A 138477-nucleotide genomic window follows, 5' to 3' on the forward strand; every position below is an offset into this window, starting at 1 on the left:
AAAGATCGAAAATCACATATGTTGATCTGTTGGGCACGATGTTGATCAAGAAGGTCGTACGCTCAGAAGAAGAGTTCCATTGGATCCTGGGAATGGGGGAGTTGATTCTGAGAGAGCATGTTGAAGCAAAGGCGATTGTCGTTGACCAAGATGTCGGCCTGACTACCGCTCAGAATCAAGCATCCACGACGAGAGGTATCGAGGGCACGAGAAGGGTGGGAAGGATGAAAGGAAGGATGAAGTGAAGGTGAACAGGGAAAGAAGTCGTCATGACCAGGTGTCCGAGGTAAGATGCTGACGTGGCAGATCCGATGCATAGAGATAAGATGCATGGAATATTCTCTTTTCTCAAGCGTGGAATGGATATATCCAAAACCTTCGGATATGCACGGATCAAGGGCGGAGCCTATCCAAGGAAGAGTCCTCAAGCTCGAAGACTTTGTCTAGGGCAAAACCTAGACACTCCAACTGGAGTCGGACTCCTTCGAAGCCCTACCTGCGGTTGGCCTTCGACCCACGCTTGGAAATCTATATAAACCTATTCCCATTTTATTTTGTGTGTGCGCAACACTGCAAGGAGTGAGGGTGTGTGCCAAAAATGATTAGTTTACGCTTTTGCTGGCAGACTAACATCTTGCCTTATTTTCCTGTAATAGTAAGTTTATTTTATTTTATTTCCATGCCTTATTTATCTTTTGTTTTCATAATTTACTTTATGTTTAGCTAAGTTTATAAATTTGAGCAAGGCATAGATAATGTGGATATGGACTTATAAATCGTGAGGTCAGAATTATGTGCTTAAGTAACGCATGAATGTGCTCCCGATGTGCTGTGCAAGATAACCAAGTGTCTAAATCGACTTGATTAGTTAACAGACTATTAATTAATTGAATAGACTTAGATCACCAATAAATCAATATTAAATGGTGTGTATGATCATTGTGTGTCTTGAGAGTATTCGCGGGCATGAGAGGTTGAAGTAGAATACGGTCTGCCTAAATTCAATATCGGGTCTATCTTGGGCTAAATACTTCTTGGCTTGATTGCATGCTCTTAGGTGTCCTATTGTATGGTTAGGTCAAGATGGTTTAATGGTATATGGTGTCCATTACTTTGAACACAAATAAGGATAGATTTTCTTATACAATGGAAATGCACGTGACAGTTGAGAATGAGGGCACATGCAATTGGTAAGTTATAGCCGGTAGACACATGAGTGTAGTGAATATCTTGATCAATGAACGATGAGTATAGTGATTATCCATAGATTATACGTCTTGACCAGATTGCATTTTATCACTGATATTTCTGTTTAGTGTTTTCAGTTTATTTTCGTTATTTCGATTCAATTTGAGTTTAGTCCCGAGAGGTGTCTCGTGACCCGGACGATAATCCATCCCACCATTTTTTCTATTTTTGTTTGTGACAAGAGACTAGCTACACCAACTCCTCATGGGATCGACCCTCGCTTACCACTGGCACTATGCCTGTTTTGAGAAATGTTTTATAAAAGACTGGATCTGTAACGACAGCTTCGATTAAAATCCGAAGTTCAACTGTTGTTAGTAACTTTGAAATATCATTTGAAATAAAGTAATTATGCAATTTGTATTTAACTCATTGTATCTTTTGTTTTGTTGTATATTTCATTAAATTTTAGAATCATCGGTTTACGGTTCAAACCAGAACTGTAGGGAAACTTTCACGGTTCGGTTCGAATCGGAACGGTACCGTGACCAACTCTAGTTCGGGAATACTTCTCTTAACATTTAGTACTTTATATTATTAGCGCTTATTTGATATAATTGATTAGAGTGTAAAATATATTTGTGATATTTTTGCTTTAAAATATTAGGCTTTTTATAAAATAATAGCCAAACATGTATTACATAAATCTTTGAAATTATGTATACTATCTTTTAGGTGAGATACATAATACAAATCCCAATTATATAATTTATTAGTTTCATAATAGATTAGACTATCATTTTTTTTCACAAATCAATTCATATACACACATCTCCGCACCTAAAGCTGTACAAAGCAAATAGAAACCTCACTTAAACTGACCTCTGCCACAAATTAGCTTATCAATTAACAAGGTAATGGAAGGAATCAAGATAACCTCACTCAACAACCTGGAGAATTATATAAAATGTGATAGCTATATATCAAGGCTCATGGAAGGAATCAGGAGCATCAGAAACAAAGAAAACTTTCACTGGGGAAAGAAAAAAGATCAAATGAAGGGGCCATGGAATGATAAAACACACTAATAAGGACAGACAAGGAGCTTTATTCCTTGTTACCGAATTTCCTAGCAATGATGGGTCGTACGTCATCAGCATCAACCAAGGACTCCAAATAGATTAGACTATCATAAATTTTACTTTTCTATATAAATCTATACTATTATTAAAATATCAAGATTTCAATTTGAAATCAATTTCAAATTGATTGTAATTATAATAAATTGAAGGTAAATTTGTAAGATAATATGCACTCATATAGCCATATTAGAAATTGGAACTCAATATTTGGCCCTTTATCTTAAAAATATAAATTTTGATCATTTTTTACAATTAGACTGTATTGCCCTTAATTTGGGCGAACCGGATCGGTTTGGGCGCGATTTCGGGTGGTACTTTTGGCACTAATATTACTCCCACCGTCCCATTACAAATGTTCTATTACTTTTGGGAATAGATATTAAGAAATGTATAGAAAGTAGATAAAGTGGGTTGATGGAAATTATTTAAATATTAAGAATAGAGAGAGAGAATATATTGCCAAAAAATGAATTAAACATTTGTAATGGGACATTCCATTATGGAAAGTGAGACATTTGTAATGGGACGGAGGAAGCATAATATATGCCAAAAGTACCAGATTACTTAGAACAAAAAAAAAAACCAAGTAATTTGCTACTTTTGGTACTAATATTGTCATTTGTGCCAAAAGTACCAAATTACTTGTTTTTTTTTCTTTCTTTCTTTCTATATTGGTACTTTTGGCATTAATATTCTCATTTGTTCTAAGTAATTTGGTACTTTTGGCACAAATTATAACATTAATGTCAATAGTACCAAATTACTTAGCACTCCCTCCATCCCAACAAAAGCGGTGCGCTTCTTTTCGCCACGAGATTTAAGGAGAATAAGATTATAGTGTAAAAGTGTGTAAATGTGTGTGGGGCCACATTGTTTATAGTGTAAAATTATTACTAAAAACGGAAATGCACCACTTTCGTTGGGACGGCTCGAAAAGGAATACACACCTCTTTCGTTGGGACGGAGGAGAGGGTAGTATTTTTTTGTTTTACTTTCTGTTGGTACTTATGACACAAATTATAACATTAGTGTCAAAAGTACAACCTGAACCCGTACGCCCAACCCGATCCGGTCAGCCCAAATTAAGGGCAATACAATCCGAAATTATAAAAAATGGTCAAAATTTATGTTTTTAAGATGGATGACCAAATATTGAGTTTCATTGCTTAATATGACTATCTCAAAAGTTGACTCTATTCGTAAACTATATTTTTTCTTTTTATTTTCTTCTCTTTATCTTCTTATTTTTTGTTTTATTTCTTTCTAAAATTGTGAAACTTGATTAATTATGATATATTTAATATGCATATCAAATTAAAGATCACAATAAGAGCTTTAATTTGATATATTTTATATAAATATTTAATTTAAAGTATAAAAGTTATATTTATATAAAGATTAAAATTTAAAAAATATATATATCTCTCCTCTCTTATCGTTTTTTGAATAAATCTATTTTTCAAATTTTATTTTATTTTATTTTGATTTCTATTTTTATTCTTATTTTAATTTTTTTGGACATTTCATATTATCAATTTTTATTATTATGATTTTTTTAATATTAAGCTCAAATATATTAATTTAAAATTAATATTTTTATTATATTTATAAATATGATAATTGAGTTGATATCAATTTTATATAAATATAAGGGTTGGAATTAAATCTACCCACATCAATAAAATGTCTTGCAAAACTACCCACTTTAAAAGTCAAAGCCGAAAAGTACACTTGATGGTGATGGGTTGCTTGGTTTTTTGTAAAAGTTCTTACACTTTTCTTACACAAGTACAATTGTGTAAGAAAATGTGTAAGATAGGTAGTTAAAAATGCACAAAACCAGATAAATGTGCAATTATTGTAAGATGATTGACGTATAATGCCCTAAGTTTGAAAATAATGAAGGTAAGTTTGTGTATAATAAAACAGTAATACGAGGATGCAAAAAATTGTACTTTAAGTATATTTGGAAACAAAAAAAAATTCTAAACCTAATGTATACATTATCCGCCAGTAAAAAATAGCCGCTCGAAATAGCCGCCGGGTTTTTTATCCTGGCGGCTATTTCTAGCGGCTATTTTTTACTGGCGGATAATATATACATTAGGTTAAGAATTTTTTTTTGTTTCCAAATATACTTAAAGTACAATTGTTTACATCCTCCTATTACTTTTTTATTATACACAAACTTACCTTAATTTTGTATTCTTTTTTTAAAATATATTCTATGAAGTAGAAATACATAATAGGCTTGTATTTAGACAAATTTGGATCATAGTGGTGCAATAAGTCTCGAATTTTTTATTTTATTTTATTTAACATGAATTAATATAGCCTAACACATAAAATAATAGAAAATGTTGGATAAAAAATATATATAATCATATATTATGAAACGGTAAAATATTAGAGATCCTACCACATATGTATCCGCCAGTAATTCGTATCCTCTAGAATTAGCCGCGTGAAAGAAACCCTAAGCGGCTACTTCTAGTGGATACGTTTTACTGGCGGATAATAGTACCATGTCATTTACAACTAGTTTTGATATCACAATATATATAAATTTTATTTATTAGAGTTCATATTAATGGTTGTTGTATTTTTTTCAATTTTGAAGAGCTAAAGCTAATTCAATTGTGATTGGACAATTCAACCGGCAACTCTAGTATGGGAATCTATAGGCTTTGCAGAAAAGTGTAATTCACGGGTATTGGAATGCTTTCGGCACGGCTTTTGTGGGTTTCTTTGACCACATTGAAGATTTGATAAGGTCGAAAATCTTGGGTAGGGCCCATTAGGGTAACTTTTTATGTTAAATTATGGTAGAATTTTTGAGAATCAGCCGCACCATCACCACATTCTAGCGGATACTGAATTTTTTCTTCGGAGAGTGAGAAGCAGCCGCTGTTTCATTTTTACAAACGAGTTCATTCGGTCTTTCTTCAAATCCATTCACGCCATGGCTTCTTCATCAAACCAAGTAAGTATACTACATTTTTAAAATAATCACGTTTTTAAAATTCACGGTTTACTGTATTATGCATAAAATAATAACGTTTTTTAGGTTATTCAGAATTTAAAAATTTATAACATATTAATTAAAAAATATAGAACCATAATTAAGTAATATCCGCCAGTAATTAAGTTTTTTAAGAAGTAGCCGCCGGATTTTTTCAAACCCAGCGGCTACTTCTTAAAAATATTATTTACTGGCGGATATTACTTAATAGTGGTTCTATATTTTTTTATTTAGGTTTTTAGTAATTTAATAGTTAATTATTCATTATTATTAGTTGATGTTTGTTAATTCATTATGTTTTGTAAATTGAGTTATTCATTATGTTTATAGTATTGAATTTTGTTTTGAACTTGTAAGAAAATGTTAGATATATATGTTAGTTATATATGTTTTGTATGTGTTAGATACACTTGTTGAATTTATTTGTTTTGTATTTGTATAGTATTGAATTTTGATTTAGATATATAGTATTTATATAGTGTAGTTGAGTGTTGTTACAAGTTTGAGTATAGTTTCAGTGTTGTTAGAATTTTTATTTAGTTGAAGCATATTTAGATATATATAATCGTCTATTTAGATCATTAGGGTAATTTTACTGTATTACGCATAAAATAATAACGTTTTTTGGGTTATTCAGATTTTAAAAATTGATAACATACTAATAAAAAGATATAGAACCATAATTACCTAATATCCGCCAGTAATTAATTTTTGTAAGAAGTAGCCGCCGGGTTTGAAAACACCCAACGGCTACTTCTTAAAAACTTAATTACTGGCGGATACTTGTTTATTATGGTTTTATATTATTTTATTTATGTTTCTAGTAATTTAATAGTTAATTATGCGTTATTATTAGTTGATGTTTGTTAATTCATTATGTTTTGTAAATTGAGTTATTTTTTGTATTGAATAGGTCCGTTATTCGAGGCCCGAGCAAATCAATCGTCCAACAGTTGAGATCAGTTCGTACAACAATAGCAGTAGCATCTACGAGTTTTGCATCCCCGCATCGAAATAGCTTATGTATTTGTACATTTAAATGATAATTATGCAAATGACGTTTTGATTAGAGGTTGCAGTATCTTTTTGAGTATATTTCTATGATTTTCCACTTGCATCCTAGATAAAATTATGAAATAAGATGATTTATGCAACTAGCCGCCAGTAAATAATTATCCGCAAGAAGTAGCCGCTTGAAAACATTTCAGCGGCTAATCACGGCGGGTAATTAATTTCTGGCGGCTACTTGCGCTAAACGTCTTATTTGATAGTTTAATGCATAAAAAAGCATACTTTGGGTGTTTTATGCTATTAACTAAACTTTTATATAAAACATTGTTCACTTCTCCAAAGTCTCATTCATAATTTCAACTCATAATTGTTAAGACATGTCCATGTTGGTCATTACTAAAGGCGTGTGTTTTCTGCTTCAAATATTTCAAATCAGGCAGCACAATAGCTTCTAAAACATCAAAAAACCGCTAATTATTAAAGTATCCGCCAGTAAATACATATCCGGGGCCAGTAGCCGCTGATGCTTTTTGTTGGGCGGCTACTAGTGCTAAACCACTAATTACTGGCGGATAGTGAGCATTCCATGGTGTTTGCTAGTTCATCGATATTATGAAAATGACACCGCTTCGAAATTTATTCAATCAGTATCCAATACTCCCAACTTCAGAACATCAATTAGTGGAATGAAAAAACATCAATATCCATCGAAATTTAATATAAAAGGAAATTAAACTACTGCTCCCAGCCCGTACCCTTGCATGCTCTACGTGTGTGGCCAGGCGAGCCACATAGACCACAGGTTTTGGGTGCTCGTTTTGCCAGACTACTTGATGCATCCGCTGTAGTAGTCCTTTGAGTCGGCCTCTCACCAGCTGAAGGAATTCTAGATTCTCTTGGTCGACCAGCTTGTCGCCGAGAAAGGTTTGGCAAAACAATATCAGTTGCAACTTCAAACGGAATTTCCCAGTGCTCTAAGGGAGGCAAGTGATTTACTGGACCGGAGTATGTTTGAACCAGTGAACTCCGCAGGTAGTAAGCTTCCACGTAATCTTCCACTGGCTCTTTCGCCTCACTGCGAAAAGAAAGATTATATTTAGTAGGCATCTAATAACTGTAATTTTATAATAAAATAGATTTAGCATACGTAATGGCTGCGATCGCATGAGAACACGGCATGCCGTCCAGGTCGAATTCATTGCATTCACAGCTCTTCGCTTGAAGGTCAACCATGAAGCGACGATCACCAGCACGAACCCTGTATTTTCTCTCGGAGGTCCTCTTCGCAGTGTAGCGACGACTCTTTGAGATCTCCGCACTTATCTTCTGTTTTGCCTCTGGAGTAAGAAGGTCATCGCTCTCTTCCGCAGACGCAAGTCTGTCATTGAACCACTGCTCCAGAACCATCCTGATTGCCTCCAGCATGGAGCATATATGAAGGCGTCTGGCCCACAACAAACGGGCATTCAAAGCCTCGGCAGCATTAGATGTAAGAAAACTATAACGGGTCACCGGACTTTGTGATCGTGCCCACTTCTCAGGGCCTACGCGCATCAACTTCCCGTACGCCGCCGGCTTCAATTGAGCCATAGCCGACATTGCACGTGAAAATTCTGAGTCCGTGTAGGCGTATGCAGCCTGGCGGAAAAGCTCAACAACAGCTTGCCCGTAGCCCTTAATTTTGTTCTGCAAGTGGTAGTAGCAAAGACCGTGAGTAGCATTTGGTAACTCGCTCTTCACAGCATTAGCAATGGAGACATGCGCATCAGAGACAACTAGTAAGTTGTCGGGCTGACCAAAAGTTTGTCTCACATTTGAGAGGAACCACTTCCATGACTCATCATTCTCGATCGGCCCGACACCAAATGCCAACGGAAAAACTTGCTCGTTTGCGTCTTTTGTCACGGCAACGAACAAAATGCCATTGTTCTTCCCCTTCAAGTGTGTGCCGTCGACCACAATCACTGGCCGAAGCGAAAAGAAGAAAGGTGTGATGGAAGCCGCAAGAGCAAGAAACAGATGTTTGAACCGGTTGTTTTCGTCTACTTCCAAATCCATCACGGTGCCTGGATTCGCTTGACTTAGGGCATACAAATATTTGGGCAGAAGAAGGAACGAATCATCAATTCGACCGTATATCTTCTCTAAGCTGAGATTTCTTGCACGCAGCGCGACATCATATTTGATTCTGACGCCAAATTCACGTAACAACTCCGACATAATAGATTTCGGCTTAATGACCTCTCCGTCATCGCGTATTCTTTTTTCCACATAAGCTGCAACCACATTCGAATGTGCCTTTATTCGTTTCAAAATGCCCAACTCCCCTTCGCAAGAGTGCTCTTTAAACTTATGCACTCCCCACATCCCTCCGCCGTGACAAGATGCACGCACATCGAACTTGCACTTATCAGAGTGCTTGCACTTGTAATAGAGGCGTCCCTGATCTGAGCGTACAACTTTTGCCTCAGCCCCTTGCTTCATATTCCAGAAGCCAACAGCAAGGACCAATTCTTCTTTACTGTTGTAAAAAGAGTTCTTCCCCAAATCAGCAACTCTGGACAGCTCACTCTCGCGAGCAACGAGCGAAGTCGTGGCGTCCACTGGAATCAACGGAACTATCCAATTAGATAGATCACCGGTCGAGTCCGTCGGATTTCCGTGCCGGGTTCTACTTTGTCGGATCCAACCTGCTCGCTCGATCGCCGTGAACTCTATCAGATCATCGTCTAATAAATCCTCAGAGGCGGCAGAATCTGTGCCCGACTCGTTCGTTGGATCGTATTCTTCGTCTTCTTCATCAGAATCGTCATCAGGTTCTTCGGCTTCGTCTTCAGGTTGTACGGCTTCATCCGTCCGCACCTGGTTGAATCTCCCGCACATTTCATTCAGATTCCATGCGGATTCGTCCAACGGTTGCCCATCCCATGAAAAGTACTGTGTTGGAGGCGCGCTCTCGCGAGCATGATACGACGTCTCATACTGACTAGATTGTGCTTCATCATATCCGTATCCCGAAGCCTGGCCAAAATCAAAAGTAGGGATGTACGCTTCTTCGACCGGGTTGTTGTTGTGCTCAACGTACACCATGGGATATTCTGCAGTTTTCAACAAGCCTTGCACATCATCGTCGTCACTTATTACGCATTTCGTCTCCCTTCCAAATCGATTGGTCGCCAAATAATACAATTGATAGTTCGGGCTCAACGAATGCGTTGTCAGCACATTGTTGATGCTGTATATCAGGCTCGCAACTGTTTCATTTAAGAGGGGAAGGACCTCCGTAGCCCCGCCAACATAGTGTATACCATCGACGACTCCGTTGTATCTCACATATATGTATCTCACGAATTCCATCTATAAAACCACATAAAATATAGTATTAAAATACGCTTAAAAAGTTTAAAACATCACAATAAGCTCGAAAAATAAAGTATCCGCCAGAATATTGTTATCCGTCACCAGTAGCCGCTGACCTTGTGGGGTCGGCGGCTATTGTCGGCAGCTAATGAAATTCTGGCGGATAGTTTAGTGTTTTTGTTCAAAACATTCAATTATATTAGAAACAGGTTTAATATTTCTCTAAAAAGCTTTTAAATGTCAGATAATAAAGAAATTCATTAAAATAATGTAAAACATGCTCTCAACGTTAAAAACAACATACGATTAAACATGCAAACTATAATTTATACAAACAATACAGGAGAATCACCTTTTCGGGCTGAAATTCAACACAAATTGCCTGCTCTCGCACAAAACCACTCAAATCTTTAGAGTATGCCTGAATTTCTGAAATTCAAGGTGAGTATTTCAATTTGTGTTTTGGTCATTCACAAATGCAGCCTTATAAGGACTAAACTTGATTCCTTACAAACGTTTCACGTGAAGTGTAGTGTTCATTCAATACGGCTTCAATCTATTATTGCATGTCACCTCACACATGCATAAAATTAGCATTAATGCCCCACTACAACCAAAATTTTTGCAGAGTCACCTTCTCAGTATGTACTTTTAATTTTTTACTATAAAATTAACAAAAAAAAAGCAACAAATACAAAAGAGTAATGCGTATGTTATATTTAAACATTCATAACAAGCTGAAAAATTAACAATTATACATATTTTGACAAAAAATAATATTTTCTTCCTCACAGACCCAGTATCCGCCAGAAAATCGTACAAAAGACCCAGTAGCCGCCATATATGTTTTATTAGCGGCTACTGATAAAGAAAATAATTTAATGGCGGATACTTTACTTTTTGGCTATAGACTATTATTTCATTTCCGAATATATGAATTTCAAAATAATTGGTATATAATTTCTTATTATTTTATGTGCAAGTCTATTATTTTATGTGTAGTCAAATCATGCATAAAGTGAGTGTTATTACCCCCACTATAATCCAAATTTTGGCAGATTCACTATCTCTCATATTTCCCATCCATGTGTACTTCTTGTACTGTAAATATTTCACTATCTCTCATATTTCCCCTTGTAAAATTAAATAAAAATCTAAAAATAACGGTGCATATGTAACAATAAAAGATCACGAAGGATAAAAATTCACAATCATGTTAATTATGAAAACAAATATTTTTTTGCAGCGAATAACACAAGTATCCGCCAGTAAATAGTAGCCGCTGAATAGTAGCCGCCAGTAACAAACTTCAGCGGCTACAGCGGCCGGCTACGAATTACTGGCGGATACATGGTTCACTGGTTTCAGAAAAAAAAATTTCTTAAGAATTGACATATTTGTGATTTTTTTGGCCTTCTTATCAATGTTTGTAACATACAAACGTCCGCTAATTTATTATAAATTTGCAAATCTATTTAATCTTATAATGCATGAAAGTGACGTGAGTTGACATTTTCTCAGATTTTGTACCAATTTTAACTGTTTTCTTACACAACTCTTACACAATTTCCATCATCATCAACTTTTACACAAAAAACCAAGCAACCCATCACCATCAAACTTGCTTTTCGGTCTTTGACTTTCAAAGTGGGTAATTTTGCAAGACATATTATAGATGTGGGTAGATTCCCCTATTAACACTAAATATAAAAATATTTTCCGTGCATTGTACGGGACGCAAATGTTAGTTATTAAACTATCATAATTTCACTCTCCATAATTTATTTATAAAGCAAATAATTTAATAATTTAATCAAACACAATATTGATACCTTATATAATATAAAATATCTGAATAAAATATATCAAGTCTTATCTCATATCATGAAGCAAAGGGGCCATTAATACATTATATATAGGGCTTGCTTGCTAAAGGATGATTAATTAGAGTGTAAAGTACATGGCTGATATAGATTAAAATTTTAAAAATTTAAAAAATTTAGCTTCCATTCAACCAAGATTCTCAGTTACTATTACACAATAATTGACACCAATTTTTACACTATTATTCCACAATTGTACTCGTGTAAGAAAAATGTAAGCTTTTTACATAAAATCAATGACACGCGGTCAACATCAAATGGTATATTAAGTAGTTCACTCAAAATTGAGCATAAGATCAAGTTTTTATAATTAATGTGCGTTTTTAATTTTTGACTTAAGAAATGAGCAATTTAATCTATTGACACTTAATATTGTGTTTACTTTAGAACATAAAGCTTTTTATAAAGCAAGATCCATTATATAGGTACAAATATTGAAGATTATGTATACCGTCTATTAAGTGATATACCTAATACAAATTCAAATTCTAACTATATCATTAATTAATCGACATATTAAACTATCATAATTTCATCATATTCTACATCAATATTGAATTACCAAAAATTTATTATATTATCATAATTTATCTATAAAAAAGATAATTTAATATATCTAACTAAATATGATATTGATAGATTATGCATAAAATGTACTTAATAGCATTAGCACTGCGCCCATGGCTACCAATACTGTATCACCTTATTGTTTTATAGAGAGATGGAATGATGCAATTATGCAAAGCACCTTAAAACCAGGGGATGCACTGCTTCTCACTCCTCACATTAAATTTACTGTGAACCAAACAAGCCCTAATCACCGGTTCACTGTTTCTCCTGCTTCTTCGGCCGCTGGTCTCCGTGCCCTGGCTCAACTTATATTAAGAGGAAATTTTTTTATGCCCAATTAATCTCAATTACAATTACCACTAAACTTTTTTAGATTAAATAAATAATTACCTACCACTCTATGCCTAAACTAAAATTGCCCGTTTGATCACATGCCTATGATAAACAGTTACTTTTTCAAATAAACGATTACATATATAATTACTTCAAATAAAAGATTTACGCATATAATTTTTCTACAATGAGAAGAAAATAACAAAATACACGTAGATATAGATAACTGAAGTCACAGTTTTAAGGGTCTTATCACTGATTTGAATTTTAAAGTCAATAAAGTTGCTGGTTTTTTTTTTTTTTTTCATTAAACAGGTAAAGTTTGTTGACGACATTTATTAAAAGTCAAAACACATAATCAAGTTTCCACATATTATTTACTATTAATAGATGATCAATTGACAAATTAGGCGTACATAAACATAAAAATTCCACTTATATAATTTTGATAAGGAAGTAAGTAGGGTGCTATTGAGATGTCGATCTTTCATATATTAGTAATTAATGCGTCTGTGCTATTATGTATCTAATATCCATTTAAAGTGAAATACTAGTATTAATTAAAACTTAGAGCAGTTGTAGTTATAAAAATGATAGCAGAAATGTAATGAAAATTGGTTGATAGACCGCCAGCCCGCATCTTTCGCGAGCTTTGCCGCAGACACATTTTCCTGTGCTCCACAAACCAACAAAAAAGAAAAAGAAAAGCAAAAATGGAAAAACCTGCAGTTTATTGTTTTTCTCATCACCTTACCTTAAATAATTCAAAATTTATCCCTTTTAATAAAAGGAAATGGGAAAAGGAAAAAAAGAAAACTCGTTGTTCCCCTCTGGTTTAACGCCGAATGGCAGATTAAACCGCCTTTCCCTCCCCATTATATTCCTCCATCTGCCCTCTCTCTCTCTCTCTCTCTCTCTCTCTGCTTAACTTATTCAACTAGTTACCTAGCCTACCTCTCGTTTTTTTCTTTTTTAATCTTCCCTTCTCACACTTGAACGTTTTTAATATAAACACCAAGCCTTCTCACTCAGTTTTACTTCTTCCGTGTGATTGCTAGCTGTTGATTGAGTCATTTTTACTGCCTTTGTTTGCATGTGCTCTTCTCCTCTTCCTTCCTCTCTCTCTCTCTCTCTCTCTCCCTCTCTCTCTCATTCTTGAATGTACTAGTAATAAATAAACACCCTTTTTTGGGCTGGTTTCTTTTCATCGTTTGATTCAACCTTAAGGTGAAATAAGCGAGCTGTTTTGATCCCACCATGTTTCATCCATTAATTAATGGAGTTTGCTAATTAGGTACTTACATTCTCTACTCTTACTGCTTCGCTTTTACTCTAATCCCACCTCTCTCGTCTCTTATGATTATTTTTTGCTTTTTCATTAGATTCTACAACTTATAATCCCAGTTTGGTTGAGGTCTAAAACTCGAAAACATGGCGCCCGACAACAACTGGCTCTCTTTCTCTCTCTCTTCAATGGAAATGCTCAACTCCTCCTCCTCATCTTCTTCTCAGCCTAATGATCCCCACCATTACTATTCCTTCGGAGATAACTTCTACACAACTGGTACACTCCTCTTTCTATCTCTCTCTCTAGATACATACATGGCGTGTGTATGTATATATATATATGTGTAGATGTGTGTGCTTTCTCAGCTATTTTGGACGCTTTCTGGAATCTTTGAATGGTCCCTGTTGAAAACTTAGCTTCAAAACACCTCGATGTCTCCGTTTTTTTGCTGAGATAAACATGTTTGAAAACGAGTGGGGAAAAGACAAGAAACTGCGCGCACACCATTTTCTTGATTACTTTTGCTTCTAATTTCTCTCTTCAAATTAAAACCCGGCCACCATTTTTCCGGGCAGAATCAGTTACATTTTGGCATTTTTCCATTCAATATACGGCCACATTTCTATTTCAAATTAGTTCCTCTCTCTCTCACTTAATCTTTTCTTCTTATTTGGAGTTAACTCACTCACAACTCGGATCATACAGGGTGGCCGAACCACAAAGGCGCCGGCGCGATGTACGCGGAAGCCGACAATCAGCATCAAGTGAAGGAGCAGCAGCAACACAACGCCGCCATTTACACCAGCTACATGCAGCAGCCGCCCCCTAAGCTGGAGGACTTCTTCGCCGGCGGCGGCGACTCCACGGAGACCCAGGATTCTTCCCTGACCCACATCTACGACCACCACCACGCCGACGGCGGCGGCGCCTACTTCGGCGGAGGCGAGCAGCAAGATCTGAAAAGCATCATCGGGTTTCAGGCCTTCTCCGCCAACTCGGGCTCCAACGTCGACGACTCGGCCTTCGCCGGGCAGACTCAGTCGCCGGTTGAGTCCGCCACCGAGTTGGCGGCCTATTCTCACTGCCCCGTCACCGCAACCGCTAATGGCTTGTCTCTCGACGTCAACATTAACAACGACAACAATAAAGCTGTCGTCTCCACGGATTCCGACAGCTGCAAGAAAATCGCGGATACATTTGGTCAGAGAACTTCGATTTACAGAGGTGTCACTAGGTAATAAAAATCCAATCTTTTTCTTGATTTGAATGAAGAAGAAGAAAAATCTAACATGCATGGCCCAGAAAAAAAAAAGATTTGATTTTTATTTCATTATTAAATTCTGATGTTGAGTTTGGTGCAGACATAGATGGACAGGAAGATATGAAGCGCATCTATGGGATAACAGCTGTAGAAGAGAGGGCCAAGCAAGAAAAGGGCGTCAAGGTACAACTTACTTCATTTTCTCGCTCTCTGGGGTTGTACTTTCTTCGAGGAATCATCAATTCCCTCGTACGAATAAAATTAAATAAAAAAATCTAGCAAAATGATCTCTTTCAATCAGGGTTTTATGATGATTGATTGACTGTGCGGAAACAGTGTACAAAATGTACTTTAAAATTTTGATCTTGTTAATTCAGTTCGAAATCTTTCACTGATTTGATGATATGGGCCGCCAATTTCGTTGGTTTTTCTACAATGTATTTACTTGTTATCCGATTTCTTGAAATGTTTGCCCAAAAGTTAATGAAAATATTCTTGTTTTAGATTTGATTGTAATAAGTGTAACACAAACATCTGGTCCGTGAACATGCCCACATTACCTCAGCTAGTCTGAGCACTAGTGGTCTGAAATTCTGCAATTTTTATCAGATTTCTTGCTTTAGCTTTTGCCCCTTTTTTTTTATGGGACAATGACTTTCAATGAGGTTTGACCAAGATTAAATTTTGAATGCCCACCTTATTTTCTGGAATTTGCTCTCTTTTTTTGAAAATGGGCATCACTTAAATTGTACTTTATTTTCCTCAAACAGAAGTTTCTTGTTTGAAGTATATCTACTAGCATTCATCTTTTAATAAATGGGGTGTGATGATCGCATGCATTGCTATATTGGGAAATAGGGACAACGGAAATGTGTGTTGTTATCGTTAGTGATTGGAAAAGTTGCCGTATTCAGAAACCGGGTGATGGGATCATGTGAATATTTTTGGGACTAAAATGCTAACTAGTATAGTCTGTGACATTTTGCCAATCTATACTTGGTGGAGTTTGAAATGTGACATAGGTTAAAACAAGAAAAAAATGATGGTGAAAAATGTGCTTGTCTTGTGTCCTAGAGTGGCTGGATTTACCATAAAGGAGCTCGTTATCGATTTTGTTTGTTTGGTGGTCTAACGCGATGTATCACCATTTTGCATGAACCGTGGTCGTGTTGGTGTTGCCCAAAACGTGAACTATATGCTGCAGTTTATCTTGGTGAGTAACATTTTATTTTTCTCCTTTGTTCAAGATATGCAATTTTATCTTGAGTATTTATCATGTAATGTGGGGAATGCAGGCGGATACGATAAGGAAGACAAGGCAGCGCGCGCTTATGATTTGGCTGCTCTTAAGTACTGGGGTCCAACTGCTACTACTAATTTCCCGGTATAGTTCTAAATCGCCTTTACTTGATGAAATCGGATGATTTGGTTGTCTCGGATTAATTCCTAATCCGAGAATCGTGGTTTTAGATCTCCAATTACGCCAAAGAAGTGGAGGAGATGAAGCATATGACTAAACAAGAGTTCATTGCCTCACTAAGAAGGTTTGCATATGCTATTACATGAAGAAAGCATTGAAGGAAAAACTGCTCTATTTAGACATGGCATTGTTCTTAAATCATTACTTTCTGTAATTTCTTCAGGAAAAGCAGTGGTTTCTCAAGGGGAGCATCAATCTACAGAGGTGTTACAAGGTGTGGTTCGTCAAAATCAAGGTTAATTTCTTTGTTTGATCATCAAGAAAGACATGTAGTTAAGCGCGATTTCACTTCACTTGTGCAGGCATCATCAACAAGGCCGATGGCAAGCAAGGATCGGCCGCGTTGCAGGGAACAAAGATCTCTACCTCGGAACATTTGGTACGCTCCGATTCCTATCCGTGTCGGATTTATTGACATCAAAGAATATATATAGATGACAAGATGCAGATTGTTGAAAATGATATTTTCTTGTGAACACAGCAACTGAGGAGGAAGCAGCAGAGGCATACGACATAGCTGCGATCAAATTCCGAGGAATAAATGCGGTAACCAATTTCGAGATGAACCGTTATGACGTTGAGGCCATCGCCAAGAGCCCTCTCCCCATCGGCGGGACAGCTAAGCGGCTGAAGCTCTCTCTCGAGGGGGAGGAGAAGGCGGGGCCTCTGGGCAGCATTCTTCAAACTCCGTGCAACAGCAGCGGCAGCAGCATCAGTTTTGCCGCAATCCAGCCGTCCTCGGGCATTCCCTGTGGCGTGCCCTTAGATAACTCGACACCATTCTACCACCACAACCTCTTCCACCACCTCTACCCCAACAATCCAGTGGCCTCCGACACGTCCAGCTCCGTGTCGTCGATGAACTTGATGCCGACGCCAGGAGAGTACTTTGTCTGGCCTCATCACACCTATTAACATTATTGACATGCTTAGCTACCTACAGTTAGCCAAAGATACTACTGGTCTTCTACTAATGTTTAACCTGTAGTTGCTATTGGAGGGGATTCGTTGTCGACTGAGTGCCGCTCGCTCGTCGTCGTCTGACCTGATATAAAGCTTTTAGGATTAGTGTTGTGACCATGGCCGGAAAAAGAAAAAGGAAGGTTTTAGTTTCTAGGTAGAAGCTGGGAATATGTGGTGTAAGTAGCTTTGTTTTTTTAGATGAAATGTTGAATGATGCAGGAGCAGTGGGTGTGGATTAATTTTCAACCGGTTTTCCACTGCCAAATTCTGCTCCTGCGATCACTCAAATTTTGCTGCAGTTTTAGCATATATAAAAATCACACCAAATATATATTATCTAATTCTTGATTTTTGATTCTTGATTCTGTCTCATGTTCATCACCAAAATCACTGACCAATTTTGACATGTCTACTAATCCAAACCTTAAGCAAATCTAAAACAAAGTACACTCAACTCTCTGTACACACTTGAGTTTGAGCACCTACTGCCATTTTGATGGCAGGGTAGCAACAATACTAAAAAAAAAGAGGTGAAAAACACATGGAACTTCAACTCTCCGAATTCTTCAAAGTGTTGTGCTATATACAAATACACTACTCCATAACTAGCTGCATATGGCGATTCAAGTCCGTGAGGTAAGTAGTGGAGGCGTAGTCCTCTGCGTCGCAAGCATCTATGTGCAGCGTTCGTTCTCCCATGGACTTGTGCTTCCTGTCCAGTCCGCTGTTGCTTTTCAGCAGCTGCACGCGTTCGCCCATGGACTTCTGCTTCATGTCCAGCCCATTATCGCCTTTCAGCAGCTGCACAACCTGCAGAAAAACACGAGGGCGTGAAGCTGCTGAATGCTGATGATGACTTAAAAAACGTTGGTTACATACACGCTTCATGTTTGGGCGCATGGTAGGCAGGTGATGGATGCAGGTCGATGCTGTGAACATTGCGCGCTTCATTTCTACGACGTTGTAGTTTCCTCCTAACCTGGGATCAGCTATCTCTTCCACGCTGTTGTTCTCCAAATGAGGCTTTGCCTGCCAAGAAACAGCCATTTTTCAGTCTCGTATTTTGTTTCATTAGCATAAACATATCTCAACTGTGGGCGGGTACGAAACATACCCACATCACTAGGCTTTGGCTGGAGGAATCAACTGCACGACGCCCTGTGATGAGCTCCAGCAGCAGAACCCCGAAAGCAAACACATCGGTCTTCTCGTTAACCAAGCCGTGCATGAAGTACTCCGGAGCCATATACCTGATCTTGACTAACCAAACATTAGTACACTACGGATGCAGGGTTAAGAAAAAGTGTGGTGTCTGTCATACCCAAAAGTGCCTTCGATTGGAGACACAACAAGATGAGCCCAGCTCTCAGGAAGCCATTTTGCTAGTCCAAAATCTGATATCTGCAAAAACAAAATCAATGTTGATATCCATGTTGAGAAAGGCAGAAATATAATTAACAAGGTAATGAAGAACCTGAGCTTCATAATCCTGAGAGAGTAATATGTTTGAGGCAGTTATATCTCTGTGGATGATTCGCCTCTGGCAGCTGGAATGCAGGTACTGCAGTCCCTTGGCCACCCCGATAGCCACCTTGTAGCGCGTCCCCCACTCGAGGCGACAATCTGCTGAGCCTGAAACACTAAACCACACTTGATCAGACATACATGATCCAAAAGTAGCATCAAGAGGCAAGAACATCACCGTGTAGGGCAGTGGCGAGGCTGCCATAGGGTAGGTATTGGAGCACAAGGTACAAGCCCTGATCAGCGCTGAAGCCGATGAGCTTAGCAGCGTTGGGGTGGTCGATGTGGGCAATGATGCCCAGCTCAGCCAAGAAGTCGCCATTCTTTTCTTCGTCGTTCTTCTCCTCCTTCATTATCTTCTTCACTGCTACAACTTGACCATCGTATAACTTCCCTTTGTACACTTCTGCGTGCCCGCCTTTCCCGATCAACTTATCTATCCATGCAAAAACAACAAAGATTAAAGCCAAACATGGAGTATATATAATTTTAAGTAAAGATGTTAATTACCGGAACTAAAACCATGGGTCGCTTGTCTGAGCTCGTCGTAACTGAAATTCCTCCATGATGGTTTAGGCATGACGAAATCTCCGGTGTCCTCGGAGTTGCTCCTCCTTCCCATCTTCTTCCTGAGCGCCTTCTTGGACAGCCCGTTGCCCCCTCCGAGCATCGAGATGGTCGATATCTTCCACACGGAAGACGACTTCTTCACCTGCCCGAACATCTTCTTCCACTGCAGATTGCTTAGCTCTCCCGATTTCTCCGACATCAGCATCTCAAGCACTCCACGAGGGGACGTCTCCTCATCGCTTTCTTCCACCCCCTTCCGCGACGTCTCCGTTTCCAGATTCTTTCTATTTCTCTGCTTTCTTCCAATGTCTGCGCACATTTTCATTTCACGCAACAATTTTTTTCTTGGGGAAAAACAAGGCTGTAATCCACGTGAGCTTACCTTCGATCGCCATGGGATGAAATTTGATTGATTAAAGAGCTTTCTTTCCCTCTCCCGCTCGCGCTTGGCAAGAACAGAGGAGAGAGAGAGAAAGAGAGAATGGTGGGAGAGAAGAAGCTGGTGTTACTTCTGAAATGGTTGATGATCCTTGGAGAGAGAGGAGAGGGAAAGCGGAAAGTGGGCTCTGTGGTGAAGAGAGTACAAATTACCGGTATATTTATGGACCACAATTTAGTTAAAATAATAATTTTATTCATGTGTAATAAATAATAATGGTAGTAATGTTTAATTAGGATGTGAATTTGCCTTAAATCTGGGCGGTTCGTGACTGCGGGCGCAACTACCGCTTCGACGCTCACAATAAAACACCTATAACGAATTGTATCCAATTTTATTTTATTTCCTAGGCTGTATTGCCGATCAAATAATTTCTTCACTACTTAAATGTTAATAAATGCGGAAGGTATTATGTTTGGTAGAATACGGAATAAGGTTCAGTGTACCACATTTTATGTCCCACTTTGTGTCTCACTTTCAATTTTGTTTAATTTTTTATATATATTTTCTTCAATTTCAACTTTTTATGTTTTAGTTTAATTTTGTGATTATTAACTAGAGTTTATTCCATCAATTTAGGGTATATAATTATTTTTTATCATTTAATTTCACCTATCGATTGTCCTTGTTTAGTTTCTTATAATAATTTTTTGAATTTATTTTCTGAAATAACACGCTTATATATAATACTGTATATTCCAAATAAACGAATACACACTATAGTGTTGAGTTCTTGTCTCAAACAATTGTATCAGTCGAAAATGTCACTCACAAAATATACAAATGAAATCAAAATTTAAAAATACATTACATTTTTCTAATAAAATTGATGTTCGGGTATAATATGTGTTGTAAACTGTGATAAAGGACTATAAATGTAACATAAGTAATACTCTTAGGTCTGTTTGATATGAGTTTATAGGTAGGATAAATTAAATTAATACAGATTAGTGTGATGTTTGATATCATGTGCAGTTAATATGGTCAACTCCTACTTAATCCTACTTCTCCATGCTATTTTGTGGGATTAACCCATACTAATAATCCGCCCACCCCCCTCGGATAAATTTAATACTGAGAAGTTGGATAAAAATTCTGCTACCCTTCCTCACGCATATCGATGCAAATGCCCAAGTAATGGTGGACACACATGATATTTTTAAAATTATGTGAAGATAGTTTTGATATTAGATAATATAATCCAACATAATCCTATGGATATCAAACATAATATAGGAGATTAAGTAGCCATGATATCAAACACTCATGAAATAATATAAATCCACACTAATCCACACTAATTTCTCAAGATAATTTTAATCATAATCAATCCTAAACTGCAAATCAAACTGCCTCTTAAGACTCTTCTCCATATGGGCGCCTTTTTCTTAAGAGTGGGGAATACCAACTGGCTTAACTAAATAAATTCAAAGTCAAATTATCACATGTTATAAAATCTTCAGATTTGAAACAATTTTCATTTCTAAGAAAAGTAAAAGCTGCTTGATTGTGATTGCAACAAGTCCAAATATTTCCTACCAAGTACGCCAACTATCTTTGATCAAGATCATTTGATCAAAATAAAGCATCTAAAAGTTTTTTTTTCTTTTCTTTTCAATTATAAGATGTCATTTCAAAGTAATTGCTACGAATTAAGTTGTGCTCTTGAGAGTGTTTAGATTGATAAAATTGAGTTAGAAGACTTGATTTCGAGCCAGCCAGCCATCGAGTCATTAATTGATTCGTGAATTATTTTGTTTTTATTATAACTAATTAAAACGGGTGTAGAATTTTCTTAGAGAAGAATCGAATATTTATATCTTTTCAGAAAACAATTATAAAACATTTTATGGATACTTCCAAAAAATCTATATAGGGGTACGTCAATCTTAGGTCGAGTAATCAATAAGTGTAGTTTCGATTACAAGCTATTTGTCTCCAATTATCGATCATAATTTATTCATCACATAAATGGAAACCGATAATTTTTCAGGCAGTAGCAATGTAGCATGTGCAATCCTAGTCAGAAATTGCAACACTGCATTTTCTGATATAAGTAGTTTTTAAATTGAAGAAGTTGGACCATATTTCTCTATTTACAGTACCGAAATGTCCTTCCTTAAACTCATGTGCAAATATGTCTTCGTCTTGCTTGTCCATTATCGTGATCAAATAGAACTTTAAATCTACCTCACAAAAGGTATAAAGTTAGTTTGCGTAATACTCTCTCCGTTCAAAAAAATAATTTATTTTTATCATTTTAAAATATTAGTAATAAATTATTAAAATAGAGGTTTATTATAAAAGAAAAAGAAAAATCAACCCTTAAAGGCACAAAGACGCAGACTAAGAGCACAAATCTCAAAAAGAGATGAAAAACTAAGGAACAAAAAACAACTAATATCAAAACGTAGGATAATCATATATTTCATCCGACCAACGCCCATGGACAACATTATTCATTGCAATCATACTGAGTCTATTGGAAAGGTCAGCCACAAACTCCCTCGACTTGTAACTCATTTCCTCCGCATTCCTAAGGCGATTTTTAATACATCCATCCGGAACTGTATGTATAGGTGCTCTCAGTGGCGGATCCAGGATTTGTGATTCGGGGGTACTAAATTTATACGATGTCTGAAAATATTTGTATGAGGGTTCGGGGGCGAGGCCGAGAGCTCCCGAGCTAATTATTTTAAACATTCCGTACAATTCATTTTTATATTCAAGTAGAATTTTAATGAACTTATAATTAGAATCAATCACTTAATATAATAAATAGTTGTTCGCACTTCTATTCATCCAACGACGTACAAGTACATTGAAAGCATATAAAGACCTACTGTTACGCATTTAAAAAAATATATAAATTTCATATTCTAAAAAAATAAACTAATTCATTATTAATAGTTCATAATTTTACTTTGATTCGATCATTGACTCAAATTCAATACTAAAAATTATCTAAGAAATGAAAATAAGTCAAAAATAATACAAATTTAACAAACTAAAACAAATCACTATAAAATATTAAATAATTAACATGAATATTATAATTATTAAAATAATATATTATATTTTTTCTTGTATTATATATATATATAAGAAATATAAGAAATTTGGGGGTACAGTTGTACAACTGTACCCCCTTGCACCAATGTGGCTCCGCCACTGGGTGCTCTTCCTTTCCCCGAGCCCTTTGGACGGCCGTCCACGCTTCTGCTCCGAGAGCAACTGCATCCCTGATTAACCTGCTCCTCTAACCGAATTATACGAATCTCTTTAAAATATTAATAAAAATTAATCATTTTTCAGTTTTAAACACTTTCTACTGAATCTCTTTCTCCACCCACAAATCACAATATAATTAATTATAATTATTAACACTATATTTTAAGTGAGATTTTTTCTACACTTATAACACATTCAATCATTTTTATTAAAATTCATGTTATCCTTATCTATAATTATTTTTTGTGGATGAATAAAGTATATATTATTAAAATACAATTTCAAGTTTTTCAACCATCAAATTTAAATAGTATATATATCGAGTAATCTAATTTGGTATGATCAGGTTTTTACTCCAGAGTCAAAGGCATAGGACTTCATAGTATAGTGGGTGAACTAAACCAATCGCTCACATTTTCCATATAAAAAAAAAAAAAAAAATCTAATTACTAGAAAAAATGTGTATGAAATCCAGAATTGATGAATCCACCAACCTCACAAATGTCAATACAGTTAGAAAAGTACGTTTAACCGATTTTTCTGAAAGTCCACATGTCCTAATTAGGGATGACAATCGAGTACGACGGGTACGGATAGTGATTATCCATACCCATACCCACGAACTAAATAGATAGTGGTTTTTAACAACGAAACTATCCATGGATATCAAATGGTATCCAAACCCGCTACCCGCGAAACACAATTTAAATATAAATTTACAACAAATTTAATAGAAAAAAAAAAATCAACACAAATAACATAGTTCAAATCCATATGTTGAAATCCACAAAGAACAATGTTTAAATTCAAATTCATCAACTAAAATATAAAATCCAACAAAATTCTATAATTGTTCAATAAAATTCAAATTTAAATTAGACTATTAGAATTTGAGCCTTAGTTCAGTTTCTGTTTGGGCCTATTTTAAGATATAATATGCTAGCCCATAATCTCAAAATATATATTCAAAGCCCATATTTTATGGAATTTTTTGTGGATATTTGACGGGTAATTCACGGATAATCGACGAGTAATTGGCGGGTATTTTTCGCGGGTAAACGGGTTTCGCGGGTATAGATAGTAAGTATCCAAACTCATACCTACGAACTAAATGGATAGTGAATTGCAACCACGAAACTATCCGTGGATATCAAATGGTATCCAAACCCACCCTAATAGATTCGGGTTTTCGCAGATAACCGTTACCCGCGGGTAGATTGCCATCCCTAGTCCTAATCAAAGAGGGACTGAAAATTACTCCCTTTGTGGTATAAATGGAAGAATGTGGATTTTAAAAAAATATTAAGAAATGTATATAAAATAGAAAAAAATCTTATCAAATTGATTTGGTAGGTAATTATAATAAATTGTGTGTGAATAAGATAAATTATAAAATTATAAAATAAAAAGATTGCATTTATTATTTATTTTTTTTAAGAAAAGACCACACTTATCATAGACGGATGAAAATAACAAAAAGATAACATTTATTGTGAATGGATGAAGTACGGTATAAAAAAATGGCAAAAGACACTTTAAAGGTTCTCATTGTTTGATCTTTTGTTTCAATAGATCCTTTTATATTTTTTGGTTCTATTAGATCTTTCTAGTATTATAATTTACTCCCTCCGTCCCATATGAATAGGCTGATTGAGATTTTCACAAAGATTAAGAAAAATTATTGAAAATGAAAATATATAAATAAATTTTTTAGTATGCCCATGTTTATTATTTAATGATGTATTAAAGTGGGAGTAAATTAAATAATTAAATAGGGATATTGTAGTGGCCAAAATTCGTCAACTTGGCTCAAGTCCAATTAACCTTCCAAGCTGTACCAATGAGCTAAACAGCCCGGTCAGTCCAGCCTATTCAAATAGGTCCAGCCTGTTTGATAACTCCATGCTGGTAAAACACCACGATTCATATTGACAAACAATTGCAGGTTGTATTCTTTCTTTGAAAAATTCCAAGCTGGCGAAACACCGAAACTCATGTTGGCAAACGGATTCAGCTGGCTCACATATACCGGCTATCATACAATTCCAAATCGGTTCACGTCATCTACCATCGCAACAATTTTCAGACTGTCAAGCCAAATTACATACATGTATTGTTAAAAAAAAAAGGGGGAACATTTTTCCCATTCGGAAGAGGCAACACAATCCGACTTGATAAACCGATTGACGTATGTTCAAATTGCAAGTATATTAGTTTCACGCCAAGCTAAAGAGAATTTGCCTCCGACTTGCAAGCTAATCTTGCAAACTGCTGCAGCTTGGCACATATAGTAGTCGGTCAATACAAATGATTGATTTTTTACAAACCGACTAGCCATACCAACCAGGATAGCTCGATACCCCAAAAGGTTCACCTATACGGGATAGTTATAATCAACCAACTCTTCAATTAGAAAATTCTAATTGTAGAGTGAGGGGCTAACTGTAGTGGGCAAAATTCGTCAACTTGGCTCAAGTCCAATTAACCTTCCAAGCTGGACCAATGAGCTAAACAGCCCGGTCAGTCCAGCCCGACAAACTTCGAACCAACTTGGATCAATAACGAGACTGACCCAATTACTTAAGAAAACTTGTTCGCCCAGCCTGATAAGTCAAGTTATACTTATCTCGAGATCAACTTGGACCGACCCAGGATGACTATCCCACTCCAAGTCCAACTTGTCTCAACAGTCCGGTTGAGTAATTCGCACTTAGCCCAAACCCATCAAGTTAGTTCGCCAACCTGGCATGACCCTAAAAAGTCCAATTGGTCCAACAGATTGACCCATCTAGCCCGAAAAGCTATAGACCGACTTGAGTCCACAACCAAGCTGGATATATCGTATGCGGCCCAAGGGTTATAGCCGACCTGGATTGACGAAGTTATAAGACCTAGCCGTCAAAACCCTAAAAAACGTCTCCCAGCCGTCAAACCCTAAAAAGACGTCTTCCACCAAGCTGACGCAGTCAGAGGGTAATCTTCATGATCCCGTCCAAATCGCAACAACTGGAGAGATGAGGGTTTTGACGGGACCAAGCTGCAAAAACCCTAGCGGTTGGATGTCTTCTATATAAACATCCAGACTAGATCATAAAGAGGAGACAAAAAAATCTTACTTGCTCTCGACTCCTTGAATTCTCTCTACTCCGCCGCCTAGCCAACTTGGCCTATCTCCGCCTCCCATATTCCATTATCACAACACACTGTCCCCATTTCCACCCTCCGACGCCGCTTACAGCCTGGAATAACCACACACTCCAGCCTGCCTTTCTCTCTTATTTCAATTTGCTTATCATTCTATTTTGCTATTCCGCTACTGACTTGAGCGTCGGAGGCTCTATGGTCGACACCCCCACCCGGTGCTCAACCTAGGGCTCTTACGTGTTCTTGTGTTGACAGGTTGCTAGTGCCCAATCTATCCGGACGTGCAGACGTCAACTTCAATTGTAGATTTTAGCCTCTACAGATATAATAGTAAATGAGTAAAAAATATTACTTTTTATGGAAATAAGCCTATATAAATGAGAAAACAAGCCTAAGCATATGGGACGGAGGGAATATATTATTAGATCTTTTTTAACTATTTGTTTCGATAGGTCCTTCAATTTCTGAACTAAGATTCTCTTTTGGCTACTTTGATAAGAATTTAACCCCTCCAACAAATCTCAAAGAATCAAAATATAAATAAGCTTTGAGGTTTTGTGCCACCTTCTTTTTGTGTCTGTAGCTTGATATTATTATTTTGTTGATTTTTATTTTTTTTCATTACAATATAATTAAAATAAAAATATCCTTGAAAGGAATTTCATGGATCTCTGTTTCCAAATTAGTCCATGTCGACAATCTACAACATCACGAGGGTGTTTGGCTAAGTTTATTTTATTTTTATTTTTTAAATTATAAGCTCTTGAAAAATTTATAAGATGTTTCAAAAGCTTATAAGATATAGTTTCTTAAGAATTTATAAGATGTCAAAGTGTTTGGATAATTGAGCTTATAAGCTATATCGAGAAATTTTAGTTACAGGGAGAAAATCTTTGTTAGAAAGAGAAAATCGAAGAGAGATTAACTTAAAGGGTATATAATGGAAATGATAAGTTATAATTGAATAATATTTATAAAATAATTGTTATATAAGTATAAGATTATGAAGAAATAAATTGAGGTAGATGAACTTATTATTTCGGAAGCTTATAAGTTTTTGGAACATATTTTTAGAACTTATAAGCTATTAAAGAATTTATAAGCTCTTGTAGCTTATTTTTAGAACTTATAAACTATTTAGAAGTTTTTTTTTGCTAAATACTTTTAAGAATTTTAGAGCATCCGTAGTAGAGAGTCAAAGTGAGCTCTTAAAAGTGGTCTCCACCATTTAAGAGCTCACCCTCCATAGTGGGAGAGCCTCTACTTCAGCTCTTAAAAATTCAATTGTAATTAGTAATTTAAAAATTCAATTGAAAATTAGTAAATTTTTATTTATTTAAAGAGCCGTGTAATGCACGCGCTCTTCAAAATAAATTCTGCATCGGGTGGGGGTGGGGGTGAGGGTGAGGGGGCAGCATGGGCCGGGTGTGCATCGACCTCTGTGCCCCCACTACGGATGCTCTTATAAATGTTTTAAAGAGGTTATAAGTTCAGTCAAATACCCTCTATATCGGAGCTTGCTTCCAGCTTTGATCTCGCAACGAAATCAAAGAGCTCAGATGGAGGGCCGCTGCATTTACAAATGGTATGTAATGTGTTGTTTTCCCTCAATTTCTTTGAAGATCCCTCAATTCTAGTACAGTATTATACTATTGTGCTTGTGAATTTATTTTAAGGGTTAAGTACCAAATCCCCCCCCCCAATGTTGGGGCCCCTATCGCGTATAGGACACTATAGTCAGGGTAAGCGCTATTTACTACCTCAACGTGGCTAAACCTAAGCAAATCCCCCCCCCCGGTGTTTTAACGGTGTTAAAACGACGTTAGATTTTTTTATTATTATTTTAATGATGGCGGTAGCCCCAACCGCATCGCCGCCTCTGAAACTCCGGCAACCGCATCGCCGTCTCCTCCCTTGGCGACAGCAAAGGCGCTGCAGCCTCCCTCTTATGCGCCCTAGTCCCCAACCCCCAGACACTACTCTGGCGAACGCGCCGCCTTTGCTACCTTACCCCCAATTCCAGCCAGCCTTTCTCCAAATCCCAGCGAGAACGGTTCATCGTTGGGGAATGAGAGGCGGCGGACCTGGCGTCCGTGAGTTTTCTGACCGAGTGTGGTATTTGGAGGTGAGGCAGAGCGGTGGCGGTGCCGTCTTCCTAGATCTGAGAGGACAGGGGCCGAGGGAGGTCAAGCGGTGCGAGGGCGCGTTCGCCGGAGTCGAGCGGCGTCAATGTGTTGCATTAAAAAAACCAGCAATGGTGATGGAGTTTTTCTGAAATTGGAGGTTTTGGGGGAGGAATTTGTATGACTTGAAGAAGAACGAAGATGGTGATGGAGGAATTTGGTGAGATCGGCAGTTGCTTTGTCGGAACTCAAGGAAGAGGGAGACGACGGCCGTGGGCCGGAGAAGAAGCACGCGACGATGGGGACAGCCTCGGCCGCCCTGTTCCGAGCAAGAGGCCGAGAGGTGGAGATCGAGTCGTGGCTTTGGCCGTTCGGACGGACGGAGAATAAGTCGACTGAGGGAAGAGAAGCAGTTGGGGACGGAGGAAGCCACACCGGCGGCGGCACAGAGAAGGCGGCGACAGAAACAGTGGACGAAGGGGAGAGAGAGCTGGACCGCACCCACCTGAATTAAAAATTAAAAAAAAATATTTTTCTAACGGCGTTTTAACACCGTTAAAATGCGCGGGGGGGGGGGTTTGCTTAGGTTTAGCCACGTTGAGGTAGTAAACAACGCTTACCCTGACTATAGGGTCCTATACGCGATAGGGGCCCCAACGTTGGGGGGGGTATTTGGTACTTAACCCTTATTTTAATATGTAATTGACAATGTAGAATATTGTTGACAGGAAAAAATTAACGGATTCCACAAAATTGTTAAAAACAGGTTCAATGCTATAAACTATTACTCCCTCCGTCCCAAACGAAATATCCTGTTTTCCTTTTTGGGCTGTCCCAAATGAAATGTCCTATTTCCTTTTTTGACAATACACTCTCTCTCTATACTTAATATTTAAATAATTTCCACCAACCCACTTTATCTACTTTATACACATTTCTTAATCTCAGTGCAGAAAAGAAATAGACCATTTCGTTTGGGACGGAGGGAGTATATTAGAAGGTTCTAATAAAATGAAAAAAGATTGTAATAGAGCTTATAAAAATGAGAAATCAAAATACAAAGACCGCTAGAATATATTTTGCTAACAAAAAATCTTCTAACTATGTAAGACCATTTCATTATATGTTGGAAATATTGTATATAATAGAAATCCATAAATTAATTATGGTAAATCTATCAGGATTTGTGTAGATTTGAAATCTACATTTCAAACACATTAAGGGGGTGTATTCGTTGTGGATTTCCACATACTTTAAAAAGTCCATGGAATTTAAATTCCATAGAATTCACATAGATTCCAGACGACTTTCAAAGAATTCGTGGTTGGATTTCAGCCCAATTTTCACTGATTTTCAAAGACTTTACTGGATAATTTTGGAATTGAATTCATGAAACCAGGGCCCGCGGAGAACCAGCGCCCGTTAGAAAAGACCCAGCGACCGCTGAGTTCCAGCGAGCGTTGGAAACCCAGCGACCGCTGGGTTCCAGCGAGCCGCTGACCACCGGACGAGCAGCAGCAACTCCAGGCCGCGACTCCAGCGAAGCAACAACGGTAGTTGGTGGCGATCTCTACTCCGGGCGAGCAGCAGCAGCTCCAGCGGCGCTCGTCGGCCCAAGCGGCGGCGGCGACGTTGGACTTCACCGGAGTCAGAGATGGAGGGAGAAAGAGCCGAACCGTGTGAGAGAGGAATATGAGTGTCGGTAGAAAGTGAGAGAGAGAGAGGCGAGAATTCTGAAAAAAAAAAAAAAAAAGGGTGAGAAGGGGCGAACCGTGTGAGAGAGGAATATGAGATCCAAGTACAGTGATTGATTGAAGCTTTTCCCCTTTTTTTATCTCTCTGCAACCTTTCTTCAGTAAGTTTGATTGAACGATTGCTGAGTTCCAGCGCTCGCTGGCTTCTTGGCCGCGGGCGCTGGAACTCAGCGCTCGCTTAAAACTTCATGGATTTCAATTCTCGTGGTTCTTGGCCGGATTTCGTCGTGTGTATTTTTTGGATGAAATCCATGAAAGTCATTCAGGATTTTAAGTCAATGGAATAACGAATACACCTAGATTTGTATGGATTTTAAAAAGTCTTGAACGAATACACCTAGATTTATATGGACTTTTAAAAGGCTTGAACGAATACACCCAGATTTCTGCAGACTTTTAAAAATCTTGAACGAATACACCCAGACTTTTGAAATCCATAGAAATCCATCAAATTCCACAACGAAACCCCCCTAAAATAATGTATTTGATTGTTCATTTTCAGTAATAATAAATGAGCAATTAATATATGAAGTTTAGTGTTTGAGAAACATTTTAATGCTTAGGTTTGTGGAAAAGTAAGTAATCCCCATTTTAAAAATAAAGAATTCTCAAACCATTTATAAGTCTTATTTATTACAAGGAGATAATCAAGTGTGCACCACTATGGTGCATTCTAGTAGGACTTTTGAGTTAGTCATTTTATGACTAGCCTATTTCCTATGAGACCATCTGAGTCCGGCTCCGGTACTGGTGTCGGGCACGTCCTTGTTGCAATAGACGCTTTGAGGCGCAGGTACCCATCGTCGCGAGAAGCATTGAGGAGCCAAATTTTTTGGCTAAGTGACTTGTGAATATGGCTCGGTGATGGTCCGGTGGCTTAGCAACGGCTCGCGCATAAACTCGGCGTGGCAGAGGTTGCGCCACATGGCGCGGACGTGACAATAGTTGTGTATGAGTGGCACACGTCCTGACCCAGAGTCAAGAGACGTACCCGTTCGGACCCAACAACTCGCACATGTTCAAGGTTCAACCACATACACTTGTTCGGTTCAGCAACTATGAACCACCTCGCACTCCTTCACAAACAGCCACATTTTGGCTATAAATAGGAGGCCATTCCATTATCAGAATCGTTCATTCAACTTATCGAATTCACCTTAATCGTTGTATCTTGGGGACATCTGCTTAGGGCTGGGAATCGGGTCGGGTTCGGGTACCCTACCCGAAAAAATCGGGTACCCGAACCCGAAAATCCCCTAAACCCTATACCCGACCCCGAAAACGAAATTGGGTACCCTAATACCCGACTCGGATACCCGAGTCGGGTATTCGGGTACCCTAATACCCGATCGAGATTCATACAAAATGCAGATCAAGATTCATACAAAATACAAATCAAGAAAATTCATACAATATTCATACAGATCATAGATCAAGAAAATTCATACAAAATACAGATCGAGACTCAGCAAATTCAAATGAGGCTACCTCTTTTAAAATTCATACAAAAGAAGAAGAAGAAGAAGAAGAAGAAGAAGAAGAAAAGGCGTAGACAAGCTCGGCGACGGAACAAGCGGCTGGGGGGGCTGGGCGAGGTCGCGACTGTGAACGAAGGCGACGGCCGAGGAGAACGGCGACTGCGGGGGGGCGAGGGGCGCCGCTGGGTCGCCGGGTCGCCGGAAACGGAAACGATTCTGGAGTGGGGGCGGCCGGGCGGGCTGGGGTTGGGAATTTGGGATTTGGAGCTGGGATTTCAATTCAAAATAAATGGGAAACGAGAGAAAACAAGGAATTGTAGAGAAATCTTAGGAATCAAATGCCAACATATCTTTCTTGTATTAATTTTCGAGAGTGTGAATACAGTGGGAACTTGGGAACTTGGGAAATACAGCTGGGATTTCAATTCAAAATAAATGGGACTTGGGAAATGGGAAGGCCGAAGGGATTCAAGGGAAGGGAAGTCAAGTGGGATTGGATTACAGCTGTGCCAGTGCCGATATATTACAATTAATTCGGGTATTTCGGGTATACCCGATACCCGATCGGGTATACCCGATACCCGATTTTCTAACACCCTAAATACCCGATCCCGAACCCGATTTTTTCGGGTATAGGGTACCCGATACCCGATTTTTTCGGATCGGGTAATCGGGTACCCGATCCCGAACTTCCCAGCCCTACATATGCTCTAGATCACAAGCACAAGTAGCGGAACATTGGGTCGCCCGTTGCCATGAATACACTAGAGAAGCTGATTTTCACAGTTGAAAACTTAAAATGAAAATTAAAAGTTGCTAATAGGACTTGGTACTCCAAATTCAAAAGGTGGGCCACCAAACTTCGATAAGTAGATAAATATTAATGTGATGTGGAGTTATACAATTATTTATTACTCGTTAATAAGCAAATTGATTTCGGGTTGGTTATGGGTTTTGCTTAATCGTACGTATATACGCAATCAATTTCTAATAGATTAAAATTCAAAATTAATTCAAATAAATATATAGAAGTATACAAAGGCTTTGCGCCTGATCAGCTGAATGACATTGATCTGCAATGAGATTGATTGATAGTGTACAATATTCAGTAATCAAGCATTATTTCACTAAAGTGCATTAGCTGAAGTATTCCAATAATTCTACCCATCTATATATCTTTATGGCGTGCCCGCTTATAATAGCAATTGCGAATATCTTTAAAAAAATCAATATGATAATTCTGATGGATATTTAAATAAGCAAACGAATTTGAGGTTTAAATTTTACTACCTTCAGCCCATTTAGACTAAGTTTGGCATAAATAATTATCAAAATTTATATTAATATGTATAGAATTGATTACCCATTATGTTCTTGGAGTAAAGCCGATACAATAAACAATGAGCCAAAAGATAAGAGAGGAGATATAAGTGTCATAATCTGCGGAGTAATTCAATTCATAGCTTTGTTTTACCTAGTATAGTCTCATATTTAAAAGAGTAATTTTATTCATAGCCTCATTTTCTTTCATTATAGCCCCCATAATTAATTTAAAATAAAACATTTAATTATAGACATTTTTGTCCTCGTAGCCCCCAATTAACTAAACCCTAACCAAAAATAATCTAAAGCCCCCTTTCATATATAACCCTCACCTCCCACATTTTGTTCCTGAAAAAAAAAAAGTTTGATATTTTCTTCAAATATACCATGGTGATGTTCATACATATGGGGATTTGATTGTTAGTTGAATAATGGCATGATATTTGAATATGCGTTCAAAGAAGACAATTTTCTAAAATAAAATGGAGATTGAAATTCTTATGAAATTTTCAGCCAAATGCATATCAATTGTCCAATTACCTTTTCTACATATATTTCCTAGAAAAAATATTTTTTATTCGTAATTTTTAAATTAATCCATCATATATGAGGCTTCATAGATGATAATACCTTTATAGTTAAAGTCGTGAACTGTTATTTATTTATTTATTTATTTATTTATTTTCAGATTCTTTCATCAATAGTGATTCAATTGCACCATGCTATTGCAAATATGCTGAAAATTTTGCAACAAACTTTTATTTTAGATAATCAAAACGCCATTCTAAGCCAAGAGAAAGGAGACTAATAACACATAAAGCAGATCAAGAAATCGAGCACTTGTTTTAATAAATTAAGGATGGTGAATGGTGGTGGCTTTGATTTTTAGCAAGACGTTTTGTTAGTATAAGGAGAGACAAGAACAAAAATGTCTATAACTAAATATTTTTATATTTAATTAATTATGGGGGCTATAAAGAAATAAAAAAGGGCTATTGATAAAATTACCCTATTTAAAATAATGGTGATATATAAAAGTGCCCAAGTTTGTAAAAGTATATTTAGACTATACCCACTTTACTCAAACAATTCACTCCATGACCATGTAAATATTTTATTAATTTTTTCGTACACTGATTCCTGCCCCAATATCTATGGGGAACAGTAATAAGTAGATAGATTTGTCATTATTATGTCTTGAATTTGAATTGCCCCCAAATCTCTCTACCCATTTCATCCGCATAGTTGGGGTATTTTGCGTGAATCTCTTTTTTTTTTTTTTTTGATCAATTAAAAATCTATTAAAATACTGGGGCGGTACCAGGAGTACCAAAAACATCATACAAGTGGTGCGTACTCGTTAGAGCACCACAAGGTAAAAGAAACATTGGACTCGACCACATGGAAGATTTTGTTCCAGCTCCAAAGCCTCCCTTTGACCTCATTAACAAGATTGGACACCTCCCAATTCTTGTTCTCAAACCTACTCTCATTCCTATACTTCCAGATCAGCCAAACAGTCCCGATCCAAAGAGCTTTAAGGAAGTTCTTGTTTCTCTTACCTCTTCCTCCTCCAATGAAAGACATGAAATGATGTTCGACTTTTTGTGGTTTAGCCGTTTTCATTCCGATCCATTGATTGATTTTGTCCCACACTCGGTCAACTTTCGGACAATGGAGAAAAGAATGTTCAGTTGTTTCCTCCCTCCACACACACGCATTGCACCACTGTTCTTCGGCTGGGATGAAGACATTCCTTTTGAGAAGGTTTTCGCATGTTGGCAGCCTGTTACAAATGCTTCTCCAAGCTGTCACTCTGGCTTTGTTAGGGGCCGGTGCCGTCCACAGTTGTGCGCTAGCTTCAATGTGTCTCCCAAAATGATCACCTTCCGCCTTTGCGCACTCCTCATAGGCCGCTTTAGTCGAGAATTTTCCCCCCGCTGCGTCCTTCCAGCTCCAGCTGTCCATGAGGTCTGGGCAAGGAGAAAGCGCCCCAATGACTGACCGCAAATTTTCCTCCATCTCTTTCTCCCTCTCCCTCAGCTCCCTTCGCCACTTGAGATCCCACACCCACCCTTCCTCTGTCCATTTCCCAGCCTCCTCCACATTACCATCTTTAAAGAGGCTAAGATTAAAAAGTCTAGGGAAGAGGATCTTGAGGTTGCTGTTCCCCACCCACGTCTCACCCCAAAAACTAACCTCTCTACCATTCCCCATAATCCTTTGAATATTGCCACTAAACCACTTATCTTCCTCCCTCCCCACCCTCCCAACAATTTTCGACCACCATCCCTTCATCCCGCCCCTTTTCTCCACCCTCCACTCCCCTCCCTCCCCTCTTGACAAATCCCCGTACAAGGATTTAATCACCCTGACCCACAACGCCTCCCTCTCGACCAAGTACCTCCACACCCATTTAAACACCAAGACCTTGTTAAACCATTCAATGTTTCGAAAGCCCAATCCCCCTTGAAGCTTGTCGACACACATGTCTTTCCATTTGAACCAAGCAATAGACCTAGACACTCCACTTCCCCCCCACAAAAATTTTCCAAAAACGGAGTTTAGGTCGTGAATTACCGATTTAGGAATGAAGGAAAAAGACAATTGAAACACTGGGATGGCTTGAAGGACCGACTTCACAAGAACGATGCGCCCTGCCAAAGAAAGAGATTTCTTCTTCCAACCTCTGATTTTCCTCAACACTTTTTCCACCACGCAACTCCATTCCACACTGCTATTCATCCGTCCCCCAACCTTGATACCAAGATAATTGAAAGGAAGAGATCCCTCCTTACAGTTGAGATAACATGCCCACCTCCTTAAACACGTATTTTCGACACCCACTGCCATCAAGTTGCTTTTGTCGAAGTTGATTTTGAGCCCTGAAAGGAATTGAAAGAGAAGAAGGATCCTTTTAATAAAAGTCACATTCCCCTCGTTAGCTGCCAACAGGAAAATTGTGTCATCTGCATATTGAAGATGTGACACAGAAATTTTATCCATCCCCAAAACAGCCGGAGACACGAGCTGGAGATCAGTAGCTCTCTCCATCAAGGCATTTAACCCTTCGGCGATGACTAAAAAGAGAAAAGGGGACAACGGATCCCCCTGCCTTAGACCTCGTTCCATTTTGAAAACACCTGTGGACGATCCGTTCACCAGCACGCTGCCTGACGCCGAGTCGAGGCATCCCTTAACCCAATTACGCCATTTCTGATCGAAGTTCATATGACCGAATAAAGCATCAAGGAAATCCCATTGAACGGAGTCGTAAGCTTTAGCAAAGTCGATCTTGAAGAAAATACGACCAATCTTCTTTTTCTTTGCTTCCGCAATTGCTTCGTTGAGAATAACCACACCATCAAGAATGAACCGTCCTTTGATAAAAGCGCACTGTTTGTCCGAGATAATAGACCCCATCACCATTTTCAGCCTCCCTGCAAGGATTTTTGCAATGATTTTGTATAAGCTATTGATCAGGGAGATCGGTCTGAACTCATCCATCTTCTCTGCCCCTTCCTTCTTCGGAATTAGAACAATGAACGAAGTATTGCTTCCTTTGGGGATCCTCCCGTTCTCGAAAAACTCTTTCAGAACTTGGAGAAGATCATCCTTGACTGTCGACCATGCATTCTTCCAGAAGGAGAACGTGAACCCATCTGGACCAGGACTCTTGTCGCCACCACAGCTCCACACCGCTTCCTTAATCTCCTCCAAATCGAACTCCCTGCACAGCCAATTCCGCTCTTCATCAGAGATTTTTTTCTTGAGGAAATCGTTGGGGAGGTTTGGCAGAACCCGTGTCCTTTTTTTGAAGAATACTTCGAAATGTTCCCGTACTTTGGATTTGACCTCCCCTGGATTAGACACCCACTGATTTCCAAAGTATAATCCCAAGATTTCATTCTTTTTCCTTCTCCCAAGAATCGCTCGGTGATAGAATCCCGTGTTAAGATCACCGCTTTTGAGCCACCGAACCTTAGCTTGCTGTTGCAAGACCCTTTGTTTGTCTTTCAGCTGTAGGAAAATATTCGCTTGGATTTCATTTCTTCGAATGATTTCGGACTCCTCAATTCCATGCTCTTCATCTTTGTGGTCAAGAGTTTGCAATTCAGTCTTCAAAACCTGTATCTTCTCATCAATATTCCCAAAAGTGGATTTATTCCATTCTTTCAGTTCCGTTTTCAATTTCTTCAATTTTTCACTGACCACAAAGCATCTCCATCCCGTCATTCCGTCCGCTGTCCACACTTTCCTAACCTGTTGTTCAAACTCCGGATGTGACACCCACACATTGAGGAATCTGAAAGGCCTTGGTCCCCAATCTTCTGCTTTTGACACCAAAACAATAGGGCAATGATCCGAAATGGTGCGTTGCAGACCACGTCCCATCGACCCCTCCCATTGACGCAGCCACGCGTCGTTAACCAAAAACCTATCCAGTTTACTTTTACACATCCCATTCGGCTTAAACCACGTAAATTTGCGCCCTTGAGATCTGATTTCTGTAAGGCCGCTATCGCCGATGAAGCTGTCGAAGGTTCTTGCATCTGCTGCCCCATAAGAATCCCCACTTCCGACTCTTTCTTCCCGCTTCCGCACCGCGTTAAAATCCCCCATCACACAGACACCGCAATCGGCATTTTGTTCCACTATATTTTTGATAACATCCCAAAGTCTAGATTTCTCTTCCGAACCAACTGGTGCATAGACATTAATGATGCAACACCCAACATCATCTTGAACCCATTTTCCATTCACCACCACAGCCCCGCTCACGTCCCATTTGCTAGAAGCTTGGAAAACGTTTTTATTCCAAGCACTAACCAAACCACCAGACCGCCCTTCAGAATTCCGAACCGCAAGATCAAAATTATCAAAACCCCACCAAGAGTTACACACCAATGAATCAAACTCAGTCATTTTTGTTTCTTGAAGGCAACAGAAGTCAATCTTTTGCATTTTTACAATCTCACTAACATCTTTCTGTTTCCCAATACTCCCAAGGCCCCGAATGTTATATGACAGTAAATTCATGAACACTTACTTGGTTGACTCCCAGCTTCTGTCCTCACGCTGCCTTCCTCTTGGTCCTCAATTTGCGCGGCCATCTCCTGATCTGTAAGTTGGCTTGAAAGCCCCAAAGCTTTCCCTAATTTCCAGATTTCCAAACTTTCGGTTTCCAAATCCGCAATGAAGTTTCCCCAACCGTTGTTTTCTCCCTTTGTTTCGCACACCTTCTTCGATTTCTTGCCTTCTTCGATTTCTTGGTCCTCAATTTGCGTGAATCTCTTTTTTCTCTGGAAGATAGCTTATTTTCTCTACGGAATATTTGAAAAATCAAGGTCGTTGATTTTCACCCTCAGCAAATCGTTGCGGCGCCGGAAAAGATGGAAGCACCGGCAGATGTGAGGTTTTAATGCCTTTTTGTTGTAGTAAGTAGGTGGAGGAGAACCAGCTGAGGGGCGGGGAGAGGGAGGACCGTAGCTTGAACATGGCGGAGAAGAGGATTGAGAGAGATAGACATGAGAGCAGTGGTAGTGGGGAGGGGCGAGAGTAAGTCGTTGCAGCGGAGTCATGCCTCTGAGGAAAAAATCAAACATTTGGGAAAAAATCAAACGAGTATAAAATTTATGTATTTAAATTTAAAAAATAAAATTTACGAAGAAAACCAACAAATACTAAAAGTTCATATATTTACTCACAAATACTAACTCTTATACAAAAATATTCAAAATATACTCTCAAGTATATAACATTAATATTTTCTCACCGTCACATTTGATTTGGCACCAAGTTCAGAACCACTTATAACAATTTAGTTTTTTTTTTTTTTTTGAGAGGACATTTATAACAATTTAGTTAATTACGCAAAGTGATTGATAAATTTTATTTAATCAAATTGAGACTCATATTTAATTTTGAATTTTGAAATTGGATTTTGTTGAATGAATAAAATACAGAAGTGGACTTATATAAGGTGACACTTAACTGATAATATGGTCCGGCCCAATTATTATGGGATCCGCCCTGCCCCTGCTGGCTCATAATTTTGATTAGAAATACTGCAAAACTCAAAATCAAAGAGCAAAATTCTCAGTAAAAATGGCGCTTTTGGGCGAGGACGGGCGGGGCTATGAGCTGGCAAGGAAGCTGGAGAGCCAGGGCGTCTGGCGGTCGTGGCTCGGCGACGCCCTCTACTCCTCCTTCATTCCGTTCCTCTCGTCGCCGGCCGCCTGGGACGCCTTTATGCGCCCCGACGACTCCAAGTCTAAGCCGCAGATCTCGCTCCAGCTCCGAGCGCGCGCTCTTCTCTTCGACAAAGCCTCCGTCTCTCTCTTCGCGCAGCCTACCGCTCTCTCCAAGCTCAATCCTAATTGTGAGTGGAACCGTTTGCTAAAATTTTGTGCTTTCCCCAATTTTTTAGCTCGATTCGAATCGGATTTAGTTTTGGAGATGACAAAGAAGTTCAGGTTTTGTTAGGTGATTAGGTTGTTGGTTGTGAATTACGAGTGCTTGTTTGTTTTCTGGCTGCTGGCAGCTGCTATACCAATTTATTGATCTTTGTTAGGTCGTAATTTGAAGTTCATTTTGCATTCGCTTTCTTACTGTCGTGGAAATTTGATTGAAGTGCTGTGTTTATTCGTCTTGTTTATTACAAGGTCCATGCTTGCATCAAATGTTTCTGTTTTTTATTTCTGTTCTATCCACTTTATGATACTTACGTTTCAAATTTTTTTCTTTTCTTTTCTGCGTTTTTTAATAACAAATATTTACATTATAAATGGGTCCAGATTTGGAGCTGCACGGTGATGATGTGTATTTTACGTTGGAAAATGGTGCTCAAGATGTGGACCAACGCCAGCCAGGCGGGGCTGCTTCAAGTACTACATCATCAAAGGTATTAAATTTTTATCTTAATAGATTGCTCACTTTGCTTTGGAACGTCTTTTATTTATTTTGTTTTATCTAATTATCATGCCTTTTTGTTAGTAAGAGAAGAGATTGAAGAGGTAAAGAAACTAAGGCATTGTAATTGAGAGAACTAGAAAGAGCATTCGCTTGTGAGAAACGTAACTAGATCACCTTGAATTGTATTCAATCACCATTCTCACTCACCACTAAAAACCCTTCCGAAATGATTTATTCCTCTAAATCTTTGTCCGGTGCTGATCATTAGACTCGAACCTCCACGCTCTTTAGAACGAGATTTTGAGTCTCACGTGCCTACTATTTCACCACCAAGGCATCTTGATGAATATGATATCTATCGTAGGTGCCCTCAGAAAATATGGAGTACTCAAGATTTAAGACGATAAACCCAACAATATGTTTTCCATTAATCAGAGAAAATAAACATGTAGCCATTGCGTTCCAATGAGTTTTTTACTAGAATTTGGTGTTAGTTTCCAGAGTGAAGTCATATTAATCCTCTCCCTCCACTATATTCCTAGTCGTTAAAGAAGAAAAATATGAAAAAAAGAAGTAATGAAATTTCTTTCTACTAAATGTCCAATATCTCCTTGCTATATAACCATCTTAGCATGTGGATATTACCTTATGATTGGCTTTGTTAGTTGTTTACGTCTTATTAACCAGTAAGCCCATGAACACACAGATGTGTCATCTGTTTAACATTATTGTGGCACGTACAGGGGCACTCAAAAGCATCTATTGGTGTTGGGTCAAGATTTAGTGAACCAGAAGTTGATGCTGTATCCCAAAGACTTAAGCTGGAAGAACTACCGGAAACTTGGTACACTCAGTTCTTTGAGAAATATAGGGCAAGTAAATCTTATAGGCTGATGTTTGGAGATAGAGAATCTGAAAAACGGACACCTGAACAGATGTCTACTTATCTTAGATTGATTGAGAATCACAAAAGAAGGAGAGTAGCCTTCGTGGACAATATTTCAAACTTGCGAACAAATCCATTAATGGTTGATGGTAGTGCGGCTGATGATGCACCCTTTTTTCCTGAAACAATGTATATTTTAAATTGTGTTCCTGATAGTGCAGTCCTTAAAACGAGGAAATTCGAGAATTATCAGAAAGTGCCATTCAATGGGGTTTTAGACAGCTTACCTCAGACCATGACCAAGAGCCCAGTGATGAGCCCTATTATGATCGAGAGACTTGGTATCCGACCTGAGTATCTCAGCATGGAACAAGGACAATTTCGGGGAAAGAATAGTTCTCAAGGGAGTAGGAAGCTTCTTAGTCAAGAACAAGCATCACAAATGTCACAGAAAGTGGTAGTGCGGTTGCTACACAATGTGGGGTTTGAATCTTCTTCAAACACCTCCTTAGAAGTTATGGGGCAGCTTTTGAGTAGACATATCAATAAATTAGGGTGCACCTTGAAGCTCCTATCGGATAGTTATAGGAAGCAGTGTTCAGCCACTGAATTACTAAAGATGTTCCTTCAAACTGCAGGATATAGGTTAGTGATGTATGTTTCAGTATTGTTGAATATATATTTAATTTGTTTGACAATGTTTGTTGTGAATATATAACTCAATAGTTGTATTTGTTGATGATTGTTGATGTTAGATGCTTAATATTTTCTTAAATCACATCAGTGTAGAGGTACCAGAGAACTGTCATAAGCATTAATCACCTGTCCTCTTTTATTTCCAGTAACCTGGGGGGCCTTGTGGAACTCATGAAGGATAACTCGAAGAATGTTACTCCACAAACTCAGCAGCAAGTGCTGAGCATCCAGGGACAGATGCAACCGCAGCAGCAGCAGCAGCCTTCCTCTCAGCAGTCACAGCAGGTATATGCGTTTTTCTTTACCTTGCTTGATAGCCACTGTGTATTTAGGAGTTCGTGTGAAGCTTTTCCATCTCTTTTGGCTGTCATCAATAGTCATGTTTGGTTCACATATTTACGAGGAACACTAGCATACATCACAAAATGATTGATATTAGTCAATCAGGTTGGAATAAAACTAGCTTAAACTATAAACTTTCTCAAAGCCATTGAACCGTTCTCTTTTCTGCCTTTTGGCTGTTAATAAGATTTGTTACATTCTAATCGATCTATTCTGGTCACGTCACAGATGCTAAGGCAAATGAGTCCCCAGATGCAGCAGATGAATAATCCCCAATATCTGGCATTCCAGCAGCAGCAGCAGCAGCAGCAGTGGGAAAGGATGAGGAGACGGCAACAACAACAGTCAACACCGCGTCCTGGCATGAACATGGCTATGAATACAAATATGAACATGAGTATCGACAAGGACAGACCTCTAGTGCAAGTGAAGATGGAGGCTCCATCTGATTTTCCACTGGATACGAATACCTTCACGGCAATGAATCCCAGACACCCCCAGCTGCGGCAGCAACAACTAGCTGCAATATCTTCTTTTCACGCTCAAGCCAACAACAACGCCTTTAGGCCTATGACTTCTCTCCAAATCCCACAAATACATTCACCGTAACTATTTCACCCTCGTCTCCATGTCGTTTAAAGACCCTGTTGCTTTGGATTTTATGTCAATTTTCTCTTGTGCAGGACCATGTCAATGGCAAGGGCTCCACCTGTAAAAGTTGAAGGTTTCCAGGAGCTGATGGGCGGGGATTCTTCCATGAAGCATGATTCAGAGGAAAATAAGCTACTTTCTCCTCAAAAGTAGTTTTGAGGTAAATGCTCATCTTTTTGAGAATGTGAATTAGATAAATACTCCTATCTGAACCAAGTAGAATACTCCTCTTTTTTTTTTTTGTATATCATCTAATTTATTTAGCTTTGTTTTTGTAGCACTACTAATGTAACATAGAAATTATATAAAGAATCTAATATTTAGCATGGCCATTCTCAGTTTATCAGCATTTATATTTCAAGTAGTTCTCTACCTTTTGATATAAAGTCAGAAAATCTATTCACTTGTTTGTAATTTTTAAAAGGTGTAATAATGCATAAATATACTTTCACATATTTCTGATTTTGTCCTTGAATTATAAATTTTGCCTTCAAATATGCGAACTTTCATTTTTTTTCCCCCCGACTTTGCATACGACAAACATTCCAACGTTCACAACTTAATCGCAAACCCACAACTTGAAGTCCTAATCGTGCAAACCCACAACTTAAACTCCTAAATCGATCTGAATGGTGAACCATAGTCTTCAATTGTAAACTGCGACATTATATCGTGAACTCATGGCTCTCTAAGTCCTAAATTGTGAAACAATGTCGTAAATGATAATCTAAAAATTTGGGATATATTTTATGATGAAATAATAATGTTTTATTACTAGTTTAATTATATCGTTTATAAATATTTTTATTTAAGTTCTGTAGATAATTTTAACTTTCAATAAAGCATTTATTTGTCGGAAGTGTTTGTCCAGTGTAAAATTAGAAAAAATAAAAAGTTCGTGTATTAGAAACAAGATTTATATGTAAAATCAGAGGGTTAATAGACGGAAAATACACGAACTATCTTGAGATTTGCATATTGCAAATCACCTTTAAAATTAGCTCGAGAATACATTACATTTTAATTTAGTTGTAAATTGCACACGGCGAAAATTTCGGCAGCTCTTAAGTTTGACCGGCGATAATGTGGACAGTATTAACATTACATGGCATTACTCGTGGCTTTTTTTACACGCTGGCAAGCCACGTGGGCAAAACGACGTCGTTTTGATATTTTGAAGAATTTCCTAAAAAAAAAAAGAAATCCTGAAATCCTAGAAAATTCTACTGCCTTCTTCCTGCTCTAAGTGGTTCGCCGCGCCGCCGTCACCATTTTCAGAATCCGGCGAGCCATCACCGACCTCTCCCTCCAATTCAAAGGCTGAGCTTAGCCTTCCTTTTCAGTCGAAGTGAACCCTAGCCTGTCAAGGGGTGCCGCTTCTTCCTCCGGTCACCACTGCGTCATCTTCCTCAAAATCGTCATCGCCGTCATTCTTCTGTTTCAACAGGTGCCGCCATGGTGGGCAGTGCACTTCCAAGGACGGCTCCGTCCTCAATTTATGACAATAGCCACGGTGGCTCGCCGCCGCCCATGAAGAAGCAACGAGGACAACCCGCTTTAGATCTAGGGTTTCTGCAGCAAAAACCCCCTAACTCTGCCGCTTCTGCTATCGGTCTCCAAAACCAAAAATCAAGCTGACCGATCTAAAACCGCATCCGAGGAAATCTAAACATAATTTTCGAGTGCGTTCTCTCTGTGCATCCGAGGAAAACCAAAAATCAAGCTGACTGATCTACTCGTCTACGAATTCGTCAAAAAATCCACGAGAATTAAACACCTAGAGCTACCACACTCTCTGTGCATATCATCCAAAATTTTCAAATTAAACTAAACAAAACTTCAGGTGCGTTCTCTTTGGTTGTAAATTTATCATGTGAAAATGAAGGATAAACAAAATTTTACCCTTTAAATCATTCATTTCTTTTCCCACATTTCCTACTTTACCTTTACTCATTCATCATTTACACTACAAAAGAGGGATAATATTATCACGCCATTTTTGGAGGGATAATTGTAGTGTAAATGAGTAATGGTCAAGTAAGAAATGTGGGAAAAGAAATGAAGGATTTAAAGGGTGAAATTTTGTTTATCATTTTTTTTCTCATGATAAATTTACAATTAAAGAGAACACACTCTTCATCTTGATTTGAGCGCAAGCAGCAGCAAGAATCCATCAATTCTCCGTGATCCGCACAACTCACCCCATAAACAAAGATTCATTACCCCTTTCCTCTTTTTTCCTAATTTTCACCTGAAATTATCAGAAATTGGAGAAAGAAGGTGCAGACGGGAAGAAGGTGTAGATCTGGGGATTTTTTTTTTTTTTATACTCACTCAAAACGACGTCGTTTTGAATGCCGGTGAGTCCACGTCTGAAAATTCCGGGAGTCACGTCAACACCGATCAAGGTGGTGGTCAATGCGTGTGCAATTTACAATTAAATTAAAAGGTGATGTATTTTGGAGCTAATTTTAAAGGTGATGTGCAATATGCAAATCTGGTGATAGTTCGTGTATTTTTCGGCTATTAACCCAAAATTAGAAATGCATAAAAGTTGGATACTATGACCCTTTTCTAAAACTAACTTCAAAATCATATGAGATCATCTATATCAATTTTTGGTGTACCACTCTAATTTTATTTAGGGTAAATATTATGAAAACCCCTGAATTATACCCACTTTATCAAAAATACCCTGAAATTTTTGAAATGTTCTCTAAACTCTCAAACTATCAGGTTTTTATCAAATATATCCCGTATCTATTTTTCGGTTACCAGAAACGTGATGTGGCTAGCCGAATGCCACAATGTAATTTATATTCTATTTTTTTAAATGATATGGAAAAAAACGACTTCGTTTCGTACCATATTATATCGTGTTTATCCATAATTTTAGGTTATTAGCGTGAATTTCAAACACGATAGGAGTGAATTTTAAATTTCATAGTGGATTTTTTAAAAATGATATGGTACGAAACGACGTCGTTTTTGTCATTGCATTTTAAAAAAATAGAATATAAATTACATTGTAGCATCCGACGAGCCACATCACGTTTTTGGTGACCAAAAAATAGATGCGGAATATATTTGATAAAAACTTGAAAGTTTGGGGGTTTTGAGAACTTTTTCAAAGTTTCAAGGTATTTTTAAAAAAATGGGTATACTTAAGAGGTTTTCATGATATTTATCCTTTTATTTATTTATTTATTTGTTTCATCTTTTCCTCATTTTCTGTTAATTACGGCTGATTGGATCAAATTGTGGTTTATAACTCTCTTTTAGTTTTTGATGTTTAGTTAATACTCCCTCCGTCTACTAATTCAAGGCCTTCTTTCCTTTTTGGTACGTCCACCAACTCAAGGTCTATCTATTTTTAGTAAGTTTTTATTCATATTTTAATTGGTGGGTCCCAATAAACAATACGCTTTTTCTTCACTCAACTAATAAACAATACACTTTGTGGGTCCCTTTCTCCACTCAACTAATATACAATATATTTTGTGAGTCCCTTTTTCCACTCAACTAATAAATATACATTTTTTCTTAAAATTCATGTTTTGCCTCTTTGGTCTTGAATTAGTGGATGGAGGGAGTAATTGATTATTTCATGCTTATAATGCTTTATTAGTATGAGAAATCTAATTAGCTACTTCAATGGTTGCTCGAGGATATCCTCTAAATCTTGAAAGGGAAAAAAGAAGAAGAAGAAAACTAAAGAAAATAAAATATTCTATTCCACATTCCACACCGTGCATAGTGATGACATAATATAATCTGCTTTCTTTCATCTATTTAAGATAATCTTATAATAACTTAAAACTCCATTAAAAATATATTCCTATGCAATAAACCTACAATTTGAAAAGAGAAAGAAACGTATTGTATTCTAATGAACTTATGTATGATTATTAATTATCAATTTCGACGTTTAAAAAAAATTAATTATCAATTTCGAGATCATATTATATTATATATCACGCATCGATCCAACCTTAAAATCCTAAGATACACAACGAGCTCTATATATTATCAGATTCAGACGTGTTTCTATTTGTTAATCTTTGTAACATATGCATGTGTCGCACGGAATTCAAAAATAGCAAAAGCCTAAAATAAAAGTTGTACAGATTGATAATTTGAGGAGGTAAAACCACATAATACAAGTGTTTTTAAGGCAAAAATCCACACAATAGCATTGATCCGTTGTGTAGTGGGCGACAAAAAAAGGTGGTGTTGAGTTATGAAATTGTGTTGAGGATGAGATCAGTTGGCATGGCTTAACTTAACAGATGAGATCCCTCTGTGCTTCATCATTCTATGCAACCATAAACTTCCAACCCCAATAAGCCATTTCAATGCAAGACACAGACATGTACTTATAAAACTCAAATTTATTCAAACCAGGACAGACTAGTTGTTCTATACTACATTACTACTCCATAAAGCAAATGAACTGTACAGCCATTTTAACCATTAGTAAAAACATGCCAAATACGGCCATATGCAGCAAAGTGTTGAATCTATAGGGACTCTGGGATTCATACAAACAAACATATCCAAGAGGATGGATTTCCGGAGTTACCGTTGGATCTCTTCATGTTGCTAAACAGCGCTGGAAAGGTCTCATAAGAAACACGTAGCACATTATCTTCCATCTGCACTGTGATCACGGATGCCCTGATTTAACATGGAATGAGTTTGAGGACTAAGGGGGCAACCATTTATTTCCATAACACCAACTAGCTCATAGAAACCTTTCACAAAGCCCCTCTTCAGCAAGCCATCAAGCAAAACCTTCCAAGCCACTTCATCATAATTGTAACCACATTGCAGCAGCTGACAGAAGGTTGCCTTACCCTTCTCATCACTTCCTTCATTATACAACTCGCATACAAGCACCTTAAAGGACTCTAAATGAGGTAATAATCCATGCTTGAGCATCACACCAATTATATTTGTAGCTTCCTCCAACAATTTCAAGTTGCAGCAACAATCCACTAGTTTGTTATACATGTCTTCATTTGGAGACAACCCACATTGTCTTAAATGATCAACCAACCTCCAGGCTTCATCGAGGCGCCTTTCTCTACAAAGCCCAGTAATGAGCGCATTATAAGTTTTTATAGTCGGTGGACAGCCATACTTTTCCATATTCTCAAGGAGCTTAAGAGCTGTGTCATGATCCATTATTTTCCACACATCAGCAATATTAATGGAGAGATTAATTGGCTTTGAATCTAGCCATGTTCGACCACTTCTCTTGATTAGCTTTTCATGAGAAAGATGCTTTATTAGAACGGAATAGGTATAATCAGATGGTTCACACCCAGCAGCAATCATAGACTTCAAGGTACTAAAAGCAAGTTCCAGAAACCCTGAACGTCCATATCCATCAATTAGTACAGTGAAAGCCATCAAATCCGGTCGGACCCCTTCTTCTTTCATCTTAGCCATCATGTCCTCAGCTTCTTTCAACATTCCTTGGTTGCAATATGCAACAAGGAAAGAAGTATATGTGCAGACATCAGGTTTACATCCCATAGCAACCATATAATTCAAGACTTTGTAAGCTCTGTCAAAGTCGAAGTCTTTCAACATTTGCTCAATCACAATTGAGTAAGTAACTATTGAAGGTTTCATGCCCATCTCCAACATCTTTTCCATGTAATTAAAAGCTTCAAATAGTTTATTCACTTTGCACAATCCATTGATCAGTACATTGTAAGTGTATGAGTTTGGTAGGCAACTCTCCGCAGACATTCTTTTAAAGAGTTGTAAGGCAAAGTCCACTTTTTCAACACTACAATATCCACCAATTAGAGCAGTATAGATGACTTCATTCGCCTTTATGCCCTTCACTTTGAGGGATTCAAAAATGCCAAATGCCTCGTCAACACTCCCTTTCTCACATAAAGCAACGATGATAGGACAATAGGTAAACTGATCAGCGACAACATAATTCTCTTCCATCAACCTGAGCAGGCGAAGAGCGCTATCTGTGTCGCCCTGCTTACATTGCCCACATACTAAAAGGTTAAAAGTAACAAGATTGGGCAAAAGCTTTTGCTCCAGCATCTTACCAAGGAGAGCCATTGCTTTGTGCACTTCTTTCTGCTCAGAGAATCCAGAAATCAATTCATTATATGTACGCACATTTGGACTACAATTTTTTGACTTCATCATGTCAAATATTTCAAATGCTGTATCTACCATTCTATTCTTACAATAACCATTGATCAAAGCATTATAAGTAACTACATTAGGAACCAACCTGTTGTCTAACATAGTTCCCAGCAATTTCCTGCCTTCATCGAGCATACCTTCTCTACATGCAGCGTCAATAAATGCAGTGTAGGTATGAACATTTGGTTTAATGCCTTTCTCCTTCATCTCCTCAAACAAGTTCAAAGCCTCCAACTTCCTATCTGAGCCACACAAAGCATCAATTAGAATCGTGTATGTTCGGACATTTGGAATACAATTATCATCCTTCATTTGCAAAAACAGCCTTTTGGCCTCATCTAACCTCCCAACTTCACACAAACCGTGCATCAAGTTATTATAGGAGACCTCATTCCTCCGACAACCCTTTTTCCCCATAGTCACAAAAACTCGACTCGCACTATCTACATCGTTTCTCCTACAGTATCCTAAAATAAACGACGTGAAAGTGTGTGTATCCGGCTTCGAGCCAGCCTTAAGAATCATAGACAAATAATTTTCAGCTTCCCTCACATTACCCAATTTACAATAAGCATTGATCATCGTATTGAAAGTATATACATTTGGTGATACCCCAACCTCCAACATCCCCCTATAAACAGACTTCATCTCATCGATCATCGCAAACCGCGCCAGCGACATCAAAAGCATGTTGTAACAACGAATGCTAATCCTAAACCTAAATTTACCATCATCACCACCGCGATTGAACTCGAGCAGAATGCTCAACGCTAACCTCGCATCCTCCTCCGCCTGACAAGACCTGACCATCAGAATTCGGATTTTCTCAGCATCAGCAAAGGCTTTATTCTTAACCAAAAAGTGCAAAAGCGAAGCATAGGTTTCGACATTCGGCTTGAAACCGGGGGTAAGTGTGAGAAAATCGAAAAGCTCTAGGGCATTCTTAGTGCTGAGATTTGGGTGGTGAGAGAGGAAAGAGGAGAAATGAGAAGGTGATATAGTCGGAATCAATTTGGCGATGGAAGGGTGTTTCTGCCAATTCGGTTGGCATATGAGGGAAATTGTTTGAGAGTAGAGGTCGGCAGCGGGCGCAATGGATAATGAGAGTGCTTTGACGAATGAGGAGAGGACGGAACCTGGGAGGAGAAATGGTTGTGCTGCGCCGGAGGATCGAATCATTCTTATTTGGTATCGGAAGGCGGCGGAGGCGAAGACGCCGTTCATCAAGGAATTTGTTTGTGATTAGTAAAGCTGAGATTCATAACAGCAAGGAGGGGTTTTATCAACAACAACGAGGATGGGCTTTCCTTTTATGAATAATCACTTTTTACACATACCTTACCTACAAAATTATCTATTCTTTTATTATTTGGCACTAACGTAACATCTTATTATTGTTTTTTTTTTTTGAAGGCAACATCTTATTATTGTTAATTTCACCGTAAGTCAAAAGAGTAAAACTTTAACAAAAAGAGAGAATATATTGCTTATGTATTAATTAGATGACATGGCACTCGCATACATTTTGTGGCAATTACACATTATTACAAAAATAAGAAAATAAGCAAAAAATGAGCTATACTGATAACCCATTGCGACAGACACAGAAACAATGGGCACGGTGCATCATCTGATAACCAAAATTGGGACAGATACAAGGAATATACATGTACTTCCTCCTTTTCATTTAATCTTGTTCTATTTTTCTTTTTAAATTTTCCATTAATCATGTCATATTTTTATTTTGAATAATACTTTTACACTACAAACTAATATGACTCCACATCTTTACATATTTTTACTATACTAATATAACTCTTCTTAATAATCGTGTCCAAAAGAAATGGGGGCAAGTCCAATGAGATGGAGGGAGTATTAATTAAAAGATAATAATTATTCAATTGTACAAATCTTTCAAATGTACGAAACTTGTTTTGACAGTAGGACAGTGAGGGGGTCCTGAGGGAGACTATCCTCCAAAATTTTCGACCAATCAACAGTATTACAAAAAAAAAATCTGAAATTGAAAATCAACATAGGATTTTCAGCAAAAATCGTGAGAAGTGTAAATTAATACTAGGTGGGATTTCAAGTATATAAGTAAGTAAGAAAGAAAGGTAATGCGATACTAAGTTTTTAACTACTCTCATCCCTCATTAAGTTTTAATTGCTCTGCTTTGTGAGAGGTCTAATTGGTTTCAATTTCGTCTGTATGCGGTGATGTTTTTTCACTTTAAGTGATGTTGTATTTTCACATGCGTGCAGTATTGTATTGTTTAGTGTTGAGGTCCCACAAACAGGATGTTTCTCGTAGATTGCATAATTGATTGTATACGTCTCGTAAAAAACAATACTTGAATAATTGGATTAGTACAAAATCAAAGCATAGTATTGATGGGCTTTGAGAGTTGATAAAGGGGTGGGCGTAGCAATGTGCTCAGGCTGGGCCTTTCTGCCTCGAATAAAAGTTGTGGATTGTAGACTTTGTAGTAGCATGCTATGAAGATTTATTTATAGAAGTAATACACACAAAAATTATCAAAGTTGTGACAGTGGGAGTATTATATATATGGATGGCCACATAAATAAATTTGAACATTAGGAAGATTTACTTATAAAAATCACAAAAATAATAAGATTGTACTATTGAAAGTAATTTAGAGATTTGACGAGCGAAATTGAAAAAAAAAACACAAACACACACACACAAATCTTTAAAATATACTTAAATGAAATCTAATAAATTGAAGAAAATAATAAAATATAATCACATAAGCATAAAATATACTCTCTCCATCTCAGCTTTTAATATTATTTCAGAATGACACGAGTTTTAATAAAGTGGTTGAGTGTGTTGTGAGTAAAATAAGAGTTTTCTTTTATGTGAGTATTAAAGTAATTAAAGTGGAGTAAGGGTCCCACCTATTTTTACTAAAAATAAAAATGAATTCCAAAATGTGAGACATAGTAAAATGAAAATATGAATACTAAAAATTGAGACGAGGGAGTAGTACTAATTTAAGGACACGAATTTTAATAAATTATTCAGACGTGTATAAAATAAAAAAGAGAGATATTAAAATTGAATGAAGAAGGAGACCTATTAAAATTAATGTACTGGTAATTGATTTTTTTTATAGGGATTATAGCCAAAAAATACATGAACTTTGATAAAAGTTGCAATTTTCACCTGAACTTTCAAATTAGCCAAAATATACCTGAACTTATATTTTTTGTTGTAAATTTCACCTGAACTTATAATACAACAAAAAATATAAGTTCAGGTATATTTTGGCCAATTTGAAAGTTCAGGTGAAAATTGCAACTTTTATCAAAGTTCGTGTATTTTTTGGCTATAATCCCTTTTTTATATAAATATTAAATGTAAACAGACTATAGTATAAGATATTCTCTTTGTTCCATTGATCTTGTCATTTTTTCTATATTTGATAATAATTTTTTATACTATAAATTATTGACCCCACACTTTTACACGCTCTTACTATACTAATTATACTCTCCTTAATAATCGTACTCAAAAGAAATGATATAAGACTAATTAGACGTATAATTTTAAAAAATGGACGAAATAATACTAATATAAAACAACTTTTAAAATTTATACTGGAATTGATGCGTTGGGTTGTGTTGTGAATGGCATATTTTTCATCTCCCCGTCCCGTCAACTTGTTGATTGACTAATTTTAAGGTAAATCATTTTGCAATTTTTCCAAATAATTGGATAGATGAGACGTGTCCCTTTTACTTTGATGAGTATATTATTTTTGAAAAATCTTTTTTCTTTTGGACAAGGAATCTCGCCTACAATTAGAATTTGTAAATGATTCGTTGTGGGGATTTTACGAAATATAGGTTGTGCATAAACTGCACACTCCATGAATGACAACCGACAAAAACTAGGCTGATTGGAGGTATTTTGCCTTTGATCTGGAGTATTATTTTTGGCAAGACAAATCAAATATACGACAGAAACTCCGATTCCTATTCTAATCCTATTTTCATTGCGCTTGATGTTTTATATTCCCAAGCGAGTTGAGTTGGTGTAAAGTAAAATTCTTTACCTCCATCGTAAACCACGTAAAGCACCAAAACATCTGCTAATCTTTGTCTAAATCACTTCGCGCGTGGCACGGACACTTTTAGCGGTGGCTCTTGCTCTCCTTCTCCAACCGCCGTCGTTTCAAGTGGAACCTCATTTATGCATACACTTGTTCCAAATGGAGGAGACCACTCCCTTTCCCTCTCAGAAAATCCCCAAATCGGGACCCAAGCAGCCGCCGACCAACCATCGGAGCTCCGCCAACCCTAAACAGAGCCATCCCGACGCCCCTGCCGCCGGCCAGGTGGCGTACCGCCTCCTGTGCCACGTCCACACTGCCGGCGGCGTGATTGGGAACTCCGGCTCCATTATCAAGCAGCTGGAAACCCTAACCGGGTCCAGAATACGGTTCGAGGAGGGCCTCCCCAACTGCCACGAGCGCGTCGTGAACATCGTCGGCGACGCTGCGTTGGTGAGGAAGATATCTGTTGGCGGAGGCGAGGAAGAGAATACAGTAAGCGTCTCGAAAGCGCAGGAGGGTTTGATGAGGGTTTTCGAGAGGGTTTTGGAGGTGGAAGGGAACACTGGGAAAAATGACAACGGAGATGATAATGAGCATCGCAGTAATGGGTTGATCGTCTGCCGGTTACTGGCTCCCACGGTTCAGATCGGAGCGCTGATGGGGAAAGGAGGGAAGATTGTAGACGCCATTAGGAAAAGTACAGGGGCCAAAATTCGGGTTTTCAAGAAGGAGCAGATTCCTTCTTGTGCTGCACCGGAAGAGGAGCTAATTCAGGTGATTACTTGAATTGATCTGTTTTTCTATTATATAGATGAGATGATGTTTATTGCATATATTCTTTAGGCAGTGGACTTGTCTGTGTCTGTAAGCAGTGAGTACAAAAATGGTGCAAAACATACATTTCAATCTTAAAGTCAAAGATTAGGAGAGGTTGTGATTGTTCACTTGATCATTTTAATAGCTTTTGGTTTCGAGTGAGATGGTTTCCTAACTCCCCGAGCCTGTTTATCATGGAATAGAGTCGAAATGCCTGCCTCTCTTTTCGATTTTCCTTTGTTTTTCTGTAACTGCTACAGTTATTACTGGAATGTTATGATTATAGCTAAAATACAAACATAATCAATTGCCAAAAGGTAAGCCTTAGATAATCAAGTATGTTAATATCTTGGAAGTTTGCAAGAAGATTTAATCCACTTAGGTATAGATGGTTGTCACTATAATGTTATTATTCTTTTCATGCGACATGTTCAATACATTTTGTTCTCAAACGCATGTTTATCATAAACTGAAGATTAATTTCTTCCTTGCACTCTGTTAGTTGTCCATGAAGAATGATGGATCATTTGCATGTTAAGCATGAAATACAGTGTATTGAACCAAATTAGCATTGGTGGCTGGCAGTTTGGTGCACTAGTCTCTTTATCTAAAAGAAGTCCGTTTTCTAGTTTCTTCTGCCTCAAGGGATATTTTCTTAATTATGTGGCAGATTGTGGGCGGAGTTCTGGCTGTAAAGAAAGCACTGGTTGCTGTTTCTCGTCGTCTCCAGGATAGAACCCTTAGTGAAGGAGCTCCTGGCCATATATCCACTCATGGGGCGTCACAAAATTCGCACTCAGATTTCAGTCTGAAAAATAATACTTGCACTCTGTCTATTTCTGATACTGCTGTTGAGCATTGTTCGGTTGACCATTCTTCATCAGCAGACGTTGAAAAATTTCTTAACTTAGATGATAAAACTTCCCTGAAGAAAGTTATCTTCAGATTTCTTTGCTCTAGTGGAATTGCTGGTGGTGTCATTGGAAAGGGCGCAAACATCGTCAAGTCTTTGGAAAAAGAAACAGGAGCTTCTATAAAGTTTGCATCTCCAATGTCGGGGTCAAAGGAGCGTGTTGCCATCATCTCTTCATTGGAGGTTTCCCATCTTGCTGTTACATTTGTACATTAAATGACAAAGCCACCATTTATTTTCACCCTATGGTCTCTGCCTTTCATTTCTGTTTTTCTCTGGTCACGAGAGTCATCCTATCAATCTCAAGTACATTGTCAATTGTTTCTCCTAGTGAATTTTGTCTGTACTCTTTGCAGAATCCAAATCCATTGTATTCTCCTGCACAAATCGCTATTGTTCGTGTTTTTGCCAGATGCGTAGAAGTTGCCCTGGACCAGGGGGTGATATTGAGCTTAGGCCGTGGGGAGAGTGTATCAGCAAGAATTCTAGTTGCGTCGAGTCAGCTTAGCAGTATACTGGATGGGGATGGAAGGCTCGCTTCGGATATAAGTCTTGCATCAGGTGCTGAGATACAACTAACTGGAGCAGATCTTCCAGATTCTGCTGGAGTTGATGATAATGTGGTCCAGGTCTGAGCTTGAACTGCTACTGCTTCTGCATTTAAATCTTGAAAGCTCCTGGTTTCACACAACATAAATTAGATTAGTATGTATTTTATGTTGAGTTATGGATGGTTGATGTTCATGATGATGAAAATGTATTTCACAGGTTTCAGGTGATTATGAAAATGTTAAGAGTGCTCTATTTCAACTTGCTGGGAGGCTTCGGGAGAATTTCTTTTCTGGAATGGGATACAAAGGAGCAGGAAGCAAACATAGTTCGTACTCAGCTATTTCTAGCAGCAGTCCTACTGGTGGAGAGGCAGCTTTCTCGACACAATCAGCACAAATGTCAAGACTCTCTTGTATTGATGAATTGGATCACCTTGGATTTGTGCACAAGTCCAACACTTCTTGGTTACCTGGATTGCAGTGGGAACAGGTACGGGTTTTCTTGACGTCCCTTTGGCAGTTTTATCGTATTGTTTTTGTTCATGAAAACTAATTTGTTCATATCCGAGTGATTTCCTGTTCACAGGCAAACAGTATAGAGAATCGTCCAAGACCCGTTGATGGTTGTAAAGGCCTGGCAACTTTTCCAAGTGGGTTCAAGCATGAAAGGTATGCAGCATGCCCTGTAAATATTACTAGTGTTCTCATTCTTAATGTTAAGCTCTTAATTTGGCTGTGTATGTTATAAATATTAAAATTTTCCTTTCTTGTATCATTGTAATCTAGGATTGTCATCATTTGGAAAGTTGAAATCAATTGACCATAGCTTGTATTTTTATCATCTAATTGGACTTATAGGTTGACAGCATGCCTTAATTTCTCAAATTTATATTTCCAGTAATCTTTGATAAATACTATTTTGTTATCTTTGGGCATTTTCTATTATTTCTTCAAATTGTTAGCAAATTCACCACTAAAGAACACAAAAACAAGAAGGCGAGAGCTTTGAAGGGCAGAAAAACTGCAAATGGAAGCAAGTCCTGAATTTGCTTTATTCTCGTTGCCCTCATAAAAGAATTAGTCATCTGAAAATATGATCTTTCATGGTGTTCTTTCCTGGTTCTACTCCACAGTATGTTTGCTATATTTTGTTTAATAATTTCAATGTATTTTGCAGCAATGTTGGAAATGAGGGATCAAAACAAAAGGTCGAAGTTGTGGTTCCCAGGGAAAAATTTGGGTCTGTTTATGGTGAGAACGGGAGCAACCTGAGTCGTTTAAGAGAGGTATACTTCATCTAAATCCTTTCATAGTTTATCCAACTCGTTTATTTTAGATTGACCTGCTGTGTGTTATGGTTGTGTTTCCATGTATGTCTAATTTGTGATTGTGATTTTAAGTATTTGAGGTGTTAACGTTTGTTGTCAGATATCAAGTGCTAGCGTGACAGTGATAGATCCGAGTCCTGGGGAAGGCAGCGGGAAGGTGGTAATATCCGGGACACCGGAATGCATTCGGATTGCTCAGACCCTACTTCAAGCGTTCATTTCATTTTAGGGCATTATTTACATCTGCGGTAAATAGTGTCTTTTTTTTCCACATCCAACACCTATCTGTATTTGTAGTTGAGGTTTTTTGTATGCTAGATTAATATTTAACGTGATTTTTTGTAAATCCTTTGTAATGCTGGCATAGTTTCACACTGTTGCACTTGCAGCTGTAATTACTGTAACCAAATATTTTGAGTGTGGGTGAGAATTGACAGTTCATTCTTCTACTAATAGGGAAAGGAAAAAAAATGTGCATTTTCAGTCTGCTTCCTTTTATGTGAAATCTGGATTTGTAGATGCAAAGTATTTCGTTATCCTTCCTTGGGCTGGGGAAATATACCACAAAGGAAAATTGTTCTCTTTGAGAGTTTATTAATTAGTAAGTAATAAATATTTTACTATAGTACTACTATTTTTTATATGTAGTTGGTGCACTTAGCCAAAAGGGAAAAAAAAAAGTTGACTACTATTTTTGACATAATATCGCATGTAGCTTTCGCGACGATACTTGTATAAACTTAAGCAACGAAGCAATCGTAATAATCAAAAGCTGCAACTCGTTGATTTTCTAACAGATCAGGCAAAAATATTTTTTTGGTGGGATGTCTCATTATTATTATTATTATTATTATTAAGAATTTCTTATTTCTTGTCTCTAACCATGACTACTATTTTTGTGTGTCTATAATGGAAAAATAATGAAAGAAGATGAGATTATTCATACACACAATAACACATAGGAAACCATCACAATCTTGCATACTTGATGTTTGGAATGACACATTGTTTGTGACAGATTGTTAATCTATTGGGTTATGTATACATTGTTTCACTGAAGTTTGAGAGCTTCCATAGGCCTCCCCACCAGTGACAAAACTGTCCCACAAATATGTCTTGAAGTGAGACCTGCTTCTTCAATTTGATCCTGCGGTGCTCCATGCTCTATGTATCTATCCGGAAGCATCATCGATCTCAACTACATTTCAAATTTCAATCAAAACAAGACATACATGAAGAATCGAGTGAGAAGGATGAGGTTATGTAGGGAGTGTACCTTGAGATGACCATCAAGAAGTCCATTGAGGCTGAGGAAATGTGAAACATGTGAACCAAATCCCCCAATGGAGCCTTCTTCCACCGTGATGAGGATCTCGTGCTCCTTGGCAAGCCTTGTGATGAGATGAGTATCCAACGGCTTGCAGAATCTTGCATCCACCAATGTGGGTGCTATGTCGTAGGATTTGAGCATCTCCGCTGCTCCTATGCACTGCTGCACCGCTGCACCGTACCCAAGAATCGCCACCCTGCTCCCTTCCATCACTATCCTTCCCTTCCCAATCTGTTGACACACAGTTAGCACATGAAGATTCTGTTTCTTGACAATCCTAGGATGTGATGCTTACTTCAATTGGTGTTCCTTTGTTATCGTAAGGCAGGGGAGCTCCTACGCCGTTCCCTCTTGGAAACCGGAAGCAGCTGGGGCGGTCGTCTATGGCTGCAGCTGTTGCAACCATGTGTATGAGCTCTGCCTCATCCGATGGAGCCATCACCACCATGTTAGGCAGGCAGGCCATGTAGGTGACATCAAACGAGCCACAGTGAGTGGGCCCATCTGCGCCAACTAGGCCAGCCCGGTCCATGGCGAACCGGACAGGCAGTTTTTGTAGATCAACATCATGTACCACCTTCACATTACCACACAAACTGTTAGAAAAACAAAAAACAAAAACAAAAAAAACATAGTCCTCTTGTCTGATGTTGCTCACCTGGTCGTAGCCTCGTTGCAGGAAGGACGAGTAGATGGTGCAGAAGGGCTTGAGGCCTTCGGTGGCCAAGCCTGCTGCAAATGTAACGGCGTGCTGCTCAGCAATCCCTACATCAAAACATCGGTCTGGAAATCGCTTCTGGAAGTAGTTGAGGCCAGTTCCACCTCCCATTGCAGCATGGATCGCCACAATCTTGCTATCTGCTTCAGCTTCTCTGATCAGTGACTCTGCAAAATACTGTGTATACGAAAGTGTAGACGATTTCGCCTTGTTTTGCTTCCCCGTGCAAGGATCAAACTTAACAACACCTAAAAAACAAACAGAATTCAGACCAACTCCTTATCAACTTGTTCTGTTTCAAGATTTGTATCACTTTATATTATCTAACCATGCATTCTATCAGCTGCTGCTTCTGCTGGTGGATATCCTTTTCCCTTCTCCGTCACAATGTGAATGAGGACCGGCCCCGGTGCAGGCATCGACTTAACCTTCTGAAAAATAGTGACCAAATCATCGATGTTGTGACCATCCACCGGCCCAATGTAGTATAACCCGAGCTCCTCAAAGAAGGTTGAGCCAGATGCGCTCAGCATCCCCCTTGCGTATTCATCCACCTTGGCTGCGACTTCATGCGCTTGCGGCCCTATCTGTTTCGTTATGCTCTGTTGAAGAAAAACCAGCTAGTATCAAACTCTTGAAGCTAATTACCTAAGATGAGAGCTCAATAACACCTACTTTTGCAGCTTCCCTTAGTTGCCTGAACTTGGGGCTGGCTTGGAGCTTGGTGAGGGCGCTGCTGAGGGCGCCAACGGGGGTGGCAGGCCCATCAAGCGTGGCTGTGGGCAGCGACACCTGCTTGTTGTCGTTCAACACGATGATGAGGTTGGAATCGAGGAAACCTGCATTGTTCATAGCCTCATAGGCTTGCCCTGCAGTCATTGCTCCATCTCCTATCACAGACACAACACTGTTGTCTTTCCCTAATAGATCTCTTGCCACAGCCATACCTAATCAAAACAGTTGCACAAATTAATAAACACCAAATTCAGCCCAAATAGTTGAAGAATTTGACACATACCAAGACCAGCAGAAATGCTTGTTGAGCTATGGCCAACACCGAAGGCATCATGAACACTCTCATCCCTCTTGGGAAAACCGGCCAAACCGGAGGTCTGCCTAATGGTGTGCATCTTAGAGCGCCTCCCCGTCAGAATTTTGTGGCCGTAGGCCTGCAGATAGACTCAGTTAAGTAAATAGAAAAAGAAAAGATGAATTAAATTTGAAAGTGGACCTGATGGCCGACATCCCATATGAGCTTGTCATGAGGGGTGTTGAAGACGTGGTGGAGGGCAACAGTGAGTTCCACCACTCCTAAGCTTGAGCTCAGATGGCCTCCGGTTTTTGCGACGGTGTGCACGATCTCTACTCTCAGCTCTGCTGCAAGCTGCTCCAGTTCCTGTGTCACGCCCCACTTTCTCAGATGGAATATGTGATTGCTGTGCTAAGCTTTGCTTTCATTAAATGGCAATGTGCCCTTAGAGTCTCATTAATCAAAAAATGTACCTTTATTTAAAGATAACAACTTATGACATTCTAATTATTCTTCCTAACAGGATAAGAAGTTCCAAGGTCTGAAATAGAAACAACACTTCATACTAGGTATAAAATATAAGTGCCAAAATAATCCATGTGGAAAACGATGGAAAATGAAAAGATAATTCATGCTTTGAACAATATAACACATAACGTTCATATATTAAAAAGTTTTTTTTTTGACAATACTATATCTTGCAAAAGTATAATTTTAATTAACTATTTTATATATACAAATAATAACATTCATTATGATATTCATGGAGGCTAATTAATTAATTAACTAAACTAAATTCTTAACTCATTTAATATTTTAGGAAATATAATTTCTTTCTTTCACTTGATCCAAACTCACGCAAACTAATCAAGCATTCCATGAAAATAATTTAAGCAAAGCCCATTCATATATTATGATCCTCAAACTGCTTTATTCTCTTTTATTGGAGCCCAAGAGTTTAATTAAAGTTCCAACCAACCTTAAGCCCACTCATTAAACGGAGCCCAATATTAATCAAAGCCCACTCATCATACATCTCTCTCTCTCTCTCTCTCAGCACACTCCTCCCCCCTCAGAACCGTCTCTCTCTCTCTCCCATTCTCGCTGTCTACCTGTCCCCAACAAATCCGGCGGCTTTCTTCTCCGGCGAGGGTCGCCGTGGGGCCTCCGCCGCATCGCCCCCTCCCCCCCCCCCTCTCTCCATCTCGCTCAACTCTCTCACTCTCTTTCTTCGCCGCGCACGGCCACGAGCCGCCGGTGCCGCCAACTTGTCCAGTCTACTCCTTTCTCCTCTGACCTGCAAAATAAGAAAAATCCCCGAATTTCTAAAAAGCCCTAAATTCTCTCCTCCTTTTCTAGCGACGCCACCTGCAACCTCCATCGTCGTTCGCCGGCGATGAAAGCAGCAGCAGCAGCGCCACCATCTTCCTCCTCCCCTGCTTCGGGCTGCCGCCGACAGCAGCAATGGAGCAGCCATCGGTCCCTCATCCCGACTCATTCTTGGCCCAGGGAGCGGACAGCAGCAGGAAGCAACCGCCGCTGCCTTCCCTTCCGGCAACAACAGTAGCAACAGCCTCCCAAAACCCACACACAAACATAAATAGCTTCCTTTATTTCATTTCTTTAATTGAGAGCGGTGTGAAGGCGAGCTTAAATAGCTTCTTTTATTTCATTTCTTTAATTGAAGACGAACTTGCCACAAACATCAAACAGATGAAATCTCGTATGCTCCCCATAAGAATTTGATACCTTTTTTGAGAGGTTCTTCATATGAATTGGGTGGTTGATCGTGTCCAGCATCGGCGTCGCCGGTTTCTCGCCGGAGAAATCTATACTCCAACCGTCTTTCTCTTTCCTAATCGCCATCTTGCCGTCCTCTGATTCCGAACTTCCGCGGCATGCTTTAACGCACAACTAGAGAGAGACAACAGTAAGCTGAATGAATAAATACATCATCTTCGATCACGCACAATGACAAAGGCATGGCAAGAATTTGAGAAACTCACCGTGTGTTTTCTTCCGGCATGATTGAGCTTAGGGGCTCCGGATTTTGGTAGTGTGGGCTGGTTTAAGCACATGAATATTCCGGAAACGGCCATTGTCGATTGGCGGAGAAGATGAGTGGGTATTTATGCAATAAGTTGGTAACTACGACAACATTTATAATTACCAACGAAGAGGGCTTTCCTCTCCTCGCTCTATTAATTCAATTCTTTGGAAATTACTATTTATTATTTTTTCCCATATTACTTGACTTCACCCCCAATTCCTATTTCCTTTTCAAATTTGTAACCGTTATTATTATTATTATTATTATTAATATATCAAATTAATATTATACTACATTATGGATCCTTAAAAATAGTCATAATTTTGCATTTTGGGACGCTCACAAAAAAAATAATACTCTCTTTGTCCATCAATTCTTAATTCATTTTGTAATGACACGAATTTTAAGAAATTGATTGAGTGTATTGCGAGTTGAATAAAAATTTCATCTTTATTATAGTTTTAAATTGATTAATATGATTGAATTATGAGTCCATCAATAATATGTTTTGTAAATAAAAGGTAATATATTGAGAGATGAAATTAGAGATAAACTTACCAAAAATGAAATGAGTCAAGAATTAATGGACGGAAAGAGTATTATTTTATTTTTAGATACCATCTTACAACAAGTCAATACATATTACTTTTAATATCAGCTTATTTAAATATTTTATCACATATGATCCATTACTTTAATTTAATCTAAACTTCATTATTCACTAAGGTGAGTTCCTTTCTTCACGTTGATATGATTCTAAAATGAGTCCCTTTTTTTGTTCATAATATTAAATTTGTGATACTTTGTTGTAGGATTATTGTTAGAAGATTGAGGCAGGGAGTATTGTTTTGGTCTGAGCAGCGGCCGTAAAATTCGATTTTGAAGATGTAGCATGTAACAAATTTGAAGGGACCGTGTCGGAAAGATTAGTGTGTACATGTAACATGTAAGATGTATAAATGGATAACTTCGCAATAAAATATGTTGAATTGTATTGTATGATCTGAGCTAATGTTGATCCATTTGCATGTGGAGAATCAATTTTATAACGTTAGTTGAATAGTCCATAAAATGACGCCCAATTCATATATTATTCCAACTTTCAATTTAAATTTGATAACAGATTATTTAACAATTCGAGTCTGCAAGTACGAAGTTTGTCGCTGCAGTAGAGGAATCGTTTAGAAAAAAATTCTTACTTCCAAATTTCCAATTTCATTTGGCGTTTTGTGTACATGTATATATTTATGTATGAAAAGTGGATTACGTACATCTCCTTTTTATTATAGCATATAGATTTAACGCAGCAAGTAGGGATGGCAACGGGCCGGATCTGGACCGGGTCTGACCAATACCAGATCCAGATCCATTTTCATATACCAGATCCAGATCCAGATCTGTGGATCTGAAAATTTTGGATCCAGATCCAGATCCGTCAGATCCGCGGGTCCACGTGTCCAGATCCATGGATCTACTATTTTTAAATTAAATTAAAAAAAATTCACAAAATCAACAACATCTAATTTCCATCATAAAAAATATAACACAAAATACTTTATCTAATTACTTTTAGTTTTTAGTCTTTTGAATATAATTTATTTATTATTTTTAATTTAGTTAATATTATTAGTAAACTAAATATAAAATATAAAAAATATATATATAATAAAACGGATCCACGGGTCGGATCTGGGTCGGATCCGGATCTAAAATTTCAAGATCCAGATCCAGATCAATTTTCAAAACTGAGATCCAGATTCAGATCCAGATCCAGATCTGTCGGGTCCAAAAAATTGAGATCCAGATCCATAAAAACAGATCTGGACCGGGTCCAAGATCCACTGCCATCCCTAGCAACAAGCGGTGAGCCACGGCTAAAAGTACTCTGCGGATCACCTAGTGTAATGGATATTTGTATGCAACATTATACATATATGTATTTAGTTATATGCATAATTAAGGTTGTGAGCAGCGGTGAGAGGCATTGGACGGGTCGCTTAGTGCTATGTATATTTGTGTTCAATTATATGCATAACTATGACGGTGATAATGAAGAAAAAAAATTAGATAATATATATATATATATATATATATATATATATATAATTTCTAAAAAAAATATTTCTATTTTGTCCCTGCGTATATTTAGTTTGAAAGGCTTCTGCCACATGTCGCGTGGTTAATGAGCCAAATAAATAAAATATCTGATCCAAATTTGAACTTGGTGTATACATATTTTTATAAATATAAAGGGAATAGTCTATGTAGTATTTCTACTAATATGTAATTACAATTTCGTGTCATATATATTCTCTCGAAAGAATGTTGCATCTTATATATTTAATTGTTTTTATAAGAATCATAATATTACAATTAATTTCACATTTTAATATGCACTGATAAAAAAAATTATTTCAGTATTATGTTGTATCATTTTTGTTTTATCATTGTATATTAAAATAATGCAATATTTATCAAAACCCTAATTAACTTTTTTATTTATAAAAAAAGATACAATATTTGTGTGAGAAAATGTCGAAAAAATGATATATGCATCTCGAAAGAATGTTGCATGAACTGTAAACTTGTTCTTATTAAGTTCTAATATCTAGATTCTTAATTAGATATTTTTGTGGTCAACTTGAACATAGTGTCACTTCTAAAATGGCATATATTAGTGGAATACTGAAATGACTCAACTTAATCTAAATTCATTTAATCTATCAGAAAAGATTTCATAGCCAGCTACAAATATATTAGGAGTGGATTTTTAAAATGGCCACTTCCATATTGTAAAGATAAAAAATGTCCACTAAAATAAAAAATTTAAAAAATATCCACTGTTACCAAAATACCCTTCACATTAAAAATTAAAAAAATGTCCACTTTACATCACTCTTTTAAAAAATCTCGCAATTCACAACCAGTGTGAATTCACAACCAAAATTTTTTGGTTGTGAATTCTCAATTCACAACCAGTCGAATTCACAATCAGAATTTTTTGTTTGTGAATTCACAACCAGTCGAATTCACAGCCAAAAATTAATTAACAACCAGTCGAATTCACAACCAAAATTTAATTCACAACTAGAATTTTTTGGTTGTGAATTCACAACAAACGAATTCACAACCAAAATTTAATTCACAACCAAATTTATGTTGGTTGTGAATTCACAATCAGTCGAATTCACAACCTGAATTTAATTCACAACTAGAATTTATTTTGGTTGTGAATTCAAGTAGTTGTGAGTTTGAGTTTTTAAAGTTTGAATTCACAATTAAAACTGTAATTTATTTTGATTGTGAATTTATAGATTTGGTTGTAAATTCAAGAATATTAAGTTGTGAATTCATGGAGCTGGTTGTGAATTCAAGAACATTAAGTTCTAAATTTGGTTGTGAATTTAAGAACATTAAAAAAATAATTATACAGCTCAATCAAATTGTTGTACAACACCAAAATACAACAACTCAATCTACCATCAAAATACATCAATTCTGGTCCTTCTCACCGCCATGTTCTTCCTCGGCTTCTTCTTCGTCTACATCCGACGCTTCGCCGCCGAGACCGCTCCCCCCTCGCAAGGGAGGCGGCGGGCTCGATAACTCCGCCGTGGATTCTCTCGTGAGAAGAAATCGAGCAGATCTGTGGCTGGCGAGCAGATCTGTCGTTGTAGCTGGAGGAGGCAATGCGACGGCAATTCGTTGTCGGAAGAGGCGGAGCGAGGGACAACGTTGCAGATCTGTGGCCATCTTCGCAGTCGAGTTCGACACCGTCCAGCGCGAGATCTGCAGCAAAGGCGGCGGCGGCGTTTTCTCCTCCAACTGATGCGCTCCGATCACCACCGTCGTCCTCGGGCTCGAACCGCCGTCCACGAATCCCAGGCACGTCGTTATCCGATCAATCTCCACCATCACATTCGACCGCCTCATCCTCCACGTCGCAGCACCCTTCCCCTCCCCCCCCTCCCAAAAAACCTGCTCAATCTCAGGTACCGCCGGCTCCGTCGCCGTCCTCGCGATCGATTCCAAGCCGAAGCACGCCCTGAACGGCGCCACCGCCGCCGTGCTATTGATCCCCAAATTCGCAGACCTAGAGAGAGAAAGAGGAGAGATAGAGAGAAATAGGGAGACGAGATGAAATGGGCTATTTTAGGCTGAGGGGCATTTCGGTCATTTCGATCACAAAGTGGACAATTTTTATTATTTTTATCTTAGTGGACATTTTTTATCTTTACAATATGAAAGTGGACAGTTTTATATATTTACTCATATATTAGCATTTGCATCCCCTATAATGCACGGGAAAATATTTTATATTTTTATCTTTATATAAAATTGATATCAACTCAAATATGATCATATTTATAAATATAATAATTTTAATTGAATATATTTGAACTGGGTATTAAAAGAATAAAAAATAAAGATGAATTTACAATAATAAAAATTAATATTTTTAAAGGCTAAAAAAATTTAAAAATAAAAATAAAAATAAAAAAGAATTGAAAAATAGATTTATTCAAAAAACAAAAAAAGAGAGTTTTTGAAATTTTACTATTTAAATAAATATAACTTTTATATTTTAAATCAGATATTTACATAAATATCAAATTAAAGCTTTTATTGTGATAATTAATTTGATATGCAGTCACTAATTATAAGTTTGTATATTTTTCTTTATCTTCTTATATTTTGAAGCTTTTATTTAATTAATTGAATTTCGTTATGCAGTCATTACAAACAGCTTATGCAAATTACAAGTATTTTATACAATATATATACTGATTTATGCAATCATTCTCCACTCTCATTACATTTGTCCATTCTCATGTGATCATATATATATATATATACATAGCTGAGTCCATTCTCATGTGATCTTCTATATATATATATATATATATATATATATATATAGGGGAGGGCTAAAATAAAAACACTTCTTAAAATATAAAATATAAACAATTTTCAGCCCTTAGATCATTAAGATCTACGGTTGATTCGTGACCTTGTTGGATGAATTCATGGTCCTGGGTTCAAATCCCAAAGGTAGCAAAATTTTATTTTTCACAATTCGTAACCATGTTGGATGAATTCGTAACCCCGTTGGATAAAATTCGTACATTAAAAAACGTTTATATTTATATTTTAAGAAGTGTTTTCACTGTAGCCCTCCCCTATATATATATATATATATATATATATATATATATATATATATATAGGGGCGCGCTCCAGTGAGACCCTCTATTTTTCGTGTAACATGAGTACAATGAATAGCACATATAATACTAATGAACAAAATGTATATCTAATGAACAAGATGTATATACTGATGAAAAATAAAATTTAAAAAATTCGTAATGAATAAGACATATAAACTGATGAACAAGGCCGTATATACTGATGAACAATGCACTATATACTGATGAATAACAAAATTTAAAATATTCTGCTCCCTCCAGGATTCGAACCCTGCGAAAAAAAATCACCCTCCAGATACAATATCAGTCATAGGATTGATAAAATAAACGCACCAGATGGTGCCCTAGATCTCACTAAAATTAGGGGGTCTCATTGGAGCGATATATATATATATATATATAGGGAAGGGCTAAAATAAGAGCATTTCTTAAGATATAAAATAAGAATCATTTTCAGCCTTTAGATCATCAAGATCTACGGTTGATTCGTAATCCCGTTGGATGGATTTATGGTCCTGAGTTCGAATCCCAAAGGTAGCAAAAATTTATTTTTCATAATTCATAACTCTATACAGCGAATTCATACGTGTTCTACATAAAATTCATACATTAAAAATTGCTCTTATTTCTTATTTTAAGATGTGCTCTCACGGTAGCCCACCCCTATATATATATATATATATATATATATATACACACACACACAGCTGATTAAAGATTGTAACAGCCTCAATGATTGTTAAATTATCGCATCCAAAATATAAAAATAAGTGAAGACTAATACATGATTGTCTAGAGAGTTATTTTATCGTAACACTCTTTATAGTATACTGTGAAGTGTGAAATAGAAAGAGACATGTATTGAATAGTCATCAGTTTTATTTAGTTTGTTGTTTGCAAAAGGGCATAATATAAAAGCTACAAAATGGAATCTTCTCTTAACCCAATAACTAGTGTTGTATCTTAATTTCAAAATTTGTAGTGGACAAAAGAAAAAAGAAAATAAAACAAGAAAGAGAAAAAAAAAACTTTGGGATTCAACTTGAATTATAGAAGAAATATAGGCATTTTGGAGGATCAAAAATCATTTTTTTTTAAAAGACGATGAAAAAAAGTATTTCGTAAAACTGTACTTTTATATATTAAATGAATATAGATACAGATATAATCATATAGATGCGTGTCAATTTTTGCTATAAAGAAATTAAAAAAAGCTGATTAAATAAAACCAAAATATAAAATAATATAGCAAAATAAAATAAAATCAAAAGATAAAAATAATACAAAAATAATAATAAAGAGAATAAATTAAATTGCTCTAACTTCTATAACATTTTTATTATAAATTCATCTTAACATACTCCCCCGTCTCCGAAAAATATGCACATTTTGCTATTTTGGAAGCTCCAAAAAATATGCACTTTTTATGTTTGAACACTATCTCACTGTATCCTCAATCCCTTTATTTTGTATCTCTACTTCTCATATTTATTCAAAAAAAAAAAATCATTATAACTCATCATTACTTTTATTAAAATAACGTAACACTATAGCACGATTGTGGCAGATGCTATTCACTCAAATGATGAATATTACTATGAGTTTGTGGCAATTGTTGAATGTTGTCAATGTGTTCTCCATTTGTGTTCCGATTTTCCTTTAATTAAATTAAAACATGCTAGACGGGAAGCCAATGATGTGGCTTATAAATTAGTTAGATGTTCTAAGGATTTTTCTGATACGTATGAGCGAGATGAACCTTCAAGTTGTGCGGAAGATCTTCTCCAAGTTCTATGGTTAAAAGAGAGTGATCTGATTTAATAAAAGTGATCTTATTTTCCTAAAAAAAAGGAAAATATTATTTTTAAGAGTTTATTAATTTATAAATATGTTACTGTTTTACTATTTCTTTTATTTTTTTATATAAAAACTAATAATATTAAATAAAGAAAGATAAAGGCTGCACGACAGGGAATTCGAACCACCTTTGACCTTAAGCATTAACATCTTACCACTTGGCCAACACATGCATTCAAGCATTAACATCTTACCACTTGGCCAACACATGCACACAAGTACTAGTAGGTCCACTCAGCCGAAAAGGAAAAATGAAAGTTGATTACTTACTATTTTTGGCATAATATCGCATGTAGCTTTCACTAAGATATTTGTATAAACTTAAGCAATGAAGCAATAGCTAGTAATAATTAAAGCTGGAACTCGTTAATTATCGAACAGATCAGGCGAAGATATTTTTTTGGTGGGATGTCTTATATTATTATTATTATTATTATTATTATTATTATTATTATTATTATTATTATTATTATTATTATTAGGGTTAATTATGCCAAAAATCATGAACTTTGGGCCAATTTCTAAACTTGTCATGAACTCTTCTTTTTTTTTTTATCAAAAATTCCTTGAATTTAAGGGGTTGAAAAAAATTTCCATGCTTTTTTGCTCCGGTGAAGCTCCGAGCTAACGTATCGCTTACGTGATAATATCAAGCTGACATGTCGCCTACGTGGTAATACCGAGCTGATGTGGCACGTATTTGGAAAAACAATAAACAAAAAAATAAAAAAATTCATTATTTTCCCTCCCCCTTCTCCAAGTCGGCCGGTAGACCGCTGCCTTCCTCCGGCGAAGCAGCGCCGAGGAATACCACCTCCGCCTTCCTCCTTCTTGCGTCGTTCCAGACCTCACGCCGCCTCCCACAATCACCAGATCAGTCGCCTTCCTCTTCCGCCGCATCGAACCCCCTCTATCGCCCTCTCTCTCTCCACCGCCCTCCATAATCACCATCACCAGATCCGCCGCCGCCAACCACCCACGCAGATCCATCGCTCAACCGCCCTCTCTCTTTCCACCGCCCTCCACCACCATCATCACCAAATCCACCACCCTCATCACTAAATTTCATCAACACCAAATTCACGCAGCAGCAGCAGCTCCGATTCGCAGCGGCGACGTCAATTCCAGGAGAGAGAAAGTGGAGAGAAAGAGAGAGAGACAACACACAGAGTCTGGTGGGGTAGGGCAGCGGAGGCGGCGACAGCGACAGAGGGCGCTGGAGAAGACGCGAGGGAGGTCGGTAGAGGAGGTGGCGGATCTGTGATGGTGGTGGGGGAAGGCGGTAGAGGAAGAGGTGTGATAGTGGGGGAGTCGGCAGAGCAGAGTCGGCAGAGCTGCCTTTGGCAGCGCTGCACTCTGGCAAGGCTTAGTCAGCTCTGGAATTGAAGAATACATAGTCAGCTCTGGAATGGAAGAATTCTCTAATCCAGAAGTTCAATTTTTCATCTTCGTCATCTTCAATTTTAGGCCTTACTTCAGGATCTACCCACTCAAAGAAGCCACATTGTTTCTTCTTCCCCAAACATCCATCGCCGCCGTCGACTTCTTCTCCCTAAAAAAATCTTCTTCTTCCCCAGATCTTGCGCCGCCGACCTCACACCTCACTAGGGTTTGCGCCCCCTTTCGTGCGGCGCCACCACCCGACCTCGTGCCGCCTAGGGTTGCGCCCCTTTTTCGCGCGGCGTCGCCTTTTATCGCTCTGGTGAGATTAAGGAATGAGAGAGTTGGGAAATTAGGGCTCTGCAAAACTGAGGGCAGGGGCGGTCCGGTGGGCAACTCTTCCCCGGAGTTCAGAGAGGAGACTAGAATTTGAGGTAAAACGACGTCGTTTTACGCCCAACTAAACGACGTCGTTTTGGTTCCCGTCCGGCGGTGCCATATCATTTTTCAGGTCACTCAAAAATGCCATGTCAGCACTCAATTTGGGGATTTTCGAAAATCATGGAAAAATTGTTCAACCCCTTAAGTTTAGGGAATTTTTTATATAAAAAAAAAAGTTCATGGCAAGTTTGGAAATCCGACCAAAGTTCATGGTTTTTGGCGTAATTAACCCTTATTATTATTATTAGTTGAATAAGACAATTTATTATTTCTTACCTCTAACCATGACTATTTTTGTCTTTGTCTATAATTGAAAAATAATGAAATAAATGAGCTTATTCATGTACACCATAACACATGAACGGCGTTTACTTTGAAGGATTAGTTTTGATAATAAAAATCATAAAACTAATCCCTTATTTATTTTAATTAATTGAAACTTTGGATAGCCCAATGCCCTTTAAATGTTTTTGATTTTTTTTTTCCGGTTTCATTTTTTTTATCCAATTTCATTTGCGTAACATATTGCTATTTAAATTATTTTTAGGGTTAATTGCACCAAAATATACGAACTTTACTCACTTTTTCATTTTGTGCACGAACTTTAAATATTACATTTTAAATCATGAACTTTGCAACTCGTTCAATTTTTTCATAATTATGTTTTCCCCTTAGTATAATGCCCTAATTAGAATAGTAATTTGAGTAAAAACGTCAAAACAACGTCATTTAACAGCAATACAATGTAGTTTAATTACCTAATGTCAAAACGACGTCGTTTTTACCAAAACACGAGTATATATGTTTGACATGTTAAATGACACATCGGATTTTAGGACGTCGAAATTGAATTTTATGGAAAAATTTAACGACTTGCAAAGTTGATGATTTAAAATGTGTTTTTTCAAGTTTGTGTGTAAAATGAAAAAGTCACTAAAGTTCGTGTATTTTTAGTGCAATTAATCCTTATTTTTATATACATACGTATAATCTTTTTTTGACTGAATAACTTTATAGTGTTATTTTTAACAAAAAAATAATATAGGCAGAAAAGATTAATTAACCAAAATTAATTCAAATAAAACTAAAATTAAATAATAGACCGAATAAAACTATTTTGACCTATAACATAACACGAAAACTGAAAGTGACCCAATATGTGTTGATGTTTTTGAAGAATAATTTATTTCCTAAATTTATAGTATATAAATTGAATAGAATCAATAAATTTTGCTACTTCCAAAAATATATAGTAGGACTGGCAAATCGTGTGTGTCGGATCATTATCGGATTGACATGATAACGAAACGATTCGATAAGAGTCAAACACGAACACGACCTATTAAAAAACTGCTCGACACGAACACAAACATAATACTATCTACACGAACATGACACAGACACAACACGAGAACAATAGCAACATGATTTAAATCATTTTGACGCGACACGAAAACGATAGAATCAAGTAAAAACCTTATTAAACACAACTCGATAGCAATACAATAAAAATAAGAATTAAAATACAAAAAAAGAACATGAATTTTGCATTGGTTGCTGACGGAACAAAGGATGAAATTAGAAGAAAAAAAAAGGTCTCCAAAAAGTAAAATAATCATAACTTCAAAATAAGAATTAAAAAATATTTAATAAAAACAATAAAATTAATCCTAACAGGCTACATGAACTCAAACCCAACATGAACCCCACAAGAAATTATCATGTCCTTATGAAGTCGACACGATAAGAACACACATTAACCCATCAATTTCGTGCGATTTTGTGTCGTGTCCAAAATTGACGGCTAATATATAGTACTATGGCCAAATAGTCATCAAATTATATAATGAATAAAAAAATTTGCTCAAAAAAATCAATTCGATCTAATTGAAAATTGAGAGCCATCATGGTAGCGATCTAGTTACATATATACATATTATGTAAAATTGAGAGTTATCATAATTTAAAATTTGACGGCCGGGTTACTAATTAGTTAGATGTAAATTTATCTTTACTATAGAAAATAATTGAGGCCACATGATTTTTGAAAAAATAACTTATAAGTTATAACTTTCAAAAATAATACTACCTCCGTCCACGAAAAAATGTCCTAAAGGAGGGCGACGTGAGTTTTAAGAAAAAAGACTTATTTAGTGAATTGAGAAAAGGTGTTGAAAAAATTATATGTTTTCACTAATTCCAAAACTCAATGATAGAATCTGGACGATGACCAAAACAAAACTTAGAAATAATAAATATTCCAAGTCAAAATGCAGTTTACTTAACAACTCAAAGGCTGCTATATCCCAACTGAAGAGCAAGTTAAGACAAGACCCCAATAGAAGATCCAACTGAAGAAGTCGCAGGCTGATGGGAAAATCTCAGTCTGAATGATCAACACTAAGGACAAGCTCATCATGGTTCGTGCCAAGCTACTAGCACGAAGACTTGGTTGTGCACAACGCGAAACTGATGGAAACATCAGTTCACCTAAAAGCTGACTAGCTGAAGGACACCAAGCTAACTCGTGCTTAGACTCACTCATGCCACATCAGCCATAAGGTCAACAAGATTAAAGCAAAGTCAACCAAAAATTGTATACCTTCCGAACATTTAATGCTTCTGAATCCGCATTAAATGTGAATCCCGCTTTTTTAGAGGAAAGTATAAAGAACACTAGAGGTGTCCATTTCGTACCAGAACCGGTGAATCGGAGTAGAACTAAAACTGTGGTCAACAGTTTCGAATCAGACCAGTAAACGTGTTGGTGTGGTCCAATTACGGTTCGAGAATTTGAGAACCGGTGGTTCTACGGTTCGAATCGTATCCATGCGGTTCGATCGAACTGTCCCGAAATTGTGCTAAACCGCCGGTCCATGGTTTGAACCATAGAACCGTGAACCGACACCTCCAAGGCTAACCGTGCAGAAACCAGTTGACACTCCCAAGATTCCATTTTTGAATTTCAAATTTCAAAATTGTCTCCTCATTTCATCTATATCTTCCCCTATAAATACCCCACCATTCCACATCATTTCTCACACCAATCTCTCTACTCTCTATAAGCTTCTTTACTACTCTTGTTGTTGTGCACTTGTGCTATTTAAATTACTCAAATTCTTCTTGTTGTGCTACCTCAATTTCTTCCATTTTCCTTCTATTATCCTACTTCTTTTATTTTCTTAAATGACTTCTTCTAGTTCTCGTTGTAATGACAAGGGCAAGAACCCCATTGGTCTCACTGCCACTATTGGCAATAGACCACAAGGTCCTCGTAGGAGTCGTGGTGTTATTATTCGAGAAGATTCTAATGGGGATCTTTATCCAAATGTTGTTTTTCCGAAGGACCCCCACTCAACGCCGACATGAGGAAATGGTAGTATGAAGAAGGATTTAGCAACATGGATTATCAAATTGCCACCGACAGAGAAATGGCGAAACGTCTTGCTGCCCAAATGGAGGAAAATGATGAAGATGTATCATGTGCTATCCACCAACCAAGATGTTCTTCAATTGATTGAAGGACGACATGGATGAAATCCTCGATGGCGGAATGGGAGTGAATCTTCCCCAAAGAAGAGGTTCGAAGGAACGAGCTTTTCGATCCAACATGTTCACCGTTTTCTTCCAAAAACTCAAAATGGGCAATCCTAATGGCGGGGCTGACATGACGAAGGCCGTTTACAATTTTTAAGGGAAAGAGTACGTATTCAAGTCGGGGAATGGATATGGCACATATCAACGACACATTGCCAAAATGCATGCTCCTTTGTAGGATAAAGGTAAACAAACACAAATTAATTTGACACCCGGGTAAAATCAACGTACGTCCGACATTTTTTTTAAGTATAATGATATTGTTGCTAGGGAAGTTATGGCTAAATTTGTTGCAACTGAAAATCTTGCATTTCAAATTGCCGATAACATGCATATTGAAGAATCTATGAAAGTCACTTATAATCCTTTGGCCAACAAAATTTCTTGTACAATAATGACTAGGACTATAGTCAAATTAGCTAAGAGAGTATAAAATAAATATGAGAAATATGTTGTCTAAATTGCCACATAGAGTTTCTGTTTGCTCGGATATTTGGAGTTGTCATGGACAAAAAAAATTCTTATATGGATGACTTGGAATTTAAACAAATGTGTTATATGTTTAAAAAAAATTAATTGTGCTCATACTACCGAAAATATTGCTCTAATTATCCTAAAAATATTACAACAATTTAGGATAGATGGAAAAAATATTTTCAATTAGTTTTGATAATGCAAGTGTTAACCCTGCTAATGTATCTTCTTTGATTGTTGCTTGTAATCCTACTTTGGATGGTAGATATTTTCATACGCATTGTATTGGTTATATTTTTAACTTATGTGTTCAAGATGGTTTAAAGAAACTAGATAAATCCATTGCCCCAATTAGGAAAGTTGTTTTTTTTTTATTGCGTGATAAACAAAAATTGCATAGATCTGGTTAAAATGTTTCAAAGCAAAAATTGATCGTAGTAAATGCTTCAACATAGATGTATGTACTAGGTGGAACTCCACATATTGTTAGGTCACAGAAGGTCTAAAATAGGTGTATGGGGGAATACACCTAGCTATTTTTCAAAGCACACAGAACAACCTTTTAAAGTTAACTGAAAAAGGATCAACTGATACTGACAGTTAACGAAAATTCAGTTAAACAAAGATTGAAGACTGATATTGAAATAACTTCAGTAAAGATATCAGTTAGGCTCAAGGCTTTAACTGATATTCGCGTAGAGTTTCAGTCTTGATTTTAAAACAGAGGAGTGTTATGAATCTTACTGATTGTCCGAAGATTTATCAGTTAGACTAATAACACTAGCAACAGAAAACTTATCTTTTGAAAAAGCCTTTGATTATCACGTTGTCAGATTATAGTTTCACTTTGCAGTTAATCAGTTTCAGTTAAAGAGACGTTTGTGCACAGATAAGAAAGTAAAACTGAAAGCGATAAACGACAAAGGATTTTTACGTGGTTCGGAACAAGTTCCTACGTACATGGTCAGTTGATCACACTGACAAACACTCTGGGCTAGTGCTTACGGGTGCACAACAAACCTTACAATTGAAAATCAGATTTTCAGTACCAACACACTGGATTGGATTTCTCGCTCACTCTTAGCACGCTAAGACACAACCTTTTCAGCGGATGGCTAAGATCTCTTGGAGTTAGAACATTGGTCTGAACTCCGTTCTACTCAAACACTCTTTTTGCCCGGTTGAAAGGAAGTTCGAAGTACCAACTAGATCACAGAGAACAGGCTCTCTGTAATCGGAACTTAGGCTTTCGATATACAATGTATTTGCCTAAGGATCTAAGAGAATGTATGAAATCAGTAGTCTGATTTTGGGCTTTGGGTATTCTCTTCTTCGATTCAAATCTTTGAAGGCTTTAAATGGCTGAGTTGTAATTTTGGCAGCATTTCAGCTTGTGCTTTTGAATCGGTGAAGGTTGAAGTGATCCTCGAGCTCTATTTATAGGAGAGGTCTTAAATAGATCCGTTGGCGGAGATGGTCTTCAAGAATTTGTCCGTTGTGAGAGTAATTCGAATTCAGATGAGGCTTCAATTTTCGAGGTTCTTTGTTTGGTGAGAAACGGCGTCTCAAGTACAGGTGCTAAGGCGCCTCTGAAAAGTAATCACCAAACAAGAATGCTCTGCAGAGAAAGGACGATCCTCAATATCTCTGCATTTAATGCGGATGTACTTGAAAGTGCGTTGCTTCCTTTTAACTCTGGAGATTCAGTCCGATGAAGAATGTCAATTGATACTTGACTTTAGTATCAGTCTGCTAAGTCCACGTAGCTAGCATTTGATGAATCAGTCATAACTGATTCTTCAGTTGAGAAACTCGTTCAGTCAAAACATCAGTATTTGACTTGACCTTTTATTGCAACTTCAGTTGAGTTCTTTAGTTTTCAGTCTTCAGCCATCCAGTCTTCAGTCTTTAGAACACTAGACAAACTAGAAAGTGAACTCCAACAGTTGAGTTCGGAAAGTTCTATTCTATTACAAATAAAACCTAAGGATTTTGGTATCATCAAAACTAGGACTAGGATATTTCATTAAGTTCCCAACACATATGATATGTTCAACTCTACTTATGAATTTAAGGATTTATTAGTTGAATTTTTTACTACCAAATTGTTAACAACATGATTTTATTGATCTCTTATTGGAATGAATGTTAAGACTTAGTACAATTACTTCACATTTTTCAAAATGCAACAAAAGAATTATCAGGTGTTTATTATCCTACTTGCTCAAATATTTTATACGATTGTATGTTGGTCGCTTGTCAATTTTGCAATTGTTAACTCAAAGATAATTTAGTTAAGTCCGTAAGTATGATGGTTGACAAATGAATAAAACATTTAAGAGAGATGTAATGAAATATGCCTCAACTTTTAATTTTTATATTTTTCAATTTTATTTTTAACACTAGAGAGATGGTATAATTATTTATAAATATTTTTTTCTTCATTTTTTCTTTCATTAATGTACTAAATAAAGGCAAAACGACAATCTATCAAGAATGAAAGAAGAAAAGCAAGCTAACATTATAACTTAACTATGTTACCAACTTTATAATGGAGCCAAAATAATATTAAATATAATTATAAAATATGGATACATAAAAAAATAATAGTTCTAGCATATGCAATAAAATAATACTCCATTTGTCCCCCAATTTTATGTCCATTTTGTCATTTTACTCTGTCTCCCAATTTCATTCATTTTTCTATTTGTAAAAAAATTACTCCACAAATCACATAAAAGGTGGGACTCTTACTCCACTTTAATCATTTTAACAATTTATGACATTTTCGTAAAGACATGACTCTAATTCCACTTACAACACATTATAAGAGCATCCGCATCGCTTACACGATGGCGGCCTACTCGTGTAGAGCTCGCATCGTGTAAGGCGATGCAACCCTCCCTTACACGAGGGCTACACGTTCTAACGTGTAGCCCGCTCGACCCTTTAATTTACTCGTGCCACTAAAAAAAAATCTAATTTGAATATGCAGCTTTGACTGCCTCGATTTCCGTGCAATTTTTACTATTTTTATTATTATTTTTTTTAATGGAATTTCAATTATTAGTAAAATGTGTTATTTAAATTTGAGCAATTAAATTTAAGTGAAAAGCATAAAAATCAAAACTAAAAAAATCATATAGGCTATCATGTAATCCCAATGCAGCCTCTTTACACAATGTAGTCCCCCCCTCATCAAGTAAGCTATCATGTAACCCCAATGTGGATGCTCTAATTAATTTTATTAAAGTCCGTGTAATTTTTAAAGGGGTATGAAATTTGGAGGACCAAGGAAATATATAATTTTAACAATTCATCAAATGTATAATCTTGTTTGAGTAATTATAAGTGAATATATAGTTTAACTACTTAAATTTTGTGATTAATTATAAATGAATATATTAGTTTCTATAAAAATGAAAATAAGGCTATGAATCACGATTCACGAGATGCACGTTTCAGCATTTCACATGTCTACCTCACTACCTGCCACCAAACAAAAAAACAATACTACTAATAAAAAGGAAAGAAAGGATATAGCCCTTAATTCACACGTTTCATATTATCTTTTTAGTGAAACAGTCGGCATTATTGATTCATTATTCAGACAATTCCTGAGTCAGAAATACAATCAATAAATGTGCTTCACTTCCCTTTTTCAAATCTATACTATATTAAAAAGAGAATTTACAATTTGAAATCAATTTCAAAATTGAATGACAATTTTGTAGTTATAATAAAATAAAAGGTGAAGTATATGTTTAAATTATATATTTTTCTGTTTATTTTTATTTTTTTTAACTTCTTATTTATTGTTACATTTCTTTCCAAAATTATGAAATTCGATTAATTATAAAATATATATCAAATTAAAGATCACGATAAGAGCTTTAATATGATATATTTTATGAAAATATTTGATTTAAAATATAAAAATTAAATTTGTTTAAATACTAAAGTTTTATAAATTTCTCTCTCCTCACTCATCTTTTTTGAATAAATATATTTTTAATTCTTTTTAATTAGTATTTTATTTTTAATTTTTTAACTTATTTTTTTGTTTTTATTTTTCATAATATCAAATTTTATAATTGTGAATTTTTTTTATTTTTTTAATATTCAATTCAAATACATTCAATTAAAATTAATTTTTTATTATATTTATAAATATAATAATTGAATTAGTAATAATTTTATATAAATATAAAATTTAAAATTATTTTCTCATGCATTGCATGGGATACAAATGCTAGTTATTCTATTAAAAGTGAGTGACTAGTTTGTTGGCCGTCGAAATTCGACGGAAATTAATTATTATATATAAATTTTATTAATAATTTTAAGCATAAATTTGATAATGATACAATTTGCAGATTACGAACTTTATTTATATACTCGTATTCGTTTTAAACTCAATTAAAAATAATTTTATTATTCATTCTCATTCTAAATTCATAATAGTAATATCCGCTAATTACTCAAATATGCTTAAATTTATTAAATATTTAAATAATCAAATATAAGTTGTTACGATAATTAGTTATCTATCTCAATAAAACCTCATAATATTTTAAAATAACAATAAATAATAAAAGATTAGTACATAGAGAAAATTTCAGGTAATCATGTAGATAATCTTTTATTTAGATTCTACAATTAGTGAAGTCTTCCGCAAAAAAACAAATGTGGATTCCTGAACATCTATATTTTTTTTTCTTAATATATGTGTCCATGCCTCAAACGACTTACATTATGAATTATTAGTATCTGTGTGTTATTGACGTCTCGTCTCAAATAATAAGCTTTGTCTTATCAAGGAATTCAATTAAATCATTATCTGGGTTGATTGTCACAGCCCGCCCTAACTATGGATAGTTAGGCCGAGTGATCCACGACTAGGGATGGGGTTAAAGAAGAAGGGGAAGAAAAGGGGCGTCATTTATAGCCGTAAAACTTACTCATCTTAATAAAACTCGTCATTTTTATTCATTAATACTCAATTGAAAACAGTCTATGAAAGACAGCATAAAACTTAATTAATATCATTAATCAAGTTATACATCGTATGAAACCATTCTCTTAAGACTCAAAGTATGACATAACATACTATAACATCAACAACATCTTGCAGCGGAAAGTAGCTAGACATATGTATGAAGACATATTCTAGACAGGTTAACTATTTATTAACAACCCTGGAGACTCCGCTCATTGCAGCACCATCATCACATCAGCTCAACCTGCACATTTAGAAAACATATGCAGGGCTGAGTACAAAAGCACTCAGTGGGCACGTATGCCTAGGTATAAAAATACATGCTTCAAAACTATAAATTGTCATGCCATCATAATCAGTACAGCAAGGGAGTTTTTCGCTAAAAAGGCCCAAGCTTACTAAGTTCATTTGTGATTCTTAAAGTTCGTCTGATCAGACTAAGTTCTTTTGTAATCTATCATATCTGAAACTGTGTGCCGGAGAGGTGGCCACCTCTCACGGTCACTTGACCGGCCAACCCGCTAGATGACTCACGGTCACTGGTGTACACTAGCCCTGGCAGGATAGCTATCAACTGCTCAGGACCCGAATTCGATTGCATCATTGGCAAAGCCAAAGCAGATAGATATCATACTAAAATTTAAACATTTTATGGCAAGACAATACTTGAAATAACTTTAACTCAAATATTTTGTAACGAAATAACTTGCTCAAATGTAACATTAAACTCATTTGATAGATATATAAAACTGAAATTAACAGTTAAATCATCTCATGCATTCATTCGTATAAGAGGCCTACGACACGCAGGGGATCTCTATATACGTATAGTAAAAGTAATGCCCACCTCGTTGTGTCTCTGTATCAATGAGTAACGTCACTCTCTCCCTCAAGTCGTTACTTCCCAAAAGGACCTTCATCGTTATGAAGAATTGGTGAGAAGTTATAAAAGAAACCTCGATTAATAATCTAATTTCTTTTATGAAACATTAGTATCTCTAATGTTCATCTCTCTTGATTGTTAATCAATATAACAATTATTATCTCTCGTCATTACTCATTAATTATAACATCCTTATGTTATAATTAGCAGCGCTTCAATTAAAAGAAATATTTAACACATCGAAAAGTCCACTTTCTTAGCAGATCTATTCGCTCTCATCTCGTCTAATTAACCGATTAGAAAGTTAAACTTTCCACTAGGCATGTATTTGAGTCACGGGTCAACAAGAATTGACTATGCTCAAATTCTAATTTCACTAAAAATTTCGGCATGACCTATTCATATATAATGCCAGCCACGAGATTTCAACGCGTGAATCTCACTACGTGAACTCGTCTCTCGACTCAAAACTTAACATCTTGACATTTTTTCAACGCAAACCAAACAATTCAAAATCATCAAAACTCTTTATCAGTAAACTATCATTTATACTCGACACCAATTGTTCGAGTGTCAGATACCAACATTTATGTGCGTTAATCATAACTCTCACAACTCACACCATTTAGTCATATCGTATCATCCATCAAAACAAATATAATCAAGTTATTTTCTAGAAAGTTTTGCTGTTTTTGTGTCATCTTTAAAACTTCATAACAACCAACTCAATCATCATAAACTCTCATACCAATTGATCTCAAAAACTTCATGAAGTGTAGTTCACTCTAAAAATGGTAGTTAACCAAAAAGGTTAAAGGTTTTTGGAGATATTGCTCTTTTAGTGCAGGCTGTCAAAGATTGACAGTTTCTGCCAATTTTGTTTAGGCCATTAGAAACCAAGGCAAACCTTAATAAAATTCCATCAAATTTAATCAGCCAAAACTAAAGGTATCCTTGAAGATTTGGTTAAAATTTCACAAGAGAAAACGTTCATATGATCTGCCAAATAAACAATGAAACTCATACACTTTTACTGTTGGACAAATATGACAGCAGAACAGGGCATTTTTGAAATAATAAACTGCTCTGTTTCAGAGATCATAAAAATCGAAATCTTATGTTTTTAGAAAAGTATTGAAGTCTAGTTTCGTTTAAAAAAACGGTGATGCAAAATCCTTCATGGATTAATAGATATAAACGTTTTTGTGAAGTCTACCAACAGTTAACAGATTCTGTCAAGGATTTTTCAAAATATCTTTAAAATAGCAAACATCATCCAAAAGACATGAAATTTTGCAGCGACGAAATACACATATCATAGATAAACATACTAAAATTTCAGAGCCATCAAGCAATGAAAACTCATCGAAACATAAGCTTGAAACTGCTGTAAAATTTTGACAGAATTCCAGTTTTAATTTCGTTCAACAATTATCATCCATAAATTGTAAATCAATTAGCATGCTCATGTGATATCGTAGAACACATATACACAATAATATTCATTATGCAACGTCCCAAACTTCACGAATTTAAATAATCATACTCTAAAAACTTATACAATTTTCGTGCTTGGAAAAATACGAATTTAATATATATCGATTCTAGCATACCCTTAAGCACAAATATCAAGTCAAAACGATCAAACAAAAATCGAAAGACAAGCTAATATGTGAAAAACGGGGCTGCCCTCATGGGTTTCATAGCTACGGTTCGTTCCGTTCTTACTCCCTTCATTAAACATGCTCAACATCTACCCAAGAACAACATACTAAAATTTCACGACGATCCGACGTCGTTTCAAAATAAAGTCGAGAATCGACGTTTTTCGACGTCGACGAAAATCGAAAAGAAAACCATCAAAACGTAGGTAGAGATCTTACCTACTTAGATACGTGATCGAAAAGATGATCGGCGCTCGTCTCGGTGCTCAAATCGGAAGTCAAAAGCTCCAACACCAAAGAAAATGGTGTTATGCGTGAAGTGTGTGTGTGTTTTAGGTGTTAGTGTGTGTGTTGTGGCTGATATCAACGTGATATAGTGTGAGTGAGTGGGTTTGGGCGGTTGGGGGGGTGGTTAGGGGTAGGTAGGATATTTAGGATATTAACTCGTTAGTCGTTAAATATCCCGTTTCGTCTCGTTTTAACGACTAACTACCCATACTCTTCGTTACTCGCCCTCTCAACTCTTACTCACTTTTATTATACTCGTAATTCTATATAAATATAGAAAACGCAAGCTCGTTCTCGAAATTCTGATAAACGAGCTCGGTTCGTTTATCGAGAAATCACAATTTACTATTTACTCGTCATCCAAAAATAAAAACTTTCATTATTGGACTCGTATCGAAAAACTAAGAATATTTCTCGATGACGTGCACGTAAGATTTTGAAAGTCGACAAAAAGACGAAATAGCAGTATTTTACTATTCATCGTCAAAAAGTCAAAATTTTCAAAAACGTCTTAACGGACTCAGATCTCACTTCCGAGTTCACCGTTTTCATTCAAATAATTATCTCGAATTATTCGAATACTCAAACTCAATTTCGGATATAAAATCTCACATCATCCAAACATCATCAAAAGAACATCTCAACATCTTTTTTAAAAAAAAAAAGAAAAGAAAACTTCATAACTCATCATCTATGTACAAAGTAATCAAACAAGGGATCTATACCCTAATTACTCAAACTTAAGCAATTAAACACGTCATCAAAAGCTCGGGTATTACATACCTTCCCCCTTAAAATAAATTTCGTCCCGAAATTTGTACCTCTTGTAAATGTTTCGGGTACTTCTCTCACATCTTATCCTCAAGCTCTCTTTCCACTTCTTTCTAACTATCATATCTCCATTGGACCTTATCCAATGCAATCGACTTATTACTCAATTGCCGAATTTTATGATCTAACATCATCTGAGGTCTCTCTTCATAACTCAAGTCTGGTTCTAAGATCATTTCTTCTTAGTAAACCACATGGTTTGAGTCGAAAATATATATCCTCTCAATTGTGACACGTGAAACACGTTATGCACATTTCCAAAGCTAGGTGGCAAAGCCAACCTATACGCTATTGGACCTATCTTTTGCAATATCTCGTAAGGACTTATAACTCTGGGTCTAAGCTGTCCTTTAACTCCAAATCTATTCATCCCCTTTGAGGGTGAAACCTTCAAGAAAACTTTGTCTCCTATCTCGAAACTTTGTCTCACATCTTATAGGTAAACTCAATTAGTGGCAACACATTCTCCCGATTTACTCCTCTATCAAGGATAGTAGTTCCTATAATATCTTCTATCGCCTGCTATGCTAAAATTCATCCTTGTACCCAACTCTTTCTGTAACTCATCCAAAAACGTGATGTAATTTTTTTTTTCTTTCTGAGGTGATCTACACCGGTACTCAATGCAATCTTATAATCTCACGAACGTACAATTGTGATAACTTATCTGGTCCATACGCGATTAGGATCGGTATGAAATGTGCAGATTTTGTTAGTCGATCTACAATCACCCAAATTGCTGTATTTCCTCTTTGACTTTTGGGTAAAGCTGTCACAAAATCCATCGCTATGTGATCCCATTTCCACTCGGGAATCTCCAACGGTTTTAACTTCCCATAGGGTCGTTGGTGTAATGCTTTCACTTGCTGACAAGCTAAGCATCGCTCTACAAACGAAGCTATGTCTCATTTCATTCCGTCCCACAAAAATCTATTTTTTTACAACCTGATACATCTTTGTGCCTCCTGGGTGGGCGGTGTAAGGCGTGTTATGAGTCTCACTCATGATCGTATTCTTAAGTTCATCATCGCGGGGAATGCATCTTCTCCCCTCAAATAAGATAGCATTGTCTGATTTTTTTTTTTTTTTTTTTTTTGTAACTCTTGAGATCTCCTGCTCTTATCCTTTCTCGTAACTTGTTCATTGTCTCATCTTTCCTTGTGCTTCAATCACCATTTTCCTCAAACTAGGCATCGTCGCAACAATACTTGCTATCGTCCCTGGTGGTTTTATCATCTCTATCCTCATCTTGTCAAAGTCCTTTATAAGCTCATCCTCTCTCGTGAGAATACATCCTAACTTTGACGAGACCTTTCGGCTCAATGCATCGGCTACTACATTGGCCTTGCCAGGGTGATAGTTAATGTCGCAGTTAACATCCTTTACTAATTCTAGCCATCTCATTTGCCTCATGTTAATATCCTTATGCTTGAAAAAGTATTTCAAAGTTTTGTGGTCCGTGAAAATCTCACATCTAACTCCGTAGAGATGATGTCTCCAAATTTTTTTTTTTTTGGGCATGCACAACGGCTGCAAGCTCTAAATCATGCATTGGATAATTTATCTCGTGGGATCTAAGTTGTCGTGATGCATAGACTATAACTCTTCCTTCTTGCATCAAAACACATCCTAGCCCATTCTTTGACGCATCTGTGTAGATGGTATACTCTTTATCCATTTCCGGGACTAGCAGCACTGGTGCTGTAGTCAATTTCCTTTAAGCTCTTAAAAACTCTTTTCACACTCCTCTTTCCAATTGTATTTAGCTTATTTTCTAAGTAATTGTGTCATCGGTCTTGCTATCGTGGAAAATCCTTCAATAAACCTCTGATAGTATCCTGCTAAGCCTAAAAAGTTGAGAATCTTGTTAGGCGTAGTTGGTGATCTCCACTCATGTACAGCTTGTACCTTGACGGGGTCAACTTTAATTCCTTCAGATGATATAACATGTCCTAGTAAAGTTACTTTGTTCAACCAAAACTCGCACTTGGTGAATTTGGCAAAAAGCTTCTCAACTCTTAGTGTTTCCAACATCGTTTTCAAATGTTTTGGAGCTCCTGCTCATTCTTCGAATAGATGAGAATATCATCTATGAAAACTAGGACAAATTTATCCAGTTATTGATGAAAACTCAATTCATGTGATCCATGAAAACTACTGGTGCCTTCGTCAAACCGAATGGCATAACTATGAACTCATAGTGTTCATACCTCATTTGAAAAGCTGTCTTAGGTATATCATTCTGTCAAAATTTGAACTGGTGGTAATATGATCTCAAGTCAACTTTCAAGAAAAATGCGTTCCTCGTAATTGATCAAACAAGTCATCTATCCTCGGCAAAGGATATTTGTTCTTGAGTGTCAATTTATTCAGCTCTCGATAATCTATGCACATTCTCAACGTGTCATCCTTCTTTTTGACAAAAAGACTGGTGCTCCCCACGGGGATACACTACGTCTAATAAAACCTAACTCGAGCAATTCTTGTAGCTGAATCTTCAGCTCTTGTAGCTCCTTAGGCGCCATTCTATAGGGTGCCTTCGACACTGGTGCTGATCCAGGTTCTAGGTCGATAGTGAACTCCAACTATCTTGTTGGTGGCAATCCTGGTAAGACCTCGGAAATACATCTCTATATTCCCTTACCACTGCTACATCCTCAAAGTTTTTTTTTTTTTTTTACTTGATTCTCCTTCATCATTCAAGTAAACTAGGTAAGCTTGTGCTCCTTTCTTCTTTACCAATTTCGACACCTAAAGTGCCGAAACGATTGGAATTCTCTTCTTTCTATCAATGCCGTGAAAACATGTCTGTTCCTTCCCAGGTGGCTGGAAAGTTATCTGCCTCTTCTTACAATCAATCGGGGCAAAGTTCTCTGCTAACCAGTCCATCCTTAGAATAATGTCTACGTTCCACATAGGCATTAAGTGCAAGGTTCTTGTTTTCATCTTTAGTGATCCCAACTCAAACTCTAATTTAGAAATCATGTGAGAAACTGTAGTAGCTCTTCCTACAGGAGTGATTACTCTCAACTTGGGACTAGCTCGTTTTGGTTCGAGTTTGAAGGTAACATGCTTCAAACACTTAAAGAATGCGAGGCTCCTGTATTAAACAGGATTCTAACTGGTGCATCCAATAACTTGCCCATACTACCTTAAAGTCCTGCCTTAAACCGACATTTAAAACTCAGACATCTCTTCATCAGTATCCATCTTCTGATGAGCGAACGTGATAGCTCACAGAATTCTCAATTATACTCTACAACCGATTTCTTTCCTTGCATCAAACTTCGATAATCAGCCTCTCGCTGCTTACTGTACTCCTCTGTACATACTTCTCAAGAGTAGTCTTAAATTGTTCTCAAGTATAGTTTACCAGTTGCTCAGGTGTTAAAGTCCTCTGACGTGCCTCTCACTAGTCTTATACATTAAAAGAATCTACTAGGATAACTCAAAACTTGTAAGGGTTCAATCCTAGAACAACATCAAAACAAATTGTTCAAGAGACTCAAATGAATGACCAGAGGGTAGAATGAAGTAACTACCAGGTCGAACAAAATGACCTACAGTAAGAACCCATCTGGCTTTTCAACCGAAAGTTGAAACACGTGGGTTTATAAACCCAAAACACGTCTACTGAGATTTGGATCATGCGGACTGGCCAGGTCCAACATAATCACTCCCCAGTCACACGGGATATACTATCCCGAACTTGGAAATTCTGTGTCTTCTAAACCCTCAACATACTATACATAACAAAACTTAAGTTCACACCAGCAAGCTAAAAGCTTAAACTCAGGGTCCTATGTTCTAGACTCTTGTTTCGAAAGTTCAATATTTTTTTACTCTCCTCTCATGTTGCGGTGGTGGTGGCGGAGTATTATCCCGCCTATCCTTCACATCACACTCTTGATGACATCTTTGAGGCATTTTTGAAATCACAAAAGGAAAACTCAACTCGACCAACGCTCTAAGCATCCTCAAAACTCAAGTTCAATTTACTAACTCAACTTTAAGGAAACCCTCACGGTCACCTTAACATTCATCTGTAAGGCAATAAGCACTCACGAAATGCTACCAAAAAGACCACTCTGGTCAACCTAATATATCCATCAGTAGAATGCCTCTTTTTAGAGGGCTTACATAAAGGGGTTATTTAAACCCTACAAAAACCATAGTATCTATCGTAATGTCCCTTCTAAACCGACACCATTAATAGTACTATGTCTCGGTCTGGACCTCCTACGGTAATTGCTACCAGTTAACTCATCTAGTTACTACTTTAGCACACTAGGAACATCCATCTATTTAACATCAGTAGGGTACTATATTTGCATGCTTATCTATCATCATGTCAAAATCTCAAGTACCAGTATCTCCTAAGTAAGTTATATACATCGCAATGTAATTGCAACTAATCAAAAACGAGGGTGTACCGCGCATACTCTCAAGGTCATCCTTAGCTCTAGCCTACATCGACTTCTCTTCTCATCCTCATCAACTCTAGCCCTCCTCGGCTACTTCTCATCCTCATTATCGTTTATCATTTTATCATCTTTGGTAACTGATACTCAAGGATCGACTCGATATCTACTACACTCTTCTAGAGTCCCTGGTAGAAAACAGGCATCCGGTCAGTAGATCCGCATAGAAAATCTGGGTATCTGTAACAAATCCCATCTCCTGTGGGTCAAATGCTCAAGACGACATGTCCCATCATATTGAGTGGCTTTCTTCCTTGCTCAATCCTACCACTCGATTGGTAGCACGGGGACTAGGTGCACGATGCCATCCAGTCTAGTAACAACCATAAGGCTTTCATCCTTTCATAGTCTATGAACCTGTGTTTGAAAATCTGCTAAGGTATCTCTGTACCACATACTGTACGCCTCGTCCTCGTATCCGATCTTTCCTGAGTTCGATCTCACAACAGTCCACTTTCGTGCAGTGCCAACAGTCCTGGCCAACCTATAAGGAGAACTTAAAGGTGACTCTAGGAACTAACTCTACTTGGCTCCAGCAACAGAAATAAACAAAACATAACTTAGCAAAACTCCTATTAAGTAGTACTGTTATCTTAAAACTCAAGCTCAAAACATCTAAATTCTCATCTCGTCCCGTCTTTACTTAGTAGGGAATCTCTCTAAACAATGATATTAGATCCCTTAATCTAAATCATCGTGACTCAGTAAGACAACTCAACAATTCTCTCTCAAAGCCATCTCCAAAGACTATGGCTCATGATACCTCCTCAAGTACCATTAAGGTTGCGTGAGCAAAACTCGCGTCACAAAACAACTCAACATATCGTACAATATGTCATTGCAGCATGCTAATAACTCATCATTAATCATGCTATTATACTCAAGCTCATAACTCAAACTCATAACTCAAACCAACAAGTACTTAAAGCAATTGCTAATTCTCTCAAGCTTTAGCTCTAAGTTCTCATTTCATCCTTCTACTTAGTAGAAAATCTCTCTTAACAATGACATTAGATTCCTTCATCTAAATCATCGTGACTTATCACAACTGCTCAAACAATTCTCATCACAAAACATCTCAAATACATCACATCATAACTCATAATTATGCATCTTCAATCATATAACATCATATGATATAAACGCTCTCATGATTCATCATGTAACGTCAACATATGCTCTTACAACATAATAACTCATTATTAATCATGTTGTCATCCTCAAACTCAAACTATGCATCTTCAAAGCATAACATCATAACTCATCATATAACCTCAACATCGTGCTCTTCAAAATTTAACGTCAAATAAACTTTGAAATTTTACATACCTCGTTGAGCCTGGTGTGATGGTGCGCTGAGCTCACGGTTGTTAATAACTATTAGTCTAGTGACTCATTCTAGACTAAACTCCAGACTTCTAATTCAGAGCTTAACCTTCGCTCTGATACCACTCTGTCACAGCCCGCCCTAACTATGGATAGTTAGGCCGAGTGATCCACGACTAGGGATGGGGTTAAAGAAGAAGGGGAAGAAAAGGGGCGTCATTTATAGCCGTAAAACTTACTCATCTTAATAAAACTCGTCATTTTTATTCATTAATACTCAATTGAAAACAGTCTATGAAAGACAGCATAAAACTTAATTAATATCATTAATCAAGTTATACATCGTATGAAACCATTCTCTTAAGACTCAAAGTATGACATAACATACTATAACATCAACAACATCTTGCAGCGGAAAGTAGCTAGACATATGTATGAAGACATATTCTAGACAGGTTAACTATTTATTAACAACCCTGGAGACTCCGCTCATTGCAGCACCATCATCACATCAGCTCAACCTGCACATTTAGAAAACATATGCAGGGCTGAGTACAAAAGCACTCAGTGGGCACGTATGCCTAGGTATAAAAATACATGCTTCAAAACTATAAATTGTCATGCCATCATAATCAGTACAGCAAGGGAGTTTTTCGCTAAAAAGGCCCAAGCTTACTAAGTTCATTTGTGATTCTTAAAGTTCGTCTGATCAGACTAAGTTCTTTTGTAATCTATCATATCTGAAACTGTGTGCCGGAGAGGTGGCCACCTCTCACGGTCACTTGACCGGCCAACCCGCTAGATGACTCACGGTCACTGGTGTACACTAGCCCTGGCAGGATAGCTATCAACTGCTCAGGACCCGAATTCGATTGCATCATTGGCAAAGCCAAAGCAGATAGATATCATACTAAAATTTAAACATTTTATGGCAAGACAATACTTGAAATAACTTTAACTCAAATATTTTGTAACGAAATAACTTGCTCAAATGTAACATTAAACTCATTTGATAGATATATAAAACTGAAATTAACAGTTAAATCATCTCATGCATTCATTCGTATAAGAGGCCTACGACACGCAGGGGATCTCTATATACGTATAGTAAAAGTAATGCCCACCTCGTTGTGTCTCTGTATCAATGAGTAACGTCACTCTCTCCCTCAAGTCGTTACTTCCCAAAAGGACCTTCATCGTTATGAAGAATTGGTGAGAAGTTATAAAAGAAACCTCGATTAATAATCTAATTTCTTTTATGAAACATTAGTATCTCTAATGTTCATCTCTCTTGATTGTTAATCAATATAACAATTATTATCTCTCGTCATTACTCATTAATTATAACATCCTTATGTTATAATTAGCAGCGCTTCAATTAAAAGAAATATTTAACACATCGAAAAGTCCACTTTCTTAGCAGATCTATTCGCTCTCATCTCGTCTAATTAACCGATTAGAAAGTTAAACTTTCCACTAGGCATGTATTTGAGTCACGGGTCAACAAGAATTGACTATGCTCAAATTCTAATTTCACTAAAAATTTCGGCATGACCTATTCATATATAATGTCAGCCACGAGATTTCAACGCGTGAATCTCACTACGTGAACTCGTCTCTCGACTCAAAACTTAACATCTTGACATCTTTTCAACGCAAACCAAACAATTCAAAATCATCAAAACTCTTTATCAGTAAACTATCATTTATACTCGACACCAATTGTTCGAGTGTCAGATACCAACATTTATGTGCGTTAATCATAACTCTCACAACTCACACCATTTAGTCATATCGTATCATCCATCAAAACAAATATAATCAAGTTATTTTCTAGAAAGTTTTGCTGTTTTTGTGTCATCTTTAAAACTTCATAACAACCAACTCAATCATCATAAACTCTCATACCAATTGATCTCAAAAACTTCATGAAGTGTAGTTCACTCTAAAAATGGTAGTTAACCAAAAAGGTTAAAGGTTTTTGGAGATATTGCTCTTTTAGTGCAGGCTGTCAAAGATTGACAGTTTCTGCCAATTTTGTTTAGGCCATTAGAAACCAAGGCAAACCTTAATAAAATTCCATCAAATTTAATCAGCCAAAACTAAAGGTATCCTTGAAGATTTGGTTAAAATTTCACAAGAGAAAACGTTCATATGATCTGCCAAATAAACAATGAAACTCATACACTTTTACTGTTGGACAAATATGACAGCAGAACAGGGCATTTTTGAAATAATAAACTGCTCTGTTTCAGAGATCATAAAAATCGAAATCTTATGTTTTTAGAAAAGTATTGAAGTCTAGTTTCGTTTAAAAAAACGGTGATGCAAAATCCTTCATGGATTAATAGATATAAACGTTTTTGTGAAGTCTACCAACAGTTAACAGATTCTGTCAAGGATTTTTCAAAATATCTTTAAAATAGCAAACATCATCCAAAAGACATGAAATTTTGCAGCGACGAAATACACATATCATAGATAAACATACTAAAATTTCAGAGCCATCAAGCAATGAAAACTCATCGAAACATAAGCTTGAAACTGCTGTAAAATTTTGACAGAATTCCAGTTTTAATTTCGTTCAACAATTATCATCCATAAATTGTAAATCAATTAGCATGCTCATGTGATATCGTAGAACACATATACACAATAATATTCATTATGCAACGTCCCAAACTTCACGAATTTAAATAATCATACTCTAAAAACTTATACAATTTTCGTGCTTGGAAAAATACGAATTTAATATATATCGATTCTAGCATACCCTTAAGCACAAATATCAAGTCAAAACAATCAAACAAAAATCGAAAGACAAGCTAATATGTGAAAAACGGGGCTGCCCTCATGGGTTTCATAGCTACGGTTCGTTCCGTTCTTACTCCCTTCATTAAACATGCTCAACATCTACCCAAGAACAACATACTAAAATTTCACGACGATCCGACGTCGTTTCAAAATAAAGTCGAGAATCGACGTTTTTCGACGTCGACGAAAATCGAAAAGAAAACCATCAAAACGTAGGTAGAGATCTTACCTACTTAGATACGTGATCGAAAAGATGATCGGCGCTCATCTCGGTGCTCAAATCGGAAGTCAAAAGCTCCAACACCAAAGAAAATGGTGTTATGCGTGAAGTGTGTGTGTGTTTTAGGTGTTAGTGTGTGTGTTGTGGCTGATATCAACGTGATATAGTGTGAGTGAGTGGGTTTGGGCGGTTGGGGGGGTGGTTAGGGGTAGGTAGGATATTTAGGATATTAACTCGTTAGTCGTTAAATATCTCGTTTCGTCTCATTTTAACGACTAACTACCCATACTCTTCGTTACTCGCCCTCTCAACTCTTACTCACTTTCATTATACTCGTAATTCTATATAAATATAGAAAACGCAAGCTCGTTCTCGAAATTCTGATAAACGAGCTCGGTTCGTTTATCGAGAAATCACAATTTACTATTTACTCGTCATCCAAAAATAAAAGCTTTCATTATTGGACTCGTATCGAAAAACTAAGAATATTTCTCGATGACGTGCACGTAAGATTTTGAAAGTCGACAAAAAGACGAAATAGCAGTATTTTACTATTCATCGTCAAAAAGTCAAAATTTTCAAAAACGTCTTAACGGACTCAGATCTCACTTCCGAGTTCACCGTTTTCATTCAAATAATTATCTCGAATTATTCGAATACTCAAACTCAATTTCGGATATAAAATCTCACATCATCCAAACATCATCAAAAGAACATCTCAACATCTTTTTTAAAAAAAAAAGAAAAGAAAACTTCATAACTCATCATCTATGTACAAAGTAATCAAACAAGGGATCTATACCCTAATTACTCAAACTTAAGCAATTAAACACGTCATCAAAAGCCCGGGTATTACATTGATCTTGTTGCATGTGAAGTTTTCGTGGCAATCTAATAGTACACAGAATCTAGTGTGTACTTCGTCATAGTCTTTCTTGATGATAATTGTAGATAATCACTATCTTAATCAACTTACGAAAGTTCTAAAAAAAAGGATCAACTTCAGAAAGATCTTCATTGATCAAAATTTGCAAAGTTAGCTAGTTGAATATTAATATATGAATATGGTAACTGATTAATGAAATATAAACCTCTAAATGTTGATAATTGTTGGGAAATAATTGAGATATCCAATTAATTTTGATGATACCAAAACCATTAGAATGCTTCGCTTGTCTTTATTTCTATTGCAAGTCCAAGTGCTCCAGTCCTCACAGGCCCTGACTGAAGCTGCAAAGACTTTAGTTCAGTGGGACTAGGAACAAAAAACTGAAGACTAAAGACAGCACAACTGAAGCACAGTTCATTGAACCAACACAAGGACGCATGTCAACTGGAAGTCATCAGTCGAAGAAGTTCACACATTCAACATCAACCTTGAACTGAAGACAAAGTCAAATACCAGTCGACATTCTGTGACTGAAGAGAAGAGTATCGGACACGTTGTATTAAATGCTCAAGTAATACAACATTAAATGCCGAAGATTTGGAGATCATCTGTACATATGCCAGAGCTTCCCTTTGCGTGTAAAGATGCAAATGCACTGCTCCGAGGACAAGACAATTCAAGACTCGGTCAAATGGAGTATCCGAAGATTGTTACCTCAGCCCAAGAAGTGACATCCTCTCACAACGGCAGAAACCTTGAAGACCATCTCTCCAACGGATCTATTCAAGACTTCTCCTATAAATAGAGTTCGAGGAACAACTGCAAAAATGACCGATTCGAAAACATACGCTGAAGCTCTGTCAAATTAAAGAGCCAGCACTTTCATAGATAGACAAATTTCGAATCGAAGAAGAGAGTAAATCATCGTTGTAAAATTAGTCTAGCTGATTATCAAAACTCTCTTAATAGACTAGGCACCTCATGTTGTATCATTAGCCTAGTACAGATTACCTGAGAACCTGTTCTCAGTAATCTAAGTTGGAAGTGTTCAAACTTTTCAAATAAGAGGAAAGTGTGTTTGAATGATTGTTTAGTACCAAGAAACTAAACAAATGGTTCCTTGGCACCAGTCAAGTCAAGTGGTTGTTGTTTAGTACCAGAAAACTAAACTGTTGTTGGTTGTGGTTTAGTACCGGTTCAAAACTAAATCGTTGGTTTCCTTGGCACTTAGAAAGCCAAGAGGGAGTTCAGCTTAAAGGTGCTGGCTCCAATTACCTTAACATTAGCTGAGTGGGTACGACAGTGTCAGGACGTGCTAAGTGTTAAATCCAATTCATGGTGGATTGGTAGGTTTGCTATGCACCTCCGAAGCATAAGCCCAGAATGTTTGTCAGACAAATAATCTGGTTGTGGATGTAGGAGAGATGTCTCCGAACCACGTTAAAAATTCTTGTGTTCTTTACTTGCTTTCAGTGACTTCTTTTATCTGTGCTTAACTGTTTTCAACTGAACTGGATTAACTTAAAAGTGTAACTAAGTATTTCACAAGTGACAAACTTTCTCTAAAGGCTATTCGCACTAAGTTTAAATTTCGCTGCTGAGTTATTAGTCCTACTGACGACTCAACTGATAGTCAGAGCCATTAATAACTCTACTCTGTTTTACAAACTATAGACTGAAGCATCTTCAGTATCAATGTTAAACTCAAGCGCTCGACTATCAGTTAAACTCAAGCGCTCGACTAATGTCAACCTACTGAAGCATCTTCAGTATCAATGTAGAACCTGTTTTCTAACTGGAAATTGGTTAAGTTTGTTTTGATTGCGAAAAATAGCCCACATGTGTATTCCTCTCCCCCCTCTCATACACCTATCAGTCAACCCTCCGGGATCCCAACAATAATAACATAGCAAATTGTAAAACTATCGTTATCGACTATTTATCCTCACTTGACTTGTTTTCCATAAATATTTAAGTATTCTTTATTCAAGTTCTCAATTGCAAAATTTAAAAAAGATCCAATATGAAGAATGAGAATTTAAGATAAATAGTAGTAATAGAGAATGAAGAAAATGTCATATGGAATTGTGAATTGTTGTGGATTTATGGTGTCTCCAATATCTTTTGTTACATATAATCAATATACATATAATTATTTCTAAGAATACATACTACCTCAATAATTTATCAAAACTATTATCCCTTTAATCCTTGAGGTGGAATAACAATGTTATAATGGGCATATATTCATGAAATAAATATAGTATAAATTTTACATATTCTATTATTTTAAAATCTGACCCATTGCGTTTTTAAATAATTAATTTGGTAGCAATGGTTAATTATGGGAAGAATTAATTTGGTTAATTTGGTAGCAATGTTACAAAACTTCACTATTACGTATTCTATTATTTTAATTTTTAATTTTCTTATTTTTATAAACTTCAACACCTAATAGATTTGCATTAAATAATCTATCATTATTATCTCAATTATTAACTAATATTTACAACTATAAAATCACGAAGTAATTCGAGATTGCAATTTTAACATGACTTTTGAAGTGTAGCTAATTAAATCACTATCTTTTCAATTTTTGTAATTTCATCTCCCAATTTTTTTTCGATCCTCGGATTATTGAGTTGGAGTTTATGTGGATTAGTTTACCACATAATATTCGTGTTAGGACGTTGCTTGTAATAAAATTGTTGAATATTGAAAATTATGGCAGGATACAGTCCGGCCCTGTATAAGTTGAGGATATTTTTATTTGAAATTGTACGAAACAACGTCATTTAGACCTCACAAAAACGACGTCGTCTTTACTAATTCACATAATTTCCAATTCATCACTCCGACGACCAAAAAAAATTGGGGAAACAAAATTGTAAAAATTGAAAAGATAGTGATTTAATTCGACGTACTTTAAAAGTCACATTAAAATTGCAATCTCAAACTATTTCGTGATTTTATTTGTCAAAACTCCTATATTTAATTGCATAAGATAATTTCTAATACGACATGAATAATTTATTATCCTTATTCAAAATGTACATTGAATAGGAGTCGTTGGTAAAATATAAATTTGAGCTATTTAAAACTTTGAGCTCAAGAACATTCACATGAGACCCTATATATAAAATATGTGGAGGTAATGTATCATTATTGTAATAATTGTTTTAGACTTATTTTTATAATTTTAAAAATGGAATATATGTAAATATATAAACGATACTTTCTTAGTATATGATAATTTAGATACAGATTTAGTACAAATCAACAATGAATTCAAACAATATTATAAATATATATATATGTAGGCCAAGATAAAATCGTAGATAGTTTTCAACAATATAGATTATAGCCTTATAGATATACACCATTGCCTAACTGATCGCTTATTGATATCATACATATTTAGACTATTTAATTAACGTACGAAATATATTTATTTGTTTATCTATTTTCGAGTGATTAGATGTATACAACAACGAGAGCGATGAAAACCCTAACCCTAGCCCCACCGTAATCTTCTCCCAGCCGCTGTTCTTCCGTCCGTCCGATGGCGTTTAACGGCGACAGTTCTCTTGGCCCTTCGGGTGCGGGAGGCCTGAACCTCCCTTCGCTCACCAACAACTTCTCCCCACGCTCGAAAGTTACGCTCGACAATTCTCTCAAACCGATTGCTGCTGCTCAAAACACGCATCAGGGTTCTTCCATGAACGACGATGCTGCTGCTCTTATTCCACGCAGGGACGCTGGAGATTCTGCTCGAAACAGTTCACGTGGGAAAGAAATCGTGGATGGCTCTACTCTTGATGACAATAACAATGGTCGGTCCTACGCTGATATAGCTACTAATCGTGCTCCGCGAAGGCCGGATTTACCTGCCCACCGGTACCATGCCCTTCGTCCCACCAAAGAGGGCGACCAGTTTTCGTTTAAAATTCCCAAAGAACTGCTGCGGAAGGAGATTGCTCAATTTTCTCATGCCTTGACTGGACGGCTGCTACTTAAAAAGAGAGAAAAACCTAAAACTGCTATGATGGTGAAGAACGAGTTGCAAGGATTATGGGGCATTGAAGCCTCCTGGAAACTAATACCCTTAGGCAAGGGATATTACACGATGGTTTTCACTACTGCGAAGGATAAACTAAAAGCCAAAGCTCAGGCAGTTTGGGAAGTGTCTGGTGGGCACTTGCGGATTCGTGAATGGACGAAAAATTTCGATCCATTCAAGGAGCATTCTTCGCTGGCCAATGTCTGGGTGAGGATTCACTACCTGCCTATTGAATACTGGAATGTTGAAGTCCTCACTGGCATTGCGAGGTTTGTGGGACACCCTTTGAGAGTCGATGGAACTTCAGCTCAGAGAGACTTTGGTCAATTCGCTCGCATTCTTATTGAAGTAGATATGTCTAAATCTCTACCCAATACTCTCCTTGTGGATGGTGATGATATTGCTTTTCATGTTGAATTTACGTATGAATATCTGCCCCTTTTCTGTTCCAGATGCAAAAATACAGGTCATACTGCGGAGAAGTGTCGGAAAGGAAAGTCATTGAATGGTGAGACTTCACGGAAAGATGGAAACCAACCTCCGAAAGTCACTGAATTAAACAAGCATTGGCAATAAGTTTCTGAGAAAGATCAGACTGCTGGTAGCGAGGAAAGGCAAGAAGGAAAAGGCAGTGATGCTGCGTTACAACAGGACTCAAACCCTACTAACAAGAGAGATGAAGCTATGGTTTTGCATCACTCCCCTCTACGGAACGTGGAGGAACATAATGACAATAACAGCCCGGGAAGGACGATGGATAAACCAAAGGAAGATGGGCATGTCGACAACCATCGAAGCTCACCCGTTCTCAGCGAAAATCGGTTTAATCTGCTTAATGAGATCTGTTCGGAAGGGCAGGAGGTTGGGACCAGGTCTGGACCAGATTTACTTGAAGCCACTACAAGGCCGGTGCAAATTGACTCACCGGCTTCCTCCGATGAAGAAGAACAGGTGGATGAAGAGATTATTGCTGACGTTAGTGTTCCTGGTAATGTTGGAAAGGAAAGGAGGGATTCCATAGCTTTGGAAAACGCTTTGAAGGCTCAGCGTCTTGAGCAAATTCTTGCCATTGCCAAAGCCCCGATTCAAGCTGAGGCACCGGCTGTCAAAAAACTGTGGACGGCCTCCGAAGAAGGAGCAAGCGATCAAGGCTGCCCAACAGATTTCTAAGCAGGCTCAGAACAGCATAAAGAGTCGGTTACGACACGCCAATGACACCGGACAAAAAGCTCATAACTTTGTCATTGATGATAGTCCTAAAAATTGCATTATTGCCATGGATAATGTTGCTAATGAAAGCTGGGCTGATGAAGTGGAACGGAGCGAGGCTTCTTCCACTCAGTTGAATAACTTTTTATGAATATTCTTGCCTGGAACATCCGCGGGATGACGGATGAATCCAAGAGGCTTCTCAAGGAGCATTGTAGCTCTTTCTCTCCCATTCTCCTGGGTCTTCTCGAGCCTAAGAAGGCTTTTCACAAAGTTCGTCATTCTTTCTGGACGTCGCTCAATCTTACTACCGGTTCATCAAAATTGTCGTGGTACTAGATGCTCCAACATTTGGGTTCTAACTCACCCCTCGGTGGTCTCGACTACGGTTTTCTCCTCTGATCAGGTGGTGGTGGTGGATTGCTTTTGGCAATCGATGGATTTTCGTGTGGCTGTTGTTCATGGGGCGAACGATCAGATTTCTCGCCGTTCTCTTTGGCAGGATCTTCTTAGATTTGTTTCGGGTAACACTGTGTTCATTGGTGACTTCAATGCAGTCAAGGGAGCTCATGAACGTATTAGTTTTATAGCTCCCCATCGTGGTTCCTGTGTGGATTTCTGTTCGTTTATTAACGCTACTCAATTCATTGAGTCGCCGACCGATGGTCTTCGCTTCACGTGGTCAGGTCGCCGATTCTTGCCTAATCATGTGGAATCGTTGCTTGACAGAGCCCTTTTTTCTCAAAGTTTCGCTGACTTCTGGGACTCGATTATCACCACTGCTCTTCCCCGTCTCACTTCTGACCACTCTCCCTTGGTCATGCAGTGCCGCAGGACTACTCAGTCTGGTCAGCGGCAGTTCCGTTTCCTCAATATGTGGGTGACGCACCCTTCTTTTGGCGGGATGGTCGAAACTTCTTGGATGAAGCCGGTTGATGCCCTCTGTCCTATTGTGCGGGTTATGTTGAAATTAAAAAGGCTTCGTGCTGACCTTAGGGTTTGGAACAGGGAGGTTTTTGGGAATGTCGACACTGCTTTAAGACAATGGCAACAGAGACTGTTGGCCACTCAGAAGCAGATTGCTGATTCTGGTTACACCGATGTTTTGTTTAATGAAGAGGTGCATCTCCAAGCGGAACTCAATGTGGCGCTTTCCAGGAAGAGTAATCTTTTACAACAAAAAAGTCGTGCGACTTGGCTGTCGGATGGTGATCGAAACACCGCTTTCTTTCACAGGCTCGCTAAGTTTAAACGGCGCAATAGTACTCTCACGAGATTGAATATTAATGGTGTTGATGTTTACGATCCTGGCCTTATTGAGCAGCACATTGTTAGCCATTTCTCTGAGCTCTTTACTGATGATGGGGGAGAGCTCGCTGATCAGTTAGAGATTGACGCTCTTATTCCGCCGTCTATTTCTGCAAATCAAAATGTTGTGCTCATCCGGATTCCTGATGATGGGGAGATCACTGCCGCGATTTTTAGTATGGATGCTAACAGTGCGCCTGGTCCGGATGGTTTCTCTGGCACGTTCTTTCATACTTGTTGGAAGACGATCAAGACTGATATCATTCTGGTGGTCCAAAGATTTTTCACCCACTCATATTTGCCTGGTGGTTGCAATGCTAGTACTATGATCCTCATCCCCAAAAAAGATGTCGTCTCCACTGTGGCTGATCTGCGGCCCATTGTCCTTTCAAATTTTCTCTTTAAGATTATTTCCAAGGTGCTGGCTTCGAGGCTTAGTGTCGTCGCTAATTCCCATGTCTCGACCAATCAATTTAGCTTTATTAGCGGACGGAACATACATGATTGTATTATGCTTAGCTCAGAAGGCTTTAACTGCATGCAACGTACTAACCGGGGCGTCAATGTGGCCTGTAAAATTGACATCAGGAAAGTCCTTTGATACTTTGCGCTGGGGCTTCATTTTTCAGGTTCTTCGAGCGAATGGTTATCATGAGAAGTTTATCAGTTGGATTTATATTATCTTCAGCTCCGCTAGACTCTCCATTCTTTACAATGGCCGCCTCACTGGTTATTTCACTTGCTCTCGTGGCGTTAGACAGGGAGATCCTCTTTCTCCTATCTTATTTGGGATTGCTGAGGACTGTGCTGAGCCGCTTGATTAGCAGCTGTGTGGATTCTAGACATCTCACTCCCATGAGTTTCTCTAGGTCCTCGAATTTTCCCACCCATCTCCTTTATGCCGATGATGTCATCCTCTTCTGTCGTGCCACGGTTCGCAATGCTAAGAAAATCCTTGATATTCTTCAATATTATGGGTCTATCTCTGGGCAACAATGCAGTCAGGAGAAATCCAATCTCTTCTTCTCTAGACAGGTCACTACTGATAGAAGACGTGCGATTCACAGGGCCCTTGGATTCTCGGTGGGATGTCTCCCAATGACCTACTTGGGGGGTTCCTATTTTTGTTGGTCGTCCTCGTGCCTCTTATTTTATGCAGATTTTGGATAAGATTCTCCAGAAATTTGCTAAGTGGAAAGGGCTTCAACTCTCCATGGCTGGTAGGCTCTGCCTTGTGAAGTCGGTTATTCAAAGCTCTACGGTGCATTCTATGATGGTTTACAAGTGGCCCAAATCGCTTCTTCACTCTTTGGACCGACACTGCAGAAATTTTGTGTGGACGGGCTGTATTGATCAGAGGCCTAGCTGCTCGGTTAGTTGGGGACGCAGCTGCTCGCCTAAGCTCGAAGGTGGATTGGGAATTCGCTCTTTTACGCTTATGAATCAATCCTTTTTGATGAAGCTGGCTTGGAAGATGATTAGAGGCGTCGACTGGGCTCATCAACTCATGCGCTCGAGATATCTTACTCACTTCAGCTATGCCAAGGATAACATTGTTAATTCTTCTGTTTGGCTGGGATTGAAAGATGAGGTTAATCAGTTGGTGGATGATTCCTACGCCTGCATTAACAGTGGCGACTGCACTTACTTTTGGAGGGATGATTGGCTTGGTTATAAGCTTGTTGATAAGTTAAAGATTCCTCCTTACATGCACGATTTTCTTAATTTTTCTGTGCAGGATTACTTTTATGATGGTCTTTGGCACTTTTCCTCGGCGTTTGTGAATAGATTCCCTGAAGTGGTGGCCGATATCATTCTTCTCCCCATGAATGGAAGCAAGGATGCTCGTTTCTGGAAACATTCGGTCAGCGACAATGTCTCTGCGGCGCTTGCCTTTTCACAGATTGGCCATCGATTCCCGGAGGTCAATTGGGGGAAATGGATCTGGGAACCTTTCATCCCTGAGAGACGCTCGATCCTTTGTTGGAGAGTTATCCACGGGCGTCTTCCCACTCTTGATATTCTCATTAGACAGGGCATGGTTGGCCCTAATGGTTGTGCCATTTGCTATGAGTGTGAGGAATCCATTTCTCATGTTCTCTGGAGTTGTTCGAAAGTGAGGCCCATTTGGATGGAATTGCTTTCGTGGTTTGACAAAACAACGCTTGGCGATTGCTTGGATATTCACTCTTTTTTGGTCCAGGCTTGGGCGACGAATTTTAGCTCTCAACTTCTTTCTTTCTAGAAAGCGGGTATTATCACGACTATGTGGAAGGTTTGGGACTCTAGAAACTCCTTGATTTTTGATAATGAGAATTTCGATCACCGCCGGATCTTAGCCTTCGTCAAGTCTTTTTTTAAAGAAATTGATCTCAATTTTAAAGACATTGGCAATATTGGCAACACTTGGTCGGAGTACTTGGTTTCCCGTGCCATTGGTGTTCGCAGTCGTCCGTCTCCTCCGCCTTCTATGGTGGAGGTCCATTGGTGGCCGCCTACTTATCCCTGGATCAAAGTTAACACGGACGGCTCTGCGTTGGGAACGCCGGGGATCATTGCAGCTGGTGGCGTCTTCAGGGATCACTATGCGGTCGTTCGTGGTTGTTTCCACATTAAGGGCGGCACTGGCTTCGCATTTGAAGCCGAGCTTCTTGCTGCCATCACCGCCATCAACATTGCTCATGACAGGAATTGGCTTTACTTGTGGATTGAGTCGAATTCTATGTATGTTGTTCGTCTGCTTGAGTCCAGATCTATGGACGTCCCTTAGTGTTTTTTTGCTTCCTGGAAGAATACTTTGCGTCTTCTTCAAAACTTCAACTTGATCGTCTCCCACATCTTTAGAGAAGGGAATCATCCGGCGGATATCATGGCTAGTAATGATCGTGTTGAAGGTTTGTGGTCTTTTGCCATTGATGATATTAAACTTGTGGTTGCAAGAGACATGAATACGCATAGCCATGTGCGAATCATTCGGAATTAGGCGTTGGGTGTCTTTGTGGCTGCCTGCGTGTCTTGCGCTGAAGATGGATGAGCAGTTGGTTTGGAGCGTCGTTTCAACCTTTTTTCAGTCTTTGGGTGCGCTCAAAACTGGGGTTCAAACGGTCGGGCTTCTTTGGCAGCTCGGTGGTAAGATTTTCTTCTTATCGACTTCGAGATTTTGGGGCAGCATGATTTGTCGTCGATGCGCTGTTCCCCGTTCGTGGCTAAAGCCTTCTTACGGCTCTCTTGCGTGCCTTTATCGGAGAGCCGTGTCTCTGCCTTCTTCTTGGCAGTTTTGGGAGCTGAACGAGAGAAGGTCTCGGCGTCTGTTAGTTTGCTGTGGTTCTTTGCTCGTGTGCTTGTTCATGTGGGCGAGCTCTTGCTGGAAGTTGGGGGCTGGCAGTTGGAGCTTTGTTGGCAGGGAGATCCTCTGCTTCGAACGGTGGTGGTGTTTTTGTTTGAATACCTGGTGGGTGGAGGTGGCCTTTGCTTATACGCAGGTGATGGGAAGCCGTGCTTCCGTTGAGATCCACTGGGTTGATGCCGTGAGTTGGCTTCGTGCGCAGCATGCTGATAGTAGCGGATCGGATGTGGGCTGGATTTGTTGGGGTTGGAGTGGCAGTGGAGCCTTTCCGTGTCCGGGTGAGCTCGGCTCGGGGGCGAAGCTGGTCGGACTTCCTTGGTTTTCGACTCCCCTTCTCGGGGTCGAGTTTTGGTGGGATTCAGCCGATGCCGTCATTGATGAGCTGAGTCTCGGAGTTTTATCTCCTTTTTCTTTTTATTTGTTTGACAAGCAGTGTCTTGTCGGTTTTCTTAGTTTCGTTCTGCTTTGTTTTGGTGTTTGCTTAGTGTCTTTTGTTAGTCGTTTTTGTGATGGGAAGCCGAGCAGCTTAGGGGTGATGGTCAGGCCGGAACCTTTGAAGTTGTCTCAACCCCGCTTCCCTTTTCACTTTTCACGTTTGCGCTTTAACGAGCACTCTTTTTCCCCTTTAAGGATTTTCCCTCGCGGGTTTGCCATAGAGGGGTTTTAATGAGGCTCGGCTCTTAGTTTGCTCTTTGTGCTCTCAAGGGTTTTTTTTTGTTTTTTCTTTTAATAAAATCTCATTTAATAAAAATTTGTTTATCTATTTTCATAAATAGTGATAACAATCATATATTCTTATATTTATCATATCATTATATATAAATATTTATATAGATTTTTTAATTAATTAATGGAGTTTGATTAGAGGTGGAGATTGATTAGAGATTTAGAAAAGAATAAGAATGAATGAGAGTCGAGGAAAATTAGAATGGAGTGATACGAGGCCATATAGGATAGAATTTATTTTGCTATTATATATATATATATATATATATATATTCAGATTATAAAAGGTGGAAACACAAGTGAAGTTTGATTGTTTGAATAGAGTGGCGATTTTGAATAACTAGCAATATAATATGCAATAAATGAATTGAAATTTTAAACTTGTATTGATTTGGGCATAATTTCGGCTAAAATATTGAATGTGTGTTTACAATGATGATTCTCATGCTATTTATAGGCTATTATAATTGATGGGTATTTTGGTAATTTTAACTTCGAATACGGGGGCATTTTCATCATTTCAACTATGTTCTTCTTTAGGTCGAAGGATAGTTTCGTCTCTTCAGATCTTCGAGTGCCACGTCGGCCGACAACAAATATTCTATCGCCTCCATATGCTAGGGGTTGTTACAGGACCACCTACAGAAAAGGTTATGAGACTACTCATAGGTGCGCCACATAGTGTCAGCTAAAAGTAGCTTTTGTCTGTTTCTTAAGCTTCGCATCTCGAACATCAGCTTTGGTTACTGGTATCAAATTCCCTCAGAGTTGTTCAGGTTATCTCATTATTTGACTCATCCTTCTTTATCTTCCGTTTTGGTGCTTTCCATGTTCATCATTAGATCTACACAGGCATCTGCTCTGCAAGTCCTTCATTTGAGTTCTCTATTCTTTTCTTGAGCATTGATTTTAGCTATGAGACCTTCTTCCACCTTCAGCTATTCTTTCGGATATGTTGGCCTATTATGTGCGTATTTGGGCCTACTTGATGATAAATAAAGTGGGCCCTAATACGATCTTCATCACAATTATTGAATGAATGCAAACTAGAGGCAAAGAACACGACGAACACTTTGAGTAAAGCTAACAAAATTTTGATATTTAAAGCATATTTACAAATTACAATGCGAAAACTGAGAGTAAATAATATGTGCATACAAAGGGAAATGAACAAGTATTTATAGACAAATCAAAGCTTTGTCGTCGTCTTTTCCTCAATCATCGGCTAAATTTATAAACTCGTCTTTTCATAGGTTCATGTGTAAGGTAGTTGGTGATGACATCAACTAAATTTGTTACACTGAGATCTCCAATTAATGGTAATGTTTATCTTCTTCTAGAAAGGTTGTTGCTAATAGGACTGCAATTCTAAACTAAATTAATCTCTCTTGCACATTATCCCTTTTCATTAGCGTTGTTTGAGAGCATGTTCAAATTCCTTCTTTCACCTCAACACTGACATGTTAATTGTTTTCTTTTCTTGCTATTGTGATATGGTCGTTCATTCTTCTCTTCAGACATGACTTACATGGAGTAATATAATCCTTCAGAGTCTTAGGATTTTAGGTCCATCAGCCATGCTCTTTAATTAATGGGTCTTATCTTATAAGGGTTGCACAAGACTATTCACATTAAATATATATGTCTAAAATTTTTTGAATCATCATTATTACGACTAGGGATGAGCATAATTCTCCAAAATCGAATCGAATCGAACCAAACCAAAATTTTAAATTTGGTTCGATTAATTTGGTTAAAACCAAATTAAATTTTGGTATTTCGGCAATCGGTTAGATATAATTGTTTTTTACCATATTACCAATAACCGAATTACATATATATTATACTTCCTCCGTCCCAACTATAATGAGACTCTTTTTTTGGGCACGAGAATTAAGAAATGTGTATTTTGTGTGTAGATGAAAAAGTGAAAAGGTGAATCAAGATAGGTGGGACGCCTAAAATGGAAACAATCTCAAGATAGATGGGACGGAGGGAGTATTATATTTATTTATTTTTCTAACATTTAAATTTTAAGGGCAATAGCATGTAAATTCCCAAACTTTATCCACTTTCTCATTTTGCACCCGTACTTCAATTTCGGCCTATAAATACCTAAACTTTATTAGTTTTCTGATTTTGTACCCACACCTCAATTTCATCCCGCTCAAAACATTCTTGACATGGAGAAGAGATATTCTGGTCTGAAAAATTCTTCACCAAATTCATGAAACTCTTCAACGAATCTAGGTAACGATGTGGACATGAGAACAAATGATATCAAGTTGTGCAAGCATGAAATCTCTCTCATTAACGAGATAACGAGAGAGAAAGACTTAATTAATATTTGAGATAGAAGAAACGAAAAAAATATTAAATAATTAACTTGGCTCATTATCTGTACAAAACGAGGTCGTTTAATTATTTCTGAGACACGTGTGTGTGACACGTCAAAAATAATATTGCCACGTCAAATGTATTTTGGGGGTAATTCATTGTCGGGTGCAAAATCAGAAAACTAACAAAGTTTAGGTATTTATAGGCCAAAATTGAAGTATGGGTGCAAAATGAAAAAGTGGGTAAAGTTTGGGAATTTATAGGCCATTACCCCTAAATTTTAACCCTTATAGCCTTACCTAAAGCCTATTCGAAAGATATTGAGTGTTACCTTGGTTTATTATTTGTTTGCAACTTAGAAATTGGAACTTTGGAAGATTTTAAGTATTATTGTGTTGTTGGTAATGATTGATTTTAAACTTTGAAGATTGTGATATTTTAAACTATTTATTTTTATTTGTTCAATTGTGATATTTGTTATTGGTGGTGTTCAGTAAATTGTGATATTTTACAACTTATATATGTATTTTACAGGTCATTCACTGGAGAAATGCTGGAGAGCCGTTAGGGACATGGGCAAACAAAAGAACACCGATGAGGTGGTGTCTCCGGTTACCGTGGTTGAGCAGCAGATTCCTAATGCCAAGGGTGAGCCTGCATGGCAGGCCAAAGGGAGTTCAAATGTTGATGTTCTTGTTAAACCTTTATCGGGGCCTGATCGCCTAGACGCGGATATGGTACCGGTTAAGAAGAAGGATCCCCCTTAGATCGGGGATGCTAATTGCTTTCAAGTGCTTGATGAGGACATGGACGAGGAAGTGAAGGAGACTATCATTGCGGACTCTGATTATGTGGCTGTGATTAGGGGCACGACTATGGAGGGTGAAACGGCTGGGTCACCTAACAATGAGATGGACAATGACTTGGTTACCGATAAGGAGGACTAGGAGATGGAGAAAGCTTTGGAGATGGAGGCTCTAGATGGCTCGGGTTTGAGCAGTCCGGAGGGCAACAATGTTGCTCTTGATAAGTCTCGGTTGGGCTTGGAGAGGGAGACTTCGGCTGGTTCTGTGGGTCGGGTTTCTCCGCAGGATGTGGACAACAGCGGGGGTAAGGAGTCGTCCATTCCTACTTCGGAGGAAATCACTAGTTGTATTCTTAGGTTAGATGAGCAGGTTAGTCAGGGAATGCAAATGTTAGTGGATCAAGCACCGACTAAACGTGGACGGGGTCATCCTCCGAAGGGTATGGAGAAGCCGCGTGTACCGCTGGCTCCAGAAGATAACATCAAAAATCGCCTCAGAATTGCGGAGGAAATGAGTTATACACCGAGGGATTTTGTTATTGATCAGAGCAGGAATGCGAGTATGCGAGTTATGGATAATATTGCCAATGGCCGTTGGTCAAATGATATGGGATTGGACGATGTCCACACCAATATGGGTTTTCTTTATTGCTAGTGTTTGTGTGATTGGGTGTATCTCTTAGTTTTTTGCTAGTTTCTTTTTTTCTGTTGTTTTACGAGCTCATTTTTGAGTCTCGGGCCCCCTAATCTGCGTTCTTGTACTTTCAAGGGCTTTTTTCTCTTTTTTCTTTCTTTTTATAAAACTTCCATTTAAGTAATGTATTGCCTGGGTAATTATTTGTTAATAGAACACATTTTTTTAGTTTAATATTTAATTAGTTTTGAAGAAAATTCGGAATAACCGAATAACCAAAATAATTATTCAAAATCAATTCGGTAACCAAAATAAATTTGATTTGAATATCATTTTCAAAATTCAGTAATTTGGATTTGTCCGTACCCAACGAATTACCGAATACTTGCGCCTAATTGGGATAGAGAGAATAGTTGTTTCACCAAGACTTTTTTATAGAGTCATGGACCCATCGGATGAGATTTAGTGTCTCATAAAATTTGGTGTGTGTAATATTTTTGATAAAATAAATTTTATTATAGTATTATGAATTATACTAAATTTTTATTTCCAATAATTAAAATTTAAAATTTTTTTATTTTGTCTTATGAAATTTGAGACGGATTTGATTTTTTTGGCATATTTCTCCATTTATGTCCTAAAATTGTTGAGTTGACTGTCTTTATCGTTACCATTTATTTATTTATTTTTAGAATACCATTTATTCAAGCATGGCAGCCTGTGATCAACGTGGGGAATTTCTTAGTGAGGAGTATTTCTTCTCATCTAAATTAAATATGGATGCACGAAATGTACACCCATTCATTGTCGATATTTTGTTTATATACATGGCTTGTGCAGAGTACTCGTTCATGTCATATATATTATAGACATGTATATTAAATTGGCTTAAGGTATAAATCCACCTCTAAACTAGACACCCCTAGCTAGAGCGTATACCCCCTCATTCTCGACCTTGGCCCAAACGGGTTAAAATGCACCCTTTTTATGAACTTTGGGGGTGTATTCGAGACAAGGTCAAGAATGAGGGTATACGCGCATGTCAACTTAAATTCTTTTTTTTTTTTAATTTCTAAGTGAGGCCTCCTACTCGCCAAATGAAAAGAAGTGTTAGCGGCAATGATATAGAGGCAGCGGTGTTTTCAGGAAAAGGGGGCGAGACATAGACCTCACAAATTTTTGAAAGCTATCGGCGACGACGTCACTGAATTTTAGAGAAAGGGATGGTGGCGCCAGGAGTTGACAGACGAGCACCATCCTTGCCTAGTCCTTCAGTGGCGGTAGCCAGAAACTTTTATAGGGGAATTAGGACTCGATTTGGGTATTCGAAATTTCACGAGAGAGAGAGAGAGAGAGAAGAAGAAGAAGAAGAAGAAGACGAAGGTTGTGTGTGATTGAGAAGGGAAGCTAAGGAGCTCGCCGGCAGCCCACTCACCAATTGATCTGCGTGAGTGGGCTGTTGGTGAGCTCCTTAGCCTTCCCTCTCAATCACACACAACCTTCTTCTTCTCTCTTTCTCTCTCGTGAAATTTCGAATACCCAAATTGAGCCCTAATTCCCTATAAAAGTTTGTAGTTGTCACCGCTGAAGGGCTAGGCAAGGGTGGTGCTCGTCTATCGACTCCCGGCGCTACCATCCCTCTCTCTAAAATCCAATGACGTCGTTGCCGGTAGCTTCCGAAAATTGGTGAGGCCGTTGTTCTATGCCTCGCCCCTTTCTCCTGAAAATGCAGCTACCTCTATGTTATTGCCGATGACACTTCTTTTCGTCCGGTGATTAGGAGGGCCCACTTAGAAATTAAAAGGAAAAAAAAAATTCAGTTAACTTGTGCGTATATCCCCCCATTCTCGACCTCGGCTCAAATACAGCCTCAGAGTCCATAAAAAGGGTGCATTTAAACCCATCAAGTTAACGGCAAGAAACGGCATGCACCCTTTTTATGGACTTCGGGGGTGTATTTGGGTCAAGGTCGAGAATGGGGAGATATACGCTCTAGGGGTGTGTAGTTTAGGGGTGGATTTGTACCTTAGCCCTATTAAATTTTATATATATATATAGGGAGAGGTTCAAGAAAGAACCATTAAATATATATATATATATATATATATATATATATATATATATATATATATATATATAAAGGTTGGAATGGTTTCAATGAATTCGCTTGTATATCATGAGTTATGATTTAATGTATCCTATAACTGATATTTATCCATAGAGGAATTTTTTTACCTTGATTCGAATTTTGAAAGGAGCGAAAATTTTACTAATTTTTTTAATATCGTTATTTAACACTATATATTGTCTTATTCATCACTATATACTGATTTATTTATTAGTCTCATATCTCACGAAAAATAGCAATCTCACTAGAATTTAACTTTATAAGAGCATCTCCAATGCTTGTTGCTTAGAGGGGTGTCTTAGGAGTGGGCCCCACCTAAGACACACCCCTCTCCAATGCATTGTGTCTTAGGTGGGTGCTTAGATCCTCATTTCCACAAAATTCATATTTCTACACTTTTATTTTTAAAATTCAAATTTTATTAAAATTAAAATTCTACATTACAATAATTTAAAGACATAATTTAAATACAATAAAAAAAATAAAAATTACAATAATTTTCTAGGGCTCAATCGGACCAAAACGAGACCAAATGTGCTCCTTCAAGTCCAAAGTGAGGTGAGCATGCATCTCCGCGTCTCGCATGGATGCTTGTCGTGCAACAAATGCACGAAAATCCGACGGAGCACCGGTACGAGGTTGAGATGCGGCGCTACTCGAAGCTTCGTCGGCGTCTTCTTCCCACTGTGTTGCTTGCTCGCCTTCGTCTTCGATGATCATGTTGTGCAAAATGATGCACGTGAACATGATGTCGCTCATCGCCTCCTTGCTCCAAAGACGCGCAGGGTCTTTGACGATTGCCCAACGAGCTTGAAGGACGTCGAAGGCTCGTTCAATATCCTTGCGAGCCGCTTCCTGCATCACTTTGAACCTCTTCCCCTTCGGATCCGTCGGATGTGTAGGACTCTTCACGAATACAGGCCAATTGGGATAGATGCCGTCAGTCAAGTAGTACCCACTTGTATAGTAGGCATCATTGACTTGATATGTGACCGGCACCCCCATTCCTTGCAGTCGATCGTTGAACAACGTCGAGTTGTTGAGCACGTTGATGTCGTTGTTCGAACCAGGAGTCCCAAAAAAAGCATGCCAGATCCATAGATCTTGCGAGGCGACGGCTTCGAGGATGATGGTCGGTTCCCCCTGATCGCCGCGAGTGTATGCGCCTTGCCATGCCGTTGGACAATTCTTCCACGCCCAATGCATGCAATCAAGGCTCCCTAGCATTCCCGGGAAGCCGTGCTTCGCTTCGTGCATTGCTAGAAGCCGTTGGCAGTCAGCGGAAGTCGGCCTCCTCAAGTACTCCGCGCCGAAGAGTTGAATAATGGCTCGACTGAATCTGCGCAAGCAGTCCAACGCTGTGGGCTCTGCAATCCGGAGATACTCGTCGTATTGGTCCGTTGCCCCACCGTTAGCTAGCATACGAACAGCGACAGTGTATTTTTGCAATGGCGCGAAGCCGGGCCTCCCAAGTGCATCCGTGCGTTGTTGGAAGTATGAATCGGAGGCGACGGCATTAACGATGCGCAAAAACAACGCATGACGCATCCGAAAACGACGGCGGAAGATGTTGTCGGGGTAGATCGGATTTTCATCAAAGTTATCCGCGTGCAAACATACAGCGCCGGCTTCACGGTCCCGACGAATGAAAGCCTTCTTCTGCGCGCTTCGTCGCCGACGACGAGGTTGCTCTTCTGGATCACCAATATCTTGAACAATTTGGTTAAATTGTTGTACAAGATTGGAAAATTCTTCAGCACGTCGCTCGTCCTCGTGGCTTGATGAGGAGGAAGACATTTTTTGTAGATGATTTTTTGATGTGGAGATGTGAAATGAATGAAGAAGAGTTGTGATATATATAGATAAAAGGGAAAAAAAATTAAAAAAAAATAAAAAGATGAATTCGGCCGTTTGCTTCCCAACGGTCATTTTTAAAAAAAAATATATTACAAACGGTCAAAATTTTCAAAAAACAATCGAATTAATATTTTTTTTAATAGGCGCCTCAGCCGGACGCGCCATAACCTTCTTCCTCTCGGCCCGGGTCTTCGCCTCGCCACGCCTTCGCACCAGGCCGGATCTCCAGTGCGGCGGCCATTTCTTCACCCCGGCTCGAGGCTCCCTTCGACCTCCGCGCTGGAGGTGCTCTAAGAAATTTTATATATATAATAGGGTTCAAATGATAACTTTTTCTTCTAAGTGTGAATTTTTTAGAATTATTTTTAGTTTTTGATTGTCAAGAATTATGGTGGATGTAATAAATGAATAGGCATTTTCAATTCAAATTTCATGCGGGGTGATTTGTTTTTTTTTCGAGTGCAGTTAATTTTACAATGAATACAATAATTTTATACGTTCAATGCACTATTATCAATTCTCACGATAAAATATACTCTCTCCGTCCAAAAATTTACATATATTTTAATAAAATATGCGCAGAGTTATTAGAGTGTCCACAACGCGCGCGGCTCTTACCGCCGCCTCGAGCCCTGCTGCTTGCATTGCCCCACCGCTGCCGCATCCGGCAGTTCGAACCACGATCCTCCCCCTCGTGCCCGACTTTATCGTGCATATATATGGAAACTTCATGTGAAATGGCTATTTTGTCGATTTTTTTTTATTTGTTTTGACTGTTGCCAACGGTCCTCAACACTTTTTTTAAAATTTGTTTTTTCATTTATTTATTTTTATATACTACACTTTCTACATAGTTTTTACACCACCATTAAATTTGAAAAATGGAACAATCAATTTTAAATGGCTATTTTTTTAATTTTTTTATTTGTTTTGACGGTTACCAATGGACCTCGACATTTCTATTTATTTATTTATCTATGTATACTACACTTCCTAAACCATTTTTACACCATAATACATTAACTTCCTCACCATTCTCTCATCTTTTTCCACTTTCTACACATTCTTCTTCCCAATTTCTTCTTGGAAAAATGGACCGCAAGTTCAATGAGTTTTGGAAAAATTGCACTCCGTCCTTGGGGATCCCAACTTATTCTCCTATGGGCTTCTCGCCATTTTTTCAAGGGTTGAACGCCTTCGCTACTACAATGAATAATTCTAATAAATACTAAGTCAATATCCAAGCAAGTTAACAGAAAAATGATGAATAACTAAAAACTAGACTCAACTAATGCAAAATAAAATCAGAAAAATAAATCAAATAATATAAACATTGATCTTAGGGAATGCAATTTTATTAAATCTAAACAAACTTATTGATCTAAATTACCAGTTTAATCCAGTACTAATGAGAGATCACATAAATAATCACAAACTCTCGCTAGAGCACTTTATGATAGTTGATTAGTAATTCTATATCTCCGCTAGATCTCAAGAAATGAGAATCACAAATAAATTACTTGTTATGCACGAATAACGTATTCAGTTAATGTGGTAAAATTTCCGCCTCCTCCAAGATTCGAACCAAGTGAAATTTGTGCACCTCTAGGTAAATATCTTCCATAAGATTTGAATATCTCGCGTTTTAGATTCATTCTCCTTTCTCACCATATTTACTATTCTCACTGGATCCTTTCTCACATTCTTCGTATTTTTGAAAGCTAAGTTCTCTATTTTATTGTCTAATAGTTAAGGTGTAATATTTTGCTACTGAAATCCTTTTGAGATTCTCTTTGTTTACTTGTTGGGGTTGGGTGGTGAGCTTCCTTGCTCACATCCAAGTAGCGTGTGATGCATACGTCGTTGTTAGCTTTTATCATGGGTGAAATTTTAGAAAGTTGCTTAGGCTATTTGACTCTGTTAATTTGTAAGTCATTTGCAACATAATTTTAGGTAGTGAAAAAATTTTCTGGACGTAATCCTCAGATATAGATGTATTTACACCGAACTGAATAATCAATCTTGTATGTTAATATACTGTTTTCCTGTGTGATAATTGCAAAGAGTTTATTCCAAAACTTGTTACATGTGCTTAAGTTATTGGAAACTGTTTACTACAAGTTATTAGGTATTGATGTTTCGTTATTATTATACAATACTTATTAAATTTAATATTATACTCATTAAGTTGAATATATTTTTTATTATACATTATTTTAAATGAAATACTGATATTTAATTTTTTTTTTTGTTATCAATTAATCTAATTCATAATAATGATATTTTTACATTTTTATATAATTTAAAATTTTAAAAATAATAAAATATATCGTGACATGTGCATTGCATATGAGGGTGTACTAATTATTAGTACATAAATAAACATTCGACCAATAATCTTTGCACTGAGGATGCATTTGGTTTGGGATTGAAATGTGTAGTGATTATCTGACACAATTGTTTATGCAATTATGTATTTATTAAATAACGTTTTTATTGAAGAAAAAAGAAAAAAAAAGAAAAAAAAAATCTAAGAAACTCTTGACAGCATAGAAACACTGTCTATCTAAAAACCGAGCCTCATGAAAATCTCTTTTCAAAAAAATTTAATGGAGAAAAGCCGAGAAAAAAAAATACTCATCTATCTATACTATATTAAAACAGCAGTTTTCAATTAAAAATTGATTTCAAATTGATTTAGATGGCAATTTTGTGATTTCTTACAAAAATAATGACTTATTGTATATATTCAAAAATTAAGTAACTAACTCAATTAAAATTGCATAACCCATAATTTTTTAAAAAATGCACACCACCCCACGTTTAAAAAGAAAAATTGCATAACCCACGTTTATAATTCCATAATGAATTATATGTTTATATGTGTATATATACACAATTTATAAGGCATTGGTTATAAATAATTTATAAATTTATATTTATACAATAATTTATAATATATTAAGAAGATAATTTTCAATTTCAAATTGATTTCAAAATTAATAAGTGACAATTTTGTAGTTATAAAAATTGAAGTTTTATTTGTACAATATAATTTTTTCTTCGCGTTCTTATTTTTTTAATATTATTTCTTTCTAAAATTGTGAAATTAAAATTGTTTATAAAATATATCAAATTAAATATCATGATAAGAGCATTAATTTGATATATTTTATGTAAATATTTGATTTAAAACGGAGAGTTATATTTATTTAAAGATTAATGATTTTTAAAAATTCTCTCTCATCTCTCCTCTTTTTTTGAATAAATCAATTTTTTCTATTTTATTCTTTTTACTTATTATTTATGCCTTTTCACAATATCAATTTTTATTATTGTGAACTTTTCTTTATTTTTTTATTTTTTTAAATATTCAACTCAAATATATTAAGTGAAAATTATTTTTTTTTCTTATATTTATAAATATGATTATTGAGTTGGTATTAATTTATATATATAAAAATATAAAAACATTTTCCGTGCATCGCACGGGTTGCAAATGCTAGTTATATAATTAAACACGAAAAGAAAATCAGCCTACAAAGCGATTTATACCAATAGTCAAGGACCTATATATAATAAATAATTCAACGTTCTTCCCTTATGTATATTAATTTTGATTTCTTACCTATATATAATAAATAATTCAACGTTCTTCTTCCCATATGTATATTAATTTTGATTTCTTCTTATAGTTTGACAAGTAATGAGTAGTATTTATTCAAATTTATAAGTCCTTTTCATTTACCACGTTCTTCATGAATTGATGGTGGAGGTAGGACTAGTCCATCACTGAATTTCGAATGGTATAACACATGATTTTTCTAATATTCATACTAAAACCGACAAACTTTCCAACAATGTGTAGATGATGATGATCTGTCAGAAATAATGTGATTCATGTTCACTACTGGGACACCCTGATTCCTGACAACTCTACTCATTTTGGGTTACCTTCCGAAATTTAATTATCATTGTCAAGCTCTAAATTCTTTAATCCACGTATGACACATCATCTATCTGTGTACTAAAAACAAAACAAAAAAATAAAATAAATACCTTTCTTTACAAACTTTGATTTGCTTAGATACAATATTATAATATATTATATTTTTAGTTATTAATTTGTCTTGTTAGTTAAATTATTTTATTTCCTTTTAGATGTTTAGATTTTATTATAAATATGAGTTTTATTTATATTTTATGAAAGTCGAATTGAGAATTAAAATTGTAAAGGGTGGGATTGTTCTCTTCTCGCGGTGTTCTTCCGATATTCATGAGTGAATCAACGAATTAACTCTTATTGTACGTATTCTGGTATACAATGATTATCAACGAAGTTCGTATATTTATCAGTATCAAATATATTTCACGCTTCTACCTGCATCACTTACTTTAAAAAAAATTAAGGCATGATTTTGTTTCAACTCCAAAAAAAAAAGACAAAAAAAAAATCCTTTGATACCTACAAACTTTTAAATATTATGATAAGAATAATCTATTTTTCAGTATACTAATTATTACTTCATCCATCCCAATAATAATGTATCAAAAATTGGGACACTGTAAATTAAGAAATACAAAAACTTGGGCACAATCGAATTGATCTGCACCCAAAATAGTGTTATTTATAAAATTCGGATTGAAATACGGGTTCAGATCAGGGTGCAGGTCAGGGTCTAAGTGAGGGTGCAACCCGATTGTACGGTACACCCAATTGTACCCAAGACTATCTTATTAAGAAAAATGTAGATAAAGTAAATGAGGAGATAGATAAAAAGAATGATGAAAAAAATGTAAGGAGATAAAAAAAATTGGGAGCGGAGGGAGTATTTAAATTAAATACTTCCATGTGCAACACATTACATGTACCATCCTGTTAGTGCTCCAAAGAAGCCGTAGGAACCCAGTACACTAAAATTCAATCAACCAAAACTCTTGCATTCGAGTCCTTTAAAACACATACATGAACTTCAACTATCATTATCCCATAAAGAACTGCCAACGGAGAAATAAATTGGCAGCAATGAACTAATATATTTTCCAGAAAGTAAATGGGAAACATATATCAGAAATGTTCGCCCTGTTAGAATATGTAAAAAGGAAGCATACCACTACACAGGTATGAGATATGTTTACTAGGCACCCCTATCCCACCTAAATTTTTCCGCGTTGATACACAAAACAAAAAAAAGAAGAAGAAAAGCTCTCCATGAGTTACAAAATAAATGCACCCAATTCCTCTTTTCCAAAACATTATAAAAAATAGACGGGAACGAATGAACAAATTGCAACTCAGAAGTAGTAATATATACGTTTTTCATATTCAGAGCCAGCGAAAACTAGCCATGTGTTGAGATGAAGTTGAGTGATTTAGATGTTAGTATTTGATAACATGATGGCGCAACCAGAGCTCATACATGATCATATGGAAGGCATCGTGACTGACAGCAGGTGAGTTCCAATGGAAATGTTTTTGGACCTGACAACAGAGCATCATAACGAATTAATTTACGCTGTGCACAAACTATTTAGCTCGAGATTTGAATTTTGAAGTCATGGAGTTGCTGCAGTGAAGAATAGAATTTTACCTTGACCAAATTGTTGTGCAATCTGACGAACTCTTCTTGTGTAATATTCTTCAGAATTTGCTTAAGCTGATAGACATCCTTCTCCTTTAGTACCACCGAAAATTTATGCCAATTTAGTATGTCATTGAAAGGCAAGTCGTAGTAATTAGAGAGTATCACTGCACAGAACAATCCACAGTTAATCAAACCAGAGTTATGAAGAACATTGAATACTTACAAATATCTATTGCATACACAATGCACCCCAAAAATAAAATGTTTATATATATTCTTTAAATATTGTTAAAGAATTATCCATTTTTACCCTTTTCTGCATATTTTGGCACAAATATTTATTGTTACACAACATGCAAGAATCTGAAGACTTAGTACCCTGGACGAGTCGTACTTCTTTTCTAACAGTACAATTAATAGTAATACACATCCATTGCTATAGTTAGATTTCCATTTTTGATAGCAAAAGTACATTATGATCTTATACACTGAGACCAAACTGGAAAAATGTAGTGGCTTTAGTGACTTGCTCTACAAGCATGATTCCAATTGTCAGGAGTAGGATTATTGCCTTTGCCTTAGCGAGGGTATAGCTATTGATACATCAAGGTCAAAGTCAAACCACCACTAAACTTATTACTTTGGTATTCATAGGTGAGAAGAGAGGAGATTAGTTCTCACCAGGTATGCATCCATAATGTATAGAGTCTGCTATACGGGCACTATTGACCTGAGAGCCACCAGGGCAAATGCAGAATTTTGTTCTGTAAAATCTCCTTTGATACACAAGATGCCCAGTGGCCCTATTAATTCTGTTGTTGGAAATGTCAAGTTCAGTATCATTTTCCCATACTCGTGCCAATATGACACGAATCTTGGAATTCCTATGCCCTGCCCAGAAACCGAGTGTCGTCCTGCAACATATGATAATTAATTCTCAGATGCCGTTCTTAACGAATAAATAGGAATGGATAAAAGGCATTGTAACAGGAAGATTAAATCTTAATTCAGATTCTAAGTGATCAACTCAATATACTTCATACCATATACTCCCTCCGTCCACCTTTTCAGGACGTCCACCAAAAAATTTCCCTATCTATTTTGGACTATACCCCACCACTAATAATACCCCATTTACCCTTACTTTTCAACTTTTTACCACTCCAAATACTAATTACAACACTTCTTCAACACTCCCAATACACTCAACCACCTCATCTTAAAATCTGTGTCACTCCCTCCTTGGAAGTTTTATTGTGGACGGAGGGAGTATTAGACTATTCACAGCATATATTAACTAAGGAGGCGTTTACTTTGGGTGAGAGAATAGACAGATATAAGCAATATAGGTTTATAATGACCTAATCACAATCTCCTGCCAAGGAGAATATGCATATACACCAGATGGCAGCTAAAGTTTAGCAACAGAAAATCCACTTTTCACCCAGACAGCAGTTTCAATCACTTTCAGCAAAAAAATAATAAGTTAATCCTCTTTGTTACTTTCTAGTTGATGGGGTTTCAACTTTCAATGCGTGAAACGTCTCCTTTCACTTACAGGCAAGGAGGTTATTAGCAATTTCTTTCATTTTATAAGACCTTCTTCAGAATTGCAGGAGGTCTGTCAATACCATTACCATCAGAAGCAGCTTGGAAAAAATATTTTAGACGTAGTAAAGTTGATAAGTTTAGCTAGACAACAACAAGCACCTTAAGAAAGCACATCAGCAAGAAATCAAATGTAAAGTGAGAAAGAATTCCAGATTTTGAAAGTACCTATTTTCTATATCATTTCCTCCAGCGGGAAGGGCAAAGGGCTGAAGAACTTGAGGGAGTGCAACATCTTTGTGCGGTATAAACCCAACATCATAGCTGGGAGAGCAAACAACACGAATCGAGTTCTTTATAAGGTTTGGAAGTCCTTCAGTGGCCCTCACACCAACATCATGACACGTAACAAAGAAATGATCTGCACCTAGAGTTCTATTCCAATATGGGTACTTGGACATCAATCCTTCCACATAGTCCCGGACAATTACAGTCATGTTCCCATATGATATACCCTGCATGTTATTTTAAGAGGATCCATACATCAGCAATCAAAAACCACAATTTTAAAGTATTGCAAGTAGAGAACACAAGAAAAATACAAGGAAAACTATTCAAACTAACAATCCCCAATAACTTGACCACATGGCAATTGACCATAAACTTCACCTGTTCTTCACATGAGTGTGAGTCACTACATAACAAACATTCTGCATTAGAGTAGTAATGAGATGTATGGCAGAAATAAGGGCAGCAGCTGAGTTGGTGAAATTCACATTAGACCTCTGCTTTTATAGTAATGAAACAGCTCATGGTGATCAGCAGACAATCAAAGTGGAAGGAGATAGTTGTTTAATCATGTATCACAATATCACACTCAAATAACAAGATCATTAGGCATGCTGAGGAACAAGTTTAAAAAATAGAGGAGCTATATCAGAAATTAAGTAGGATTATAGTGCTTAGTTTACTTATGAAACTGAAAATGACTTCAACTGCCCATCCTAACTTCTCTAGCTTTTAAGGGAAGTATAGAATAAGCTATAGAGCACTTCCAGATTATTTCCATAGGCTAAGAATTTGTTGCTTATGCAGACCTCATTTACTAAGCTGAAAATTTTCCATTCCCCTTCAAGTTATGCAATTATATCAGGACAGGCAGTTTCTTCAGAGGCAACTAGATAAACAATTTCTTACAAAAGGTAAAAGAACAAAAGAAACAAGGCAAGAGACGATAAAATGATAGCTCTTGAAAAAGTACTCCGTCAGAGTGAAGAATGCTAATATTTAAAATCTTTCAACATCAATGCAGTAGGATATTCAACATCTGAAGCAGCTCAATTATCCGTTTTTAGCAAAAGGGTACAGCATCTACAGAAGAAAAGCACTCAATAAACTGAAGAAGAAGCTGGCTCTCGAAATCAAGCATTCAGAAAGGAAGAACATATATATGTCCAGTTGCCCATTTACAATCATAAAAAAGCAACCACATTCCGATGAAAATTCACGAATGTCGACATACCTTTCCTCGCATCTTATGGCAAGAGATCGGGATGAAGAACAAGTCGGCCCGATCTGGATCATCCGTCACGAATTTACTATCCCTAAGATTCTGAAAAAAGTAACCTTCGCTCGCATATTTTCCAGTCAGCTTCCGCGGCGTCTGGTAATAGGTCTTCGGATCCCCATCGGAGTACACGTACACCTTAAATCTCTTCAACATCTCCTCATAGTTCAACCTAAACACCTTGGGAAAATGGTATACGTCGTCTTCCTCCTTATCGTCACTCTCATTTCTCTCTCTTTCCAAAACCACACCTTTCTCAGCATTATCACCGTCGCCGTAATCAACATCCTAAAAGGAGAAAACGACGAAATTGATCGAATCAAACCAGGAAATTAGTGAATTAAGGCAATTGCATAGACATAGAGATGGAAAGAGTAGTACCTCAGGCAGGGAGGGTTGTACGGAGCGGGCGGTAGAGGTAGTAGTGGGGGAGGATAGGAGAGATGGTGAGTGTAGGGATTTAAGGGAGAGGTAAGTGAAGGAAACGAGCGTTACGATAGCGACAGTGAGGACGGAGCGTCGGAGCGTGCAGAGAGCGGCGAAGGGCGGTTGCTGCTGGAGTTTTACCGCCGACATTCCGGGGGCGGAGCCCTTGGCGGTGGCGCCTAGTAGTGTAGATTTACCTTCTGAAGCTGAAGGCGTGAGCTCCAAAGAGAGTTCAACCGACGGTGGCGGTTGCCGGCGGAGCGAATGAGTGAGGTGAGAGAGCAAGATCGGAGAGTAGCCTTTTTCTTTCTTCCTTTCGGTTTTATTTTAGAAGCCTACATTATTCATCTCTAAAAAATTACGAACTCCAAAATTAAGTTATCATGAAATTCATATTCTTCTCATATAGTATTATTTTACTATAGAATAAAGGATAAATATCAATTTAATTCTGAGTTATACGCCTAGTCTTAAAACTGTCGATAATAGTAAATAATTTCTATACTATTGGGTTGTAACTAAAATGTCCTAATTAATTATTTTTGTTGTCATAATGTTGGCGGGTATTTTCGTTATTTATTTTAATAAATAATAACTTGGAAAAAAAAACAATCTCCTTTTGCACTCGAATTTTAAAATATAGGATGTAATTCCACAATTTTTACAAACTTTGTTGCTGATTTTACAAATTATGATGCCGATTTATTTTGATTTTACAAATCTTATTGTCGATTTGTGTTAGGGTAGTGGATGACTAGAAGATATTGTCGATTTCAGAGAATTTTGTCGTTATTGATTTGAGAATCTATCGTTCTTGATTAGGTTCACCAATTCATAGACCGCAGCATTCCTTTAACCTCAATAACTGAGGCTTTGATTGATATTATCGATAGTTGGAGACATTTTTTAGACTAGGGCATATAAGTTTAGGATTTAAGTCTAGAAAAAAGGGACGGTAATGTAAGAAGTGAAGCAGGTTTAGCGTTGTGAATTGTGATGCTGCAACATATACATGAAAATCCCACCAGCTACAGAAACATTCAGAGACTCAAATTCTCCAGCCATGGGAATGCTTACAAGCTCACAAGCCCTCCGGCTGAACTGCGAAAGCCCGGCACCTTCGCTGCCTAAAACTAGACACAGAGGCGAACCTGCGATGGACTCAGCAAAATCTTTAGAAAGCTTCATCACCGGTTTCAGGTCGTCCCCCGTGGCAGGATGGCCGGCCAACATCTTCATTTGGAACTCTTCTCTGAGAGCTCCTATGTGTTCCCAACTACCCGAAACAATCGGAATCTGAAAGCAGGCTCCTCGACAAGCTCGGAGTGCTTTGTCGTTGAATGGATCACAACAACCAGGAAGCAGAAACACACCATCCTGTTGAACCGTGCTGATAAATGAGAATGATGGAACAAAATGCATGTTAAAGTGAAAAAAGAAAAAAAGAAATCATGGAGTCTTACCCATCTAAATGCTGTTGCAGATCTTACAAGTGTGCCTAGGTTTCCAGGATCCTGCCATAGAAAAGGTTACATGAGCTCAGAAAATTCCAAAACTTTCCAATATTTCCTGTTCATTACATGTTACATAATTAAGGTAGCCAACTAAAAGCACTGTAATTAATTAGTAAACCATACCTGGATCCCGTCAAGAACTAGAATCCTATGTGGGAATGAAAACAATGTTTGGAAATCTTCATCATGCAGGCTATCGTTGACAACCCGAAAAGTTGAAGGAATTCTCATCAAAGCAATGACTTCAACAGAATCAACGGACTGGATACCAGATATTTTTTTCATCACCTCTGAACTAACTTCAACGACATGAACAGCTTTACTGTCCATTTCTTCAGGAAGAGAACAGTTACCGACTACAAACAAGCACTCAATTATAGGCCTAGCTGACTCTGACATATGAGAGCTGTAAATCTCCCTGCAAAAAGTAGTATCATTCAGTATGATCTCAATTTAAGATGACAGAATCAATTATATTTAATTTATTCTCACATTTTAGTCCTCATCCTCTGTTGGAGAAAATTTGATAAAGAGTCATTCTCACATTAACAAAGCATTTGCCACTATTTGATTTCATATCCACTCCGCTAAACTGATATGCATGTGTTAGCTTGAAAATATGTGCATCTCAAGGTTTGGTATGCAACCTCGCAGACTTCTTTTTCATTCTTCATTTGTAGGGTGCACAACACCAGAGTGAGCGCTAAGCTTCCTAGGATTAATTGCTTAAGGGCACTAAAAACTCATCATTAATGGACCGGATAGATAAAGCAAGGTACAATTAACAAGCAGCAGATAAGCTAACCAATTCAAGCTACGTTAAAGATCTAGATGGAAGCAGGAAAGGCAAGCACATGCTAGAATTTCATAACCAAAAGAAGCCCAAAACTCTTGCATGAACACTGACATAGTTCAACTAAGTCTAAGTTCCCTTTCCATCGTCTTAACCTTTCATTGCTGTTGCACTGGAGGGGTTGGAGAACATAAGCTTGCAAAAGAAGCTTATCACAACAAGAATGGATAACTTATATTCCCTCTATTTAGCCATCATTCAACTGGCAATCCCACAACTAACTTTGTAATCCCCTTTACATAATACTCCTCGTCCCTCAAGACTCGCATTACTTTTGGAGGCACAGTTTTAATAAATTTTAGGTGAGTGAAAAAAGATACCACTTCATTGTAGTGTTGTGTGGTGGGGTAGTGTCCGAAATCACAAAAAGTGCACTCTTATGGGATGGAGGGTGTATAAAAATGGGAGAACCTAAACGCACCGTGGATTTTCTTCGCACAACCCAAAATCCATATAATATGTGTAAGAAATAACCAGAGGCGTGTCTGTGTCTAGCAATACCGTAATGAAAATATGAGCCAAAACCAATAAATCTACCTTCTCCACCATTTTCTTTTCTTTTCTTTTTTTCTTTATGGAAAAGCTTCTTTAAGATAAAATAACAACTCCACTTCCAAGATCTCTATAACAGTGAGGCTTGCGAGAAGCAAGAAAATGAAGTCACCTTACAGGAGTAATGCCAACAACGAGAACCATGCCATGAAGATGGCGATACGAGGAACTCTGTCGAAGCTTCACACAATGTTTAACAAATAGGTTCGACGTGCTTGTAATGGTTTTCACATTTGGAGGTAAACAAAACGCCTTCTTTGAGGCAATTTCACGAACACTTCCGTCGCAAGTGCTCTCATGGATTTTGTGGGTTCTACCTGTACAGCGGGTCTGAAAAGCTGGATTCTTGGTCTGCGGATTCGGTGAGCTAGTGAGAGAAAGAGAAGGTGAGATGAAGAATTTGTTCGGACATTGCATTCTTGGTGTTGTACTTTCGTTCTCGCCTTCTGTTTGTTGGGAAGCAAGCTTTTTGAGTTATCTCAAAACGTTGGTTTTCATTGGACTCTTTGTACTTTGTAATAAGCCCCCTGAAGTGTTACGCTTTTGCATTTAGACCCCCAACTGTTTTTCAATTTTGCCCTCAATTTCAAATGATCATGAATTATTTCCCCTTCTTTATTCCTATTTTCTCTTTGAATTCTCTGTCTTCTTCCTTTTGCAAATTTTATACTCATTTTAAATTAGTGGAAAAATAAAAATTTACACAATGCCAAGTTGCTGCCAGCTTCTTTAAGTATCCAACAAAATAAAATAGGGTGTTTGGCAAATAAAATATTTAATTCCGATCCCCAATTTTTTTTCAATCATTGGAATGTTTTACATGAATTAGTAAAGACAATATCATTTTTGTGAGGCATACAATTTCAATTGAATCTTCTTCAAATTATAAAGGGACTATATCCTATAGCTGCACCCTAATTTCTTTGAATTCTTAGCCTAATTTTATTCAAAGACAAGCTAGATATTGAACAATTCCTAACACGAACCAACAAGTATTATTGGTTCATAGTCAATATAAACTAACATTACACCAAATAACTGAAAACGTGAGCTCAAAAACTCAGTTAAACTAATAAAGCATCACCATTTATTTAGAATGAAAAGAAAATTTGAGTTCACAGTACTCCTTCGCGATGATCTTCCACTGCTGGTGAATTTGGTGTTTGGACATACATTCCTTGAGAAGTTGAAAGGGTAGAGTTCCTGTTCGATGATGCCTCGACATTCCACCGTGCTGCTGAGGCCGAATAAATCTCAGTACATCGAGACACAGCTGCACTATCCAATCTTGCAGAGGCGTCTCCGTTCAACCTTGTCAAGCGCATACCATCAGAAACGGGCAAATGAAGTCTCTCGGAGAATGGAGGGCCGTCATGCCTACGAGATAACATGGCCATATTCTCATCTCTTGACATTGTAGGGAGGTAGAATCTCTCGGTAGTAGGAGGAGAACGATCATTCATGGCCTCCATATTTTCACTCCATATTCCATCGGATGATAAAGAAGGCGTGGAAGTTGATGCGTGTTGGTTCGTTGAATCCACTGGTGTTGCTGAGTGCATCATTCTCGACTGCTCTTGGTGCATCAGAGATGTCGAGGGCAACGTTGTTGCTCCTTCAAGCCCCATTGGTACTGGTTGAGGTGCAGACGAGGAGGCAAGAGGCGATCCCAGGGCCATTGGGAAATCATCCGAAGGTAACTCCGGTAGAGCTGAAGGCGTAGTTTTAGAGCCCATACCTCCAAATGAATCTCTCTCAGAACCACAACATTGCACGGGAGATGTTCCTGGGCTACATGTTTCGATCTCAAATGTAGGTGGATGTGGATGAGACGGTGGTACTCGTCCTCTAGGCAATTCCTTCCAACGCTGAACAACTGTTTTCGACTGAGTATAGAAATGCACGTCTGCATTCCCTACAAAAAGGATAGCAAACAAATCTGATATCGGAGGAGACTGTTCATGTTGGAAAGTAATGGAAGTGAGAGGAAGGTGAAATGGCGTACCACAGAAATCAAGATCTCCAGCTACTGAAGAACAACTGAACGTGGAAAGCGGCAATGATAGAGAAACGGGAACATTTATCCCAACCTAGCAGTTCGAATCAAACATGAAGAAAATCTTCCAACGGCGATATTTGCTACAAAATAGAAGTTTCGCCTTACCAGACCGGTTTCAACTTCATTTTGAAACTTCCTAGCAGTAGCACATGAAGAAGTGAATATAGAAGCCCCCCTTCCGAGCCTAAACAAAACGGGAAGAGAATTACCACATGGAAAAATGATGGTCTAATGCTGAACATGCTCTGGAAATTGTTATGAAGCTTGAAATAATAAACTCTTATGAGGATTATTAGTTCCAAAATAAAGCCTTTTCTCGGCTCCACGGCGGTTCCGAAAGGATGGTATGTTGTAGTTTTTATTATTTTAATTATTGGTTCATCCAATTTAACAGCATACAGCCTAGACATTGCTGAAAAGTAGATTTTAGCCCTTTCTCAAACTCAACGCATTTTATTGTCTGTAATATATTCTACTTATCAAATTCAACATATTTTGCTACTCTAACGACCTAGAACCGAAAGTTTTAATAGTTCACACCCATCCCATTTAAAAATTCCTCGATCTGCCACTGCTATGCTCCATATATGATTGTCTCAGGTTTCTGTTAAGACTTTGGATACAAGTTTACGAGACAGATCTCAAAGACATCATCAATTAAAAAAAAAGTTAGAAATTATATTATCTCATTGCAATAATGCTTCATAAGACCAAAGTTACTATGCTCACTTGCTACTGTTAACAATTGATATGGCTTCGTCTAGGTTTCCAGCCTGGTAATTGTAGAAGGAAGCAAAGATATCAGTGAGTCCATATAAAATTTAAACATAAGAAAGAAATGTTAACAATTAAACCTGCATGCATAGAAGAACTGGGCCGTCCACCTCTTCCTGCCAAGCCACAATAAAGAGAGCCACGACTTTGTGAATTGATTAAGTCGATAAAAAATTTATAGTTTTGCATTTTTTTTTAATTTCTGTATCTATGTATTTGGGCAAACAGCCATAAAAGGATACCTTGTAGCAATCCATGCTGGTTGTAACATCACACATAATAGTAGGACCCAGAAAGTTCCCTTCCCCATACCGTTGAACCTTCATTGATCAGATCAGTGGAAAACATTTGTGTAAGGCTTTCAAAGAAAACTCTAGCACATACACACACAACAGAAAACTGCATTAGTATTATCATGGTATAGAAAAGCACAAGAAATATCAGTACATCCATGTGCTAATTTCAGTGGGGTGTTAACTAAAACTTATTTGCTGTAGTAATATAAGTTTCATAACTTTTACCAAGTATCATACCCACGGCAAAGGATAAGTATCTCTAAATAATGAATAGACAAGAGAAACATACCACAATTTGTCTTCCATCAAGAACAAGTCTAGCGCCACTACATATACCACTTTGAACTAATCTGCACATTCTATCCTTTGCCTGAAAATTCAGAAAATATAAAAGTGAATATTGTAGAGACAAGGGTGACAAGATCTCATGCCCAGATAATAAAACTTACGCCAAATGTTATCTATTCAAAGAGCTAAGAACAAAAAACCTGTCAATTGGATCTCTAGAAATGTAAAGTCAATATGAGTAGAAAACCAAATGAAAACAATCCAAAAACCCTTTTGAGCATTGACATAGAAAGACACTCTCCAATATCATATGCCTAATAATACATACACCTTAAGAAAAGGAGTTCAGACCTCTTTACTGATAACTGGTCCAATGTCAGTGCCAGGCTCTACTCCAGCATTAACTTTCAACTCTTTTGCTCGCTCAACAAGCTTTTGTTCCCTGAAAAGAATATGAAATCATAATTCCAGATACATGTATTATGTGCATCGCAAATCCAATGAAATTAAATATGTGTTCCAGTCTTCCAGACATTCACAAGTGAGTGGACTTTCAATCAGCAAAAGGGGCGGTATTCTCCCACAATGTCGAATGTATAATAAAGTTTTGAAAGTCACTGATTTCTGTTATCAGACCAGAACTCAAGGGGCTATTCGTAATCTCTACGGGATAATTTAAAAATGCAAAGGATTGCTCTTTATATAATTAGCTACTTGAAAGAGCATCATTCCTTCCTAAAAACCCTCTGACAATTATTCCTTTAATTTTACGTATGATAGCTCTATTATCTCCGTATTCTTATCCTACCTGTCTATCCCATGCACTGGTTCTTACTAAAATCTTGCTCAAATAAACAGAAAAGAACATAATGGACCATTATAAGTCTTCTCAAGCCCTAGAGCCTAATTTAAAATCAATAAACTCAGATGTTGCGGAGATATTATATTATTATTATGGTAAGTCTTTGAATGAACATCATCTATTAGAAAGATTTTGAGTTGGGAAAATAACATTTATTTCTGAATATATACCTAGTGGCCATGCACCCTGGGGTATCCCATTAGTAGTGAGGAGGCCATTAAACAAAAGATAGGTGGATTAAGTAATAAAACTTGGACAAGGTACCAAATAAGTGATCAAACTTATATCAGAAATTACACCATTGGGAGGAGCTTCCAACAAAAACAGCTACACAAGGACTGATGAACCTCTGGGTTCCAGAAGCACCAAAGCCATATTCGATAACAGCATCCAGCGCGGCATCAGCACTTGCATCGGGCATGATAATGATGTGATTTTTCACTTCTATGTTAGACTGGTAATAACAATAGAAGAAAAATTGAAAGTTTCAGGGTAAAACTGAAGTAACTAATACACATTCCAGTGGAAGAAGACACTTACTTGAACGCGTTTACCTCTGACAGCTGCTCTGGCATATAAGTCCATTCCAACCTTACAATTTAGTTGAAAAATATCATGTATTGTTGCTGAAGCATATAAAATGAATGCAGAATCCACCATTTGCAAAGAATGACAAAAATTTAAGGGTAGAAAAAGTAAATATTCAAGAGCATTATTCTACTCCTAAGAAGCACGTGCATCACATGAACCAAAACATGTTTCCATGAGTACAACTTGAATGTCTGACAAATGCAACTCTAAATAGAAAATAGCAGATATTAGTGTAAACATCTTACAGTATTTGGGCTGACCAGTGATACAGCCTTTATATCTTCATCGCCACATATATTCCTGGCAATTTCCTATACAAACAACTTCACACAATTAGATCTTAGAAAATAAATCAAGCATATCAGTGAAGGGGATAAGAACTAATCTTGGATTTTAAATTTTATGCATGAAAGGAGGTGGTTCGGAGAGGATCGCTCCACGAGGTTCAAGGAGGGGGGCAATACAAAAACTTCAATAAAGATTCTTAACCCCATCACCTAATCTCATGTTTTCTAGATGGAGGGAAAAGCACATGCATGCATCTTTGAAGCAGAACTATGCATGGAAATTGTCTTTTAAGTTTGGCCGTTACAAAAATATATATAAAGATAAAAAACAAGACTGTTCAATATTTAATCTTCTTGTTGGGCACAAATGCTTACATGATTGCCATGAACAATATTTAACACACCATCTGGTAAGCCAGCTTCTGCTGCCAATGCCGCCACCATCATTGAAACCCCTGAGAGGAAACAGTCGCTTTATAAGGTCACTCAACCTTCACTGTCCAAGATGAAGTCCTCATATATCCATTGCCTAGTCTGATTCTTTACTTCATTTTTCCACTTTTCTAAGGGTTGTTTCAGGAGGTGGGGGTTATGATTCTGACAGGGCAATAAAAATGGCTAAGAGATTACCTGGATTCTTCTCAGACGGCTTCAGAATAAATGTATTTCCACATGTAACTGCAACTGGAAACATCTGTATCGTCCATAAACAACTATTTAGAAGGACATTTCTGAAACTTGAGCAGCACGGATACTGCTATACAACCTCTAAGGAAGATACATAATGAAAAACGAGAACAAAGTAGGCAGATTAACTAACGAGGACTACTTAAACCACACAGTTGGGGCATAAAGTAAATTAAATTAGTAGAACAACCAATTATGAATTTGAGGCAACATGATGCATTACTCTAATTCTATTTAGAAATGACAATCACGAGAATGATGTGCTAAGAAAAAGTTGAATTAGTAAATAAAAATGATTGATATAGTTAATCTAAAGGTATATGAGAGCAATGACATGGAATTAATGAGCACCAACATACCCAAAGGGGAATCATGGTGGGTAAGTTGGAGAGACAAATCCCTGCACAAACACCAATAGGTTCTCTGGTGCAAAGCGTATCAATTCCATTAGCAGCATTTGGTACGTACTTTCCTGCCAGTAGCGTTGCCATACCACACGCACGCTCAACAAGCTCTATGACCAAACCAAACTACCAAGATTGGATACTACTTTTTGAACTAAATATATCGGGAAAAAAAGATCGATGATAGATGCAAGTGCAGAAGCTACTTACCTATACCATAAAGTACATCAGCTTTTGAACTAATCAAGGTCTTGCCCTGCTCTTTAGTGAGATTCATAGATATCTTGTCCTGTAATTGTATGCCTTCAATGAATGCCAAAATTTTGTCAGCATGACTAATTAGAAAAGAGAGAATCATTGTATACATACAATATCCCTCCGGATGAGCTCCTGTAACTTAAACATAACACGCTGACGAGTATAAACTGGTGTATTCTTCCACGGGGGAAATGCTTGTTTAGCTGCATCAACTGCTGCTTTAAACTCTTCAAATGTTGTCATTGGAACTTGAGAACCAACCTCTTGGGTTGCCTAAATGTACGTCCACCAGACCATTCAAATACAGGTAACTATTTTTAAGCTAAATTAGGGAATAACAAATGAGAAGCAGTTGTAGCTTACAGGGTTTATGACATCAATGACCTCACATGCTTGCGATTCCAAAAATTTGCCACCAATGTAATTAGTAACCTTGACCTATCAATTTGTTTGGCACACCGGCAGAGAAAGTAATGTAGGGAGTGTCAGTGGGAGCAGGAATGGTGAAACAATATATAGACCAAAATTTCACAAAACAGTAATTGGAACCAATTATATTTCATGTAAATAATTCGAATTACATCCTAAATCAAAGTGTTTTAAAAGAAATGAACAATTTATTTTGAATACCTCTCAATAAGTTGACTAGATAAGATCCTACAAAGTTTGAAATATATGGATATATGAATGTACCCAAACAAGTTCATCATGAGTTCTATTGCTTCTCGATTAAATGGCTCAAAATATTGCCTTCATTTTCTGAAAGCAAATTTCATCTTGATTATGTATATACAAATTTAAATATAAATATGTAACGATATATTTATGCATCTAGATATAATATATTTATGTAAGTGGATCAATATGTATTTATGCACATAGGGGAGGTTTGGTTTGGTGGATAGGATAGATAAGATTGATGAGATTGATAGGATTGGAGAATGATTAAATATCCACCCAACTTTGGGGTGATAAATACTCACTCAATTGCATGATTAGAGTGCGGGCCGAGTTATCCATCACGGGCCCAATCATGCAAACCAAACACTTGATTAAGTTGGACTATTTTATCAAGCATTCCTTATCACTCAAACCACATGCCTCCATAAGACAAATATATAATGTATTATATATATGTGTGCAGCATTTATGCAAATATGTATTGACATGCATATTCATTGATCTAAATTATTATATTTATATGTACAATGTACCTGTTTATATATAAGACTTTACATGCATATATTAACTCTAAATCAATCCATTTATGTATACAAGTATAGATATATAGGGTAGGGTTAGGCTACAAACATTTTTAAAATATAAACTACGAACTATGAACACATGATGAATTCTTTGTGAAACATGATGAATTCTATGTGAAACAAGATGATGACGCTGTGAAAATGATGAATTCTAAATAAATGGAATTTTGGAAACTTGATACCATGAATTCATTTAGCAAAGTGATGAATCCACCGTAAATCTTTACCATCTAAGGGCTGAAAATGGTTTCTGGTTTATATTTTGAAATGGTTTCTTTATCCAATCCCTAGACATAATATATACTCCCTCCGTCCCGCTATTCAAGTCCCATTTTCCTTTTTGGGTTGTCCCACCGATAATGTCCCGTTTCCTAAAAATGAAATAATAAGGGGATGCTTAACATTAAATGAGATCACTAATTATTCAACTAATAAACCCTTAATTAATTGATTTCCCCTCTATTCTCTATCTCTCTCTCTTTCTCTCGTCTCTCTCTCTGCGCCTGAGTCTCCACCGCCGTCGTCTGCTCGTCGTCGGAGGAAGCCTTCTCCTCCACCTTCACCGCCCTAGCCGTCTTCTCCTCCACTTGCCTTTCCCCTGCTCGTCGTCGGAGGAAGCCGCCCTTCGCCCTTCGCCCTCACCTGCCGCCCCCGCCGGATCTGTCCTTCGCCCTTTGCCGGATCTGTCCTTCGCCCCCGCCGGATCTGTCAAGGGAGGAAGCCGCCCTTCGCCCTCACCTGCCGGATCTGTCCCTTGGCTGAGCGACAGCAATTCTCGTCGCCGCCCTTTTCCTCCCTCTGATCTCCTCCGCCTCCGCCTCTCACCTCTGATCTCCCCTAACCCTCTGCAAAACCATAACCCCTAATTTGGGTTGCAGATTTGGTTGGGGGAAATCGTTTGATTTCTAAGTTCGATTTGGGTGGGTTGCAGATTTATGAGCTCGATTTGGGTGGGGTTGTGGTGATTTACCGGCGGTGGTGCGGTGGTACAGGCGGTGGTGCGGTGGTGATTTACCGGCGGTGGTGCAGGCGATGGTGCGGTGGTGGTGCAAGCGGTGGTGCGGTGCTTAATTAAACTAACATTAAGTTTTTTGAAGACACAATTTAACTCTTAATTTTAGTCTCCTTAATCTCCGTGCCGAAAAGAAACGAGACTTGAATAGCGGGACGGAGGGAGTATATACATACTATGTAGATAAGTATATACATATAAAATATATACCTACATATTTTTTCATGTATATACATAGAAATGGATAAAAATTTGACTAATTGTTGGAAAAAATGGATGAAGATGTGACTAGTTATATGAGTCCGAATGGAAATGGATTGAGTGTATTTTAAAGGCACTCATTTGCAAGCACAATGGAAAATGTCTGGCTTACATGAAAAAATGAACGCCATCGCTCACATGCAATTGTAGCCTTAACAATTTTGTACAATGTATAAAAAAAAATTGAACTTTATATATCTTAGGATATTGAGTATTATTTGTATCTCTTTGGTTAACATCATATTGGCTAATAAACTTACTGGGACAGCACATACTGATCTCACAGTGGGTGCACCAACGGCAGCAGATAGATTGGGCCTCCAGTATTTGAAACTTTTTTCTACAGAAAGAGTACCAGAAATGATATAAGAATATTACTTGCCCAAGCTTAAATCAAACCATGTTGAAGCAGTGAGTGTATGCTAGATAAGAGGGGAGAAAAAAACCAGTATTATTGACAAATCCTAAAAGCTTATATGAGTCCCACCGCAAGACACAAGCAGTATCTATCTAACATTATGCTCGCGCAGAAAAACTTAAGAAACCAAAGAAACAAGAAAGGTTAGGCACATTTTTTTCTGGATCACTCACAAGGTAATATCCATATCAAAAGAAGCAGAAGCAGATACGGATAGGACTTGTAACTTAACTAAGCTACAGCAAAGAAAATCATATGGGTGATACTCAAATTCAGTGGCAATATGCACAACCAGACAAAGAGATGAGATGGATAAAATTATATCAGGCAATCCAAAAACCTGTTCAATTGATACAAAGCATCATACCTGACAATCCTTGTCGAATTTTGGCTTTGACATTGTAAAGATGTCTAGGTGTTGAGTGGAATTCTGGATTGCTTTGCTTCAGAGCTTCAAGCATTTGACGTGGCTTAGCTCCTGCTTCGTTCATTAGCTTGATCTGCTCTACCTCCTCCTCTGTAAGACGACGACTATAGCGGTGCTCGGATATGTCTTTTAGCGGTTCATGGTTGTGCTCACCATTTCTAACTGTGAGAACCCAGACATCATCGTCTTTTTTTCCTATAGCTTGAAAAGGACAGTTTATGAGGCGAGAACTAGCCTCCCTTTTGCGCTTCATCTCCTCACCATTACGCCTATTTCGATAAGTACCTCCTCTATCACAACCAAGTACAACACTTCTATCCTTCTTAGATTTCCGTATCGTTACAATGTATCCTTGGCTAACACCAAAATCACGAACATAACTGATAAGGTCTTCGCGATCCTGAAACGTTCGGGACGGGGGTGGAAGCATCATGTTTTGCCAAGTGAATTCAGACGAGGAAGGGATTTCCATTGCCGTAGAAAGTAAGCCAGATTCTTTTCTACTACAAAACAATAAAGGAGCTACTGCAGTTTAGTTGTAACTTAAGCTGTAATCACAAATTTAACAAAAATGCAAAAGGCCAATACATTAAAGCACAATACTAAAATCACCCATGATTCAAACTGACTTGAAAATGGTAATACATCACCATAAACAATTAAAAAACGAAATTTTCAGGCATGGATTGCTCACACGCACACAAACAAACATCCCAATAGAACTGAAACTTGTGAAATAGTTCCTGTAACTAGACAAAAATAAAAAAGGCATAAAAATAAAAAGAAAAAAACAAAGAAAAAGAAAAGCACCAACCTTCTTCTTAATATCTCAAAGTGGGTTGCGGAAGCGTATTCACGACTCGGATTTATTTGCTGTATAATTTTCGTGGACTATCGGGGTTATGAACCTTCATTCAAGAAAAATTCAGTGATTCTGCGTTCAAATTCTGCGCGAATGAACGCTTACTGGTGACTGTTGCAGAAGGAGAAGAAAGTGAGGGAAATTTTTGAAGGATTGAAAATAAGGATATTCTGGAAATAGAGAATTGAGGTGTGGCATTATTGATTTTCGAAGAATTTGAGGGAGCGTCTTGTTGATCTCACTGCTGTTAGTCCACGTTCCGTTAAAGCGCTTAAAACAGAACTTGAGCTGCACCCAACTATAACCTCACGCTTTTATATGTACAGTCCCTACAATTATGAAGAAAAGTTGTGTCTTTGTTTTTTCTTACTATATATATATATTTGTTTGTATATACACGAATTTTACAAGTTTTCCGAAATTACATTATCATTTTTAGGGTTAATTGCATAAAAATACACGAATTTATGTCAAAATTCATGTATATAAACGAATTTTACGAGTTTTTTTAAATTGCATTACTTTTTTTAGGATTAATTGTACATAAATACACGAATTTATGTCAAAATTCATGTTTGACGCAACCTTAAAAAAATCAATTATATATACCAATTTTATTAGTTATTTAATTTTAACATCGAATTCAATTTTTCCCAAATTGAAATTGATATGGCATCTATGTACCGTATACGTGGCTCACCGACACACGCCTTTTATTTCACTGGCCAATGAGTAAAACATAATTGTTTTGAATATGTAATTTTTAGGATATATTAGTGTTGTCGTTATTATTGTTTAATTGAAAATTAATTAAAAAAAATTCTCTTCCTATTCATCTCTCTCTTTCTCTCTAAGGGTTTCCGCCATTGATGGTCCATAGTAGAGATAATTTCAAGAACATGTTAACCTGCAATCAAATCTGAATTCTTCAAATTCAAGATCCATTTGTACCATCAAGGTCATCGTCTAGCTATTCCAACACCAGATACACCGCGCTGATAATCGCTCGAGGGAAACACCCTAGCCAAAAAACCAAAATCAGACTTCTCACCAAGAAGAGTAGCCACGAATCATCGTTGCGCTCCATTAACTCTGCTTCCACCTCCGCCGCTAGATCTATCGTCGTCTCAACTGCTACTTGATTTAGAATCTTAAATTGAGCAATGGTCACTTCTCTATGGCGGCAACGACAAGAGAAAGGGGAAAGCCCCCAAATCGCCATCATTCCACCACTTTCGTTTCGGCCACCACCACCAACTTAACTGACAGTCTGACACCCAACGTCTACCACAACTTTTTCTCCATGAATTTTGAGAGAAAGTAGAGAACACAAATCTCTAATTTTTCATGAAACGATGTCATTTATAAGACGACATCGCTCTATTAAGTATTCACAAAACATTATCGTTTAGTTTAAACACGTGTTATATTATTAGCCACGTAGATGTCATGTCCTTTTCTCTTATCAATGGAAATGAAATTGAAGTCAAAATTGAACAACTGTTAAAGTTGGTTTATATAATTGAACTTTTCTAAATTCGCGTCAAAAATGAATTTTTGCCTAAGTTGGTGTATTTACATGCAATTAACCCTTTTTTACTAATAAAAAATACATGACCTTTCAAGTTTTTTGATTTTGCATATGATTTTAAATTTTTACCAATTCAAAGTTGAGTTGACAGTAGAAAATTTCAACATGGCTAAATCGACATTGACAAAAAACGACACAGTATTAAAACAACCAAGACATCATCATTTATAATTAAATATGGGTGAAGTTCAAATTTCAAGAGTATGGTCGAGAAAGGATTCATATCATAACTACAAATTTGTGGGAGAGATGTGACATATTTCAAGACCATTGTTGAGCTCGTCGATGGCACCTGGAACCGTTCTTGGATTTGAAACTTATATTAAGTTATAAACAACACTATTTTGGTGTGTTTCAATACTGTCATTTTTTGTCATCATTGATTTGATTATATTGGTTATTTTTCCACCTTTGTGAGGTGTACAGGTCCCGCCTAAGTGTGAATTGCTTATTTAATTATATATTAGATACCTCTTATTAAAAAAACAAAAAAAAAACTTTAATTTGAGGAAAATTTAAATCGAGTGCAAAGTTAGAAAAAATTTAAAGGATGTATTTATATTAAGAAAAAGTGTTAATTATCAAATATAGTCAGTTTTCATAAAACTATAAGTTATTTGGCTTTAGTTCATAAAGTATAAGTTATATGACTACTTTTAGGGTTAAAAGATATAAAAATCCTTGCACATGTATAAAAAATTAGTGATGGTGACTATTTTCTCTTTGGTATATATGAATATATTTATTTCATAAATAAATACTCTCTCTTTCTCTCTCTCTCAGAGCAATACATTTCTTTGATGGAGCAAAACATGAACTCGATCGTGTTGAAGACTCAATCCAGAGGTTCGCACAAGACCCACCAACCAATTTACTTCATTAAATTGACCTACAAAAATGGCTAAAAAACATCAAATAAACGTGCAAAAAAAATACTCGATGAGGAATTTAAGGTTGAAAAAAGAAAGCAACATAAATGAATCTAACTTTAATTTAGGTTCTTGTAAGAAAGTTGTTGGAGTTTCACACATAAGTTCTAAAAGAATGGAAATATACTAGAAACTCGAATAATATATTAATATCTCTCATTTCATGCATTAAAAAGAGAAAAAAATGAAGTCCTAACAAGTTAGAAAATAGCTCTCGTTTTTTCACAATAAACTCATGCAAAGTTGAGCAAAATAGAAGAAAAAATCACACCCTAGTGTGCTATTGTTTTAAGAATTTACTAAGGTACATAAATAATCTTTTTCCCGATAATATTAAAAAAAAATATTTGTTCTTCAAGTCTCGATGGTTCACTCGATCGAACTCTTGGTTACTCGATAGAACTCACATGACAAATGCATGATTTTTAAATGAATTTAGGATTTGAGTGTTTAATGACATGCAAATACGTGACAAAAGCATGATAATGTTAAAGTTAATAGTACTTGACGAGTCATCAATAGAGTATTAGGTGAGTCCCTTAATCGGGCTTGCCCACAGTCCTCGATCAACAGAATGAAGATTTTAGGGTTAGGGTTAGCCCTTGGCTACTGTAAGGATAAAGTAAACTATATTAATAGTAAGGATCGAACAACAGAATAACAAAAAATTGATAAAGGAAAATCAGGGTGAAAGAGAAAAATTCCCAGTTCATGATGCCTTGCCAGATTTATGCAAAGGTTATGGTTAGTAACACTCTTCATTGTTGTTTGATCCTCATCATAAGCTCGGCTAGTTAGCAGCGCCAGATGATCTTTGCCCTTCATTGTCGAGACAGACTGTTGAAGCCTACGTTGAGACTTTGGACAAATGATATTTGTATTTGTCGTATGCCCATTATTAGGTTTCCTTAATGGAAATTATAGGGTAGATCCCACATGGAGTCGGGGTACTTAACTTCTTGATGTCATGGTCACAGAGATGTGGAGTAAGATATGCGTCAGCCTTGGCGTATTTATTTATCTAATTATTCCATTATTTCTCGTGAAAGAACTCATTTACTTCCGGTTGAACAAGTCTTCAACAAATATCATGACAAGGCTGACTTTGATCAAATATTGTGTTTCAGTAGCATGACAAACTTGACTAGCTGGGCGAATATTGGGAAAATGAATCACCTAGATATACGGTTCTCGAGTGTCGAAGACAGTGATGACAATCATGATACACAACATATAGCTTTGATCGTACAAAGACAAGGATCATTAAACTTAAAGTCAGAGGTAAAGATTTGCAGATCAAGACATCCCATTATTAAGGAAACATGATGAACACGCGGAGATTCAGCCCTGACGAAGAAACAGATAAAAATGGGTAGTAAGAGAATATTTTCAACTAAATTGATAATGATGTCATAGGATCCATGCAATGTACGTGACCTAAGTTCATTTACCCTTTTACCCTTTTGTAAATTTCTCTATAAATAGTTGTCTTGTACTCATTATGAGAGAGGTTGACCAATTTTATAAAACCAGAGAGATTTTCTGCTGATTTTTGGGTGTTTCTTCTCCATTTTCGTGTTCTTCTTCATAGGTTATTGTCTCTCATTGTATTATCTTAATTAAAATCAGAATTTACATATTGTTGTTTCACCACACAGTTACTAAGGAGTGCACTTTGTTCAAAGTGCGGGGGACTACGGTTCTGATTGGAAATAGAAAGACTTTGACTAAAAAGTAAATGTTGAAACTAAACAAGGAAAATATCAATAATAATGACAGTCTGGTTTAGGCAAAATCTCTTTAAGTATGAACAAAGTATTTT

The 138477-nt window shown here is 37.2% G+C and overlaps 11 protein-coding genes and 2 long non-coding RNA genes across 23 annotated transcripts; 3 read left to right on the plus strand and 10 right to left on the minus strand.

The window, feature by feature from the left end:
* Positions 1 to 7098: 7098 nt before the first annotated feature.
* Positions 7099 to 10258, minus strand: LOC130998141 (uncharacterized). Its single transcript, XM_057923575.1, has 3 exons — positions 10076 to 10258; positions 7511 to 9720; positions 7099 to 7438 (listed from the first exon to the last, which is right to left on the minus strand). Exons 2-3 carry the CDS (start codon positions 9718 to 9720, stop codon positions 7099 to 7101), a joined length of 2550 nt encoding a protein of 849 aa, XP_057779558.1. The 5' UTR covers positions 10076 to 10258.
* Positions 10259 to 13430: 3172 nt separating this feature from the next.
* On the plus strand, positions 13431 to 17858 carry LOC131001514 (AP2-like ethylene-responsive transcription factor AIL6). Its single transcript, XM_057927910.1, has 10 exons — positions 13431 to 13803; positions 13892 to 14073; positions 14503 to 15031; positions 15159 to 15241; positions 16263 to 16271; positions 16354 to 16442; positions 16529 to 16602; positions 16702 to 16752; positions 16841 to 16917; positions 17020 to 17858. The coding sequence occupies exons 2-10, from the start codon at positions 13941 to 13943 to the stop codon at positions 17451 to 17453; spliced, it is 1479 nt and encodes a 492-aa protein (XP_057783893.1). The 5' UTR covers positions 13431 to 13803; positions 13892 to 13940; the 3' UTR covers positions 17454 to 17858.
* On the minus strand, positions 17833 to 20199 carry LOC131001513 (receptor-like cytosolic serine/threonine-protein kinase RBK1). 2 transcript variants are annotated; one of them, XM_057927909.1, is made up of 8 exons: positions 19978 to 20195; positions 19536 to 19904; positions 19204 to 19461; positions 18976 to 19133; positions 18823 to 18902; positions 18616 to 18751; positions 18381 to 18530; positions 17833 to 18311 (listed from the first exon to the last, which is right to left on the minus strand). In XM_057927909.1, exons 1-8 carry the CDS (start codon positions 19988 to 19990, stop codon positions 18096 to 18098), a joined length of 1380 nt encoding a protein of 459 aa, XP_057783892.1. In that variant the 5' UTR covers positions 19991 to 20195; the 3' UTR covers positions 17833 to 18095. The 2 variants fall into 2 exon arrangements, with proteins under 2 accessions (XP_057783892.1, XP_057783891.1); XM_057927908.1 differs by having other exon boundaries at positions 17833 to 18530; positions 19978 to 20199.
* Positions 20200 to 39072: 18873 nt separating this feature from the next.
* On the plus strand, positions 39073 to 42918 carry LOC131001519 (uncharacterized). The gene is made up of 6 exons (XM_057927919.1): positions 39073 to 39469; positions 39885 to 39991; positions 40746 to 41533; positions 41731 to 41869; positions 42155 to 42531; positions 42610 to 42918. The coding sequence occupies exons 1-6, from the start codon at positions 39196 to 39198 to the stop codon at positions 42728 to 42730; spliced, it is 1806 nt and encodes a 601-aa protein (XP_057783902.1). The 5' UTR covers positions 39073 to 39195; the 3' UTR covers positions 42731 to 42918.
* Positions 42919 to 46951: 4033 nt separating this feature from the next.
* On the minus strand, positions 46952 to 50088 carry LOC131001515 (pentatricopeptide repeat-containing protein At5g65560). Of its 5 annotated transcripts, XM_057927915.1 has the most exons (4): positions 49489 to 50080; positions 48849 to 49002; positions 48658 to 48688; positions 46952 to 48583 (listed from the first exon to the last, which is right to left on the minus strand). In XM_057927915.1, the coding sequence occupies exons 1-4, from the start codon at positions 49982 to 49984 to the stop codon at positions 47222 to 47224; spliced, it is 2043 nt and encodes a 680-aa protein (XP_057783898.1). In that variant the 5' UTR covers positions 49985 to 50080; the 3' UTR covers positions 46952 to 47221. The 5 variants fall into 5 exon arrangements, with proteins under 5 accessions (XP_057783898.1, XP_057783895.1, XP_057783896.1 ...); XM_057927912.1 differs by having other exon boundaries at positions 48849 to 50080; XM_057927913.1 differs by having other exon boundaries at positions 46952 to 49002.
* Positions 50089 to 52531: 2443 nt separating this feature from the next.
* On the plus strand, positions 52532 to 56933 carry LOC131001518 (KH domain-containing protein HEN4-like). The gene is made up of 7 exons (XM_057927917.1): positions 52532 to 53616; positions 54329 to 54754; positions 54928 to 55200; positions 55340 to 55612; positions 55709 to 55791; positions 56300 to 56408; positions 56551 to 56933. Exons 1-7 carry the CDS (start codon positions 52999 to 53001, stop codon positions 56677 to 56679), a joined length of 1911 nt encoding a protein of 636 aa, XP_057783900.1. The 5' UTR covers positions 52532 to 52998; the 3' UTR covers positions 56680 to 56933.
* Positions 56934 to 57371: 438 nt separating this feature from the next.
* On the minus strand, positions 57372 to 61697 carry LOC131001517 (probable 1-deoxy-D-xylulose-5-phosphate synthase 2, chloroplastic). Its single transcript, XM_057927916.1, has 10 exons — positions 61535 to 61697; positions 61278 to 61442; positions 59730 to 59894; positions 59517 to 59667; positions 59174 to 59445; positions 58827 to 59100; positions 58439 to 58746; positions 58076 to 58357; positions 57727 to 58011; positions 57372 to 57648 (listed from the first exon to the last, which is right to left on the minus strand). Exons 1-10 carry the CDS (start codon positions 61625 to 61627, stop codon positions 57502 to 57504), a joined length of 2142 nt encoding a protein of 713 aa, XP_057783899.1. The 5' UTR covers positions 61628 to 61697; the 3' UTR covers positions 57372 to 57501.
* A 17854-nt stretch (positions 61698 to 79551) lies between these two features.
* On the minus strand, positions 79552 to 82470 carry LOC131001522 (uncharacterized). Its single transcript, XR_009093960.1, has 3 exons — positions 82300 to 82470; positions 80381 to 80447; positions 79552 to 79777 (listed from the first exon to the last, which is right to left on the minus strand). It is a non-coding gene; the product is annotated as an uncharacterized LOC131001522 (long non-coding RNA).
* Positions 82471 to 89301: 6831 nt separating this feature from the next.
* LOC131001523 (uncharacterized) lies at positions 89302 to 92154 on the minus strand. Of its 2 annotated transcripts, none has more exons than XR_009093962.1 (2): positions 92050 to 92154; positions 89302 to 89527 (listed from the first exon to the last, which is right to left on the minus strand). It is a non-coding gene; the product is annotated as an uncharacterized LOC131001523 (long non-coding RNA). The 2 variants fall into 2 exon arrangements; XR_009093961.1 differs by lacking the exon at positions 92050 to 92154 and adding an exon at positions 90131 to 90208.
* A 16900-nt stretch (positions 92155 to 109054) lies between these two features.
* LOC130998142 (protein ALP1-like) lies at positions 109055 to 111279 on the minus strand. Its single transcript, XM_057923576.1, has 2 exons — positions 110007 to 111279; positions 109055 to 109143 (listed from the first exon to the last, which is right to left on the minus strand). The coding sequence occupies exons 1-2, from the start codon at positions 111277 to 111279 to the stop codon at positions 109055 to 109057; spliced, it is 1362 nt and encodes a 453-aa protein (XP_057779559.1).
* A 5043-nt stretch (positions 111280 to 116322) lies between these two features.
* LOC131001520 (probable glycosyltransferase At5g03795) lies at positions 116323 to 120865 on the minus strand. Its single transcript, XM_057927920.1, has 6 exons — positions 120421 to 120865; positions 119995 to 120327; positions 118701 to 118987; positions 117606 to 117838; positions 116931 to 117088; positions 116323 to 116821 (listed from the first exon to the last, which is right to left on the minus strand). The coding sequence occupies exons 1-6, from the start codon at positions 120613 to 120615 to the stop codon at positions 116720 to 116722; spliced, it is 1308 nt and encodes a 435-aa protein (XP_057783903.1). The 5' UTR covers positions 120616 to 120865; the 3' UTR covers positions 116323 to 116719.
* Positions 120866 to 121426: 561 nt separating this feature from the next.
* On the minus strand, positions 121427 to 123983 carry LOC131001521 (uncharacterized). The gene is made up of 4 exons (XM_057927921.1): positions 123497 to 123983; positions 122103 to 122397; positions 121929 to 121979; positions 121427 to 121842 (listed from the first exon to the last, which is right to left on the minus strand). Exons 1-4 carry the CDS (start codon positions 123799 to 123801, stop codon positions 121444 to 121446), a joined length of 1050 nt encoding a protein of 349 aa, XP_057783904.1. The 5' UTR covers positions 123802 to 123983; the 3' UTR covers positions 121427 to 121443.
* A 319-nt stretch (positions 123984 to 124302) lies between these two features.
* LOC131001524 (methylmalonate-semialdehyde dehydrogenase [acylating], mitochondrial-like) lies at positions 124303 to 134416 on the minus strand. 5 transcript variants are annotated; one of them, XM_057927923.1, is made up of 20 exons: positions 134088 to 134416; positions 133214 to 133773; positions 132689 to 132768; positions 130254 to 130328; positions 130002 to 130163; positions 129843 to 129921; positions 129588 to 129742; positions 129172 to 129235; positions 128917 to 128996; positions 128500 to 128565; positions 128204 to 128254; positions 127963 to 128117; positions 127153 to 127243; positions 126803 to 126883; positions 126460 to 126537; positions 126298 to 126333; positions 126173 to 126216; positions 125549 to 125627; positions 125390 to 125474; positions 124303 to 125299 (listed from the first exon to the last, which is right to left on the minus strand). In XM_057927923.1, exons 2-20 carry the CDS (start codon positions 133743 to 133745, stop codon positions 124500 to 124502), a joined length of 2793 nt encoding a protein of 930 aa, XP_057783906.1. In that variant the 5' UTR covers positions 133746 to 133773; positions 134088 to 134416; the 3' UTR covers positions 124303 to 124499. The 5 variants fall into 5 exon arrangements, with proteins under 5 accessions (XP_057783906.1, XP_057783909.1, XP_057783905.1 ...); XM_057927926.1 differs by having other exon boundaries at positions 132704 to 132768; positions 133214 to 133776; XM_057927922.1 differs by having other exon boundaries at positions 133214 to 133776.
* Positions 134417 to 138477: the final 4061 nt, after the last annotated feature.

The sequence above is a fragment of the Salvia miltiorrhiza genome, chromosome 8 (assembly GCF_028751815.1).
Source record: "Salvia miltiorrhiza cultivar Shanhuang (shh) chromosome 8, IMPLAD_Smil_shh, whole genome shotgun sequence".
In the NCBI taxonomy this organism is placed as follows: domain Eukaryota; kingdom Viridiplantae; phylum Streptophyta; class Magnoliopsida; order Lamiales; family Lamiaceae; genus Salvia; species Salvia miltiorrhiza.

Coding starts and splice junctions, on each gene's coding strand:
- LOC130998141 (XM_057923575.1), bottom strand. CDS start 9,720: ATGGAATTCGTGAGATACATATATGTGAGATACAACGGAGTCGTCGAT. Junction 7,439..7,510: donor CATGCGATCGCAGCCATTAC/GTATGCTAAATC, acceptor TTCTTTTCGCAG/TGAGGCGAAAGAGCCAGTGG.
- LOC131001514 (XM_057927910.1), top strand. CDS start 13,941: ATGGCGCCCGACAACAACTGGCTCTCTTTCTCTCTCTCTTCAATGGAA. Junction 16,443..16,528: donor CTGCTACTACTAATTTCCCG/GTATAGTTCTAA, acceptor TCGTGGTTTTAG/ATCTCCAATTACGCCAAAGA. Junction 16,918..17,019: donor TCTCTACCTCGGAACATTTG/GTACGCTCCGAT, acceptor TTGTGAACACAG/CAACTGAGGAGGAAGCAGCA.
- LOC131001513 (XM_057927908.1), bottom strand. Junction 19,462..19,535: donor GACCCATGGTTTTAGTTCCG/GTAATTAACATC, acceptor TTGCATGGATAG/ATAAGTTGATCGGGAAAGGC. Junction 18,903..18,975: donor CTCAGGATTATGAAGCTCAG/GTTCTTCATTAC, acceptor TTGTTTTTGCAG/ATATCAGATTTTGGACTAGC.
- LOC131001519 (XM_057927919.1), top strand. CDS start 39,196: ATGGCGCTTTTGGGCGAGGACGGGCGGGGCTATGAGCTGGCAAGGAAG. Junction 39,992..40,745: donor CAAGTACTACATCATCAAAG/GTATTAAATTTT, acceptor TGGCACGTACAG/GGGCACTCAAAAGCATCTAT. Junction 42,532..42,609: donor ATCCCACAAATACATTCACC/GTAACTATTTCA, acceptor TCTCTTGTGCAG/GACCATGTCAATGGCAAGGG.
- LOC131001515 (XM_057927911.1), bottom strand. CDS start 49,984: ATGAACGGCGTCTTCGCCTCCGCCGCCTTCCGATACCAAATAAGAATG.
- LOC131001518 (XM_057927917.1), top strand. CDS start 52,999: ATGGAGGAGACCACTCCCTTTCCCTCTCAGAAAATCCCCAAATCGGGA. Junction 55,201..55,339: donor TTGATGATAATGTGGTCCAG/GTCTGAGCTTGA, acceptor TGTATTTCACAG/GTTTCAGGTGATTATGAAAA. Junction 56,409..56,550: donor ACCTGAGTCGTTTAAGAGAG/GTATACTTCATC, acceptor GTTTGTTGTCAG/ATATCAAGTGCTAGCGTGAC.
- LOC131001517 (XM_057927916.1), bottom strand. CDS start 61,627: ATGGCCGTTTCCGGAATATTCATGTGCTTAAACCAGCCCACACTACCA. Junction 58,358..58,438: donor TGCAACGAGGCTACGACCAG/GTGAGCAACATC, acceptor GGTAATGTGAAG/GTGGTACATGATGTTGATCT. Junction 57,649..57,726: donor TTCTTGATGGTCATCTCAAG/GTACACTCCCTA, acceptor TTTGAAATGTAG/TTGAGATCGATGATGCTTCC.
- LOC130998142 (XM_057923576.1), bottom strand. CDS start 111,279: ATGTCTTCCTCCTCATCAAGCCACGAGGACGAGCGACGTGCTGAAGAA. Junction 109,144..110,006: donor GAAGGAGCACATTTGGTCTC/GTTTTGGTCCGA, acceptor TTAATTTCTAAG/TGGGCCCTCCTAATCACCGG.
- LOC131001520 (XM_057927920.1), bottom strand. CDS start 120,615: ATGTCGGCGGTAAAACTCCAGCAGCAACCGCCCTTCGCCGCTCTCTGC. Junction 118,988..119,994: donor GCCATAAGATGCGAGGAAAG/GTATGTCGACAT, acceptor AATAACATGCAG/GGTATATCATATGGGAACAT. Junction 117,839..118,700: donor GGAAATGATATAGAAAATAG/GTACTTTCAAAA, acceptor CATATGTTGCAG/GACGACACTCGGTTTCTGGG.
- LOC131001521 (XM_057927921.1), bottom strand. CDS start 123,801: ATGCAATGTCCGAACAAATTCTTCATCTCACCTTCTCTTTCTCTCACT. Junction 122,398..123,496: donor GTTGGCATTACTCCTGTAAG/GTGACTTCATTT, acceptor TACTTTTTGCAG/GGAGATTTACAGCTCTCATA. Junction 121,843..121,928: donor CTGCAACAGCATTTAGATGG/GTAAGACTCCAT, acceptor ACGGTTCAACAG/GATGGTGTGTTTCTGCTTCC.
- LOC131001524 (XM_057927923.1), bottom strand. CDS start 133,745: ATGGAAATCCCTTCCTCGTCTGAATTCACTTGGCAAAACATGATGCTT. Junction 129,922..130,001: donor AGCTCATCCGGAGGGATATT/GTATGTATACAA, acceptor ATACAATTACAG/GACAAGATATCTATGAATCT. Junction 125,475..125,548: donor ATGAAGTTGAAACCGGTCTG/GTAAGGCGAAAC, acceptor TCGAACTGCTAG/GTTGGGATAAATGTTCCCGT.